A 140,023-nucleotide genomic window follows, 5' to 3' on the forward strand; every position below is an offset into this window, starting at 1 on the left:
GACGAGAACCCCCGCGTACCCTGTCCACTCTTCTCCTTCCCTTTATCCATATTCAGGTGAATCTTCAATAAAACGCCTTTGTCATTCATCTCTGAGCAGTGTGTTGTTCCTGGGGAGAAGTCCCCAGAATTCTGGTGAAAGGGAAAGAGGCTGGGGCGCAAGGGATCTGTCTGTCCCTATTAAGGTCATCTACCCAGATTATTAGGAGAGAAGTGTGGTGTGTGAAGCCTGAAGGCTGCCTACAGAATACGAGCACAGTCTCAAAACAGCCCACAGTTGTACAGAGACCGCTCACTGCAGGCGAGCAGGGCAGTACCATTTCAGCGCTGAGACCCAGGCATCTGGAGGGAAGGGGTGCAAGTGTGGAGGTGTGGGGCGTAGGGAAAGTATGGGGTCAGGCAGTCAGGGGTCTCCACTGAGTACAGAACAAGAGGTTATGGTGCTTATGGAGAGTTTATGCTTAGTGTCTAGCAAGGCCTCCTTGTCTTCATGGAACTCCAGGCACCGGCTCTGCCTCCAGGTCAGCAAGGCTTTCAGGAACTTGTTGGCGCAATCAACAAGGTCACGGTTGTTGGATGGAGCAGTGAAAACATGTTGCTCTAATAGAGCTCTCAGGCCGAGCTCACTTGCCCCTGTCCTCAGGTGACTCTGTCAGGGTTATCTGAATGGCTGTCCCTGTGTGGTGGGAGAGTGGAGGCAATAGAGGATGCCTGACTGGGGCCAGCCCTGGAGGTTCCAGTTGGACAATTGGGAGGTGGGGGTCTGGGCATACAGCCTTTGTGGACCCTCTGTTTCTGGACCGACTCCATGATATCTGGAGCATCACCATCTTCCCTTCTTCAGCAAAGTTCCCGTGTGCGGCCTGACCTCTTGCTGTGTTTGCGGATTGCACTCCCCTCCCCCACTCCGCTGTCAGTTGGTGCCTCCCACCCTCCATTGCCGGGGAGTATCGGCAGACTCCAATCGTTCCACATGGTACCTCCCAGGGGCCCTTACTGTGTGCAGATGGAGGGCACACGGTTTGCCCAGGCCGGTCTTTGCTCACAGGCAGGCTTAGGGCAGCAGGGCAGAGCAGTGAAGGGTGCACCTCAGGGGCTTGTGCTCCCTGGCGGGGGCCTCGTACCAGCAGCAGCCACTCCCTGGGCTGGCTGACTGCTCCTTCACAAGTTAATCTCCGCATTGTCCCGGGGCTCACCCTGTGGGCAGAGCAGGAAGTTTTGGACTTCTTCCTCTCACTGCACCCCTCCCCTGGGAGGCTGCTGAATCCGCCTTTTCCCCTGAGCTTCTGGGGTGGAAGAAGGAGTCAAGGATTAAAAGCAGGGGAGGGGCTTCTCAAGTTCACCCCCCAGGAAGCTGCAGGTCACAGTGAGCCACACCAGAAGCTGAAAGCCGGAAGCCTGGCAGGTTAATGCCTTTCTTGTGCTCAGAGTGGGTGGGAGTACAGGAGTGTCACTGCGGGGCCTCTCAGGGCCTCCTCAGTTGAATTTAATGACTTGCAAAGTTAGATCGTAGAGGAGACATATACGTGTGTATCTTAGCATAGACAGGTTTGTATTTGTAGGCAAGCAGCTACACAGGTGTGTTTTTAAAATTTATTTAAGAAGACTCCTGTTTAACATAAAAGAGCCGCTTAGGGAGGAGGCTGAGGGAGCTGTGACCCACTTTGTGGCCCCCTCAGGATTCGGTGCTAGGGCAAAGGGAAGGGTGGGCCGAGAGAAAAAGGTGCCGCTTCAGCACCTGCTCCATCTTTTGCTGTGTTGAAGATCGGGACTCAGCAGTAGACTCTTTCTCCCATGTTGGTGAGGTGGTGGAAGGGCACAGCTAGGTGAACTGACAGAGGGCAGGACCCTAACCTTTTCTGAGAGGCAACCCTTTCTTCTAGGAAGTCTCCTGGGAGCCGTTCCACCCTCTCGGCTTACCCTGCTTGGTCTCCCTTAGGCCTCCTGGGGCCTCCTTCTGATCACACTCCCTTCCCTGCAAGCTGTTCCGAGGCCTGCAGCCTTTCTCTCATCAGACTGGGAGCTTTCTGTCCGAAAATCCACAGTCTGAGGACTTCAGCTGGATAGGCATCGCGGCGGGGCTCTCTCCCTTGGGGAGGACATAGTTTCATGTGACTGTGGGTTCATGAGGATGGGGGTTGTCGGGGAGGCAGACACGCTAAGCTGAGACTTCCCATACTTTCAGGAGAGTGGTAAGAGCAATGGTGTATGTGTGAGCCGCTCAGTCGTGTCCGACTCTCTGCGACCCTGCAGACTGTAGCCATCAGACTCCTCTGTCCATGGGATTCTCCAGGCAGGAATATTGGAGCGGGTTGCCATTCCCTTCTCCAGGGGATCTTCCCGACCCAGGCTTCAAACCTGGGTCTCCTGGATTGCAGGCAGATTCTTTACCATTTGAGCTACAGGGAAGCAAGAGCAGTGGTAAATGTAAACAATGAGGCTCTGAAAGCATAGGGGAGAAGCATTCAGTTTTTAAAAAGAGATATTTTATTATTTGGCTGTTCCAGGTCTTAATTTTGGCACGACAACTCTTAGCTGTGGCATGTGGACTACCAGTTGCAGCATGTGGGATCTAGTTCCCCAGCTAGGGATTGAACCCAGGCCCTTTGCATTGGGAGTGCAGAGTCTCAACCACTGGATCCTGAGGGAAGTCCCAGAAGCATTCACTTTTGCCAAGAGCATCAAGGGAGGCTTCCTGGAGGAGGTGATCCCTGAGATAAATCTTGAAGCCTGAGAAGGAGTCAATCAGGTGAAAGGGTTGTGGACCTGGAGTTGGGGCAAGGGGCTCAGGGAGGTAGGGTGCTCTAGGCGGTAAGAATACAGGAGTAGAGGCAGGGAATTGAGGCGCCATGCAGCGTGTATAAGAACCCACAGTAGCTTGGCATCACGCCGGATTAGGAACAGGGAGCGGCGGGAGGGAGGCTGGAGAGCAAGGCCCAGGCCAGGCGTGGAGGGTGGCTTGGCCCATCATCTGATTTGTGTGGGGCTTTGGCTTTGTGTTCCAAGACTAGGCAAGCTCAGAACGAGGCTTGTCTGAGACAGCAGGTCTGAAAGAGACAGAGGGAACTCTGGGGAACCTGCCTTCAGGGAGTGGCCTTTAGGCCCAGGACATGCTTTGGACTCCTGTCTGGGAACAGCCACTTCTGCATCTCACTGCCTTTCCACGTGGCTGTCAGGCTAAGCCTTGTGATTCTCCACCTCCTTTCCCAGGCTTGTTCACCAGGAGGAAATGTTCTTTGCTGTCATTCCCCTGTCTTCTATCTGCACCACAGTGATAGTCATTTCTTCAATATTTGTTAAGCATCTGCTTTATGCCAGAGACTGTGAATCGCTGTTCCTAAATCTCCTTAGATAACTTACACAGTATCTCATGGTCACCTTATTTCTTATCACGATCACAGCCCCTGCTTTACGTCCAGCTGGGCTCCCTGAAATTCTGCGGTGAAGAGAGCAAGAGCTGTGCTTTTAAAAAATCATCGTACTGAAAAATCAATTTAAATTTCCCCTTGACTTTCTCTACCCCAGGTTAAATGATTGTTTAATGTTTTTCCCTCCTCCTCTTTTTTCCTTTTGTTTCAATCAATTGATTTACTAACTTCCCATTTTTGTTTTGAATTTCCCAGCAAGGACAAGATGTGATTTCTGCTATTTACAACTTCTGGTTTGAGGGGACACACCAGACTAACAAGATTCAGCACAAGTATGGTGGAGAGCTCCTATCACACAGAGGAGTCTTTCATAAATAAAAGGCTCTTCAGGGTGAACCTCGTGTTCAGTTTTTTTTTTTAAATTCATTTTTATTGGCGTATATTTGCTTTGCATCCAGTTTTACTGCCCTGATTGTCTCTGGAATGCTCTGTCGCTGCTGGCCCTTCAGTTTCCTCTTTCAGCAAGAGGTAGAAGTGAGCTGCTTAAAAGCAGAAGGCGGGTTTCTGTTTTGAAAGGTAAGGAAAGTGGAGTAGGTCTCATTAGTTCCCCCTTGACCCCTAGAATCTATCTGCAGAGCAGCCAGACTCATTTGTTTAAAAGTCACCTTGTAGCTGACCTTTGCTGAAACCCTTCAACGGCTTTGCCTCTCAGAGTAAAAGCAAGTCTTAGTGTGTCAAAGTCACATGTGCGATTGGATTCCATCCCCCTCGACCCCCCAGCCCCAGACCTCATCTCTGTTGCCTGTCCTCCTCCCTCACTCTGCTTCAGCTCTGCTGGTCCCCCGCTGCTCCGCAACACGCTCCTCCCCTGCCTGCCTCAGAGCCTTTGCACATGTGCTTTCCTCTGCCCAGCACACCCTTCACTCAGATGTCTGCATGTCCTTGCCACCTCACTGTGCTCAGCTGTCTGCTCAGACCACTGTCAATGAAACAGCACCCTTCTCATGTCTGCTGCTGCTGCTAAGTCGCTTCAGTCATGTCCGACTCTGTGCGACCCCATAGACGGCAGCCCACCAGGCTCCCCTGTCCCTGGGATTCTCCAGGCAAGAACACTGGAGCGGGTTGCCATTTCCTTCTCCAATGCATGAAAGTGAAAAGTGAAAGTGAAAAGTGAACGTGAAGCTGCTCAGTCGTGTCCGACTCTTAGCGACCCCATGGACTGCAGCCTACCAGGCTCCTCTGCCCATGGGATTTTCCAGGCAAGAGTATAGAGTGGGGTGCCATTGCCTTCTCCGCCTCTCATGCCTACCCAATTTTTTTCTCGGCTGCCTTTATTTTATAGCAGCCTGGTATAATGTGTACCTCTTTTAGTAAGTACTTCTTTTAGTTGTACTTCTTCCAACATTAGAAAATACTGTTGAATTTCCAGAAACTGTCCTTAGCTGTGCTGGGTCTTAGTTGTGGCCTGTGAGATCTTTGCTGAATCACGTGGGGTTTTTCTCTAATTGTGGCATGCAGTTTCAGTAGCTGCTGTGCACGGGCTTAGTTGCTCAGTGGCTTGTGGGATTTTAGTTCCCCGACCAGGGATTGAACCCGTGTCCCCTGCACAGCGAGGTGGACTCTTAACCCCTGGGCCACCAGAGAGGTCCCTATATTTACTTCTTTACTGTCTGTTTGTTGCTGGCATGTGAGCTCTAGCAGAGCAGGAACTTTATCACTGCATTCACGGTGCCTGAGAACAGTGACTGGAAAATCGCAAGTGTTCAATAAAGATTCATAGCCCCAGGGCAGGCTGATCGGGGCTGATGCTCTACATCTGAGAAAGAAGAACATGAAGTCGAAAACATGGAGAAAATGAAGTGCTTGGGTCATCACAGGAGCAGTCAATTCGCTGAATCGACCCATCGTCCAGAGCAACAGAAGAGACTGTATTATTGTATTAGGACAGAAGTACACCCCAAAGTGACATAAAATGACAAAGTAACAGCCAGGGTCCCCCGAGGACTAACAATGTCTAGGCCGCATTCTTCGTGTTTGCCATATATTGTTTAATTCAATTCTTAAAACAGCTATGGAAGGTTAATCTGTTATTTCCATTTGACAGATGAGGAAACTTAGATTCTAGAAGGTTTACTGTGTGGTCTTGCCTGAGATCCCACAGTAAGTGAGTAAGAGGCAGAGCCAGGCTTCAAACCCAGGATGGCCTGGCTTACGTGGTAAAGCCCACGTCTAACACCGCCACTGGCTCAGGATTGATAGGAGCTGACTGCTAAAGAAGGGCAGAAACTCTTCACCTGCACTGGAAGAAGCAGTGCCCACATCACAGACAGTAAGTGTCCCCCTAAGAGTCTCAGTGCACATTATACCATCTCTGATTTTTAAAAGTTGAAGTATAGTTAGTGTACAATGTTATGTTACTTTCAACTGTACAGAAAACTGATTCAGATTCTTTTCCATTATAGGTTGTTACCTTCCTCTGATTATTTTATCTTATTTAGACGCCATGATTTTTAAGAGCAAAATGGAGTGAAGAGAAACCATGTGTCCTGAAGATCAGGAGAAGCAACTGGGGATATTTAACTGAGAGGAGAGTTTCTGGAAATTCAACAGTATTTTTTAATGTTGGAAGAAAATACAGAAACCAAGGAAGCTAGTCTGTGTTACTCTGAAAGGCCAGGTGAGAGCAAATCCATTCCACTTCAGGCCACACTGAAGGCCTGCTAGGACCAGATGCTGATGGACACAGAGGCAAGGAAGACTGGCTGTAACAGCAGTGTAGAGGGTCACGGTCCAGCAGGGCGTTTCAGCTGGGGACCATGAGCCTGTCTAAAGGACACAGCTGTCCAACAGAGGAAGAGTCTGGGTGGCAGGAGTTTGAGACCAGAGGCTGACAGGCCTCAGGATGGCTGCTGGTTACCGTCAGGGTTCTGAACATCCACATGTACACAAACATTTGTAGACTGAATAAACAGTATGTGCTAAGTTGCTTCAGTTGTGTGTGACTCTTTGTGACCCCACAGACTGTAGCCTTCCAGGCTTCTCTGTCCATGGGATTCTCCAGGCAAGAATACCGGAGTGGGTTGCCATTTCCTCCTCCAGGGGATCTTCCCGACCCAAGCATTGAACCTCAATCTCTTCTGTCTCCTGCATTGTCAGGAGGGTTCATTACCACCAGTGCCACCTGGGAATAAATGGTATGTCTTCATATATCTGTGTTACCATTTTCAAATGTATGTGATTATAAGATGCAGTTTTATTTAAAAGTATTGCTGAATTCATAATAAAAAAATACATTCTCAAAAGATACTGAAAATATAAGTTTTGAAGGTCAGGATCATTTCTGATATTAAAAGGGGTCCTCAGTTCCAGAGAGGGTTGGGTTCCAAATTCACTGATCCCATGAAGAGGAGTCCAGTTCCCACTGGATCAGAAGGCATTAAAGCTAGGTCTAAGAAGATCTTCCTTGGGTCAGGGTGGTGCCTGGCTGGCCTAGGCAAGCAAGCAGATCTGATGAATTGCCTTCCATGGGCATTCTGAATAGGATAGGCTGCTTGTGTGCTTGTGTACGTGTGTATTTGTGTGTGTGGAACTGTCCTGAGGTAGAGGCACGGACTGGCTAGCCTCTTGGCTACGGAGCCCTGTGAGGCTTTGATTTTATTCATTGCAACACAGTGACTCACTCTTTTCTCTAGGGAGAAGGTACCTAGGCTACTTACTTAAGCTTCATAATCCGGGTGCTGAAATGAGTGTAAGCCAACTCTGATTTCTCAAAATGTTTATTGGGTCCCTCAAGCCTGGAGGGCTGGGCCCAACCATCAAGAATTTCAACTCATGGATTGCTTCCTCCTCTTCTATCATTTGCATCCCTGGTGACTCTCCAATCAGAATCGACACCCTCGTCCTGCTAATGGACTCCCGGTCTCTATTTTGCTCCCTGTCCCCTAGTGGACAATGTCTTCTCTGCAATCTCGGGTGCTGAATAATAGATTAGATGCACTTTGCTGTAAAGCAGAAATTAACACAACCTTGTAAATCAACTATACTTCCATTAAAAAAAGAAAATAGATTAAACTTTTTCCCCCATTTCTTCCACCACCTGTTGGAGAGTTTCCAGATCTGATGACAGTGGTGGTTGTGACTTTCCTTCTCAAAGATCCCTCTCCAAGGCAATTCCCTTGAAGGAGTGACAAATGTGACTTAGGATCAGTGGGCTCTATTTGCCCCAGTGTGGGGCAAAAAGGTACCTTGCTTCGCTTGAGGCCCCACACCTGGTCATGCAGCAGCCTCATTCTCTTTGGCACAAAAGGCAGGCCCTCCATCCTGTCTCAACCACATCCACTTCGCCTTCTACAATCCCTTTCTGCTCTAGCCAGGCCTGTCTCATCCCTGTATTGATCAGCACTCATACTTGCATATATGAGCATCCACTCTGCATGGGACGTAAATAGAAAATAATTTATTAAAGCACATTGTTGCTCACGGCCTCTCTGGGGGTTCTGCAGCCTGGAACCATGTCCAGCTGCCCCTAGAGGCAGCTCTGGAGCAAGCTTTATGACTGTTGCTGCTGTACCTATGATGCTCAGGGGCAGTAACAGAACATCACCTCTGTCCGGGTGTGCATGTGTGGTCAGTCACTTCAGCTATGTCCGACTCTTTGTGACTCCATAGAATGTAGCCTGCCAGGCCCCTCTGTCCATGGGATTCTCCAGGTAAGGATACAGGACTGGGTTGCCATGCCCTCCTCCAGGGGATCTTCCCGACTCAGGGACTGAAACTGTGTCTCTTGCAACTCCTGCACTGCAGGCAGATTCTTTGCCTCAGAGCCACTGGGGAGGCCCCCACCTCTGTCCATCAGGACTCAGATGTCTCCATCAGAATCTAGGCCTCACGAGGGTGTCTCTCATTGAAAGGTTCCAGGCCACAGGCCTGGCTTCTAGCTGCAAAGGAGTCTGGGAATGTGTTTCCTGGATTTTACCCTAAGAAGGTGGGGATTTCACTGTGGGAAATGACCAAAATGAAGGGAAGACATTCAAAGATGTTGTGTAGCCACAGAGGACAAAAGTCTACCCAGGTCACCAGGTCCTGAACCTAACCATGCTTGCTTTCATGCTGAGCCTTGGCTCATGACCAGTTGGGTTGGAATGTCTTTTTCTCTGTCTAGCAAATTCTGCCCTTTTTGAAAGTTTCAGCTCATGTCTCCTCCTGAAGCCTTACCATGCAATTCCCCTTTATCGTTGCATTTCTGTTTCTCCACGCTCTCACAGCACCTCTAACTTGGGACTTAGTTTTGCACAGTCTTATAATGTTTGGCTTTTCTGCACTGCGAGTTCTTTGGAAACCATTCTTTTTTACCGCATAGTGATCTGGAGAGTCCATGTCACGTCTCTTATCTGTTCATGGATTTCTCTTTGTTGGGCCAGAAGCTGAGGCCTGCTTCCTCTCATCTCATCATGGAGTTGATGTGGTTCTAGCTATCTGGCCCCATGCTGTTCTCACATTCCCTGGGGAATCTCAATTGTTAATTAGAAAATGGAATCATTACTTCATTGGGTTGATTCTTTTGACAGGTATGAAAGCTGAAATTCTCCATGTGATTTGTAAACAGAAATAGCTAAAAATAACAGTGGACACTGAGCACTTACCCTGTGCTAGGTACTTTCTGGACGTGACAATGACTCTGAGAGAGGTACTTTCAGCAACTTAATTTTACAGATGAGGAAACCAAGGCACAGAGAGGTTAATGAATTTCCTCACAGACACACAGAGACACAGCTGGGACTCAAAACAGAGAACAGACTTGTGATTGCCAAAGGGGAGGGGGCAGGGGAGAGATGGATTGGGAAGTTGGGGTTAGAGGATGTAAACTATTAAATGTAGAATGGATAAACAGCAAAGTCCTACTGTACATCACAGGGGACTATATTCAATATCTTGTGATAAATCATAATGTAAAAACAGAATTTAAAAAAGAATATATATATATATGTACAGGTGAATCACTTTGCTATACAGCAGAAATTAACACAACATTATAAATCAACTATACTTAAAAAAATGAAATCAAAGCTGGGTCTATTTGGCTTTAAAGTATGTACACTTAAACACTAAGAGAGAAAAAAATATGACCTCATTTTTGCTCTATGTTTCAGAAAACTCATCCATCTATTATCCTATGAGAACCAGAAGGGTAGAGACCACTGACCATCTTTATCAGTTAATAATGCTGACACACAGAGAATTTAAATAGCCTTGGTTATGGTTAGTCATGGGGAGAGGCTACCAGCTCTGAGTTTGGTTCATTCTTTAAACTCTGTTTCCTCTGAGGGAGCAAAGCTGAGGAGGGCAAAGCTGAGGGTGTGTACAGCTACCCTCTGGGCCCTGAGCTAATTTCTCCTGCCAATAATCCTTGGGTAGCAGTAGTGGAAGATCAGGGGTGTAAGTCAGACCTGCTGCAGAGGGAATCCCAGCACTGGGTGGGAGGCAGATTATATGACTCAAAGGTCCAGTTGACTTCAGCATGATTCTGTGATGGATTCTTCAACTGATTCTTGATACTGTGATTCTATAGCCTTTCTTTTTTTGTTTTTTTGTTTTTTTTGTTTTTGCTGGAGAGGAGATGCCACTCATTTGCACGTATATTTTCTTAAATCTGAACACCAAATTCAAGAGGTCTGGATTCTTTATGTTGAGATCATCTCTGTTAGCTTGGACTACCTTATGTAAAGAAAGAAAGTGAAAGTCACACAGTCGTGTCTGACTCTTTGTGATCCCATAGACTGTAGCCTGCCAGGTTCCTCTGTCCTTGGAATTTTCCAGGCAAGAGTACTGGAGTGGGTTGCCAGTTCCTTCTCCAGGACCTTATGTAATGGGATTTCAATGAAACTTTGACTAGTTTTATTTGGCTTTAATCCAGCAAACAGGCTCAATTCATTCATCAGTTGTTCCATTGAGTGACTGATCATTCACTCAACCAACCAACCTTTAGGAGCATCTGTTATTGGCACAGTGCTGTGCTACGAACCAGAGGGTCCAGTATTTTGACAAGACTGTAAGTTCCTGAAGTTTGTGGCTTCATTCCACGGGAGGGATCCCGATGTTGCAGAGCCTGCAGGTAACGAAGTAGGGAGAGGACAGATGGGAGAATCAGGCCACTGAAGAGAGTATCACTTCCTCTGCATGTGGGCCTCCCCCAGCCCAGCCCAGTGAGCACTGAAGAATCCACTGTCCTTCTCTCCTTTCCCCCATTCTGAGGAGGCTCCTGCCCAGGCCACACAGGCCACACCTGTGGCAGGGGCATCTGTGCAGCAGACAGAAGGAAAAAGTCTTGCACTGGAGCGATCCATGGCTGACTTGGCAGGCTCCAAACCTGTGCAGAAAGTCTTTCCTCTTAAACAAGCCAAGCCCAGTCCCTAAGCCTCTGAAAAACTTTAGACTGGCAGATTCTCAGGTTTTCAGAGTCAGACACGAACGACAGTGCTGCCAGCCCTGCTGGGCCTGGACTCCTGAGGCTGGGGGTGGGGGTGGGGGGTAAGTGTCTTGACACTGAGGCCACAGACTCCCCAGGAGCACTTGTCCCCTTCACCAGAGAGCGGTTCCTGTGTCTGTCTCCAGTGGCTCATCCAGAGACAAGTTAGGCCATCTGTCAATAGGTGTCACATTTGTGGTAGAATTGATGTTTGAATTTCCAGCTGCCTGGGACTTGGACTGAAACCAGGGAGATGCCAAAAATGGGGGGAGCAAGAAAGGAAGCTTTAGAGATGTTGTGAAGATAGGGAATAGTGTATGGCTTTCCTGGGAAGTTTTCAAAATGAACTGGCTTATTGAATTTTGCTGATGGCTTATCAAAGCACATAGTGTTAATTCCCTCCTCTTTTTCAAGAAGATTCGTGAGTGCAAATGCGGCAGCCTCCTGAAGCACAGCTTAGGAGACAAGGGGAGCCCAGGAGGCAGCCTTGTGATGGTTCTGGGCTTTGTTTCCAGGAAGGGAAGATGAAAGGTCATCAATTCATCCTCAAATCCAGCACAGAGCTGGGCACACAGTGGGTGCTCCGTGGCCATGAGCAGTCTGTGGAGTAGACTGTATCACCCCTCCCGTTGAGATACTTCCCTGAGCCCTTGGGTGGGCTTCACCGTCTCCACCACCCGGACAACCAGAACCTTTCCAACCCACCTTCCACTCCATCCTTTCCAGAGCTGAGCCCAGCTCTGGCAGGAGCCGGGACAGCTGGCCAGTAGACAGATTAGTGTGCCTTCTGGGTCCTGCCAGACAAAGCTAGGAGGTGGCCATGCCCAAGCACGGGGCCAAGTCAGGCACCTCCCCCTGCCAGGTAAGCCTGCCACCTTAGCACTTTCACCATTTCAGATTATTTTTAAGGTGTGTTTAGTAGCCTAGAACTAAGATTGCCTGGAAGGCAAACCCAACCCATGACTACTTGAGATTAATTATCTCTCCTTCATTTGAGCCCAGCAGCCTCCTAGATGTATATAAAGGGATTTATCCTGCACAGGTCTTCAGTTTGCTTCTCTCTTCCTCTGGCTCTGAGTGGCCCTGCTTAACTCTTGCACTTTCCCTTCAGCGACTTTGCTCACCATGAACAGACAAGTCTGCAAGACATCTGGCGGCGGGAGCCAGGGCTTCTCAGGCCGCTCTGCCATGGTCTCTGGCAGTAGCAGGATGAGCTGTGTGGCCCGCTCTGGGGGAGCCGGCGGAGGGGCCTATGGGTTCCGGAGCGGAGCAGGCGGCTTTGGCAGTCGCAGCCTCTACAACCTGGGTGGCAATAAGAGCATCTCCATTAGCGTGGCTGGCGGCTCTCGGGCTGGTGGCTTTGGAGGAGGGCGCAGCAGCTGTGTCAGTGGCTTTGGGAGTGGCTATGGAGGTGGTTATGGAGGTGGCTTTGGTGGTGGCAGAGGAATGGGAGGTGGTTTTGGAGGAGCTGGTGGCTTTGGTGGGGCTGGTGGCTTTGGAGGAGCTGGTGGCTTTGGTGGACCTGGTGGTTTTGGTGGACCCGGTGGCTTTGGCCCTGGTGGCTTTGGTCCAGGTGGCTTCCCTGGGGGAATCCAGGAAGTGACTGTCAACCAGAGCCTCCTGCAGCCCCTCAATGTGGAGATTGACCCCCAGATTGGACAAGTAAAGACCCAAGAGAGGGAGCAGATCAAGACCCTCAACAACAAGTTTGCCTCTTTCATCGACAAGGTGAGGAAGCCCTGATGTGGCCCCCATTCCTACGTTGGGGACTTTGAGCTTGATTCTTACATACAGTGTTTAGGATCAGTCCGGAGTGGTCCAGGCTGGAGGGGAAGGGTTAGGCAGCATTCTCGGCTCTTATGAGGATGTTCAGGGCTGATGAACCTGCCCACGTGGTCATGTGACTGGGAAAGATGATGGTCCCCTATTTGGATCCCCACATCCCCAAGTCCTGTTTGTTTGCCTCTTTGCTCAAGGCTCCCATCTGTTGCCTTATCCAGCCTGGGCAGGTAGTGCTGGCAGGGCAGGGTGGGGATCATGACCTTTGACAGGAAAGGGTCTGACCTAGAACTGGGGGCTATTCAAACATGAACTGCCCTCTGGGGCTTTCCAGGAGGCCTCTTCTCTCTATGGCGATGTGCCAGGCAAAGGAGGCAGGCACCCTAGAGAAGGAATTTAAGAGGCTCAAGGGGGAACTGGAGTCCCAAGGGGCTTCTGAGACCCTAGAAACTCAGTCTGCACCCCAACCAACGTCATCGGGAAGAGGAGGGTGCTCGGGGACCTCCAGAGCAGGGTAGCTCACGCTGGCTGTCTGTCTCCTGTCACAGTGATGACAGTAGCAGTCCAGCTGTGTCAGTTTCTAGCCATTCACATCCTGTGATGTGAATATTAGTGGGGCATCAACGGTCTTAGATGTAAACAATGCTGTCGAGGTTTAAACACCTTCTTGCAATATGCTCTGTGTTGTTGAAATTGGGCTAGAATCACGAAGTCCCCAGGAATACTGAAGGGTCAAGTCTCTCGCTTCCAGGCGGGGTTATTTCCAGTTTCCCTTCCCATTTCTGCTTTTGTAAGGAAGCTGTCTTGCATCTTCAATGGCCTGACTGCTGTGATAGTCTGACCATACCCTCTCCAGCCACAGCGGGAGCTTTCTAGGCCTTTGTGCGGGGAGATGGGGAGATGCAGACACCCAGTTCTGCCCAAGGCAAGGCCCCTCTGCTCCAAGCGCTGCCTGAGTTTGCTTCTCTCAAATGCACTCCAGGTACGGTTCCTGGAGCAACAGAACAAGGTCCTGGAGACCAAGTGGAGCCTGCTCCAGCAGCAGGGCACACATCCCATCACAGGCACCAACAACCTCGAGCCCCTTTTTGAGAACTACATCAACTCCCTGCGGAGCCACCTGGACAGCATTCTGGGGGAGAGAGGCCGCCTGGACTCAGAGCTGAGGAACATGCAGGACTTAGTGGAAGACTTCAAGAAGAAGTGAGTGACAGGCGCATGTGGGAAGATGCTGTGGGCGACCCTGTCTCAGAATCCCAGCTTTCACTGCTTTCCCCTTGCCCACTGAGAAGGCTGTCACTTAGCCCACTTTCCTGTATCTTCATAGAGGACAGTTTGGTTTATTGGATTCCTCCTCACCTTCTTTCCTAAAGAATAGTCCTTTACTAAGAAAATTAGAAGGCTAGAGCTGAAGAAGCACTTTATCATGAGCCAGGCTGGGGAAGATCCTGGTTGTAGGATCTGAAGGATGCTGGGACAACTCACAGGGTGGTGACCAAGCATCCAGTCTACTGGGGATGGAGGGGTTTGCCAGGACCTGGAACTTTCTGTGTTAAAACCAGACAGTCTGCCTGAATGAATGGGAATGGTTGGTCCTTCTAACTAACAGGGGGACAGTGAGAGGGTGTGCTTATTTAAGAGGAGCGGGAGGGGGACAGAGGACAGAACAGAGGTACTTTCAGAGTTTCAGAGAACAGTGACGTTTATGACTACCTCATACTGCAAACAGTGATTTCTTTTTAACTCTTACAGATATGAGGATGAGATCAACAAGCGCACGGCTGCTGAGAATGAATTTGTGACCCTGAAGAAGGTAAGGGCTGTAGTGTGAGGTTTCTAGGGCTTGTAGGCACTGGTTTCCAGCTGGGCTGGGGGGAATCCTTACTCCACTGCCACAGAGCTGCCAAGTTCAGGCAGTTGGAACCAAAAAAAAAAGCCAAGTGCATCTCAGTCTGGAGAGATGCCTCAAGGAGTCAGTTCACTCATTTTTTAGCCTTTGGGTAGGACTGAACTTCCACCATCCCCTTGATGTGAATCCTTCACTTGGAGACCAGCCTTGGACAAGTATTGGTCTTGCTGTGGCTGCAGCTTGCTGTGCATTCCTTGGAGGAATAAGGCCTTTATGTGTTTATCTGTCTTTCTCAGGACGTGGATGCTGCCTACATGAACAAGGTGGAGCTTCAGGCCAAGGTGGATGCCTTAACAGATGAGATCAATTTCTTGACGACCCTCTATGATATGGTGAGGATGTTTCCTACTAAGAGGGTGCAAGAGAGAGGGTGAGATATTTTCAGATTTGATAGGTAAGGCCCGGGAAGACTGAGCCTTGAGATAAAGCCTCTTGTTGGGGCTCCCCAGGAGGAGCATGGGGTCTCTGAGAGGCTGGCAGGCAGGGCTGAGCTGATCCACCTTCTGAGCTGACTCAGCAGATGGGTCCGTTGATCAGGAGTCTCTTGGGGCTTCTGTGTGCTGGCTGCAGAGGCCCCAACAGTGAACAGGCCCCTCTGCGTTGGCAGGAGCTGTCCCAGATGCAGAGCCATGTCAGTGACACATCCGTGGTCCTGTCCATGGACAACAACCGCAGCCTGGACCTGGACAGTATCATCGCCGAGGTCAAGGCCCAGTACGAGGAGATCGCCCAGAGGAGCAAGGCCGAGGCCGAGGCCCTGTATCAGACCAAGGTGAGATCCAGGCACCTCTCAGAAGATTCACTGAAGGTCCCAGGGAGGCTGTGGTCCATGGGATGGCTGGGTGGTGGCCATTGGGTGGCCCCTCTCAATTCTCCTCTTTGGAGACATCCTGTCAAGGTTGTTCCATTGCAGAAAGTACTGCTCCCTAGGGGGAAGCGGTTTCACTGTCCCCTGCCAGACCACATGGGACCCACTCCAGCTTGCTCAGGGATTGCGGGGTGGGAGAACAACAAACCAGGTGTTCTCTTCCCTGCTGCCCCAGAGATGTCCCCGTAGAAACATGATTCAATGTCATTTAAACACAGTGCTTACTAAGTACCTCGAGTTTGGCTGGATGACATTAGGGATGGAGAAACATGCCAGGCAAAGCTGTAGCAACACCTGACTGTCCCTTCTATTCTCCAGTTGGGTGAACTGCAGACCACAGCTGGCAGGCATGGGGATGACCTGAAGAGCACCAAGAGTGAGATCTCAGAGCTCAACCGGATGATCCAGAGGCTGCGGGCTGAGATCGAGAATGTCAAGAAGCAGGTGGGACGGCCACGGATGCTGGTGTCTAAGCTGATGGGTGAGGGGTGGGGGCTAGGATCTCAGAACTCCTATTCTGGGGGAGGGGACTTCTGGGGTCATCTCCGGCAGCACTGGCCTTCAAGGACTTCAAAGACAAAGCCAGTGTAGATGGCTGGTAAGCCACAGCCATCCATCTGTCTTCCGTGCATGAAGACAGACAGAGGTACTAAGGAAGGGGTGAGGTTGACTGACTTGCTCTGGGATAATCTAGTCTAAGACTCAGAGAGCCCTCCTACTGGGCTCATCATTCCTCCTCCCTCCCCCTGCTCCAGATTGCTAAACTGCAATCAGCCGTTGCTGAAGCTGAGCAGCGTGGGGAGCTGGCCCTCAAGGATGCTAACGCCAAGCTCCAAGAGCTACAGGCCGCCCTTCAGCAGGCCAAGGATGACCTGGCTCGGCTGCTGCGCGACTACCAGGAGCTGATGAATGTCAAGCTGGCCCTGGATGTGGAGATCGCCACCTACCGCAAGCTACTGGAGGGCGAGGAGTGCAGGTGGGCCTCTTACTTCCATTTCCCTGCTTCTCCCGCCCCAAGTCACATGCTGAGGGTCAGATAAGTGACCAAGGGAGTGGGGAGGAGGCCTGTTATAGAGAGAGGCTCCCGCATTGCACAGGGCTTATAGGCAACCACTTGCCTTGGCCAGTTCACGCCCTCCATAGATGGCCAAGTGCATAGATAACCAATGCGCATAGGGGTTGTGTGTTGGCTCATGAACAGTGGACGAAGAGTACTGATGTGCCAGCCTGCTGAATTCTCTTCTGGTCGCTGTCACTTTCATTCATGGACTTGTTGGAAATTTGCTTTGCGACTGAGCTAGCCTTGTCTTGCTTTCTCATACAGGATGTCTGGAGAGTGCCCAAGTGCTGTTAGCATCTGTAAGTAGCCAAAGAAACCACTACAGTGAGAATTGGTTCTGAAATATCTGTACTAATTCAAGGCGATAGTCCCTAATTTAAACAATATTTCCATGGCGGTTGGACACGTTTTCTGGGGAGAGGGGGGAGCGGGCAGAAGGGGCAGCAGATATACTTTGGTAATGGTTCTGGGTTCAGAGCACTATTATAGTACTATATGGAGTGTGGGGGGATATCTAATAGGGAGCTTGTTAGTGGGAGGAGAAATTCTGGATAATCTCCATGGGGGGTTCTTCAAGAGTTGACAGTATGTAGAAGGAACCATTGAAAAATTTAAACTGACTTAACACTGAGGGGGTGAACACCTGACCACATCAGAACGCAAAACAGTGATCATCAGGTTCAAAGCTGCCTTGATCGCCTCTCAATCATCCTGGGCCCAGGGGATCGTTATGATATAGAGAGGTGGTGGCTGGGAGCTGATCGCTGTTTCGGTGGTCTCCCCTGCAGCCGTGGTCAGCAGCAGCAGCACCACCTCCGCCTCCGCGGGTGGTTTCGGAGGCGGATACGGCGGTGGCGTCGGCGTGGGAGGCGGCGTCCGCAGCGGCTTCGGCGGCGGCAGCGGCTTCAGTGGCGGCAGCGGCTTCGGCGGAGGCAGCGGCTTCAGTGGCGGCAGCGGCTTCGGCGGAGGCAGCGGCTTCGGCGGCGGCAGCGGCTTCGGCGGCGGCAGCGGCTTCGGCGGCGGCAGCAGCGGATTCGGCTCTGGCTCCGGGGGTCGCTCTGCGGTCAGCGGTGGAGGCGTCAGCTCAAGCAGCAGCAGCCGGGGCGGCAGCGTCAGGTTCTCCCAGTCCTCCCAGCGCACCTCCAGATAAAATACCGCGCAGGGCACCGCAGCCACCCCAGCGCCGCCCGTCGTTCCCATCCGCTCCTCAGTTCTCACCTCTGCAGCCTCCTCAGCGCCCTCCCACCCCTCTGCCTCACCCCTCTCCAGTCCCCGCCAGCAGCCGCTTTTTGCGTCTAAAAGACCGGGGCCTCTTGTCCTTCAAGCATCCAGATCCCCGAGCAAGAGCATCCAGGAGAATTTCAGACTCTCTCTCTGGCTCCCGCCGGAGCCTGTGATTGTCTAGGTGTGGCCTCAGCCCCCATCTTCGCTGTCCTTGGGGCCTCCTCCCGGGGTGCAGTGGTCACCACAGTTCTGATGTATATAACACACAGGTCCCTCTGCCCATCCGTTCTGTCGCCAATAAAGTGCATTGTGTTTAAGTCTGGCCTCTGAGTCTCTCTGGACGCCTTTCTCCCCGCTGAACTGACTTCTTCCACCCTGCCCCGTGTGGGCCGTCCCTTCTACAGGATGGCTGAGTACTACTCCCCTGAAACCCAGACAGTCACTCTCTATTGTCCATCGTATGGCTCTGAATGGGCGAGATCTGGTTGTTCTTTTATTCTCTGAGCACTGGGACAACTGAGCAACTGGGAAGGTGGGAGTGGGGAGGGGTGGGGGAGGATGGAGCCAGCTCCAGGAGCCTGGCGGGGAGCTCTTGGTGGTGTCCTAACTGTGCAGACATTCCTTCTCTATTTCGGGGGAACCATGAACTGAACTGAACTGAACTGAACTGAAGAGGACATTGAGGTGCTTGGGGACAGAAGGTTTCTTTCCTTGGTGCTGGTCCCCATTCAAGCTGACCCCCTGAAAGCGTTCCCCCTATCAAGGTGCGCCTGGGAAGGTGTGAGCTGAAAGAACCCAGGGCTACTTTCCAAGGGCCGCCTGTTTCAAAGTCTGACCCACAACCCGCTGCCCACTCCCTCTCCAACACACACACAAAGGGTTCCATGTTCATTGAATCTTTCGTCTTTGGAGCACATATTAGAGATTCTGAGAAGTGTTGTAGGAAAGAATCACCTGTTAGTTATCTGTAACCTAGAATATTCCACACTCCCTTCCTGGTAAACAATTATTAACATCCCTCAGAAAAGGTCCTGTTCCTGAGCATGCAGGCATGCACTCTAGGTCCCCGGGGTGTGTGTGGCAGCCGTGGAAGTTCCTGGCAGCTGCCCTACACCAGGAGGCCCTGATAATGTGGTCATTGGCCTTGGGAGGACTGTTCAGGTCATGATTGGAAGGGATTTAGGCAGGAGGAGTGGCCTGCTTACAGTCCGAGAGCATCCGAGGGGCTGAGCTGGGAGCGAGTGCACCGGAGGATCCTGAATCTGGAACTCCTCTGCTTCCCTGCACTTATCTCTGAGGCTGTGGCTTCAGCTTTCCAGGCAAGGCTGGCTGCCTGGGTACCCAGGGAAGACACAAATGATGGAGTGGGATGTTTAGCCAGGCCAGGCCAAGAAAGCAGTATTTCCATCTTACGCCAAAGCTGAATTTATTTCAGAGGATGGAAATGACAATTCAAGAAACAAATAAAACTGGCTACTGGGGTGCAAAGAGATTTATATAGAAATTCCACATCCAGGCTTGGCGGAGCATTGCAGTCAGTGGCAATTCTCTGATCTCCCAGGAGGCTCTCTGAAAGAGGTGGTATTCGGTCGTTGTTGCTCCATTCTGGGGCAGGATGAAACTTTTACTTGTTGGTATCCTTCTGTGGAAAAGGAACGGGAAAGGTAGGTGGGGAGACTCAACGCCTGCCCTGCCCAGACTTGACGCCAGGCCAGCTATGGGACAAGTGCTTCACGCCTGATGAAGTCATCATTAATGGATGCTTTCCTTCCTTCCTTCAGCTCGTATTCTTTAAGTGTTTACTTTCTGGCCCTAGGCTAAATGTTGGACTTACACTGGTGAGCGAAATATCATTTCTCATTTTTGTAAGGGCACCCCCAGACAACCACAAAGTAAACAAATAGCTTTAAGCTGTGATAAGAATATGAAGAGAAGAAACTTGGGGCTGCACTGGAGAAAGAGGACTTCTGAATGGAGTGGGTGAGGCGGTAAAGGAGAGGGAAGATTCATCGTGATGCAGTTTCCCAGCTGGAGCAACTGGGTGGCTGGGGTGATGCCATGTATTGAGGTAGAGGGCTGTGTGTGGAGGTGGGATGGGTCTGAGGAGGGACTTCAGGAGCTCTGCTCTAGGTAAGTTTGAGTTGCTTATGGGACAGCTGAGTGGAGGTCTCCTGACTGCACTTGTGGATTTAGAGGGCAGCCTGTCAGGGCTGGGGACTCCCATTTGGACAGCACTGCAACAGGCCGGTTAGAGTGGTTCCTAAGCCATAGGCACTGGGGAGAGAGAGGAGGCAAGAGGGCCCAGGTGAGCTCCAAGAAAGCCTGGCATTCGGAATCAGGAAGAGGAGAGCCTGGTCCAGGTTTTCCAAAATGCCTTCATCTAGAGGTCAAGGGGCTTCTAAACGGGCTCTAAGGGAAGCCCAGATTGGGCCCAGGCTTCCTGCGGACACCGTCCACTCGTTTCAAGTCTCATATTCCGATGAGGGCTTCTTGCCTTTGCTGCTTCTCTCTGGACTCTAACTTACATCCACAGGGCCTTGTTCATCCTGGGCGGGTGGTTTACAGGAGACCATGGGGGAAATCCATGCAGCCTCTTCTTTTCTTAAAAAAATTTTTTTGAAATTTATTTTTGGCTGCATTGGGTCTTAGTTTTGGCACTCAGACTTCTTTCTAGTTGTGGCATGCAGGCTTAGTTGCCCTGAGGCATGTGGGAATCTTAGCTCCCCTACCAGGAATGGAACCCACATCCCCTGCATTGAAAGGTGGATTCTCAACCATTAGACCACCAGGGAAGTCCCCCTTCAGCTTCCTTTTTAAAAGAGAAATCCATTTGTTTCATTCATCTTTCGGCTGTGCTGGGTCTTTGTTGCTGTGTGCAAGCTTTCTCTAGTTGCGGAGAGCAGGGGCTACTCTCTCATTGCGGTGTGTGTGCTTCTCACTGGAGGCTTCTCTTGTTGTGGAGCATGAGCTGTAGGGCGTGTGGGCTTCAGTAGTTGCTGTGCATGGGCTCAGTAGTTGTGGGGCATGGGCCCAGTTGCCCCTTGGCATGTAGAATCTTCCTGGACCAGGGATCGAACCGGGGTCCCCTGCACAGCAAGGTGGATTCTTTACTGGTCCACCAGGGAAGCCCCCTCCCTCTGCCACCCTGTGCAGCTTCTTAAAGGAGAGAATAACCAAGCGTTGCCTAGCTCAGAGGCGATGGCACCATAGAAAGGGCTATCTCCCGGTTGTGTCATTCACTGTCCCAGAGGAATGGCCAGACAGGTGAGCTTGGTGCCGGGACCTGAGACAGAAGGAGTTAATCCCATACTTGCCTGGATCTCAGCCCAGCCCTGACCATTTCTAATCCAGACTGACAGCACCTCTAGGGAACTTTGCCTGGTTATTACCCCCTTTCTTTCGCCTCAGCATGCACGTCATTTGTTTGTGAGGATCGATGTTGACTTTTCAAGTGCTCTTCAATCCCTGGCCTTGGGCCTGCTTGTACTTGACTCTCTGTTCTTCGAGCATCCAGCCAGTTGGTGCTGTGTCGTTCGTTCCATTTCCTGTCTTCTAAGGCATGGTTTCTTGCCCGCAGAGGAACCCACAGAGATTGTTGAATGATGCTCACTTGTGTGCTGGACCCTAAACTGGGATTTGGGGTCATGGGTCAATGATCAAGTATTTATGGTTTTTTTTTTTTTCATTATTTAAAGAGACTGCTCTGTAGCTGAGATGGTAAAGAATCTGCCTGCAATGTGGGAGATCTGGGTTTGATCCCTGGGTCTGGAAGATCCCCTGGAGAAGGAAATGGCAACCCACTCCAATATTCTTGCCTGGAAGAGCCTAGCAGGCTAGAGTCCATGGGGTTGCAAAGAGCTGGACATGACTAAGTGACTAACATACACACACACACTCATGGATCGATCATCAAGTATTTATTTTTTCATTATTTAAATTTTTTTTAAAATTGAAGGATAATTGCTTTAAAGAATTGTGTTGGTTTCTGCCAAACATTAACATGAACCAGCCATAGGTATACATATGTTCCCTCTCTCTTGAATCTCCCTCCCACCTCCCTTGCTCCTCTGTTTTGCTCCATCTCCCTCTTCCTTGGGCGTGGAGAGGTACCACTTCCTGGGAGGACACAGAGGACCCCGGCTGTATCCTCCACCACATTCCCATCACCATCCATTCCTCTCTGCCTAGTTCCCTCATGCCTCAGTTGGGAAGAATGCTCAAGATAGTACCTTCTTGTTCTCAGAGCTTATTGACTCACCCCTTGATGTTAAGGAGACCAAGACATGTTTTTAGATTTCACGTTATTTCCTTCTATCTCCTCGTGGCCTGTGGGCTACGTGCCAGAGAAAGTATCAGCAGCGATGGTGACATAGCTATAGAAGGCTCTGTGAAGGAAATCAGGGGATTGCTTCCCATAAGAACCTTAATGTGGACTATCCAGACTTGACTGCTGATGATCAAGTCTGAATATAAAATTTTGGGTACTTGGTCAATCTCTACATGACTGTCCCCTGTTTTGCCTTAGAGTTGGGTGGGGTTTGTTAGCCAATCATCAGAGATCTCATCTTTTGGGATGTGGGTTGCCCCTTCCCTCTGCCTTCTCAATACCTTAATCCAGGTAACTTCTGCCACCAAGACCATAAATATGGACCCTTTGTAAGCCTCAGGATGACTGAAAAAGACTCACTTGAGTTCTGAAAACACTTTACATATTTCATCTATATTTTATCTACACCCCTCTTGTTAGGCAGGAATTTAGTCAAGAGCAATGAGAGGCGACCCCTCTGGCTGAACATCCAATGGGCCACCAAATCCCACCAAGCTACTTACCAACCCCACCCCCAAATGCCCCCATCACCACTCCAAAATAGTCAGGACAGGAAAAATCCCCCACTGGCTGACTGGAAGGACTTTCTCTACTCTGGCACATAAATGCACACCTCACACTGTCATGTACTTAGATAACCTTTGGCAGCCATTTGGCTCATTAAATAATCATAAATATTCTATGAATACATACATCTAATTATAACAGACTGAAATATGAGAAGTGCATACACAGTAGAGCCTCTTGTTATGTAACCTGCAGCTGTCATTCAAGACTGTCAATCAGCAACTTCTTGGATTATGCACATAACCTTGCCTTAAACACCCTGCACCCCAGCCCTCCAGGACCGTTATCTCCCTTGGCCCAGCCTGTCTCTCTCTTGAGGTATTCTCTCTTTCCTTGTCTTCAATAAACTCTCTTCTAACGGGTAAGAACTCAGATTCTTCTTTGCGTCCTTACCAAAAACTGAGGCCTATGGGAGGCGGGGACTCCAGACTCTCCTTTACTAACACTCCCAAGCCCTTTTGACCTGCCAGCCCCACAGATGCATATCTCTGCTATGGTTAAGATCAAGTTCATCACCCCAGCCTTTCCAGCCCAGACCAAGTTGGAAGGCTAGCTGGTTCTCCTAGGAAACCACTGACAAAGGTATAGTGGGAGCAATTCATACCTTGGAATCCATGGTGACATCACCAAATGGTGACAGCTTTATCAACTCTGAGAGAAGATCGGGGCTTGAAAGAATGGTTCTGGATGCAATAAAACAGCGATTCTCAGTGGTGGCAATTCCACCCTCCCTCACCCCCCAGGACATATGACAATGTCTAGTAACATTTTTGGCTGTCATAACTGGAGAAGTGTGTGTGTGCTAAGTCAGTTCAGTTGTGTCCAACTCTGTGTGACTCCTTCGACTGCAGCCTGCCGGGCTCCTTTGTCCATGGGATTCTCCAGGCAAGAATATTGGAGTGGGTTGCCATTTCCTCCTCCAGGGAATCTTCGTGACCCAGGGATTGAATCTGCATCTCTTATGTCTAACCTGCGTTGGCAGGTGGGGTTCTTAATCACTAGTGCCCCCTGGGAAGCTAGTGGTAAAGAACCTGGAGGAGAGAAGCTTTCTGGTATCTAGAGGGTGAAGCCAGGATGTTACTAAATATCCTACAATACACAGGACAGGCCCCATGGCAAATAATCATCCAACCTGAGATGTCAACAGAGCTGCTATTGAGAAAACTGCAGCCATGCAGAAGGCTACTTCACTGTCCGCTCTCCTTGGGAAAGGAGCCTTGGCTGGAGTCAGTGCAGGCAGCTGAGCTGAACACAGTCCATTCTGAATTTGAAGGAAGTATTTTTTTGTTTTTCTTGAAATAAAATTTATTTGTATGGAGGGGACTTAACTGTGGTTCATTTCTGGCATTTTCCATTTAATATTTTTGGACCAAATGGACTAAAACCACGGAAAGAAAAACTGGATAAATGGGAATTACTCTGGTTTATGTATACAACTTCAAAAAAAACCTATCTGCCTTCCATCTATCATACACAGAAACTTTGATGAGTCATCTTTGATTCATTCTTCAACTTCCAAACCAGTCAGATCCTATTGATTGTACCTCTTAATCTTTTATTTATTTATTTATTTTTTCTGCCAGTGTCTACTTTTGTTTTTTATATATATATATATATATATTTAAATATATATATATTTTTAGTTTTTACTTTATATATTTAGTTTTTTTACTTTATATATTTAGTTTTTACTTTACAATACTGTATTGGTTTTGCCATACATTGACATGAATCCACCACAGGTGTACATGAGTTCCCAACTCTGAACCCCCCTCCCATCTCCCTCCCCATATCATCTCTCTGGGTCATCCCAGTGCACCAGCCCCAAGCATCCTGTATCCTGTATCAAACCTAGACTAGCGATTCATTTCTTACATGATAGTGAAGTGCCAGGGTCCAGCCCCGGTGGATCCAGGGAATTCGAAGCGGGGATGGAGTTGGCGAGGAAAAACTTATTTATTTAATTAGAAATATAAAGAGATTAAGAGGAAATAGTATAGTAGGAAATTTTAGTGGAGAAAAGAGGCTGAATAACTTGGTTTACGTGGAGAGCCAATAAAGTTCCAGACAAGAAACTTGCACCATCTACGTTAGGCCTCTGGTGTCTTCTTGAATAGCGGGGGGTGCCCCACCTTGGGCTCCCTCTCTCGTGGATCTTAGAAGCCAGGACAAGTAAGTATACATGGTGAGCCTCCACACCCCAGATGGGAATTCAGCCAGAAAATAGAGTGAAGAGGAGACACGGGGGAAGCCAGTCCTTCCAATGACTGGCCCGGCCTCTATTGTCTAGAAAGGCCTTTTATACCTTTTTGATTGTACATAGAGATCAATGGGTAATACAAAATTATGCAGCATTAGCAGCCCAGACTCTTATCAAAACCAGGCTTTTCTCTCTGCATACCTATTTGTATACACAAGTCTTAGGTGATTTACATCATCTTCCAGCCAAAAGGGCCAATTAACATTTTACAGCCTTTTTTCTGATAAGGGTTTGTCAACCAGAAGACTTATTTGTGCTGATCTTCCCAAAGTCTGGTGCCACTCTCAGAAAACATTAAATAAAGTTACATTCTTACATAGCAGAGATACAGCAATGTATAACAAGTAGAAGGACTACAGTGATTTATAACAAAAGAAAAGTAACTCAAAAGTCTAGTGTTGCTAACATCAAAACTATTATACATCTTTTTCCATATCCCATTTACATTGATTAACATCCTCCTAGGTGCCTAAAAGATAAAGAATATGGAGGCCTGGCAGCAGTCATTGAGTCAACAGTGAAATCCTGTCACAAATATGATTTTTAGCTCTTTAGAAAAGGCTCTGTATCTTTAAGATGCTTTGAGCTTTGTGCCTCTCGCAGTTGGGGGGCTGTAAGCAATTCACAAGCTGTAAAAAGTCTGGGGGAACCTATCAGAGGGAGTTTTAAGCCGAGACATTCTTTTGCAGGAGACTGAAGCCCTGAATTAACTTTTTCCAGAGAGTGTCAGAAGAGTAGAAAAGCACAATACAATAAGGCAGGCATATTCTGGTTTATTTTGGGGGTAGATGCTCAGGGAAACTCAGGGGGAACTCCTGAGGCCTGACTCACCTTGCCCATCAGGCCTCTCCGCATGACCTTGTCATGGTGGGATTCCTCACGCTGGCTCCCGGCAGTGAAGGAAGTATTTTTATTTTAAAATTTTTATTGGGGTATAGTTGATTTACAATGTTGTATTAGTTTCAGGTGCACAGCAAAGTCAATCTGTTATATATGAATGTACACATTTTTAGAAGTTTGTTGGTTTTATACGGGAAATGCATTTTTACTCTGGGCAAGGACATGGGAAACCAGCCAGGCAGACAGCATAGCCTTATGTAGGTACTTTCAAGACCTAAGCTGATGGCCTGTGAGATGCTTGCTGTTCTGCAACAAGCCTGGCTGTGTTAGGCCTCTGTGCCTCTGGTAATCTGTTCCCCTTGCCAGGAACGCTCACCCCACCTTCAGTTACTGGACCAACCCTTATTTCTCGCCACAGATCATACCAGCACTGCCTCCTGAAAGCTTTCCTGGATTGCACACATGGCATTAAATGTTTGGGTTCCTGTCGAACTCTGTTAATCTCTGTTTATCGCTTGTCCTGTTCTATTAAACTGACTCATTTCAGTGTCTGTTCTCCGCTAGAATGGAATTTCCTTGGAGGGCCGGATGTGCCGCCTTCATCTCTGGGCTGCTCTTTGCCCAGCACATCCTAGGCGCTGAGAATTTCAGTGAGCTAATGGGGCACTTACTCAGCCATTAAAAAGAATACATTTGAATCAGTTCTAATGAGGTGGATGAAACTGGAGTCGATTATACAGAGTGAAGTAAGCCAGAAAGAAAAACACCAATACAGTATATTAACACACATATATGGAATTTATAAAGATGGTAATGATAACCCTATATGCGAGACAGCAAAAGAGACACAGATGTATAGAACGGACTTTTGGACTCTGAGGGAGAGGGAGAGGGTGGGATGATTTGGGAGAATGGCATTGAAACATGTATACTATCATGTAAGAAATGAATCGCCAGTCTATGTTTGATACAGGATACAGGAAGCTTGGTGCACGGGGATGATCCAGAGAGATGATATGGGGTGGGAGGTGGGAGGGGGGTTCAGGATTGGGAACTCATGTATACCCGTGGCGGATTCATGTCAATGTATGGCAAAACCAACACAGTATTGTAAAGTAAAATAAAGTAAAAATAAAAATTAAAAAAAAATAAATAAAAGGAGAGGGCTGGACTGTAAAATGCAACGGCTGTCCTGACATCCTTAACAAAAACAATGCAATTTAAACTACTCACTTTCATTTAGTGCTTACTGGTGTGAGTCATACACCGGACACCTTGTGCAGTCATCTCATGTAATCCTCATCACTGCCGGAGGGGGCAGGCAGTAAATATCCTCACTTTCCAGATGAGGGAAGCAGGGCTCAGAGCGGCAGGGTAACATGCCCATGTTAGTGATGGAAATGGCAGATCTGGGCCCCGAATCCAAAGTCTACACCCATAACCCCTGTGCTATGCTGCTGGATGGGGCTGGCTGACTTCTTTTCAGTCTCCTGGAGGCACTCTCTTCCACCCAGCTCTGACATGTGCTGCTAACAGCTTACTGGAGTCTTGAGGAGCCAGAAACCAAACCTGAAGTTCTGATGTTAGCAGAAGAGGTTCTCTCAGGTGTCTGCTGTGGGCAGGCCCACCTTCAGCTCTGGAGAGTTCCAGTCTCCAGTAGAGGAGTCAGAGAGACTGACTGGGGGAAATACCTGGATAATGATGGGTGCCACTCCTTGATGCCAAAGAGGAATTTGTAAGATTTAAAGCTATTTTCATTAACACAAGTGGCTGCTTTGAGGCATATCTATCCATCATCTTCTATGATGGGTTCTTTAAATGTCAGAGTGGACTTTCCACTCTGGGATGGTGTCATTTGATTTGTTGAAGCCCACACAGATAAACGATCCATTGATTTATGACAGGCTTTGTAGTTGCATAGTCTGAGTAAAATCCCATCTCACTCAGCTGATTGCCTTGGGACAAGTTAATTAGTTTCATTAAGCTTATGCCCTTATTTGTAAAATATGAATGAAAACTTCAATCTTGCAGAGTTTTTAGGACAGCTAGAAATGATAATTATAAATAATCTAACTCTGTGGCTGGTATATGGCTCACACTCAATGTTAGCCATTTTTATATACCTTCACAGACAAGTGAAAGAAGTAAGGATTTGAAAGAGGAAATTATTTTTCCTAAATCATAGTCCTTCCAACTCTGAGAAGTATGCAGTACCTCAATTAACATTTACTGATTGATGAACTGCTTTACTGATGAGCCAGAGAAGGCAATGGCACCCCACTCCAGTACTCTTGCCTGGAAAATCCCGTGGACGGAGGAGCCTGGTAGGCTGCAGTCCATGGGGTCGCTGAGGGTCGGACATGACTGAGTGACTTCACTTTCACTTTTCACTTTCATGCATTGGAGAAGGAAATGGCAACCCACTCCAGTGTTCTTGCCTGGAGAATCCCAGGGACGGAGGAGCCTGGTGGGCTGCCGTCTATGGGGTCGCACAGATTCAGACACGACTGACGCGACTTAGCAGCAGTAGCAGTTACTGATGAGCCCCTGTAGTGGGAAACTGGCTTGGCCAGGCATGGAAGAATGACTTTTAGGTGACTCACAAAGATTCTTTGCAATTTTATGCCCAAATGATCAGCCTTCAGTGCCACAAGGACCCTAAGCTAGGCTACCCCTTAGAACTCCTTTCTTCTCTTCAGTCTCCAAACTGACAACTCCCAGGAGGGATCCATATATGGACATTATCATTGTCATCATCACAAAGGCTGCTGTATGGAGAAATGCCATGTGTAAGGGTTTTCCATCACACTTTCTATGGTCCTCACTGCAACCTCACAAAGAGGCTGTGCTCACCGCAATTTACAGAAGAGAAAACTGAGGCCAGACTCCCTGGAGTCCATGTAAGTGGAAAGTGGCGAGGCTTGGATTTGAACACAGGTCTAACTTCAAGGCCTCCATGTTTTTCACTCCTCCAAACTGCAAGGAAAGAGAGGGAGCAGTTGCCATTGTTTGGAGTTTCAGAAAATCCAGCACAGGGAAAATCCAAGGGGATGAGGCCCCTTGCCCAGGGTGCTTCCCTAGGGAGGGTCCCATGGCTTTCAGAAAGACCCAGCAAAATCTGTGGCTGGTGAGAAATAGCGGTTGACAGGAGCATTGGTTCTCACAGACCTTCTCTATTTCCCAGCGTCCCAAAGTGCTTCTCCCTGCTTCTTCATCCCGCAGGCCTTAGTCTGCCAACAGTCTTCTCTCTGTCACTGGGAGCAAGTGCTTTCTCTCCAGGGATGAGCCGAGTCTCCTTGACTTTAAGTCATCATCCCTTGACTGTCCTCTGCATGCATTCTTTCTTTTCTAAAATTTTTAAAAATTAATTTATTTAATTGGAGGCTAATTATTTTACAATATTGTGGTTTTTGCCATACACTGACATGAATCAGCCATGGGTGTACATGTGTTCCCCATCCTGAACCCCCCTCCCATCTCCCTCCCCATCCCATCCCTCAGGGTCATCCCAGTGGACTGGCCCTGAGCACTCTGTTTCATGCATTGAACCTGGACTGGCGATCTATTTCACATATGGTAAGATACATGTTCCGATGCTATTCTCTCAAATCTTCCCACCCTCACTTTCTCCCACAGAGCCCAAAAGTCTGTTCTCTACATCTGTGTCTCTTTTGCTGTCTCGCATATAGGGTCATAGTTACCATCTTTCTAAATTCCATATATATGCATTAGTATACTGTATTGGTGGAGAAGGCAATGGCAACCCACTCCAGTGTTCTTGCCTGGAGAATCCCAGGGGCGGGGGAGCCTGGTGGGCTGACATCTATGGGGTCGCACAGAGTCGGACACGACTGAAGTGACTTAGCAGCAGCAACAGCAGCAGCAGCATACTGTATTGGTGTTTTTCTTTCTGGCTTACTTCACTCTGTATAACAGGTTCCAGTTTCATCCACCTCATTAGAACTGATTCAAATGTATTCTTTTTAATGGCTGAGTAATACTCCATTGTGTATATGTACCACAGCTTTCTCATCCATTCATCTGACGATGGACATCTAGGTTGCTTCCATGTCCTGGGTATTGTAAACAGTGCTGTGATGAACACTAGGGTACACGTGTCTCTTTCAATTCTGGTTTCCTCTGTGTGTATGTTCAGCAGTAAGATTGCTGGGTCATAAGGCAGTTCTATTTCCAGTTTTTTAAGGAATCTCCACATTGTTCTCCATAGTGGCTGTACTAGTTTGCATTCCCACCAACAGTGTAAGAGGGTTTCCTTTTCTCTGCACCCTCTCCAGCATTTATTGTTTGTAGACTTTTTGATAGCAGCCATTCTGACTGGCGTGAGATGGAACCTCATTGTGGTTTTGATTTGCATGTCTCTGATAATGAGTGATGTTGAGCATCTTTTCATGTGTTTGTTAGCCATCTGTATGTCTTCTTTGGAGAAATGTCTGTTTAGTTCTTTGCATTCTTACTCATTTTGGATGCCTGGTTGTTTCAGTGCTTCTTTTGAGCATACTCTGGGAGATAGTGGAGGACAGAGGAGCCTGGGATGCTGCAGTCCATGGGGTTGCAAAGAGCTGGACATGACTTAGTGACAGAACAACAAAAGTATATTCAACAGCAAGTTAATAGGGGTTAACATGAAAGATTTTGTTGCTAGGTTTGTTTGGGGAGCTCCAATTTAGTAAAAGCAAATGATTCTTTGTACAAGAAAGAGGCTTTTAATAGGCAAATAAGCTTTAATAAAAACCCAAGAGAAAGCCAAACAATTTTCATTTCCCAAATTTATTTAACCATAAAATGTTTTAATCAAGGCTAACTTGGGGATAGATTTCTGCCCTAGATAAGCCCTGGGAGAGAATCTAGGACTAGATAAGGATTTAGGGGTGAGTTGAAGAGTATTCTAATCCAGTCTGGAGAGGGAACCAGAATTAGAAAAAAATTGTGATTGCTAATAAGGTTTAGTAACAAAAGGATTTAGCTGTACTTAGACTTTCACTTCTTTATCAAGCTTAAGCGGTTAATGCGAGCTAGTTCTATAGAGTAATATATTTTACTGTTAAGTAAAAATTTACATTTTTACATTTACATTTGTTAATGTAAAAAAATTTATGTTTGTTAAGTAAAGTTATTTCAGTAGTGCCAAGTTTTTCTTTTAACATGGTAAAAGGGAGAAAATAATAATTCTTAGTCCGGGGCAGCAGATCTAGAATGACTGCTTTTTTTTGAAGAACAAATTAATGATTATCTTGAAAATTGGATCTGAGAATCCATATGTAGAAAAGGGCATGTAAGAATCACCCCTTCATCCTTATCTCCTAGATGGAGAAGGATGTCTGCTCACTTTGACCTAGAGGTAATGACTACTGTCTCATGATTCATTCTTCCTCTTACAACTACATTTTAGGAAACTCAAGCATTGTCACTGCAGTTGAGTACCGGAGAACAATTTGTTTAGAGGGAACAACTCTGCTTCATGAAGACGGATTTATTTTCTAAGTGAGGAAATAAGGATTCAGTGTTCTGCCATTTGGCAACCTTACACAGAAGGTTCCAGCAAGTGAGGGATTAGAACTCACACTGTTGGCCGCAGGTAGTTCATTGGAACTGCCCTAGAAGATCAGTGGGAAATAGAGCCCAGGATGCTAACTCTGGATCTTTACAGCAGCTTTAGTCAACTTCTGAGAAAATAATCCCAACCCGCTAAATAAGGCGGTGGTTGGCAGGCTCAGGGTACGTGGATTGGGGGAATCCAACCCAAAACTGTGCTTCGGTGACCTGCCCGTCACCTCGCTCCATTCCTCTTCTGCAGTATCTACCAGGATGGCAGCGATCAGCCATACCTAGGAGGTTGCCACCCGCTGCCTCAGCACTGGAGCCAAGGGAGGGGAAGGGAGGCAGAGATACTGATGTTTGTCCTTGCTTGCTTTGAGCTCTCACTTGGGGCTTCAGGTGAGCCTGGCTCAGCTTTGTTCCCAGGGAGGGCATTTCATCTTCTGCTTTTAAAGGAGTTTCAAAGATTATGAACATAGACCTCTCCAAGAGGACTGGCATTCAACTGATGGATGGAGTAAATGTCTCAAAGAAGAACCTGACACAGATCTCCTTCATGAATTGGCTATGGATGGGTAATGTTGACTTAAAAACCCAGTTTGTTGCTGGACACGATTTAAATCTCAAAACAATCCTGTGAGTGGGGCTCATTTTACACATAAAAAGAATCCTCATTTTACACATAAGAGAGGCTAAAGATTCTAGACTTGGCGACTAAACAACAACGGCAAAGTCAAGTAGCTTGACCAAGGTCATCACGTGGTAAGAGGTAGGCAAGAGGTTATTTGAACCCAGGTCTTCGAAGTCCACGACGACAGGCTTTCTGTTAGACCCCAGTTACCTTATTCTGTGTGGCATTTTGTAACTATCAAGGACTTTCAACTTACATTGTTTCCTGTGAGGCTCATCACAAACCAATTAGGTTGGAAGGGGTTTGACAGATTAGAACACAAATTTGTGTGTTGAGTCACTGCTCAAGGTCACCCAATCCAAACCGATTCTAGCAGAGGTCTTACTCTCTACTGTCCCAATTTGTTTATCTTACTCTCCACTCACACTCAGCTTCTTTCTCAGAGGTGAAAGTTGTCTTGAAGTTCCCCATGTTCCCAAGTAGAATATTAGCAATAAGTGAACACAGAGTGCTTACCATGTGTTAAGCACCATAGTAAGCATTTCATATTTATTTAGCTTGTTTAATGCTCGAGTACCTGCTATTATCATCCCATCTTATAGTTGAGGAAACCAAGACACATAAAAATTAAGTAACTTGTTCAAGGTCAAAGAGATACTGAGCTTCTAACCAAGTGGACTAACTTTAGACAAGAAGCAGAGCAGAGAATTGAGAATTAGCTGCAGCACACTTAAAACTGCTAAACTTGAGGTTCTTGAGGGTTTTTCAGACCAGTCCTCTGCACCAGACTGCCTTGTCTGGAGACCATCCCAGAAAGAGAGTGCAAGTTGCCAACTTGACCAGAAATCTGGAGATAGACTCACCACCTATTTCTCGGGCTGTGAGAATCACTTGCTCCTGTTTCTCCCATAGCTTGTGAAGTCCCATATGTAGGTAACAACCTGAGAATTTGTTCTTGCCATGCGTGGTGTGGCTGGGTGTGGAGATGGGTTGGTCCAGGGATGGGAGACGATTGAGCTGTCAAAAGAGCAGTAACGCATCGGTGGACTCACTCTACTGCCAAGGGTCCTCCATTCCCCTCCCTCCCTGAGCCCAGAAGGAACACCCATCTTCTAGACCAGGGCTTCCCTAACTTCCCTGATCATAAGGATTACCTGAAGGGCGTGTTAAGAATACAGACACCCAAACCCTTCCTCTGAAGATTTATATCCCATAATACTGGGTCTAGATTATTTATACACTTAGATACTAGTCATCAGTTAGCACACATTCTCGGTGTGCTTACCCTACGCACAGGCTGAAGATTTAGAATGAGTAGGACTCAACTCCTTCCCTTGACAAGCTCAGGACCCAGAGGGGTCCTGACAAGTAAACAGATAAGGATACTCTGAATCAGGGCCATGGTGGGAAAAGCACAGAGTGTGGTGGGAAAACAGGGAGGGGCATCTAGCTCAGACCAGGAAGGGGGAGGGCGTCAAAGGCCACCAGATCTGATACAGCATGCACTCTCATTCTAAGATGATGAATGGGGTCTTTGAGCTGACTCCATCAGCCAACTGGTCCCACATTCTGCCCTCCCTTGCTTCTATATCCAGAAATCACCTGCTGCTGGTCTAGGATGGTGGTAGCAGGGCTTGGTCTGAGACTCCTCTCCGTATGCATCCCCTTCTTCCTTGCAAGCTTCACACTTGCTGCATATCTGACTTCATTGCTCCCACAGGTCAGATATTTTATCTTCACATGTGTTTCCCATGACAGCAGCACCTCTCAGCTCAAGTGACAAGCTGGCTTAAGGGATGATTTGGCAGAGGAGGTGCCAGAGTGGATCCTTGTGGGGTTAGTGCACCTCTCATCCCTCCATCCTCCCCACCCTAAGCCCTCCTCTGGATATTTCTTTGAAGTATCACGGACATGCCATGGAGTGGTGGCACTCTGCATGCAGGGAGGGACTCAGGCCACCTGGAACAAGTTGTCTCGTCCTCAGCCTGGTGTCACAGAGCTCAGTAGCCCCCGACCCCCTGGTATCAAACCCCCATTCATCCTGCTGGATCAGGTGCTGTTTGAGTTTCCTGAGACCCTTGAGGAAACCCATGGAGGGAGGAGAGCTCCAGTCCTTTGTCAACTGAGGCAAGTTTGGATGATTAAGCCAAGAGAGCAAAGTCACTTTGGTCCGGGGGATTATTTTGAGGTGTGTTTGCAAAGTGGAAGTAACTTATTGCCTGGGAGGCAAACCAAACCCAAGATGACTCTCAGCTAATTGCTTGCCTCTCCGTCTTCGAAGCCAAACTCCTTGGTATATAAAGACCAGTCTCCTCTGTTGTCCCCATCCTCTGTCTTCATCCCTCTCGCAGCTCCTGCTAAGTGATTGCTAGCTTGCCTTTGAGCTCTCTCACCATGAACAGACAAGTCTGCAAGAAATCCATCAGTGGAGGGAGCCAGGGCTTCTCCGTCTGCTCTGCCGTGGTCCCCAGCAGCAGCAGCAGCAGGATGAGCTGTGTGGCCCGCTCTGGAGGAGCTGGCGCAGGGGTCTGTGGGTCCCGGGGCAGAGCAGGTGGCTTTGGCAGTCGCAGCCTCTACAACCTGGGTGACAATAAGAGCATCTCCATCAGCGTGGCTGGCTCCCGGGCTGGTGGCTTTGGGGGAGGGCGCAGCAGCTGCATCAGTGGCTGTGGAGGTGGTTATGGAGGTGGTTATGGAGGTGGCATTTGTGGAGTCAGAGGAATGGGCAGTGGTTATGGGGGGGTTGGTGGCTTTGGAGGGACTAGTAGCTTTGGTGGGCCTGTTAGCTATGGCTCTAGTGTCTGCCCTGGGGGAATCCAGGAAGTGACCATCAACCAGAGCCTCCTGCAGCCCCTCAATGTGGAGATCAACCCCCAGATTGGGCAAGTAAAGGCCCAGGAGAGGGAGCAGATCAAGACCCTCAACAACAAGTTCGCCTCCTTCATTGACAAGGTGAGGGCAAAGCCCAGAGGTGTCCTGGAGGGGTTGGGCTGCCCAGGGGGATGGTATAGGAAGATGCCCATGGGACCTGCCAGGCTTAGAGGCAGGGGGTCCAGCTTCTTGTGCTGGTTCTACCTTGGCCCGTACAGGACAGTCAGTATGCCTCTCTTGCTCTGCAAGCCCTGTATTCCCAGCTGTGAAATGGGAGAAGGATTTCATCTCCTGATTTTCTTCTTGGGACAGGGCCCAGGAAAGTGAAGTGAGAGTCTAGGAATGCTCTTAACTCTTTTTAAGAAAGGGACATTAACCATGAAATTGTTATAGCTAACTTTCAGTGACTCTTGAGGAGCAATTGCTTGGTGATCCAAACGAGCTGACAACCAAACCTGTATTAGGAGGAATCTCAGGACGGCCTCTCAGTGATGAGTAGCGGCAGCTGACTTACCTTCCAGATGATGCTACGCTTTAGCCACATTACGCCAAGCTGTCCACACTCGGGCAGGGAAAGGTGTGCTGGGTGCGAAGTTAAACTGAAGTTAGCTGTGAGCTGAGTAACTGAAAGGGGAAACAGTTAAGGAGAATAAGAAAAATTTATCACAAGTTAAACCTTGTTGACTATTTTCCCTGCTTGAAGGGAGGTAAAAAAGCTTTCCTTTAAAAGATGATGAGAAACACCTTTGTGGAGGCCTCCTTTAGGTGTATGCTGAAGGATTCCAACAGACTTGATGAGAGCTGGGTTTGTCTCTTAGTTTTGACACTTAGTAGCCACCTCACTTTGGGCAACTTATTTAAGCACTTGGAGCCTCAGTTTCTTTATCTATAAAAGGGGGATAACACTTATAGGTAGTTGTATAGGAGGATTAAGTGAGTTAGACTATGTGAAAACAGCATTCAGGAAGCACTCAATGCATCTCTTCCTCCTTTTCTAAACCCTCATCCTTCTCAAATTCCTGAAAAAACAGAGGCTCTTAAAGATTGGACAACCGGGTTGAGTTTCCACATATGGAACCCTTTGGGTTGGATGGCCCCACCTGCCCAACTCAAGAAGCTGACTCTTTCTATACCTCCCCTGCCGCAGGTGCGGTTCCTGGAACAGCAGAGCAAGGTCCTGGAAACCAAGTGGGACCTGCTCCAGCAGCGGACTGCGGGCTTGGGCTCCAGCTTGGGCTCCAGAGGACTGGAGCCTTTATTTGAAAGCTACATCAACTGCCTGCGCAGGCAGCTGGATTCGGCTCTGGCAGAAAAGGGGAATCTGGAAGGAGAGCTAAGGAACATGCAGGACCTGGTGGAAGACTTCAGAAAGAAGTGAGGGCCCCAGCTGGGGAGTTTCCCCTCCTGGGGGATTAGCAGGGAGGTGCGGTCCCAACTGAGGATTTTTAACTGTTCCTGACTGTACCTTCAGTCAGGACTTGTGGATGGATTTATCGAGTATGTGAGAGGGTGAGGACTGAGACTTCTAAGTGGCTGATGATGCCAGATTTGTCAGTCTCCAGGCAGGGCCCTTCTACACCAGCCCAGATGGACGACAGAGTCCTCCCAGAGTTCAAAGTCCTTTAGACTGGAGGGCCCTCCACACTTGACTGCACCAAGGCAGCACCCTGGAAGCCCATCAAAAATGCAAATTCCCCTGCTCTGGTCCTATATTGTGAAGTGGTGGGTGGGGCAGGTCCCGGGTTCCAGGCAGACTGCTGTAAAGCGCTCTTCCAATGTGCCCAGCCCAGTCCCATTTCTGCAGCTTCAGTCAGCCCCCTCTCGCGTGTCTGCAATTATGGCTGACATCCTCTGAGGCCAGCAAGAGGTAAACGGGACCTCTCAAGATGGGAAGGGGGCTCCAGACATCCCCGGGGGTCAGGACCTGCAAGAAGGGGAAAGCCTGTTCTGGGGAGGCCCCATTCCACTCCATGCGCACAAGCTTGTGGGCACCTGCTCAGATTAATGCAAAGAGAAACAGAGAGAACAGAGGTTGAAACAGCCAGCCTGAGCAAATACTTCTCTGGGCTTATCTGCCCACGTGTTTCGTGATGTCTCTAGAGCTGGGCTCCTCGAAGTCTTCCCCTCCTCTGCCTGACACTCCTTGGTGTGTCACTCAGACCTAGAGGGAGGTGATCGAGGCAGTGGCCTGAGCTCTGAAAGGCCTCTAGGCAGGACTGGCTACATCAGTTTGGGGGTTCAGTGTGAAATGAAAACTCAGGGCCCTTGTCAAAAATTATTAAGAATTTCAAGATTGGGTCAACAGAGCTTTAAACCAAGCATAACGACCTTCTGAACCCAGGACTCTGAGTAACTGCACGGGTCGCACACCCTTGAAGCTGGTCCGATCCCCTGGTGAGGAGATTGTGCCTGAGTTCTTAGGAGCCTCTTTTTTTTGTTTTTGTTTTTGTTTTTTCCCAACTTCTGAAATGTCAGTGTCCAAATGTGTGGCTCTTTCTGTCCCAGGTATGAAGATGAGATCAACAAGCGTACTGTTGCAGAGAATGAGTTTATAGGGCTCAAGAAGGTGAGGAATCTGGGACAATGGGGACCTTGGCTCCCTTTCTGGGTGTGGACGCCCCTGGAGGGAGAGCAGAGCCAACTTCTCTGGGGCCCTGTGACGCTATGCTCTGTGGGCTGTTTACACCTTTTCTTGCATTTTTGTGGAATGAGGAGTTTGATGAAGGCAGCTGCTCTGAGTATGTTGCTGGTGGGGATGACATCTTATAATGTGACCAATGAGCTGATTGGTGATGTGAAATAATAATGCAGGCTTTATCTATAACATCGAATCAAGGTTTTCAGCCTCCCCGGATATTATTAATAAAAACAATCAGATACCACAAATACTGGTAGCTTGTGTCAGCCAGTCATCATAAAGATGAAGTTGTGAGAAGAATGCCTTCTTTTCTCTTCAAGAGGCTGGGTTTTTGGTCCTACCTAACCAAAGTCACATATTGGATAAATGTGATTTTGCTACCCTTACTGTGTACCTGGCTGATGGGGTTTATGTTTTGTCAAAGCCTTGGGATTTGATTGGCCAAGGCAATTAAAAGGAAGAAAACCACTTTTTCTTTTTTTCCAAAAAGAGAAGTCATAATTAGAGAGAGGAATGGGGGAGGGGCAAAGAAGAACGATGAAGACTCAGAACAGTGCTGTGGGTGGAGGGGGAGCAGACGGTCACATTCTTTTGGGTTTCTGACTGCCCTCCTCCCTTCCTTTTGTTCAGGATGTGGATGCAGCGTTCATGAACAAGGTGGAGCTTCAGGCCAAGGTGGATGGTCTGACAGATGAAATCAACTTCCTGAGGACCCTCTGTGAGACGGTGATTCCTTGGTCGAGCCCCAGAGCCTTCTTAGCCGCATCTTTCCAAGCATGCTTCCCAAGTGTGACATCAGGGGACAGTCACGTGGCAGGATGGGGCTTCCTTGGTGGCTCAGTGGTAAAGAATCTGCCTGCCATGCAGGAGATGCGGGTTTGATACCTGGGTAGGGTAGATCCCCTGGAGGAGGGCATGGCAACCCACTCCGGTATTCTTGCCTGGAAAATCCCATGGACAGAGGAGCCTGGCGGGCTGCAGTCCATGCAGCCACAAAGAGTCGGATGCAACTGAGCGACGGAGCACAGGCACGCACACGGCAGGACACTCACAAACCCAGCAGTGGCGCTCAGCTCTCAGCTCTGCTCCTCCCAGGAAATGCCAGCTTAACTCCTCACAGTCGCCTAGACCTGGCTCACAGGGCCAGGGTCCCTCTCTGTCCCCTACTTGTCCTCTGCAGTTGGCTCTAACCCTCTGGCTCCTAACCCAGCACCTAACCCAGCTCTTCCAGAGGACCCCTCCTCACTGCAGTCCCCTGGAAACCCACCTGGTAGGGTTCACTGACTGATACTTGCAGGCTGACAGTCTTATACAGGTGGTGTTCCTTTTTCCTTTTGTTTTGTTGTCTGGTATCCTTTAGGCTGTAGCCGGGCCTGAAATGCAAGCTGATATTTCTAACTCTCCCACTCTTGGCCCCTGTTGTGGGGGTAGAAGACTCTTCTTTATTCTCAGCATCTCTTGAGGCCAGGAGATGGTGAAAGTGAGCTCCATGTTTCCCACAGGAACTGACCCAGATGCAGAATCACCTTCATGACATGTCCGTGGTCCTGTCCATGGACAACAATCACTGCCTGGACCTGGACTGCATCATCAATGAGGTCAAGGCCCAGTACGAGGACATCGCGCAGAAGAGCAAGGCCGAGGCTGAGGCCCTGTACAAGACCAAGGTGGGAGCTCTCCTCTGTTCCCATACTCTAGCTGTAGGTCCGCTGACCTCCATCAAAAGCACTCCAACAGTCTGCAAAGTCGTGATGATGGGTTTCTCTTCTGTCAGCTTGGAGAGCTGGAGAACAAGTCCAGCAGGCATGGGGAAGACCTGAAGAGCACCAAGAATGAGATCATGGAGCTCAACTGGATGATCCCGAGGCTGCAGGCTGAGATTGAGAATGTCAAGAAGCAGGTGGGTCTGGGCTGAGTGGAAAGTCCTAGAGGTCTTCCAGGCCCTGGGGAGGAGAAGCAACAGCTGGGCTTCTGCCACAGGCCTTCTCAGTCCTTTTGTGGTTGCCTATGGGACAGCCTGAGCTCTGGGACACTCTGTTCTCCTCGATTCTCCTCCCCAAGGTTGAGGCTCCCTAAGGAGAGACGGTTGTGAGACGGTTGTCCATTCTGGTTTGCCCAGCAGCAAATCTTCCAACTGTAAGGGTGGCCTTAAACACTCAGCTCTCAGTAGGATCTTACCTTAATGAGCTATTTATCACACACTTCACATAACCTTGAAGACTAATTTGTATCACTAGAATGAAGTGATTAGGAAAGACAGTCTTTTAACAATCTTAAAAAGAAAGAACCACTCACCAGACTACTGCCACCTTAACCAGCAAATTGGTGTTCCTTTTCTTGATGAGACATGAGTTAATTTAAAAGGGCCAAAAAAGAATGAACCAACTGTGAAACTGACTTCTGTTTTCTGAGTATGCGCTACTGAATTTCCAAGAAGGGGAGGAAGGGAAAGAGAGGAATTTCTTGGGTGGGTAAGAGACATTGGAAAGATCAGTTGTTTGCTTTTTGGTCACTAGGCTAAACAGTCTCTTAACTCCCTCTTTGCTAGAATGCCAACCTGCAGAATGCTATTGCTGATGCTGAGCAGCGTGGGGAGCTGGCCCTCAAGGATGCCAATGCCAAGCTCCAAGAACTGCAGGCTGCCCTTCAGCAGGCCAAGGATGACCTGGCCCGGCTGGTGTGTGACTACCAGGAGTTGATGAATGTCAGACTGGCTCTGGATGTGGAGATTGCCACCTACCGCAAGCTGCTGGAGAGTGAGGAGTGCAGGTGAGGGGCTGGGGGGGTCATTATCCTCCAGAAGTGAGTCAGAGTGACCTTTGATAGTGAAGAAAGGGAACAAGGTTACAGGGAGAGGACAATAGGTAGGGAATCTCCTGAATGACAGAGTTGAGGATTCAGGCCCCGCTCTCTCTCTCGCTATATATATATGTGCATGTATATAGACAATCAAATTTATCTCACACTTTGATTTACCTTAGACATCAATATTGCATTACATATCTCTGTTGGGCGACAGAGGATAAGATAGTTGGATAACATCACTGACTCAATGGGCATGAGTTTGAGTAAACTCCAGAAGATAGCAAAGGACAGGGAAGCCTGGTGTGCTGCAGTCCATGGGGTTGCAAAGAGTCAGACACGACTGAGTGGCTAAACACCTCTGCTGAGCCTCACTATATGCAGGTGGAAGGGAAAGTCCTCTGGGCTTATAATAAAAGTTATAGTGCTGTCCACTGGACCTTTCTTGGATGATGACAATGTCCTATACCTGTGCTATCTAATATAGTAGCCTTTGGCCACTTGGGCACTTGAAACCTGGTGAGTGCAGCTGAGTTTTACATTTAATTTAATTTAAATAAAATAGCTTCATGTGGGGAGTTGTTACCATGCCGGGTAGCTCAGTATAGACAGTCCTAGAACACCCGCATCCCTGAGGCTGAGTCTATATGGGAAGGTGGCTGATACATACATACTCTGGAAAAATAACACAATACCAAGTAGCAGATAAGGGCTCAGCGAGTGGCTGTCAAATGCCAAAGGGGTGTCAAGAATTGAAAGATCCTTGTCATGACTAGCTGCTCCATGAGTCCTGTGTTCAGAGCCTCTGTCTTCAGGCAGCTCCCAATCTGATGGAGGAAGCAGAACTCACATGTGAGAAGAAAACTTAAGGATTTCTTGCATCTCTAAGAAAAGGAGTGAGAATGCAGATGGCGCTGCATGCATTGGGAACTGTGGGGTGAGGAAGGAGAGAGCGACACCCGTGGGGGCCACACTGGCAAGGCATGTGGACACGTTCCGTGTCTGCTCAAACATGCGGTCATGCCTGCTCCGTGAACGAGAATGAGGCACGGGAAGATGGGGAGAGTGGGCAGGACATTTCCATCATGTGTTGAGTGTCAGCCCCTCTCACATATTATCCATCTTGAATAACCATTACTGCCACCACCACCCCAGGAGGGCTTACTGGGGAAGGCTTCCGGGAAGAAGAACGGTAGGAATAAGAAAGCCAGGCCTGGGTGAAGGAGGGGAAGGGCATAGCTAAGGTGGGAAGATGGTCTCAGCAGCAGAGGAGAGGTGAGGATGGGCTAATCAAGAGGGTGTTGAGTGATGAGTAGTGTGTCTGGAAGATAATCTGGGAAATTAATGAAAGATGATGGGAAGATGGAGAGACGGTGATTGGTGGAGCTGCTGGAAGCCTTACTTCCCTGCAGCAGCCCCTTTTCCTGGGGAGATCTGTGTCTGGAAACAGACTCAGAATAGCCTTTCTTCTTTTGGGAGCTTGACCCCTATGAGGGCAAAAGGGAGGACACGGCTCCCAGGGTTATGAACTCTGAGCTGTTCGGCTAAGGACTCATTGCAGAAATAATCCTCATCTCCTCTTGCTTTTTAGGATGTCTGGAGAGTGTCAGAGCGCTGTGTGCATTTGTAAGTAGCCTTTCAAAAACTTTCTCCCTGGAATGCAAAAAGGGCAACTAGAAACATGCTGACTGACATTTGGGTGGGAGAGCCTGACCCATTCAAGGCGGCCAGGCCACCAAAGTGTCCAGGGTCTCAGGCCACACTACTCTGCTCCTAGTGGAACTTGGCCAACTGGTAGGCCAGAGCTGAAGCCCCTGCGGTCCCAGGGCATTCCTTAGGTTGGAGAACCAGAAATTCATGTGGATACTTCTGGCTCTTACTCCTGGGGAAGGGGACCAGAGCGCCAGGGCTCACTCCGGCTGTTTACCCACTGAGGCCTCAGAGAAGTTGAGTAACTTTCTCTGAGTCACACAGCCAAGCAGGGTTAGGGTACAGGCCCAGGGCTAGCACCTGAGTCGAGCGCTTGTTCTTCTTAGTGGTGGTCAGCAACGTCACCAGCACAGGCACCAGCCCTGGTGGAGGCTGTGGGGGATTTGGAGGGGTCACTGGTGGCAGTGGCTACAGAGGCGGCGGCGGCAGCAGCGGCAGAGGAGGGAACAGTGGCAGCTGTGGAGGAGTCAGCAGCGGCAGCGGTGGGGCTCCCAGGCCTGCAGTGACGGGAGCAGCGGCTCTGTGAACCCGAGCAGTGTCCAGAGCTCAGGAAGCGCTGGCTACAAGTCTGGCGGTGGGTGCCGCACAACCATCTGCTTCACTTAGACCACCAGCTCAAACCAGCTTTGCAAGTGATCCTTTGGGGGGCCTAGTCTCCATGCCCACTGGTTTCCCCTCAGCTTGGGACAGCACTTCTCCCCTCTCTGCTTGACATCAACAAATGCCAACCCCAACCTTGCTTTTCCTCAAGCTCTCGGGGGAAGCGGCTGAACTTCCTGGCTCCTCCATCCCCAAGGCCTCTCCTAGGCCTGGGAGGTCCAGCTGCTAGCCTGGGATGATGATGCCCCTGATGCAGCCTTGTAAAGGCCCCTGACTTTGGACAGCAGCACCTCAGCCCAGACAAGTGTGGGTCTTCCCAGCCTGGCCTGTTCCCACCCTGGCACATCTCTCTTGGGAGTTGATGGTCTGAGGCTGGAATGTTTCAGCCCCTGCCTGAGGAGGGCAGTGCAGTGGGGCTGCTGCTAGAGGGTAAATGGTTAAGATCTCCAGACTGTTGGTTCTCAGGGTTCCCGCTCCACATCTGGACATCACATCCTGACTCACCTCTGGCACCTTAATTCCCTGAGCTGTGGATTCTCTGCTGATGGTTGTTGTACTTTCTTTTCCCAATAAATTGCACTGTATTTCATATTCTGGTATTTGGCTTTCAAAGAGTCACAGAATAAACCAAGGTCCAAGAATAGACAGAAATCAGGTATGGATGGATCTCCTAGGTTAGCAGTAGCTGTAAAGGACACTGCATAGTCTTGGCTTCTCCTCTATCCATTTGATTGTGTTCTCGTGATAGGACTGATCAAGAGTATTTATGTTGCTTCAGTGGGGACTGCCCACTCCCAAGGAGGCCTTCCCACTCACCCCTTGCCCCCACTGGGCCTCTTAGACCCAGTCTTGGTAGAGGAGTGTTTTGCAGTTCATCAACGTAATAGATTCCAGTGGGATCTGGTTCCCTCCAGGTAAGAGGCAAGGGTTTCCCTGGTGATTCAAATGCTAAAGAATCAGCCTGCAACGTGGGAGAGCCAGGTTTGATCTTTGGGTCAGGAAGATCCCCTGGTGAAGGGAATGGCAATCCACTCCAGTATTCTTGCCTGGAGAGTTCTATGGACAAAGGAATCTCATCCATGGGGTTGCAAAGAGTCAGACACAACTGAGACACTAACACTTTCACTTTCTTTCAGGTAAGAGGCAGAAGTGCTACACTAGTGAGGCTCACACCAGATAGATGTAAAATTACAAGCGGGGAAGATGCGTGTCTACCCTTACACCAACATTTCCCAGTCATTTTCAGAAAGCTGAATCCCAAACCCAGGAAGGATCAGGGTAATAAGAGCCACTGATGGAAACCAGACACTTGAGAGAGTCTGTGGAGATGGCAATTAGAGTCTCATTCCTTTCCCCACCTGCCAAACCAATCCCTTCTGCAGGCCTTTAAGAGTGATAAAACTCTGGTTTGTAAGTCACTGTAAGTCATGCATTACCACCCAGAAGTGAGATCAGAGCTGGACTAATAAGGCAACGGTACATTTGTCTGATGGTTCAAGGAGATTACCAGGAGATTGCTAAGATTCATGTTCTACAGCCTGATCTGATCTCCTATGTTCACCCCAAGTATAGCAGCTCTGGAGAAGGAGATATTTCAAAGTTCCTACACTTGAGAGTTCAGTAAATCTATGCCCATCTTTTTAAGGTCTACAGGCAGGAGGTAGCCCTCTTTCTCATTTATCCCTGGCACAGCTCTGGGGATTTGGGGAGCAGGGCAGGCCATTCTGGATTACTGCTCTTACCGGCCCTTCAGAGACATTCCAAGGAACTTCACTAATCTTAGGAAAACACCCCGGATGCTCTGCTCCGTGTGTTGCTTAGTTTACTGGGAAGAGTCCTGGATTAAACCAGCTTTTCACTACACTGGAGCAGCAGGGTTGAGGGTGGCCACTGCAGTCTCTCTCTCTCTCTCTTTAAACTTTTGTATTGGGCTTTGTATATTGTATTTTGTATTGGGCTTCCCTGGTGGTGCAGAGGTTAAAGCGTCTGCCTGCAATGTGAGAGACCTGGGTTCGATCCCTGGGTCAGGAAGATCCCCTGGAGAAGGAAATGGCAACCCACTCCAGTATTCTTGCCTGGAGAATCCCAAGGACAGAGGAGCTTGGTGGGCTACAGTCCATGGGTCGCAAAGAGTCGGACACAACTGAGCGACTTCACTTTCACTTTCACTATAGCCAATTAACAAAACACTGTGGGAGTTTCAAGTGAACAGCAAAGGGACTCAGCCATACATATATGTGTATCCATTCTCCCCCAAACTCCCATCCCATCCAGGCTGCTGCATAACACTGAACAGAATCCATGAGTCTCTGTAGTCTCTTTATCCATCTGCTCCACGTGTGAACATCTTGGTGTGGTGTGCTGTCTCAGGACCCCGCACAGGGTGTGGGGCACTGAGTAAAAGTTTGGTGGTCAATTGAAAGGATGAATTGAAATGAATAAGGAGAACAGAACCTCCCTCCTCCCAGGAAGATGGGATAGATCACACTGCAAGGCAGGATGGAGCTGAAAGTTACAGTGAGGACCTGCTGCTGCTGCTGCTGCTGCTAAGTCGCTTCAGTCGTGTCCGACTCTGTGCGACCCCATAGACGGAAGCCCACCAGGCTCCGCCTAGGACCCTCTTATGAACTCTTTCGAAAAGAGTTGGCAGAGGGGGCTCTTGAGGGAGGTAGTGAAAGACTGGGAGAGGAAGCCTGGAGCTGGCCTGGGAAGGAGAGAGAGTTTGGGCCACATAAAGGAAGGACAAAGATACAGGGCAGATATCCACACCAACTCCCAGAGAATTCCAGGACTGGCCTCATGTCCCATGTTCTTGACATAGACTTGGACTAAACCATGTGATAGTGGTGCATGGAAGCTTTCAGGGTGAGGGCATGATGTTTCAGGCCAGAGTAGGGGTGGAAGAGGGTGGAGTATTTCTAAGTCTATTGGAGGCTGGCAATCCTGGGCTTTCTGAAACTTCAGGAGTCCCTCAAATTCACCTCCTAGTTGAAGCTAAAGCTGTTTGTCTTTGAATGAAGCCAGGGTGGGTAGAGTAGGTATTTACCCATGTGGAATGGTCAGAGGGTGACAGGATACTTGAAATCCTATCAGTTATACCTTTAGCAGTAAGTTTACCTCCTAGTGTCGATGCTTTTTTCTCCATTCTTTATTGTTGATTCTTTTTATCCTTCACTCTTCACCCTCTCCTTCTAAAGATCTTCTCCCAGATTAAAAAAGGAACATATAGCAAAAATGCAAAACATTTAACAAAGTAAGAAAAAGAAAAGAAAGATCATCTGTAATTCTACCACCCTGTAATATTTACCCTTGTGTAATCACGTGTGTGCATACACACATATACAAAAAGCACAGGTCACTACACTTTAATATGGAGAGTCTTACAATACATACTGTTTTATAACCTGGTTTTCATTTAATCTACTGTGAAATTTACTGAATAACATCTTTCCATACAATAAATATAGAAGACTGAGTGCCAAAGAATTGATGCTTTTGAACCGTGGTGTTAGAGAAGACTCTTGAGAGTCCCTCGGACAGCAAGGAGATCAAAACAGTCAATCTTAAAGCAAATCAACCCTAAATACTCATTGCAAGGACTGATTTGAAGCTGAAGCTCCAATACTTTTGACACCTGATGTGAAAAGCCAAGTCACTGGAAAAAACCCTGATGCTGAGAAAGAGTGAAGGCAGGAGGAGAAGGGGATGACAGAGGATGAGATGGTTGAATGGCATCACTGACTCGATGGACATGAGTTTGAGCAAGCTCTGGGAGACGGTGAAGGACAGGGAAGCCTGGTGTGCTGCAGTCCATGGGGTCACAAAGAGTCAGACGTGACTGAGTGACTGAACAACAACAATACAATAAATATGGATAGAAGTCATTATTTTTAATGCAGATTTCAATTTTTACATTAAAAAAATAAAAGGCACACATTGGGAATTAAACTACTATTTTATTTTTCTATCTAGAGGTGTGATATACATGTTTTCTGGTCTGTAATATTCTACCAAACATTTTCTTAAACCAAACCTAGATGGAAGATCAAAAATCAAAGCTCCCTTCTTTCTCTGGCTGGGTTAGACCAGTGGAACATGATTTTGATAGGAAGAAGAACAGACTTGGAAGTGCAGAGCTTGAAGAATCACATTTTAATCAAACCTATCCTCAACCCAGGACTTCCCAGGTGGTGACAGTGGTAAAGAATTTGCCTGCCAATGCAGGAGACATAAGAGATGCAGGTTCGATCCCTGGGTAGGGAAGATCCCCTGGAGGAGGGCAGGGCAACCCATTCCGGTACTCCTGCCTGAAGAACCCCATGGACAGAGGAGCCCGGCAGGCTACAGTCCACAGGGTTGCAAAGAGTTGGACATGACTGAAGTGACTTACTACCACAACCGCCACCATTCCCAACCAAACCTGAAACGAACCAACTGATTTATACAGAAGGATTTTAAGTAAACTTGCACAAATACACTTAATATACTATAGAAAAGGATGTCTTTTAGTCTATTTACAGAGTATACCATATATTCATTGGCATCAGGGGAAGTAGTAACACCAGGGAGCAACATCATACTGGTGACACCAGTAACACCATCATAGCACTAACACCTAAAAATGACAAGCACTTAATACTGAGATTTAAACCGGTTAATCACAGAAATTATAAGATCAAATCTAATAGATGAATTAGAATATTCATCTACAATTTTTCTCCAAAAATTATTCAAGAAAAAAAGAAGTTTCTCTCAAAACACGGTCTATATCAGAACTAGAAGACAGTGATAGAAGAACTGCAAACAAGACTAGGAAGTTGATTCTCACATGCAGCTTTTGGATAAAGGAAATCTTCTCCAGTCTGTTTCCACAGCCAAAACTAGTTCTAATTTCCCCATGACGGCAGGCAGAAAACAGAGTTTCAGATCTCTGAAGACAAGGGCAGCTATTTTAACACCCTATGTAAGTACTGCCCAAATCATAAAAAATCCCACACAGAGGGGCCACTGCATGAAAGGTTTACCCAAGTGAAGGAGCTATTAGTACCTGAAAGGTTCAGGCAAAGCCCGCCTGTGGTGTTTGGTGTTTGGGACATGGTATTATTCCACTTTATTGACACAGGAACATATATGCTGGGCTAGGGGCCTTCCAGGTGGAATGCTTGACACAGCCTTGCTTGGGAGCAGCCAGCCTCTCAAAAGCACAATGAGAAGTTATTCACTTTAGCCGGGATTATTGAATGGAAAGTGTTTCAGAAAAAGCAGAAGTCCTGGGAGAGTCAGGTAATTATCTTTTTGACCCATTAATATCTAAAATTAATAAAATGCTGCAGAACAGAGCTAGTCTCTCCAAGAGGTACTCTCCTGTCATCGCGAGCAGAAGCCTCTTCCAGGCGATTTGGCTCATGATATCAAGCTTCCACTGCCTGGACGGAGGAGGTACTGCTGCGTGTTGTTCTGGGAAGCTAACTTGCACAAGGAAGTCACCGCCAAACCACTGCATAAATACAGTCGTCGGCCTTCTTTTTCTGCTCTATACTGTGGAAACATCTCTTTAAATGCCAGAAAGTCTGTGAATGTGAGCATGTTGACTATGTCATGAACCGCTTCATCATTATGGTGCTTTAACGTTGCGGTGAAAATTGCCATGTTGTATCCGGGTATCCGCTCCAGGAGCTGATTTTCAATATACTTTTCTATGAAAGAAAGGTTTTTATTAAAAATTGCCATGTAGGTGAGTTTATTCTCTTCCGTGTTTTTAAATTGCTGGTAGTATTTGTCCATGAAATTTCCCTGCTGTACTTGGAATTCTGCATCCATGATAATGTCCTCCATAGAGCCAACCATAGCATCAAACTCAGCTTCAGCGGCGGAGGGAGTGGACGCTGGGAAACTCTCTTCCTCCAAGACTTCCGTCACTTCCGCTATATCCACTCCATGCCGTTTCACCAGTCTGGGGCCCAGCCGAGTCCGGGTCGGCGCAGCGCACCCAGGAACTCTATGCCCCACCCACCACTCTGGACTTGGCTCCCATTACTGACCTCTGGAAGCAACAACCACGGCTGACATCGTTCTTAATGACTGAGCAATATTCCGTTATATGCTTGTAGCATAGCACTTTGATGCATATGTTATTTCTATTATTTTCCAGTATAATAAACATTGCTGCAATGAACACATATCTCTGAGCACTCATCCTGTTCATTCTTTAAGATACCTTCCTAGATGTGGAATTGCTAGGCCACTTTAAAATTTTGATTTATATTGTCAAACTTCTGTCTAGAAACATTGTACCAATTGATACTTTTATAAGTAATATACTTTTATAAGTAATATATGATTTCTTGTTTCTCCAGTCTTATGAACACTTTTTGATATTCTTTTTGAATTTTTCACTGTTTTTTTCAGGTTTTATTTTCATTTCTTCAATTAGTAATGAGGTTGAACATTATAAATCTGCTTATAATTCTTTAACTTTCACTTTCTGTGAATTTTTTCTTCTTTTGTTTAATCCATTTTCTCTTTGGGTGGATATTTTGTTTTTCTTATTAATCTGCTTGTCTGAGGCAAGGACTCTAACAGCACTTTGGGCCACTCAGGAGTCCAGAATCTCAGAAACATTCATCATTGAGCCCTAATTAGTTATCTGTGGGGATGCTGAGAATAGCTGGGGTGAGGTCAGGAAGATAGAACCTAGTTCTGGGAGAGGGAGGTCAGAGGAGGCTAACAGGATTGCAGGAAAGTGGGACCAAGTTGGTGGAAGGGCCACCTCCAAAATCATGCTTGCAGTAGTAGATGAGATGAACACAGAGTGGGGTGAAGTTAAGAGAAAGATAAGCAAGAATCAGTTTGGAAGGGATTAGGGGTCTGTAGTAGATAGCTCCCTACGCCAATCCTGCTTCATTCCCTCCTTCACAACATTAATCCTAAGAACACTCCCCGTATGTTTTCTGCCCACAAATCCATCTCAGAGTTTGCTTCCCAGGAATCTGATGTGGGATGGGGCATTGGGTTTGCCTGGGATATGAATGGGGAGGATGCTTCTCTTCTAGTAAGAACTGGTCCTCCAGGAAGGGTGGAGAAGACTCTGAGATCCTTGAAGGAGTGAAGGACCAGGGGCACACACCAAAGAATTCATTAGAAAGTTCTGTAGGGATTCAGAGGGGAGTGGGTTTCCTTGGCTTGCTGCTACACAGTTGACAGCAGAGACTGATGTGCTAACTGAATCAGTCTCTCTATCCTTCCTCCTACCTTGTGCGTTCTGGACATTCTTTCTCCCACTGGCTGAGTTTCTGAGAACCTCACTCTGATGCCCAAGGTCACTGAAATAATGTCTAGCTAGCTGACAGAGATAAATACCTAGCTGTTTTCTCTGTTCCTAGGCTGCTAGGGAGAGCAATTAGCAAATGTGTGCACTAGAGCTCCATAACCACTCCCACCATTAACACTAGTCATTTGGTTGTTTCAAGTCAAGCATTCTGCCTTATTAAAGATGTGGTTTCTCACAGTCAAGGCCAACACAGTTCATATTTAAATGTCCCTTAATATATTTCATTCACTTTTTGCTTGAGAAACTGATAATTAAGATGCAGGGTCTTAGCTAGCCAACAATAATCCTTTGTGATGGAAATACAAAGAAAATCTAGGACTTAAGGTATTTCTAATAGTTGGTTTCAGCTTTCCATAATTATTGCCCATCTCCAGGGATAAACACCTTTCCCTGGGCACATGCACACATACTTTGACTCAGCTGTCCTTTGGGCATGACCTTTCTCCTTCCTAGTAGATATGCAGATGAATTTAACAAGTGCTGAGGCTAAGAATGACTTCACGGTTGTGAGGAAGGTGAGCAGGGTGGTGGGGTTATATGCTGGCGACGGAATGAAACACCAACACTGCAGAGTGGTTTAAATCTTTATATTTTAACCCTTGCTTCTTACAGCTACTTTATTTTATATCCCTTGCACAACAACCTACAGGGCAAGCTGCCAAGCACTATGATTCAGAGACTATACAGTGCGCAGGCGCGGGGCGAGATAACCTTTACCTTGACTTATTTACTGCAGCTAAGACTTTGTTTTGGGGAACTTCCTTATCAACTTAAAATCCATTTTGTTCCAGGGTCTGTTCCTTTTGAGGAATCAGAGAAACATCCTTGTGTGCAAGAAATGTTCTTTTCCCACGGGAACAAACAGGATTTTTAGCTGAACATCTCGTTTGCAAAAATGTTCAGCTCAGGTTGAGAGTCTCGTTTGCAAGCACTTCTCAACCTTCCTTAAACCTAGTTCCCTACACTGGGCAGAACATCTCGTTTGCAAGAATGTTCAGCCCTGGTTGAGAGTCTCGTTTGCAAGCTCTTTTCAACCTTCTTTATACCTTGTTCCCTACAGTTATATAAGGCGGAGGTGGGACAAGCAAAGGGAAAATGGCGGTCCTTTCTCAAGGACGTGACACTTTCTCAGGAGGATTTCCAGGATTGCCCTGTAGCTGATGACCAGAACCCAGGACTATGGAGACCATCACCAGCAGTGACCAGCACTCATGCATCAAATATTGAGAGTGGGACCTGATAGATGATGCAGAAACTCTCCCTACCCTTAGCCACACCTCTCTGCAATAGTTTTTTTTTCTCCCAGGATTGATGACCCTATAAGCACATCTGCCTTGAAGCTAAAGCCCAGATAGACATTGTCAAGCTAAGAGTTTGTCCCTGAGTGAACCCCATCCTATTAGTTCCTTTAGTTCCCTTGCACATGAACTCTGCCCTGCCTCCCATCACTTCTCTGGTTTCTCATCTCCGTTAAAATGCAATACATAATGATGCATTTAGCTCTATGAGGTTGATAGAATAAAAGGGACCCACGATGCTTGCTAGATTAGGGGGCAGCACACAGGAAATGTGGCCTGCAGGAAGTCATATTAGCAGCTGTGTGTGGAGTGAGTGAGAGATGAGGAGAGAATGGGGTGCTGAGGGAGTCCTTGGGGTTAAGTCAACTGTGTCAGACTTTGTAATATGTCCAACTGCCATGATGTGCTTCACTCTTTCTGGATCCATCTCATGGCAGGCCACACCCCCGGGCTGGCACATTTTACATACTGGCTTCAGTGTTCAGTCGTGGCCAAGAATTCCAAATGGCTCAGTAATAGCCAAATGGCTAACTTTAGTGCCCAGCCCGGCTCACCTCCGGGGCAGCCTTTCCTTACCTCCCTCTTGGGTCTTTGGGCCAAAGTGGTGGGAGAATGTGGTCAAAAGCAGCTGCTATATCCTCATTCCTTGTGATTCAATGGCAGCCATCCCTCCTCCTAGCAAGACTTTGGCTACAACACTTGGACCTCCTTTTCCCCTCATATCCTGAGATTTCAAGTTTCTGGAAAAACAGTAAATGAAGTAAAAGTTTATTTAGTAATTTTTACCTGCCTAGACATTGTTTTGAGAATTCCATGTGTAACTCATTGTCCTTTTATTTTAACTTTTAAATTTTGTATCAGGATATAGGCAATTAATAAACAATGCTGTGATAGTTTCAGGTGAACAGTGAAGGGACTCAGATATGCATATATATACATATGTATATGTGTGTGTATATATACATGTATCCAGTCAGGAGTTTGGAATGGACACGTGCACACGGCTATATCTAAAATTGATAGCCAACAAGGACCTACTGTATAGCACATGGAACTCTGCTCAATGTTATGTGGCAGCCTGGATAGGAGGGGAATTTAGGGGGTAACTCATTTAGTCTTCATAATGATCCCATGAAGTAGGTGTGTTTATCCTCATTTTACACAGAGGAAAAGGGGACACAGAGAGGTAAAGTTCACACTGTGGTAAAGGTCACAGTTAGCAAGTGGTAGAGCCAGGGTTTGAACAAGTGTTGTTGGACCCCAGAATCCCTACTTGTAACCTCCACACTTTATTAATAACATAGATGGAATTTTATCTCTTCACAATAAGTTTAGGCAGTGGGGTGTCTCTGATTTTTGATGGCAGCATGCATGCATGCATGTTGAGTCGTGTCCAACTCTTTGCGATCCCATGGACTATACCTGCCAGGCAAACACACATCTCTAGCGTCCCCTGTGCTGGCAGGCAGATTCTTTACTACTGCACCACTTGGGAATCCTTTTGATGGCAGTTGTTATTTAGTCTCTAAGTCATGTCCGACTGTTTTGTGACCCCATGGACTGTAGCCTGCCAGGCTCTGCAGAGGCCTACTTTTATTCAGAGCCCTGCTCTGTCCTTGGTGCTGAAATCTGGTTCAGCCGCCTAGGGGACTCTTCTGTTTCGGGAGGCTGATGCTCACCATTGCTTCCTCTAAACTTGACTTCTCCCAGCCCCTCCTTTAGCTCGGATCTGGTCACAGATTTTCTGCTTAAAATCAAATAAAGTCTGTTCCAAAGCTCAGCTTTAAAATAGTCCCAGACTTCGTCCATTTTGTTATGTTTACTTTAAAACTAAGACAAAAACAAAAACAAAAATACCCCAAACACTCTCTCTCACAGTTCTTATGGATAATAAAATTTAGATAATTTAGCACATTTTATTTTTTGTTTCATCTGCTAGGGAATATTTATCATTGGGTGATTAAAATCCTTTTTTAAAACTTCAGTTCAGTTCAGTCGCTCAGTCGTGTCCAACTCTTTGCAACCTCATGAATCGCAGCACACCAGGCCTCCCTGTCCATCACCAACTCCCAGAGTTCACTCAGAGTTGCGTCCATCGAGTCAGTGATGCCATCCAGCCATCTCATCCTCGGTCGTCCCTTCTCCTCCTGCCCCCAATCCCTCCCAGCATCAAAGTCTTCTCCAATGAGTCAACTCTTCGCATGAGGTGGCCAAAATACTGGAGTTTCAGCTTTAGCATCATTCCTTCCAAAGAAATCCCAGGGCCGATCTCCTTTAGAATGGACTGGTTGGATCTCCTTGCAGTCCAAGGGACTCTCAAGAGTCTTCTCCAACACCACAGTTCAAAAGCATCAATTCTTCAGTGCTCAGCCTTCTTCACAGTCCAACTCTCACATTCATACATGACTACTGGAAAAACCATAGCCTGGACTAGATGGACCTTAGTCAGCAAAGTAATGTCTCTGCTTTTGAAAATGCTATCTAGGTTGGTCATAACTTTTCTTCCAAGGAGTAAATGTCTTTTAATTTCATGGCTGCAGTCACCATCTGCAGTGATTTTGGAGCCCCCCAAAATAAAGTCTGACACTGTTTCCACTGTTTCCCCATCTATTTCCCTATTTTTAAAACTTAGATTATAATTTTTAAGTTAACTCCTTTATTATAGGGATGAAAAGCTTTTAAAAATAAAAAGCTAATCTTTTGTTTGAAGCTAGGATCATATTGAGCAACACCAGAAACAGGCATTCACAGAAGAAGAGATTAATTAAAAATATTAGCTATTAGTTTTTATGTCGAGTGCATATTAAAAAGCAGAGACACCAAGTTGTTGACAAAGGTCTGTATAGTCAATGTTATGGTTTTTCCAGTAGTCATGTATGGATATGAGAGTTGGACCATAAAGAAGGCTGAGCGCTGAAGAATTGATGCTTTTGAACTGTGGTGCTGGAGAAGACTCTCGAGAGTCCCTTGGAGTGCAAGGAGATCCAACCAGTCATCAATCCTAAAGGAAATCAGTCCCGAATATTCATTAGAAGGACTGGTGCTGAAGCTGAAGCTCCAATACTTTGGCTACCTGATGTGAAGAGATAACTCATTAGAAAAGATTCTGATGCTGGGAAAGATAGAAGGCAGGAGGAGGAGGGGATGACAGAGGATGAGACAGTTGGATGGCATCACTAACTCCATGGACATGAACAGGCTCTGTGAGATGGTGGTGGACAGGGAAGCCTGGTGTGCTGCAGTCCATGGGGTTGCAAAGAATTGGATAGGGCTGAACGACTGAACCAGAGAAGGTGATGGCACCCCACTCCAGTACTCTTGCCTGGAAAATCCCATGGACGGAGGAGCCTGGTGGGCTGCAGTCCATGGGGTTGCGAAGAGTTGGACACGACTGAGCGACTTCACTTTGACTTTTCACTTTCATGCATTGGAGAAGGAAATGGCAACCCACTCCAGTATTCTTTCCTGGAGAATCCCAGGGATGGGGGAGCCTGGTGGGCTGCCATCTCTGGGGTCGCACAGAGTTGGACATGACTGAAGAGACTTAGCAGCAGCAGCAGAGCGACTGAAGAACAACAGCAGCAGCAACAATGTGGTAATAAAAATAAAATCTGTCTCTCAGGGATGTTTCAAGGAATACATGAAAAGCACTTTATAGAATGAGCGATATTTGTGCAGCTATTGTACTACAGATATGAAAATTTTGATTAGCAACTAGATGACAAACTTTTAAAAGAGAGGGACTATGTTATATACTGTTCATATGTTGCTTAATACTGGATAGAAAATGTGTACTTCATAGCACTTGTTGATTGGTGAACTGACTAAATAATGGAATGCATGCTGGAGTTGGCACAGCTCCCAGAACAACGTAAGTACTCAATAAATCTAGGATATTACCATCATTATTTTTAGAGTTACTGCTGTTTATTGATTTCTGAAGAATCAGACTCTTAAGTCTAGAAATGACTTCAGAGGCCATTAAGAGGAGCCCCATTTAGATACTGGAGTCCTCTCCAAAACCAGTTCTCTAAATGGCAATCCACCCTCCTGGGTGGGGTCCTCCTCTCTCTCACAGAAGATGCTAAGCTTTGTCCTACTTTGTAAATTCTACCCATCGGTCCAAGGTTTCCCCTCTGTGACCAGAGGGAGCAAGTCTCCCCCTGCTTGAGAATCTCCACGTGTTTGAGGATGGTTGTCTCTTTACCAGATCCCTTCTCCAAGCTGAACACTTCCATTTCCTCCTATGCTTTGGCATGCTCCCTCCCAGGCTGCCTGCCACACTCTGGATATAGGCAATACAGCCCTACCCGCTAGATGAGGATTAACTAGCTCATGAAAGGCGTGCACATCGGGACTACTTTTCGTGCATCCTCCAACCTTGCAGGTGAGTCTGGCAGTCCTTTCCTGCTGCTGAGTCATCCTGAGCTGGCGCCACTTTATAAAAGCTATTGTGAATCTCCCCAGTCTGAACCATACAGCTTGTTTTGTTTTCATACATCTAAGGTTTTGATTTACATTAATCTCTGTTAAATCTTTCTTGTTAGATTTGGCTCAAGCCCCAAACTGTCAAATTATTTTTGGATTTTGATGTTACCACCCAACTTCTTATTATAGTGGCCATGTTCGGGCAAATTACAAATTTGAGTTATATGCAGTAATGTCCTCATTTGGGTGTACTTGGAAGGGAAACTGCTATTTAAAGCAAAAATTGCTCGTGTATTATAGAGAAGAAAAGTGTTATATTTAGTTTTATGTGAAGTAGCTATTTAAAAATCTTTTTCTTATGGAAAATTTCAAACAAATTTCAAAATTCCTCTTATGAAAATGAGAGTAGTATAATCAGTGCTTCTGGACCCTTCACCCAGGTCAACAGTCAACTCATTATCTTGTTTTATCTTTGTTCTACCCACTCCTCTTACCCCTCCTGATTATGGTGAAGCAAATCCTGATGTCATATCATTTTATTCATAAATTTTTTCGTAAGCTTCTCTCAAATATAAAGACCCTTTACATAATGTGACCATAGTAACATTATGAGATGGTTGGATGGCATCACTGACTCAATGGACATGAGTCTGAGCAAGCTCTGGGAGTTGGTGATGGACAGGGAAGCCTGGCATGCTGCAGTCCTTGGAGCTGCAAAGAGTCGGACATGGCTGGGGGACTGAACTGACTGAATAACACTATGACCCTCTGTGGGATGAACATTAACTCTTTAGTAATATGATCACCTATTCAGTCTCAGTTCACATTTCCCATAATGCTTCATCAATGTTTTCATTCAAAGCGCTTGTTTGAATCAGCCCTAAATAATGTTTATGCATAGTCACTGGCTCACAGGTACAGATTTTCTTCCCTCCTTTTCATCCCTTGTAATTTATTTATCTAAAAACATTTATCTATTTATACTCTTGGCTGTGTTGAGTCTTAGTTGCAGCATGTAGGGTTCATTGCAGCATGTGGGCTCTTTGTTGGGACATGGGGGCGTCTTTCTAATTGTGATGAGTGGGCTCCAGAGTGCATGGACCCAGTAGTTATAAACTTTCTCTAAGGAGGACCATACTTTGAACACAATTTCTAGAGACAAAGCTCTCCTACAAACCTCTTCCTTAAAAGCTGGGATCTGAGTGACAAGAGCCAATGACCCAGGTCACTGAAGATGAGAGGAGCATGGAAAATCATTAAGCAGATGCCTTGAAGTTTAGGGTTGGGCCCCCTTAGGGAGCAGCCCATCCATAGGACAGCCTAAGTGCTTTTCTGCTTTGGATCTGATAAAGGCAAAATAAGACTAATGTCAGAGTGAAAGTGTGAAAGTGTTTGTTGCTCAGTCGTGTCCAACTCTTTGTGACCTCATGGACGGTAGCTCTCCAGGCTCCTCTGTTCTTGGAATTCTCCAGGTAAGAATACTGGAATGGGTAGCCATTCCCTTGTCCAGGGGATCTTCTTGACCCAGGGATCAAATCTGGGTCTCCTTCACTGCAGGCAGATTCTTTAATGTCTGAGCCACCAGGGAAGCATTAATGTCAGAAAAATCAAAGCATCTTGTGACTCCAGGATTTCAGCTAAGGTATGTTCAAGATCTGAGGCACTGACCCATTTTGGCTAGAAAAATCAAGCACAGGAAATTATCCAATTAATGAACCAATTCACTGGAACGTATAAAAATGCCCACCCCCCTCCCTGTGCCAGAAGGCCCTTTCCTCCAAGACTTTCTGAAAACAACAAGCCAGCAGTCCAGCAGGCCGTCCCAGGCCACCAAGGGCTCCAGTTGTCTCTCTGCCATTGCAGCATCTGGCCAGAGCTGACTCTCTACCTTCCCAGTCAGTCTTTACAGCCTGTGTCATGAGAAGGGTGCCTCTGGCAGCAGAAGCCAGTATAGCCTTGGAGGGGGAGGGTGCTAGAAGTCCTTACTCAGTGTGGCTGGATGTGCTGTCCAGGCTGGGGGCCTGGCTCAGAGGTGTTCGGGTGCCTTTGGAGGGAGCTGGAGTGGGGGACATGAGAGGTGGCTTTGGAGGACCTTCTTTCAGAGTTGGAGGGAGACCCCAGCAAGATAAGAATCTGCCCAGCACATCCCATTCACCTTGCCCTCTACCATCAGGATCTCCCTCTGCCCACCACACTGACTGTGCACCCACTAAAGTCTCCAGGGACAACATCATAGTCCCCACAGTGGCCTATTTTTTGTCATTTCCCTAAACCCTCTGAAGCTCTGACTCTGTTCACCCTTTTTACCCTTAATTTTATGTGACCTCTTATGCCCTGCCTTCTCAATCTCTTCTGTGGCTTTCTCTTCCTCAGTCTACTCATTAAATGCTGGAGTTCTGCAACATTTTAAAAAAACTTATTGGACTGTAATATACATACAGAAAAGAGGACAGACCTCAAGTGTTCATCCTGATGACTTTTCACAAATTGAACTCACTCATGTGACATCCATTCCCACGACCCTAGAAGCCCGCATGCCCAGTTCCCTTCCAACCACTTCCCATCCCACCCAACCCCAGGAAAATACTGATTTCTAGCAGCAAAGTTTAGCTTTTTAAAAATGTATCATTTATTTTTGGCCGTGCTGGATCTTTGTTGCTGCGTGTGGGCTTTCTCTAGTTGCGGTGAGCAGGGGCTGCTCTCTAGCTCTGGTGTACAGGCTTCTCTCCGCAGTGGCTTCCTTTGTTGCAGAGCACACGTTCAAGGGTCATGGGCTTCAGCAGTTGGGGCTCATGGGCTTAGCTGCCCTGTGTAATGTGGAATCTTCCCAGACCAGGGATTGAACCCATCTCCGCTGTACTGGCAGGCAGATTCTTAACCACTGGATCACCAGGGAATTCCCATAGGTTAGGTTTTAATGTGTTTGTACTTTATATAAGCAGAAGCATATGGTTTGTGGCTGGACTCTTCTACTTAACACAATATATGAAGAATCATCCCAAACCAGTCGTGCAGGTGAAAGTCGTTCATTCTCATCAGTGTGCTATCCCCAGTTTATTTGTATTCTCTGTTGTGATGGGGCATTGGATTCATATTTTCAGCTGTCATGAACAACGTGTCAATGAATATTCCAGTCCATGTCTTTTGGTGAATACACGTGTCCTCTCGATGGCTTTGTGAATACCTGCTAGTGAGACTGCCAAGTTCGTAGGGCACTGATGTGCTAAGTTATGTCAGATACTCCAAATAATTTCCCTAGGTAGCCATCCTAGTAGTATGGGAGAGTACCAGCTGCTCCATAGTTTTGCTAACATTTGGTAGTTTCTTTTGTATTTTGGGCTTCCCTTGTGGCTCAGCTGATAAAGAATCTGCCTGCAATGTGGGAAACCTGGGTTCTATCCCTGGGTTGGGAAGATCCCCTGGAGAAGGGAAAGGCTACCCACTCCAGTGTTCTGGCCCGGAGAATTCCATGGACTGTATAGTCCACGGGGTGGCCAAGAGTCAGACACAGCTGAGCGACTTTCCCTTTCACTTTTCTTTTGTATTTTAGCTGTTTGGAAGGATGCATTATTGTATGTCTTGGTGGTTTTAATTTGTATGTCCCATAGTGGTTAATGATGCTGGGCTCCTTTTATATATTTATTGCCATTTGGATACCATCTTCCGTAACTGTCTTCTGCCCATCTTTCTACTGAGTAGGCTGTCCGTCTCTTTTGTTGATTTACAGGGGTTCTTTATATGTTCTGGATATTAGCCCTTTGCTCATGTATGCATACTGTTTCCTACTCGGTAGGGTACCTTTTCACTCTTCAGCGGCGCTTTTCGATAAAATAGTTACTGTGTTTCATAAGTTCATCGTATTTTCTTTTGTGTGGTGCTTCTCGTGTCCTGTACTCTGCTCTTTACTCAAAGGTCATGATGATATTCTCTGGTGTTTTCTCAAAGGTTTACTGTTGTAATCTCATTCACATTCAGATCTGCAGTTGGCTTTTGTGTACGCTTTTTTCCTCCACGTGATCATCAAACTGAGGATTCTACACACTTTAAAAGAGAGATGTCCGTCTGGTTAACCTTGATGGTGAACACATAGTTGTTTGCTATATTGTTTTCTATATGACTGAAATATTTTATAGTTAAAAATAAAAGGAGAAGTATTTAAGTACTGATGTTTTCTTGGGTGCCTTCTTTGATCTACTGTTCTTTTCATGTTACATATTCTTCCTGGGCGAGTTATTTATCCATTTAGTTAAATTTCATTGAGACCAATGTACCACGAGGTTGCCCTGCTGTGGAGAAGCATAACATGGCTGTTGCCTTAAGGAACCATGGCCTGGTATCAATGGGGACAAATCAATACAGTGAAGTTCCTTGGAATACCTATTCCAAAGAATAGCCCAGAGCTCATGTTATCTTTAACAGGAGTGTTCTGTTCCTCCTGTTGTCTCTTCCTATTTCCCTTTTAAAATCAACTTCTTTGAGGTCCAATTTACATACAGTAACAATTCATTTCAATCAATTTTAATAAATGTATATACCAGGGTAACTACTGTCACAGTCAAAATCTAGGTCATCTTCCAAAATGCTCTCCTGCCCCTTTGCAGTCCTTCACCCGCCAGCCCTCAGGCCCAGGCTGGGCTTGCTTTCTGTCACAATAGGTTAGTTTTGTCTCTTTTAAAATTTCGTACAAACGGAGTCATATAGCACATATTCTTTTCGTGTCTGACTTCTTCATTGCAGCAGGATGTTTTTGAGATCCATCAGATGTATGTATCGTGCGTATTTTGCCCGGGGCTCTGGTTTGCATTTTCTTGTTCTCGGCAATGTGTTTTCAAGCTCCCTGCCCCCTTTTAACGGCTCTGGGTACCTTGTAGTCATCAGCATTTGCAGCTGTATCTAAAGGCTGAGTGACTGGTCCAGGCCTCTTGGACTAGATGAAACTCTGTGTCTGGTTTGAGGACAGAACAGGTGATTCTCTTATTGTTACCCAGACCTTCATAAAAACATGGAAGTTTCCTCCTTTGATAAAGTTTCTTTTGTTATAAAAATTAGTCCATCAAAATCAAAGCAAGCTGGAGCTTTACAAAAATACAAGTTTCTGGGCCACATTCCCTAAAATTCTGACTCCGGAAGTCAGGACTAGAGTTTGAGGATCTGGATTTTAAAACGCTATCCATTGCTTTCAGGTTGCCCAGTTGCACGGCAACAATGGAGACACAGACATAGAGAGCAGACTTATGGACACGGTGGTGGGGGGAGGAAGGAGAGGGTGGGATGTTTGGACAGAGTAACATGGAAACATACATTACTATACCTAAAATAGATAGCCAATAGGAATTTGCTGTATAACTCAGGGAACTCAAACTGGGGCTCTGTAACAATCTAGAAGGGTGGGGTGGGGAGGGAGGCTCAAGAAGGAGGGTACATAGGTATACCTATGGCTGATTCATGGTGAGGTTTGGCAGAAACCAACATAATACTGTAAAGCGATTATCCTTCAATTAAAAATAAATTAAAAAAAAGAAAAAAAAGCTATCTAGTGGTCTGATGTGCACTCAGTACTGAGGGCCACTGTCCACAGATTGAAGTCCCAAATTTGCAGCACAGAACAGAGATCATTGCCATCAGTTTCGACCTACACATTCAGCTCTTTGTTATAACCTGTCCCCCTCCTCCATGTCTCCTGTTCTACAAGTATGTGGGATCTCTCACCAACTCTCTCCCCTCACCAACATTTGAAATGCTTTCCTCTCTATGTGGGGTATATTTCTCCTATTGTCCACCCACTGGGCCCACTCCTACTCATCCCTCAACACCCCACTGAAAATGACCTTCTCCCTGATACCTTCCATAGCCTTTATTCATTGTCTACTCATAGCACTTTTTTGATCTTCTGTCAAAAATGCTGACCCCCAAAGTACTATAAGGAGTTGTTTACACGATTGATCCCTTCCTTCAATACAACTGGACGCTTTTCCGGATCTTGGACCCTGTCTTGCGTATGATTGTGTTCCTATTGGGTAGCCTGGGATCAGCCATATGTAGGCATTTAACAGTGATTGCTGAGAGAATGAACGAATGTTTGGAGAGATGACTGAATGGATTGTGGTCCATGTTGGATTCCTTGGAGAGAATGAAGTCTTAAGGAAACCGAGTTTGGACACTCTTTCTGGGTCCTCTGAACACTGTGCCTGACCTTCACTTCCTGTTCTAATCTTCATGCTTTTTAGCAGAGAGCAGAATCAGTGGGTAGGTTGTGATGGAATCTACCTCCTGACTGCATCAGTCTTCAAACTCAGTTCATGCTTAATGCTTTTGTCATTTCCATTTGGGGTCACAAGTTGTATGAAAGTGCTTTGTCTGTGAGTCACAGGAGGGTGTGTATCTCTAGGTGGTGTTTTTTGCCCATTTGTCTGTCGAGTCAGATAAGTGAAAGGGTTTTAAAAAGTTGAAGACACTCCACAAATGTCAGAAACTGTTAAGTGCTGGCACGTATGCCTATGAGGCTGTGGCTTGGCTTTTTACAGGGAACCAAGAACTTCCTGAGTTGTACAAAGCTGGCTGGGTGCTGGGGGACAGAGGACTCCCCCAGGTATGAGGCCTGCCCTCCAAGGGCTTTCACACTGGTTTAAAGGAGGGAAGATGCCCTCATGTGACTTATGGATGTGGTAGGGGCAACAGGCGTCCCAGGTGCTTTAGGACAGAAGAGGCCGAGGGGCCAGGCTGGTCATATGAGGCTTTGTGATGGGGCTGGGCTGCTCCTAAATGATGCATCAGTTTGGGGTGTAAAGGGAAGGGGGAAGGGGCTTTAAGTCTGAGAACTCTTCATGATCCCTAGGACAGAGGAAGAGTGGGTGGGAGGAGGTCAGGGTAGTGCCTGGCCAGAGAGGTGCCCAGGAAGTGGTGGCTGGGTGTGGGTGAGGGTGGCGGGCTCACACTAGGGCCTCACGCAGAGGCTGAGGGAGGCAACGGTCGGCAGATGTGAACTGCTTTGTGTCTCAGTGGCCCATGGCTCCAGACTGGGGTCCACCAGTTTGCAAAATCCGGGCCATGGGCCTGACCAGGAAGGAGGGGGTTAGCTTAGCACAAACTGTCACCTCTGCGGGGGAAATGACACAAAGCACCCTCCTGGGTCCATCCCTGGACAAGTGTGTGGTGGTCTTTGTGACTCTTCTCCCCACTCCATGCTCTGGTTTTACCTGCCATTTCCAGAATGTGATCAAATCCCATCAACTGTTCAGAGTCAGGGCTTGCTCCATGCACTGAGCTCTGGGCAGGAACAGACGCAGAACGCCCTGTGGGGCCACAGGCATGGCCTCCAGATTGAGACAGAACTGAGTCGGAGGCCTGGCTTTGCACTTGTGGTCTTGGACAAGCCACTTAATTTCCAGGCCCCAGTTTTCCTCATCTGTAAAATGGAGCTACAAATCTTCCCTATAGGATTACAATGAGGGTCAAGTGGGGAGAAGTCTGTGGAGTGTTAATTATGGAGCCTGCCACCCAGCCAGCACCCTCATGACTTGCTTTTCTGCTATTAGAACCCCCCGAGTCAACACAGGACTCCTGCTCTTCAGTTTATAAAGCCCTTTACTGTACTTAACTCACCTCCCATCCTCTCTGCTCAAATGGGAGAGCAGAGGTGTATCAGCTCTATTTCATGACTGCTAACTGGAGGCCCAGAGGGGTCTGGAGCCTGGGGCTCGGGCCTCCAGCTTCTGGCTAGAGGGCCCTCCTGTGGCATCGCTCTGAAAGACTTCTGGCTGGGAGAGTCTGGGCACTGTGAGGAAGCCATCCTTTCTCTCCTGGCCCTCTCCTCCAGGACTGAGCTAAGTTCAAGACTGCACTGCTGGGCCTTAGACTTTTTTCCTGAGCTCCAGATGCCGCAGGGCTGGCCCCTCCCTGGGGAGACTCGGCTCAGAGCTCAGTGTCGAGGAGCGGTTCCTTGTGGAGCAGCATGCCCTCTGACTGCAGACCTTAGGGCCGACTCTGCCCAGGACACCATCCACCCCGCCCTTCCTGCCAGGCCTCCCGGCCCAGGGTCCCCCATCTTGGTGCAGCCCCATCTCCTTCTCCCTCTTTGGCTCTTTCCCACCTGCTGTCCTTGGCCCAGCGGCTGTGCCCTGTGTTGCCAAGCCTGTCCTTAGCCCTGAGCACCCGCATCTGAGTGCACTGGTCCCCGGAGAAGCCGGGGCTGCCTGTGGGCAGGAGCAATCCCTCTTCCTCCTCCCTAGTTCTCCCAGTGAGGGCCCAGCTTCCCCAGAGCAGAGGCAGCCTTGGTCAGGGCGCCGTCCTGGGAGGCGCAGCTGTGACCACGGAGAGGAGGTGGTGCAGGGCCCCTTGTCTCCCCTGGGACCCCTGTGCCCTCACCTCCTAGAAAGCCCCACCTACTGCTTTCAGCGGTGGCACCTCCCGGCCAGAAGCACACCATTTCTCTCCCTAAGAGGTGTCAGAGGAGAGCGGCTGGGCTTTTATAGTCTGTGGGTGTGGGGGATTAGAGTGGGATTTGTCAGGAATAAGAGATTTGGGCTGGGCCCTCATTAGAGTCCCAGACTTCCACCTCAAGCTCTTTGGACTTTGTTCTCGATGTTTGAAATGCAAACTGACTTCTCAGCATATTCAGACTGGGCCCTGGCATTGGCAGCTGCCAAAGGGTGGAAATCAGCTAATTGTTCTGAAGAATTTCTCTGTGATAGCACTGAAAACCACCGCAGGTGGGACAGGAAGACAGTGCGGGACATTTCCTCATTCATTCTCAGGGTCTCTTTGGATGAGGGCATCAGCCACACTTGAACCCAAAACACTATTTGGATTTTGGAGTCAGGATCAACCTCACGGGTCAGCAATGAGAGTGGCTTTACGTGCTGTGTTGTAAAGTACCCGTCTCCCAACCCAGTCACCAGGCCACCGTCCCCACTCTCACCAGGTGGACTATCCTTCATGGATGTCAGCGGGCTGAGATGGCGGTGGCCAAGACACTGGGGCACTGCCCGCTGCTGCCGCTTCCTCCTGCCCGCTGGGCTTCAGTAGGTCTGCATGAATCCCGTGCTCAGGTGTGCCACCCTCCTTGTTTGGAAGAGGCTGAGCAGCAGAGAGAAGATGTGGGTGGTAGCTGAGTCAGGGTAGGACCTGGGCTGCCTAACTCTCAGCCTGTGCCTTTGTTTGGACCTAGTTGCTGTATCTTGGTTTCTCAGATTAGTGAGATGCTTTGGGCAAGAATCAGGGCCATGAGGGAATGAGGCAGGCAACAAGGTTTAGAAGACAAAGCGGGGAATGCCCGTTTGTGACATCGAGGGCTTCATGGGAAAGAGCGCTGGGCAGGGAACTGTGTTGAGAGCGTGTCTGCGTGTGTGTGAGAGGTTTTGTGAGTATGTACAGATGTATGTGTGGTTACTGTGAATGCACAGTACATGTTGTGTTTTGCTCCCGTGTGTGTGTGTGTGTGTGTGTGTGTGTGTTTGTGCGTGCATGTACAAAGTCCAGCAGTCTGAGGACATTGAATTCTGCGATCCAAGCAGACCTCGATCATACAGAACCTCCACTTGCCACCCTGTCCGAGGCCACTTGACTTGAGGGTCTTTGTGAGCTTGAAGGAAACAGGAGCAGAGTTCCTGGAACTAAGGTTTCACGGGCCACTGGTTTAAACTGGCTCGATTCCCAGTGAGCTTGTAGGGGAGCAATTACCCTGCACTCTTTGTTGAGAGCACATATACTGAGCAGCCAGAAGGTGAGGGGTAAACAAAGGGGCTGGGTGAGATAAATGAGGGGGCATTCCTGGAGGAGCAGGTATCTGGGGACAAAGGAGGCCAAATTAGAAGAGGAAAGAGAAGTCTCCTTTCTCTTTCTCTTTAAGTAAAGACATTTTCCGGAGCACCTGGAGGTCCGCTTTCAGCCTTGGAGTAATTAAGACTGGTCTTTGCTTCTGAAGGGCAGTGGGAGGTAAATGTAACAGTGATTAAACATTCATACCACACATGATAAGTGATATGACAGTTTGCTTTTCTCATAACCATCCTCTCAACAACCTTACAAATAGCAATCATTCTTCTTTTTTTAGAAGCTTGATGGTGACAAGAAAAGGGAAATTAGCAGTTTAAATGATTTTTCTATAGAATTCATGGATTTTAGTCAACAATGTGCCCTGGAAAAAGAGTCAGAGGTAAGAGGCAAGAACCCAACAGGAGAGTGGGAAGTACTGATGATAAGTCCCAAGAACTCGGGACACTGAGTCAAAAGATATCTGAAACTTTTGTTTCTAATATGGAATAAAGAGTAATGCAAAGAATATTGGGGAAAAAAATCTACGAGATCATGATGTGATTGGAAGTAATCAGCTCTATCGTATACATTGTGATGATAAATAAAAATATATTTTAGACAACTGATGATGGAAACAGCCTTCACTTGCCTGTGGTCTGAATCAAGTTAAATGTACCCTGCCCAGCTGCAGGTGGATGTAGTTTATAGCCATCCCAGGGAGCCACTCAAGCTTCCTAGGTGGTGTAGATGGTGTATCTTAGGGGAGCTGAGAGGAGAAATGAGAAATCCTGGATTCATTTCTCTAGTGTGAGCTTGGAATAGGAAAGGTTGGTGGTCTCTCTGACCTGGACCAGGTGGTCTGCACACTCTTCCTTCCTGGGTTAGTCTTCCTCCAGCTTTCTCTTCCCCACAGGCCCCCTCCCTGTCTGTCGCCTTCCTCAAAGTCCTCGGCTATGGTCTGTGTGTGCGTGTGTTCTTAGGTGCTTCAGTCGTGTCCGACTCTTAGCGACCCTACGGACCATAGCCTAGCAGGCTCCTTTGTCCATGGGATTCTCCAGGTACGAATACCGGAGTGCACTGTTATGCCTCCTCTAGGGGATCTTCCAGACCCAGGGATCAACCCCTGTCTCCCGCGCTTCCTGCACTGCAGGCAGATTCTTTACCACTAAGCCACTGGGGAAGCTCTGGCTGTGGTCTGTGCATCCTTTCAGTCCACTGTACACCCCTCTGTTTCTTGGCCTGAGCCCCCTGCACCCTATTTTCCCAGCTCCCCAACCAGCTCTCCATCCAAGGCCCACACGGTCAAGAACACATCCTGCTGTGAGATTCAGATGTGTACCTTTTCCTGCCTGGGTGACAAGAGCCCCAGAGGGATGCTAACCCTTCTCTCACTCTTGCATTTTCCATCTCCTCATCCTCCTTCTCCTTCCCAGCCCTCCCCCTTCTCCTCCCTTCTTCCCTTAGGTCCTCACTGAGGCTCTGCACCCATCCTGCAAACTCCTGAGGCTTGATGGGCTGGCAGAGTGGCTGTGGGGACACAGGGGGGGTATGGAAACGCTGACTTGTCATTCCCGGGATGGGAGGGTAAGTCTCTCGGAGATTAGGGCTGTGTCCAGCCTTGCAGGATGGCCCCTCTCCCAACTTAAGCTTACTTCAGATGAGTAACCCTGGGGAGACAAAGCAATTTGGAAATTTGGGGTGATTACCAAGGTGTGTTTCGAGTTTTGGACTTGACCTCTTTCTGCCAGGCAAACCAAAGCTGATAATACCTCAATTAGTTGGTTGGCACCGTCAGCCAGCCAAGCTCCCAGCACTATATAAGCGCCACCTCTGGCCCAGAGCTTCAGAAGGTCTCCGAGTTTCCGCCAACCTTCTGGCCCGCTCTCCTTTGGGAATACCTTGCCGTCCACCATGAGTCGTCAGGCCAGCTACAGCCAGCAGTCCTGCAGGTCTTCCAGTGGGAGCCGCCGGCAGGGCTTCAGCGGGCGCTCAGCCGTGGTGTCGGGCCAGAGCCGGGTCACCTCCTCCAAGTCCTCCTTGGCCGCCCGCTCAGGCGGGGGTGGTGGTGGGTCTGCCGCCTGTGCCATGATGGGAGGAGGCTTCGGCAGCAGGAGTCTCTACAACCTGGGGGGGAGCAAGAAGATCTCCATCAGCGTGGCTGGAGGCAGCATCCGGGCTGGAGGGTTTGGGAGCACCAGTGGGGGATATTTAGGAGGCAGTGGTTTTGGAGGTGGTGGAAGAGGGATGGGCGGGGGCTTTGGTGGAAGAGCTGGGGGCTTTGGAGGGGGAGTTGGTGGCTTTGGAGGAGGGGCTGGTGGCTTTGGTGGCCCTGGTGGCTTTGGTGGCCCTGGTGGCTTTGGTGGTCCTGGTGGTTTTGGAGGACCCCATGGCTTTGGTGGCTCTGGTGGCCTTGGCCCAGGTGGCTTCCCTGGGGGAATCCAGGAAGTGACTGTCAACCAGAGCCTCCTGCAGCCCCTCAATGTGGAGATCGACCCCCAGATTGGGCAAGTAAAGGCTCAGGAGCGGGAGCAGATCAAGACCCTCAACAACAAGTTCGCCTCCTTCATTGACAAGGTGAGCCCACCTCGGGACAGCTGGACAGTGAGAAAGTTGGTCCTAACGAGCTTGGCCTCTTCTTCCTCTTTTCCTTTTGCACCCAAGGAAGGACTTGCAGGTTCATCCTCTACCTCCATCCCTCAGCGGCGGGCCTGCTAAGGGAGTGGTAGATGATGAAACGATCTCGGTCCCTTACTGGATCGAGCCACTACCCTTTGTGTAAGTCCTGTCACCGCAGCTCTGTGAGGTGCCTCTGGCGCTGCCGAGACTGTTGCTCCCATGGATGTCCCCTCACTGGTGGCTTCTGTACCCCTTCTCCATCTCAGGAAAACTGTCAACTGCTCCTCTTTGAAAAAGAGACCAACTCTGCCAAAGCTGGATATTCACCTGAGTGATGAATTAATCTACTGTCAGCCTAAGGAGAGGGATGCAGAGTGTTTTGGGGGGAGGGAGGGGGCGAGGGTAAGGGGTACCTCCTCCTGGGTGATTCTCATAGGAAGATTTCGGCATGAGAAGCTGTAAATGTTAGGCCACTGACCTTGGTATACGCGTGTCTGTGTGTAGGTGAGGCTGAAGCGACGTTTTATCGGGCTTTCTGTGCTCTGACTACTCCACGTCATAGTGGGGACACTATGGCAGTAGTTGTGGTGACTAGAGAGTATCCAGCCTTGATCAGCTGCTAACTGAGGGTTTCAGCAGGACTGCCGAGTATGAGGTGTTGCGATCTCTTTGTGACCATGGGATAGTATCAGGTCTTAAAGAAAGGGTTTGTAGGGACTCACTGGGGGTCCTCTCACCATGCGTAAGGGGCTTGGGCAAAGCTGAAGATGAAGTTGATCTTAACATTGGGATATCAGACTTTGCAGACGGGAAGCTCTTCAAAGCCTAGTGACCTACTAGTTCCTGGCAGATACCTGGGTGTTCAGATAAATTATTCACGGAGAGGTAGACAGTGATGTGAAAATACTATTTTCCACAGAAGGTGGAGAACTGTCCAAGACCTTCTCAGCAAGATCTCTCATCATCTTTGAAGGGGGATTCCCAGGTCCTGGGGTCCTGAGTGGCCAGCAAAGGCGTGGCACATGCCTGGTGCTCTGCAAATGTTTGTTGAATGGTCAATTGATTGATATTTATTCCACTGTTTATACAGTTGGCTTTGAGCTTGTGTACAGAAACATTTTGTAGCAAATGAAAAGTTTGAGACATCTTTAGCTAGTGGTTCAGTTTAAACGCAACTGAGTCCTACATTTAACCAGGCTGGGCAGCAAGGGCCCATCCTCAGTGCATCTGGGCCCTTGTTCCTAGGACTAAGGCAGCCCAAGAGGCATTTGTCTATGGTTTTCTCTATTTCTCACCTTAGCACAGGGCACCCAGATGTGCTGTAAACCTCTTCCTGGAAACTACATCTGCTGTAGGCTCTCAAATCTCCTGCTATTTATTGAGTACTGAACGACTGAGGAATGAATGGATGGATGAATGAATGGAAGTGGGAAGGTGGGAAGGTCATCCAGTCTGGGCATCAAGAAACCTCAGTTTTGGTTTGTTACTAGCTGGTAATGTCACCTTGGTTACTCTGGGCCTCAGTTTCCTTATCCGCACAGCAGGGCTCCGCCTCTGTTGTAGGACACTGATGTTGCTGTCCACATGGGGTTAGTACTGAACTATTGTAGCAGGCAAAATGCAACCCAACAGGAGGGACTGGGAGACCCCTGGGAACTCCGTTTCTAGGAAAGTCATCCAAGACTGGAGTTGGCTGCAGACTGCTCCATGATGTCCTTTTCCTATTGGATGGCAGGTACGGTTCCTGGAGCAGCAGAACAAGGTTCTGGAGACCAAGTGGAGCCTCCTGCAGGAGCAGGGATCTGGCACTAACACTAACAACCGCAACTTGGAGCCTTTTTTTGAGAACTACATCAGCAGCCTCAGGGCCTTTCTGGATGGTCTGCATGTTGAGAAGGACAAGCTGCACGAGGAGCTGAGGAGCATGGAGGGGATGGTGGAGGACTTCAAGAAGAGGTGGGTGCTGCTCAGTTCCTGGGGAAGGGGGTGGGGCAGGATGGGTTGGAGGGTGGGAGGGGCCAGCTCTGTTCCAGCCGGCTACACGTTGGGCAGGATTTACCCCCTCCATCTCCGACTTTCAAGATCCCAGTCTTTAAAATAATGGCTCATGGTTTGTTTTGGGCAGTAACTCTTAAGAATTTAATGAAAGGGTGTATCCATGTAAGTTTGGTGGGGGTGTTCCGAGACACTCTGAAGTTCACTCACAAACCACGTAGACTCAGACAACACCCTCCATCCTCCTTGGACTAGATCATCTCCAAATTCCCCTCCAAATGTGGGCTGTATTTCCCTTGTCAATAGGCTTCTGAATGAGAGGCAGCTTACTTTAAAGGTAAGAGTACGGTCTCTGGGATCCGAGTGCCTTGGGCAAGGTCTATTCCACCACTTTCAGCTCTGTGATCTTGGACTAACTCCTTAGCTTCTCTGCGCCTCAGTCTTCTCAGTCTTCTCATCTGTAAAATGGAGAGAGTGATAGTATTTGTTCACTGTAGTGAGGCCTGAATGAGTTAATACATGTCATTCACAGAATAAGACCTGGTACATTTGTAGTGCCATTCTTGGTTTTCATGAATTCAAGAAGTACTTACCAAGAGCCCATGGGGCTACCATACTTGCTGCACATAGAGTGGCTCCAGGCCCTACCCTCTGACAGCACACAGTGCTCAGTGAAGCCTGTAGAAAAACCCGGTCTCACCTGAACCTGGGAGGTGGTGCATGCAAGGGCCCAGGCCTTGAGCTGAGGGCAGGACGAATAAGCCCTGAGTCTGCGCTGCTTACGGGAAGCGCTCTGAGGCCATGGTGACCTCCTGGGGAGGCCCATCTTGGGCCAGAAAGTGCCTCTCTTCTCACAGATATGAAGAGGAGATCAGCAAGCGCACTGCGGCAGAGAATGACTTCGTCGTCTTGAAGAAGGTGAAGGGTCTCTCCCCCACCTCCCACCCCAGAGCCCTGCTGAATAGGGTGCTATGAGGTTGAGGGGAGAAAAAGTCCAGTCCTCTTATTCTGAGGGTCTCCTTCAGGCCATCAGGTGAGGGAGGGCCACGGAGGGAGCCAGGGAGCCCCTCCACCCTAGCAAGCTGGGAGGGGCTGGGCCTGGCGTCTCAGGGCCTGGCTGCTCCCCTCCTGGGAGGAGGGTCCAAAGGCCCCACCAGCCATGCGGCTCCCTCCTGATGGGCCCGTGGGTCTATGAGTCCCGTTAGGCCTTGAGCTGTGATCAGAAAGTGGACGAAGAGAAGGATATGTATTAGTGTATATACTCCTCCCCCTACCCCAGGAGTGTATTCCCAGGAGGAGCAATTTAAAGAGAGCCTTTGGGAAAAAAAAGAGAGAACCTTTGAGTGTTGCTGATTTAGATCCTCCCCCGACCCTGCTCACGAATTCTCCTCACCCAGTCTCAGTGTAACGGCCCCGGCCCAGCCCTTGCTCTTCTTTTCACGCTCACAGCCTCTTTGGCTGTTTTCTGTTGAAGGGTCCTCCGGCCCAGCCTGAAAGGCAGTCTGTTTGGTAATGTTAGGCCCGGTCTGCCTGTGCCCGGATGGGTGTCTCATTTCCCCTGAGTGGGAGCTCCGGGGGGTGGGGGCAGGCCCCTGTGGCCCCTTTGCCCGGCTCCCTCCCTCAGTGCCCAGGACTGGGTGAAGCCCACAGGTCAGAGGGGACCATGACTGAGTTCTCTCCCAGGACATTGATGCTGCCTACATGACCAACGTGGAGCTGGAGGCCAAGGTGCACAGTGTGACGGATGAGGTCAACTTCTTGAAGGCCCTCTATGATGCCGTAAGTCTGCCCCTCACCCACCTGGCTCCTGTCTCCCAGAGAAAAAGTTTCATCTCTCTGTCCTTCTGACAAAAGTGACACCTTCTCACCTGTCCCTCAGTTGGTTCAGAGCCCTTCCTTCTGAGCTGGTGGCTTGCATCCCCTGGCGAGCTCAGGAGGGGTCATGTCTGCCTGGCCCTGCAGGAGCTGTCCCAGATGCAGTCAGACATGGGTGACACGTCTGTGGTCCTGTCCATGGACAACAACCGCTGCCTGGACCTGGACAGCATCATCGCCGAGGTCCGCGCCCAGTACGAGGCCATCGCCCAGAGGAGCAAGGCTGAGGCTGAGGCTCTGTACCAGTCCAAGGTGGGTGATACCATCACGTCTCCCCAGGAGGGCCGAGTCTGCTCCAGAATCATTCTTCTCTGTGTTTCCAGCGTGGTGGCTCCTCTCCCTCCTACTAGGCTGGTTTGCTATCAGACATCTCCCTTCCTAATCAGAGAGCTCTGACATTGCTCTAACCTGGTGCTTCTCAACTGGGGTGGGGGGAAGGTATGCTTTCCCCCCAGGAGGCATGTGGCAATGTTTGAAGACAGGTTTGAATGTCACACCTAGGGGTGGGGGTGGGGTGCTACTGGAGTCTGGAGGGTAGAGGCCAGAGATGCTGCTAAACATTCTACAATGCATGAGATGCCATTCTCCCACCAAACAAAAAATTACTCTGTCTGAAATGTCGCTAGTGCCAAGCTTGAGAAATCCTTAACCTAAAGCCCTCTGGCTGCGTATCTTTTATTGTTGGAGACACTTCCGTTTTGCTCGCACCCAATTGGGCCCTGTCATGCTTGCTTCTGATCTGATCACACTGAGGGGTTGAAGCCAGTGTCTGAAAGGAAGTGGGGGGAGAACAAGGGAGACTGAGCAAAGTTAGAGGACGGGGGAATTCTGTACACCTTTCTCCCATCCCCAAATCTGAATGGGGCCTAAGCTAGCCCCTTAAGCATCAGACTCTTCTGAGTTTTCTGCCCCAGAAGTATAGCCTGCTGGGTAAGAGATGGCTCCAGCATCTGAAATGTTTGCATTCACGCTCCAGCCCTCTTACTTGATACCTTGGAGAGTTAGTCATGGTACTCAAGCAATCTGTGTCTCAGTTTTTCCATTCATAAGATAGGGATAATAATGTCTTCCTCACCAGGGAGCTGCGAGGTTCTATGAAGTAAAGCACAGGGCTTGGGGCAAAGTAAAAGCTCAAAAAAATCCCAGCAGCTACTGTGAGGGAAGACGTGTCCCTGACACAGAGGACAGAGCACCTGATTCCTCCAGTGGGTGACCTTGCACAGGCCCTAACTCTTGTTTTTGTTTTGCTGTTTGTGATGCAGAAGGGTTGGAGTAGGGGACCGTAGTAGGCCCTGCTGGCCTTTTGAATGTGTGACTCTTTTCGGGTACAGTTGGGTGAATTGCAGACCACAGCCGGCATGCATGGGGACGACCTGAAGAGTATCAAGAGTGAGATCATGGAGCTCAGCCGGATGATCCAGAGGCTGCGGGCCGAGATTGAGAGCGTCAAGAAGCAGGTGGAAAGAAGGAAGGAACACTCACCTGAGACTGCGGGCTGATGCCTGCACCATAAACTCAGGGCTCAGCATTCACGTCCCAGCCACTTGCATGCTAAAATTGATGGGGCGTGCTTCTGGGCTGTGTCTTATGGACCCAGATCCTGCCTGCCTGGAGACTGGAGGCTAATGTGGACCAGAAATGTTGAGTTCAGACATAATTAGGGAGGTTGGGGAAAGAAGCTGTGTGAAGACCAAATTAGGAGAATAGCCAAGGTAGCTCACATCGACATGGATTAGGGCAGAGAGACAATTCTTTGGATAATTCAAGAAAACTTCCTGGAGGAGGAGGGCTTTCAAGAGATGCTTAGACTCTTACCATGAGGAGAAGAGAGGTATAGGAGGAGTCTAACTCCTGAGCTGGCCTAGGTCCTTGAGGCCAGATGGTGTTAATCCCATTCCTGGAGGCACTAAGATTTCAACTGAAGCCCAGGCTTAATCTTCTTGGGTTTTAGTTTCCTCATTTGTCCAACTTGAGGTGATCCATGTGTAAGCCCCAAGCATACAGGCAGGCTCTCAGTGAATCCACTTGACCTAAATTGGACTTCTGGTCCTCCCAACCCAGAATGCCAACCTGCAGACAGCTATTGCTGATGCAGAGCAGCGTGGGGAAGTGGCCCTCAAGGATGCCAATGCCAAGCTTCAGGACCTCAAGGCTGCCCTGCAGCAGGCCAAGGAGGACCTGGCCCGGCTGCTGAAGGAGTACCAGGAGCTGATGAATGTCAAGCTGGCCCTTGACATTGAGATCGCCACCTACCGGACCCTCCTGGAGGGCGAGGAGTGCAGGTTAGTTGGAATCCCTTTGCTTTCCCTGAGGCTGAGAGGTCTGGCGGCTTTGCTGCCTGAGCACGCGCATGTGCACTGCTGGAGATGGTGGTAGCCCTCAGCGGGCCCATTCCACCCACCCCCTCCTGCCCCTTTAAGGGTTTTGAGATGCTGCCAATCCTTCAGGAGAACTGTGCTTTCTAGGCAAGAGTGACACTACCAGAAACTTATCTTGGGCAGATTTTCCCATCTTTCATGTCTCATATTTTAGCTGTAAAATACATGTCTGAAAAAGAAGAGGACTCATAGGTATAAGGGCTTCCCTGGTAGCTCAGCTGGTAAAGAATCTGCCTGCAATGCAGGAGGCCCCAGTTCGATTCCTGGGTTGGAAAGATCCCCTGGAGAATGGATGGATTACCCACTCCAGTATTCTTGGGCTTCCCTGGTGGCTCAGCTAGTAAAGAATCCGCCTGTAATGCAGGAGACCTGGGTTTGCATCCCTGGGTTGGGAAGATCCCCTGGAGAAGGGAGAGGCTACCCACTCCAGTATTCTGGCCTGGAGAATTCCAGGGACTGTATAGTCCATGGGGTCACAAAGAGTCAGACATGACTGAGCAACTTTCACTTTCACAGGCATAAATACCATTTCTACGTTATTTCTTTATTATTTAAGGCCTTAATAGTAGGTTTCTGAAGAGTGGGTTCTTGTAGGCTGGCACTTGGCTATAGGGCTCTGGCCTTTAAAGGGACAGATATAAACATTATTTACTATATAGGCCCCTGAGGAACAGGAAGAGTACGGGTCGACACATGAATGACCCTCTGCTCTGATCCTCTTGAAGGTGATGTTACTGGGAAAGGGTAACAATTTAAGCCCAACTTTACCCAACAGGAGGAGGAATGCATGTCATGGCATTTTGAGCACCTATTTCTTACAGTCAGCATCAGTCTGGAAGGAGCGAGGGGGACCAAGGCTTTCACTGCTGTTGACCTAGGCAAGGTGTATTTAAGGAAAGGAGGCTCTGGCGCAGATGCTAATACCGAGGTCTGATCTTCCCCAACAGGATGTCTGGGGAGTGCCAGAGTTCTGTGTGCATCGGTGAGTACCGGGTTCCTTCTCAGGAAAGGGGCTGGATGCTTTGGGATAATGTTTCTCAAACCGAGGAGGGGGCGGGGGGTACTGTGGGCCAGCGCTGGTGGGCTGCACCATTTGCAGGCTAGGAAGAGCCTGTAGGGTGGCGGCGGGGGAGGCCAACCTCCCCTGCCCGGCTGTCTTGAGGCCTGCCCTCACCCGACTCCGCAAAACCTTATGGGCGGTACCCAGGGGCGGGCTGGACCGGCCTCCCTGAAGCTGGCTGACCCCAGATGTTCTTTGCAGAGATGCTTCACAACACCACCAGCAGCAGCAGCAGTGGCGGCAGCGGCGCCCTGGGAGGAGGAGCTGGGGGTCGAGGAGGCCTGGGGAGCGGGGGTCTGGGGAGCGGCGGTCTGGGCAGCGGGAGTCTGGGCAGCGGAGGCCTGGGCAGCAGGGCCAGCCGCGGGGGCCTGGGCTTGGACGGCAGTTCCGGCGGGGGCTCCGCGGTGCGCGGGGGCGTCTCCAATTCCGGGGGCTCGTGCGCCGTCAGCGGGGGCGGCGGTCGCAGCTCGGTCCGGGTCACACAACGCTCCTCCCAGAGCCAGCGGTCCCACCACAATCTCTGAACGTTGTCTCGGACCCACCGGCCCCCTTCACCTGCCGGCACACTCTAGCTCTGTACGCCCTTTCACATACCCGTGGGACCCTTTCCCTACGCAGCTTCTGCGGCTGGCATAGCAGCCCAAAATTTCCTGGGAAGGGTGATCTGGCGGAAAAACCATCTACTCCCATAAGGCCGAGCCGCGGGGCAGTGCCCAGGGGCTGGGCTGTGTACCGCCCCCGCCCCGCAGGGCTCCCCACCCCAGCCCATGTTCCACTGTCCTATGGGAAAGCCCCAGCCAGCCCTGTGCACAACCGGCTACCCCCTCTCTCTCGGCGCCCCCTCTCCCCCCAATCTCCTGTTGATGTTTTGGTTTCCCTCCAGCAGTACTTTTCCTTTCTTGGCACCAAGATATGTATGAATTTTCTATTCAGTATCTGCAATAAACCGCATTTATTCAGACACAGTGGTAGACTTTTCCTTGGATTCCAAGGTCATTGGGTTTGATATCCTCCACCAGTGGCTCACCGCAGTCTCTTTCCCACACAGAGCTTGGCCTGAGCTTGAAGCCAGAGGTCACCAGGGAGTTTTGAGAGTTCCCAGACAGGAGGGACTGTGTCTTTTATCCACTGAAGACTATGCATGACATATACCAACTTCCTTCATTGATCAGATTTTCAATTCATAAAAGTTTCATTACCCTTGAAAAAAAGTTGTAGGTTTGATTTCCTTGCTTTTGAATTGTTCCAGAAATGTCTGAAATTGTCCAGTCATTACAGCTCCTCATAATTCAATTAGTTGCTGATAGTTGTATATTTTCAAAAGCAACTGTAAAAATTTGAGTGTTTTATAACACAAAATCGCATATGTATTTTAACATGTTTGCTATGATGAGGTGAAAATGAAAGCGTCAGTCTCTCAGTCGTGTTCAACTCTTTGCAACCCCACGGACTGTAGCCCGACAGGCTCCTCTGTCCATGGAATTCTCAAGGCAAGAATACTGGAGTGGTTTTCCATTCCCTTCTCCAGGTAATCTTCCTGAACCAGGAGTCGAACCCAGGTCTCCTGCATTGAAGGCAAATTCTTTACCATCTGAGCATGGAGCCTTCAAATATAAAGTTAGGAGAACTGTCAAAGACTCTGAATGGCCCTGTGACAGGTCACCCCTGACCCTTACTCCAGCTACAGTGCAGAATCAAGGCAGACCCAGGAGGACTTGCGTAGAACACAGGGTCAGTGCAGGGTCTGGGAGGTTCAACTCAAACCAGGGACATGCAGGTAGACAAATGTGAGTGTATGCCTGAGTACCTTCTCTTTAAAGTGTGGTCCTCATCAGCATAGAAGACTGACGATGTTGGATAAACAGAGAGGACACACCTCCTGGTGATCCCAGAAACTCTTTGCTAATAAACACACAGCTGCCAAATGCTCACTGCCTAAAAAGACACAACATATCACTGCAGCTTTGACAGTGAATGTTCTAGCTCTGAAGTGAAAAGCTTACCTGCAATAGTCTGAGGCCGACAGAGAGAAGCCTGGCAACTGCCCATGGCAGCCTGTGCTCCAAGGGGATGTAGCCTCACCTTTCAAAAGCAAACCCACTGTTGGGTACACCGCCCCCACCCCTCCTCCAGGCAGTGATGCAGTGTAACACACCTTTAGCCCAAGGACAGGAGAGATACTTTTGACTTGTTTCAAACAGATTAAAAACTTCCCATGTTCCTTTAAGTACATGATTAAAGAAAAGCTTTCCTGTATCTTTTGTAGGCTTAGCAATATATCACAGGGACTTCCCCCGTGATCCAGGGGTTAAGGCTCAGAGCTTCCAATGCAGGGCGTGCAGGTTTGATTTCTGGTTGGGGAACTAATGTCCCACATGCCATGCACTGTAGCCTAAAAAAAAAAAAAAAAAAAGCTGAACTTCTTTTAAAAACAAGACCAAACAAAACCCCACAATATATCACAAATACATGTTTTCCTGCTCACAATGACTTTCCCATTTGTTAAGGGAAGATGGATGGAAAATACAATTTGGTTAACGGGTACGTGTGTATGTTGTGCAGCATCATAATAGTTGTAAAAACGGATGCTTTCTTATTTGCTAGCGCTCTGGTAACAGATCTTAAAGCATTAACTCATTTAATTTTCACAGAGGCAGGCAGTGTTCTTCCTTCCACTTTACAAATGAGGAAATGGAGGCAAGAAAAAGAAGTGAACTCAGTTCAGTTCAGTCGCTTAGTCGTGTCCAACTCTTTGCGACCCCATGAACCGCAGCGTGCCAGGCCTCCCTGTCCATCACCAACTCCCGGAGTCCACCCAAACCCATGTCCATCGAGTCGGTGATGCCATCTAGCCATCTCATCCTCTGTCATCCCCTTCTCCTCCTGCCCCCAATCTTTCCCAGCATCAGGGTCTTTTCAAATGAGTCAGCTGTTCGCATCAGGTCGCCAAAGTATTGGAGTTTCAGCTTCAACATCCGTCCTTCCAATGTACACCCAGGACTGATCTCCTTAAGGGTGGACTGGTTGGATCTCCTTGCAGTCCAAGGGACTCTCAAGAGTCTTCTCCAACACCACAGTTCAAAAGCATCAATTCTTCAGCGCTCAGCTTTCTTTATAGTCCAACTCTCACATCCATACATGACCACTGGAAAAACCATAGCCTTGACTAGATGGACCTTTGTTGGCAAAGTAATGTCTCTGCTTTTTAATAGGCTGTCTAGGTTGGTCATAACTTTCCTTCCAAGGAGTAAGCGTCTTTTAATTTCATGGCTGCAATCACCATCTGCAGTGATTTTGGAGCCCAGAAAAATGAAGTCAGCCACTGTTTCCACTGTTTCTCCATCTATTTGCCATGAAGTGATGGGACTGGATGCCATGATCTTAGTTTTCTGAAAGTTGAGGTTTAAGCCAACTTTTTCACTCTCCTCTTTATCAAGAGGCTCTTTAGTTTCTTCTTCACTTTCTTGAGGGAAATAATTCAAACACCAGCAGCCAAATGCCAAAGCTGCCCTAAACTGCCTCATGAAGCTGCAAGTACAGTGGTAAGACCCAGGAATCAGGCTGCCTGGGTGTGATCCATCCTAACTACTTGCAGTTTCCCATAAGTACCACATTTCCCTCAAGAACTTGGGATTCTGGTCCTCACCCCACCACTACCTAGCACTGAGACTTTGAGTCTTTCTTGTCTCTCAATCTGATCCAACATATAATGGCATCCTCTACCTAGACAACCCCTGTTTATGGCAGGAGCCTTTCTGTTTCTCTTGGAATTTAATCCACGTGTAACCAGCAGCCTTATTTCCCTTCAGGCCCATGTCTGCACAGATGCTTCTTCTCCCTCAGAGACAAGAGAGAGTTGCCAGCTTTACAAATGGGTGTATACATAGTCAAGACTTCCAGCATGTTGGATGGAGGAGTTAATTTGCCTGGAACAATATTATCTCTGGACCTTGGCCAAGAGAATGTACAGGGCTGCTCTGAGACCTTGTGGGGGCTTCTGGCCCAAGAACACTTCTTAGATTTTATGAGAAAGAAAGACTGGTCCTTAGTTTCCAGGGAAGGGTGGCATTCTAGTCAAAAGGATGTCAGAAGTGGGGTCCTGGCTGATTTGGGGCTTCAGGAGGAGATTGAGGCCTTATTTGCTGCCCCAAACACTCACTCTAACCCAGAATCGGGAGAACACATGGGTATTCCCGCATGCCTAGCTCCATCTTCCCATCCCTGCAGGAGGGCCTGTTGGAGACTAAAGGTCAAGTTCCCCATGGATCCCATCTCTCCCAGGTTTCAGGAGCCAAGAGGCTGCCAGGAATTTCTCTAGGCCTCTGGTTCTTTTCTGGATTGGGAGGGAGGCTATTCAAGCTCTGGTTCTGGCTGCCCCACCAACTTTCCCCTGTAGCCTTGGCCAAGTCCTTTTCTTTATTGTATTTCCTTCTCATAAAATTAAGGTGCTGGGCTGATGGTCTTGTCAACTGTCTAGGTCTGATTCTCCACAGGCAGAATATTGGTCTGAGGGTGTGGGAAGCCCAGGCTAGGAATTTCAAATCCATCCTGGGGGCTGCTCTTCCTGATCCCTGTCACGTTATTGCCTCCCTCTGGTGTGCAGGGTCCCCAAGGCTCTGATTTCAAGATTAAAGGCCCAGTACCTACACTAGGGCTGTATCTCTCCCCTCCTCCGCAACCGGGGGCGGGTATTGAAATTCTCCCTCTGCTCCTTTCTCTGCCCAAGGGGTCCTGCCTCTGCCCTCATGTCCTGCCCCACTTCCTTGCTGTCCTGTAATATCCCTCTCTGGACCTAGGAGATGCAGGGTGAGATGGGGATGGTTTTGCAGGGGCTGCCTCAGCCAGTCACACCAGCAACTCCTCTTAAACTCTGCCTCCCACTGCTGCCAGAAGCTGTGATCTGCTAGTTGATTACTGCCCTGGGCCTCACCCTCTTGGCAGCTCTGGGTTTCAGTACCTGGGAGACAGGCAGGGCCAGCTGGAGCCCTCAACTGACTTTCTACTTTCCATTTAAGGACAGCACTGATGGCAGGTGAGAAGAGATGTGGAGAGGAGGCGGGGACCCTGTCTCTCCAAAGACCCCACCTCTTCTGCAGTACCTGTGGGTTCTGGAGTAGGAGTGCCTGGGTTCAAATCCCCATTCCACCACTTTCATCTGTAAGTTCTCAGATAAGCTACTTGATCTCTCCAATCTCCTCTTCCCCATCTGTAAAGTGAGGGTAAGAATAAGAATACCTCCCTTATAATGTTGACTTACAGATTTCATGAGATTATCCACATTACAGAACCAGTGCAGTGCTTGGTCCATTGAAAGCCCTTGGTAAGAGGTTGACTATTAGTGCTATGATCATTATTTTTTTGTCCTCGGACTGAATGGAATCTCAATATTCTCAATCATCCTTCTGCTTCCTCCAGGTCAATGGTTCCCAAACTTGTCTGCCCATTTAAACCACCTGGAATTTAAAAATTCCAAAGCCTACAACTCCCCAAATGAATGAACCGGTTATTATGGGTGGACACAGGCATCAGTGATTTCTGAAGTTCCTCAGGTGATTCCAATGTGTAGCAAGTTTAGAATCCGTTACTCTGTGCTGTCCAACCAATTGAAGGGTTTTTCTTTGGGGACAGCAATTTGTCCTAGAAACCTCATCCACTATCTAACATTTTCCCCAGATCAGTCTTCTGGACAAGCAAAATCGCTCTTGTTTCACGTAAGCCAGTTTTCTTTTGTGCTGAGGGAGTAGAATAGTTTTCAGCCTACACCAAAGACTCAGATAGTAATATTTGCTGAGCTTCCCTTGCCTCAGCCCTTCAAGGGAGTGACAGTAGCTTACCAGGGGTCAGCCAGCTCTCAGACAGGGGTGTTGGCACTGGATGCTGGCAGCTAGTCACAGCTAGAGACCAAAGGGGTTTTCTAAATTCTGCTTTCTGGGGGTTCCTCTTCTATTTCATCGCAATTGACCAAGTACCCATGTTCAGTATGGGAGTAAATATAAGCCTGAACTTTCTGTTTAGTTGGTGGTAGAGACACACATGAAAGGTTTAATTATGGGCATTCTTTATAATAAGAGTTGAAAGTGAGTGATGCAAAAAGCATTGCAGCAGGTGACAAGTTGGCTCACGTGGTCTAGAACCTTCAGGAAAGGCTATGTAGAGGTGAGGGGGCAGGGGTACCTGAACCCATTGTATGACTCTCTGGAGTTTTCACATTTGATCTCAGTTATTCACTAGAGTCACCCTGTGAGGTGAGGGTGATTATCCTTATTTTGCAGATTAGGAAACTGAGGCTCAAGGAGCTAAGTGTCCAAGTCATGGGACCAGGAATGGGCAGAGGCAGGCCGGATTTTGAGATGCCCAACCCAAGGATCTTCCCCACACCACTGCTGCTTTCTACCTGGGTCCCATCATCTTTTCTCCACTTTTCCTGCTTTCTCTGCCTTCAGGCCACTCTCTCACTCTGACCCATCTCAATCCCTGGCTCCCCTTTTCTTCCTCTGAGTCTATTGGTTTTCTCCTGTGTCTCTTGGGCCCAGAGGCTGAGGCTTGGCTTATCTTTATTACCAAGAGCTCCCTGAGGGGGTTAAGATCAGGACTAGGGCTGTGCAGACTTGAGGTGCCCAGACTAATGTGGCAAGCATCCTGACTTGACCAGGACTTGTCCTTGTTTAAGCAGTGAAAGTCCAGGCAAAGAGGGGCCATTGGTCAACCTGCCAGCATCGGAGAAAAGCTCTATCTGTGTTTGTTTAGTATATTATAGTGCTTTGTGCTTTTTCACTTGCCTTATGGGATTGACTCTGTGAGGAATAGATACTCTGATTTCTTTAAGTTTCTGAGGTTCTACTGGAGGTGACTTGCCTAAGATCAGTGAAAGCAGAGCTGGGTGCTGCAACCAGCTCTGTGACTGTAAATTTTAAGCTCACTTTCTTTTACATAGAGTCTACTGGAGACTGTCCACTAAACAATTGCCGAGCAGTTAGGAAGGCATGGAGGCTGCCCACAGAGCCCCTGCCAGCCCTGGGATGCCGCTCGCTGGTGCTCCTCCGCACTTGTCTTGCTCTAGCTGTTGGCAGCTGGGACTTCAGTCTCAGCTTTCGCAAAAGTGTTTACTTATTGCACAAAAACAAAGAAGGACATAGGAGAAAAAATCCACCTACAATCTTTAATAAACCAGTTCACTTCTTATGTTGCTTTTTAAACCTGCCTTCTCGGCATTCTTAATTTTTATGGGTTCATAGCATGGGTACCATTGTGTATTTCCTCATTTAACGTTGTATCATTCTGTAATGATAATTTTAGATAATTGTATCAAAGTGGCAAGCCGTCAATTAGTCATTTTTCTGAGTCTGGACATTTAGGGCTTTTCCCCCTCAATAATATTTGTCATTGTTATAAGTTTTGGATGAAAGTCACCGTCCATTTAGTTCCAGAGGGCAAACACACATTTTTTTTTTTATAGGCTGACACTGATGCATGTTGAATGAGCTTTGCCCACACTTGCTGTCGGGGTAGTGCTTTCCAAAATATGGTCCACAGGTGCTTTGTTACTGGTTTGAGAGGAGATACATACAAAATATGAGAATGATCATTTAGAAACAAATTGGCAAATATTTTTCCTTTTAGCAATGTAACAGTTTTGGGTCTGTTTAATCTAAAAATTAAAAAAAAAATAAGGCTTGTATTTCATATACCTTAAAGAAAATCTCCTTTTGGTTTTCCCAGGTAGTTCAGTGGTAAAGGATCCACCTGTCAAAGCAGAAGATGCAGGTCAATGTGGGTTTGATCCATGGGTCTGGAAGATCCCCTGGCTAAGGAAATGACAACCCATCCCAGTATTCTTGTCTGGAAAGCTCCATGGACAGAGGACCCTGGTAGACTACTGTCCATGGGGTCGCAAACAGTCAGACATGACTGAGCACGCGTGCGTGCAAAAGAAATCTCCCATTAAGGGTAATTCATTTTTATCCTATTTTACAAAAGCATTGGTCTATAAGAGATTGGGATGGGGAAAGAAAAATAAAAAAGAGAGATCTGAGGGTAGTTCGTTTCTTGGACTAGAAGACCATGTTAAGTCTTGCGAGATGCTCAGTGAATCTACAACCACAGACCTTCGGTGCCACAGGACCTCATCTGTCCTGCACTCGAGGAGCCTGAGTGTATGGAGTGACACATGATGCACCCAGAGAGTGTGGGCAGCCTTGGGCAGAGTCCTCTGCTTTCACTCGCACTCAATGACCACAATACCGTGTTTTTCTGTGATCAAGATTTGGGTGATGGTAACAGTGGGGAGCAGAACCAGGGTGTAGGAAGATCATTACTGTTGCCCCACCACGATAACGCTGGTGAAGTCTCCACCCTGGTCCCAGCTGTGGTTGCAAGGCAACTGGACACCCCCTAGATTTGCCCCAGATCTCCTGGACACACCCCCAAACCAACAACTCAGTGGTGGAGTTTCTTAAGGAGATATCAAGATTTTGGGGGAAAACTGTATAGGAGTTTCCAGCTACTTGACCTGCAGAGACTATTGCATTCTAATCTCTAAATGGCAAGAGATGAATGATAAATAATCGAGTTGGGGAAGTTTGTCTGCAGTGTGATTTCTGCAACTCATAGGTGTGAGATTTTAAACAGATGTTGCTGGCAAGGCAAACTAAACACAAATACTCCGCTCCCAGGCTTCAGAAGGTGCCCAGCCCAGCAAATGCATGCATATATAGGGACTGAGCCAGATCTCCCGCCAAAGGAGTCTTAGCTCCTTCCCTCCCCGTTCTCTGCCTCCTTTTATTCCCTTTCTCTTGTCTGCGTCTCTGGATGCTCCAGGAGCCATGAGCCACCAGTTTAGCTCCCAGTCAGCATTCAGCTCCAGGAGCAGGCGGGTTTACAGTGGTGGTTCCTCTGCGAGCTCTGGTGGTGGGAGCCGGGCTGTGAGGTCCGTGTGTCAGGCCCGAGGGAGGTGCGGCAGTGGTGGTGGTGGGTATGGGAGCCATGCAAGGGGGTTTACCTCCAGGAGCCTGTACAATCTGGGTGGCAGTAAAAGCATCTCCATCAGCCTAGTGGGGAGAAGTGCCAGTGGTTTCTGCCAGGGTGGGGGAGCAGGAGGGGGGTTTGGAGGAAGGAGCTTTGGAGGTGGTGGTTTTGGGGGTCGTGGCTTTGGAGGTGGTGGCTATGGAGGAGGTGGTCTTGGGGGTGCTGGGTTTAGGGGTGGCAATTTGGGGCTTGGGGGCTTTGGTCCTTCTTGTCCCCCAGGGGGTATCCAAGAAGTGACCATTAACCAGAGCCTCTTACAACCACTTCACCTGGAGGTGGACCCTGAAATTCAGAGGGTTAAGATGCAGGAGCGGGAGCAGATCATGGTTCTGAACAACAAATTTGCCTCCTTCATTGACAAGGTGAGTGCCCCAGGGGCAGGCAGTCTCTGGGCTCTGACCAAATGACCTTGTACCCTGCCGCCTCTCATCACATTGTCTCTGGTGGTGACAGTCACTTCCAGTGTGGGTGTCCTGGGACCTTAAGAAAGCATTGACTTCATTTAGGCCTCAGTTTGACTTCTTGAGGGGTTCATCTATGTCTTTTCATTTTGGCAGGAAAGCAGATCCAAGGAATGAAAATACCCATCAGACAAAATACATGATGTGATCTCACTCACCACTTTCACTTTCCATCCATCCATCCATCCATTCATCCACCCACCCGTCTATCCATTTACTCATTCATCCATATACCTTTCACCCATCTACCCATTCACCCACCCATCCATCCATCCACCCATCCACCTACCCACTTACATAGTCATCCAGCCCACAAACATTTACTAAGCATCTACTGTATGCCAGACACTCCAGGTGTTGCAGAGCGACAAGGACATAGGTCCTGCCTTCAAGGAGCCCCAGATCTAAAGGGAGGAGGATTGTGACAGTGTGTGGGAGGTGTGCTGATAGCGACATCGCTCTCTGCGCCATAGCACAAAGGAGGCTGTGATGAGCTCTGGGCTGATAAAGGTCTTGAAGGTGGAGAAAGAGTCAAACAGGTTCTCAGGGCCGAGGGAGTTTCCAGGCAGAAGAACCAGGAGGCCTGAGAGTTTGACGCTTTTAGGAAATTTCAAATGGTTACAGTTTCTGGAGAACATGGCACAAGAGAGGAAGGAGGAGGAAAGTGGAGACACAGAGCAGGGAGAGAGAAGCCGAGTGGGCACACTGCAGCAGAACCAAGCTGACGACTCTGGTGGGGATTGCTGGGGGTCAAAGCCAATGCCCTGCTATATAGGATTCTGTCTGAGCTCCTCATTTTAGCTCATCCAGGGCCAAGAATAGGCCAGATGGAGCAAAAAAAACCCCTTCTCCCTAGTTTAAACCTCAAGTTAGATTGGGTCGAGTCCAAACCACCAAGCAGGGGCTAGCAGAAGAGATATGGAAGAGACCTTCCACCAGCATTTCCTTTTGTCTTAAGGTGGTGGAGGCATGGAAGCCACTGGAGGCGCCCCAGAAATTTCTTTACCTTTGGGGATGTAGTGGGAAGCACCCTGGGATCCAGAGACCCCTGCAGGCTCGGTGACATTCCCTCAGACCTCAGAGGAGTTCAATGTTGAGGCCAAAGCTTGACCTATCTCTGACTGCAGGGTAGCCATTGCCAAAGTCCACCACTGGTCTGTGTACCTGGCCTCTGATATCTGGGTGAAAGCTGGGGCCAGGACACAGTGGGTGAGTTGGGGGTGGAGGGATAAGAATGTTGAAGTCCAGAGGCAGCCAAAGGGGAATTCAACAGAGCAAATTGCTTCTGACTGCTTCTGATCACCTTGGATGAGACATTTGGCTGAATATCATCACACCTCAGGTATATGCAGGGACTAAGTGGGCTTGATGGGAGCAAGGAGATGACAGATGAAGGAGACACCACTGAAAGGTCAAGCTAAATCAAAGGCAGGAAGAAGACAGGGCTGGGGATTGTTGAAATGGCCATGGGCAGCTGATCTCCTGAGACTCTGATTTGATTGTGGTTCCTGAGAAGGAGATGGCAACCCACTCCAGTGTTCTTGCCTGGAGAATCCTGGGGACGGGGGAGCCTGGTGGGCTGCTGTCTATGGGGTCGCACAGAATCGGACACGACTAAAGCGACTTAGCAGCAGCAGCAGCCATTAACGGGACATCTGTTCAGGTTTATGGCATGGGGCGGAGGGCACAGGCCAAAGTTCAAGTGCCTATGGTTTCCTGCCCTTCCCTGAGGGCCTGGACTGTGGTGACCACGAGGAGAGTACTTATCCAGGAGGGCTCTGGCCTGGCTGGAAGAGAGAAGGCTTCTATCACAGTGGCTTCCGACCCTACCTTCTGACCTGATGTTCCTGCGTTTACCTTTAATCTTGTACATCTTATTCTCAGCACCACACCAGTAAAACATACCACATCACTCCATTTGTACCCTCTGTTGGCTTCCTGTCTCATCAGAAATAATAGCCATGATCTTAGGCTCTATATGATCCGGCCCTCTAACCCATAGCTGCTGCTAGTCCCTGGCTTGCATTTGTGAGACTGAGGCCACATTGCTGCTACTGGGTAGAACCACTCTCAAACTGCAAGGTTTAGTGAGCAGAGTGAAGGCAGGAACTTAGCTCACCAAGGTACAACTCAACAACGAGACCCTGCACACCTTCTCTGACTCTACTCCTGTTTTCCTTTTGCTCACTGGCATGCTATTACATCCCTCATCCTCCTGTACCCCACCGTGGACCTGCCTCAGGGACTTTGCACTTGCTATTCCCCCTACTTGGAACTCCTCCCTCCAAGGAGTGGTCCAGCAGAACCCCTCATCTCCTTCAGGTCTTTGCTCACACACTGCTGTCTCAGTGAGGCCTCCCTGATCTCCCTATTTAAAGGAGTACCCCCTATCAGCATCCCTACCCCCCATAGGTGTGTTACTTTTCTCCATGGCCCCTACAGCCATTCAACAAACTGTGTAGTTCACATTTGCTTCCTTATAGTCATCTCTTCAAATAGATTGTGAACTCCTAGAATGCAGGTATTTTGTCTGTTTTATTTATAGCTGTATCTCCAGCCCCAGAATATTGTCGGGGATCTGACAGCTGCTCAATAAATATGTGTTGAATGAAAAATTGAGTCAACCCTTCAGGTGTCAAACTTGGGCTCTCAGAGAGTGGCAATGGAGACAAAGGCTGCTTTTTCTTTTTTTTTTTGGAATTAATGGCAAAGGAAAGGGATCCCAGGAAAAAAGGATGAGGGACCCAGTTCTTCCCACAGAGACAGTGCCCTGGCTTTGTTCAGCTGAGCCTGAACCCTCTCTTCAGGCCAATAAGCAGGGTGGATGGCCGACACTAGCAGCAGTGCCAAAGTCTTAGCATCTCATTAGTCCACGGTGTTTATGAAGTGTCCTCTCTGTGCTGGGTGCTGTGTGTCTATGGGTCTCAGCACCTGATGTCCACTGGAGAACAAAGCCTGCCTTCCTGGGGCTCACATCCCATTGTGGGGAGGAATGTGCTAAAAAAGAAAAGACTGAAATCATGATAGATGCCACAGGGGAAAAGAACAGGGGGTTATGAGGGGGAGACCTCGGGGGTGCCATCCTAGTTGAGATCTAAAGAGAGACTAGGACTTCGCAAGGCAAAGAGTTGGGGAGACCTAGGCTGCTGGAGGCACTAGGGGGTGATTGGAGTGTCATTTGCAGGGGGAGAGGGCCACAGGAGGTCGAGTAGAGTGTGCTTTATCCAGGAAGAAGCTTAACTCTGCACGAAGTTAAGTCTGATCTGGGTTACCCGGGCTTCTCCTGAGTACTGCTGCTGGGACACAGCCCAGCAGTGTTTAGGGGCCCCTGGGGAAAGATCATGATGGCTTTCAGTGATTTTTACAGTGGTTACATCTCATGAAAATTGCCTGGCACTCCCTGAAGTCAGCCTCTGACTCTGCAGTTCGGGTGACCAATGAAAGCCATAGTGTCTTCACCTGGGGTGGGGGCTTGGCTAACCCCTTAGCACTCAGAATTGTCCCACTGCCCCTTCATTGTTTGACATAGAGCTTCCCTGTGGGATCATAAGATCCTTTCCTCTGGTCCCCACAACACAGAGCACCCAGTCTCTCCCCTCCCTGGGATTGCCACCAGAGTGACAACAGGCCGGGTGGCAGGGATTTCTCATGGGAATGTCACAAACCAGGTGGACAAGCTGTGAGGCTGCTGCTTTATCTCTTGCTTTGATAAAGCTAACAAAAACAAGCCACGGGAAAGAGTATTCTCTGGGCACATTCCAGCCTAGAGTCAGAGCCAAAGGAAGTTAATAAGGGCTGGCTGCTCAGATGGACAGTCTCAAGGCTGGGAATTCTGTCCGCCCTCAACTCCTTAAGCATTGTGGAGAACTATCATCATGGTTCTCTGACAACGCAAAAGAGTATGTTAGCCTCCTCCCCCACCACTTCCCACATCTTCTGGGCGGCTCCTGGAGGGCATGTGTGTGTGTGTGTTTATGTGTATGTGGGTGGGTATGTGTGGGTGGGTATGTGTTTGTGTGTGTGTGTGTGTGTACACACACCTGAGCAAAGCATGGAGAAATCCACTGTCCTCACTTAAGGCACCGGAGGGGAGGCTCCCCCTGCAGGTGGCCGGTGGAGGTAGGACAAAAATTGATAATCATCATGGGAAGGACAGTCCAGGACTGGATCTGCACAGCCAGCCAGCTTTCTGGAGCCTGTACTTGACCTTCATGTGCGCAGCTTTGGGGGAAGAAGCAGTGAGAACACAGTGTGAGGTCAGCTCTCCATCCTCTGTGCTAATGAAGGAAACTGCCACATGGGGGTTTCCCAAATACTAGTTCGATCCCTGAGTTTGGAAATACCTATAAAAGCATTTGTTGGACAGTAATGAGATTAGTTATGGCTCAGATGGTAAAGAATTTGCCTGCAATGCAGGACACCCGGGTTCGATCCCTGGGTTGGGAAGATCCCTTGGAGGAGAAAATGGCAACCTGCTCCAGGACTCTTGCCTGGAAAATTCCACGGACAGAGGAGCCTGGTGAGCTATAGTCCATGGGGTTGCAAAGAGTTGGACACAGCTAGTGTGCACACACAACTCTCACACAGGCAACGTCAAAGTCCTTACTTTGGGGCATAGAAAGAATTACATAACTTAAAAAAATGTACCTACTTTAAAACTTCTGTCCAAAATTCTTTTCCCTCTTCGGTTATTACAGAGTATTGAGCAGAGTGCCCTGTACTATACAGTAAGTCCTTGTTGGTACCTATTTTAAATATAGTAGTGTGTAGATGTCAATCCCAAACTCCTAATTCAAGAAGTTGAAAAAGAACAGATACATGTAGATGTGGGACTGAATCACTTTGCGGCACACCTGAAACGGACACAACACTGTCAATCAACTACACCTCAATATAAAAACATGGCTAAAATTTCATGTTTTTAAGAAAAAAATTCTGTCTGGGTTATGGGAACATTTAAATGAGGTGACCCTCCTGAAAAACACACTGGGCAGCAATAGAGGTGGTGGGTCGCGGGATGGGGGCACCTGGGCTAGTGTGTTCAGGAATCAGTTTGATATTCGAAGTCAAAATTATTCCTCCCCTCCTCTTACTTTCTCTTCTCCTCAATCACATGAAGTGTTTCAGCCACAGAGAGACATGAGCCGTGGGTGTGCCGGTGTTTCAGATGCTCTGGGTCACCATTTCCTGAGGTTGGCATGGGGAGCTGAGGGCAGGGATGGGCAACTCTACCATGTGAGCTGATAGAACCAAAGGGAACAGGGTACCACTCGGATGGGGAGGACTTGCCCTCAACAGCAGAGTTCGATTAGTGTAATTTTTCGGCAGGTTGACCTTACAATCATTGGTCAACCATCAGAAACCATACTGAGCTCATGTATTCTGGTCCTAGAAAAAGAGAGCCTTCTGGCCCCTGGAGGGGCATCCTGATTCTCTGAGGTCTGGATATGCTCTGGGGCTGCACCTGCTTCTACCCGTGGGACTGCTTCTTGGACCCACGGCTTGGGGGTGAACTTGGAGGTTTTCTGTTCTTAGGTGCGATTTCTGGAGCAGCAGAATCAGGTGCTCCAGACAAAATGGGAGCTACTGCAGCAGGTAAACACGTCAACTCAGACCAACAACCTGGAGCCCGTCTTTGAAAGCTACATCATCAAGCTGCAGAGGCAGGTGGATTTTCTCAGAGCGGAGCAGATGCGCCAGAGTTCGGAGATCAGGAGCATGCAGGATGTTGTGGATGACTACAAGAGCAAGTGAGGCTCCAGGAGGAGCAAAGGGATGGGGAGGAACAAGGCAGGGGCCTGGCTTACGGGGCAAGGCTTACTGTGAGTGGGTGAGGGGTGGAGGGGCCCTGGACGTCAGGCGCAGCTGGGCAGGCTCTGCACCACTGCATAACTGCACAGGCAACATTTTGCACACGGTAGCCCGGGAGTGCTGGTATTGCCAGTCAGCTCTCAATTGTATTGGGTGGGGAGGGGAAGCAGGATCTTCATGGATGTTGGAGTCACATAAGCCTGGGTTCCAGGGTGGGCTTAGCCACTTTCTGACTGCCTGCAAGGTCAGCTTTCTAAGCCTTTGGTTTTCACATTAGTAAAGTAGGGATAGTGAGTACCCTCCTTGTTGAACTGTTGTGAGGGGGAGATCTATGGCCTTCAAATTTGAGCGTGCATCAGCTTGTTGAAATCAGATTGGTCTGGGATGGGCCAAGAGGGCTTTTATTTCTAATATGCTTCCGAGTGATGCTGATGCTGGTGGACTGGGAGCCACATATGGGGAACCACTGGTTTAGATAAAATATTCTTAATAGTTCTTAGACTGTTTTTGCACATATGAAGCACTCAATAAGCACTAGCTATTATTAGTAATAATGGTAGGAGTGACACGACTTACTTAATTCTAGGTCAGCTGCTTCTGTCCCATACAGGCAACTGAGCAGCCTCCCCCCCTGTCCCGCTTCCCCCTTGCTGGGGGTGTAGGGTGCTTCTCTTGACTCATCTTGATGTGCTTACTGCGTTGAGCAGTCACATGTGTGTGAGTCAACAAGGGGGAAATGAAATGCACACTGAAGATGACGGGGGCAGAACGGCAGGTGAAATTTTTTTCTCTTTTAAAAAAATTTAGTAAAAGTGGTTGCTATTTAGGTTATCGTTCAAAAAAATGATCGAACTGGACAAATGTACAAAGGTAAGATATAAAATAAAAAGGACATTTGGGGGACGTTCTATGTGGCTCTGGATTTTCCACATTGTGGGGTTGTGCCCTCTATTGACCTGGAGAGCCAGGAGGTGGCTCCAGCTGCTTGTCAGTGAGAGTGGCAGGCCCTGGCCGGGGACAGCCAGAGTGCAGAACCATAAAAGTTTGGGCAATTCCAAGCCTCTTGCTGCAAGGAAAAATCTCAAGGAGCCAAGGTCAGCCCTTGCAGCCTCTCTGTGTTTCTGACCTCACCCCAACAGGTATGAGGAAGAAATCAACCGGAGGACTAGCAGCGAGAATGACTTTGTTGTCCTGAAGAAGGTGAGGGATGGGGTGTCCAGAGGGGGACTGTGGGTTCAGGAGGCTGAGAAGAGGCAGGGACTCTTTTGGGATGCGGTAGAACTGAGGGGTGGACAAGTGGGCTTGGGGCCAGCTTGTCAAGGGTGTTTCCTAAATGCTGGGGCCCTGACCCTGAAGCAGTAAGTCTCAAAAGTGTGTTGCTATATGAATCTTGAAAAGTTTTTGAGTGTTTAATCTCTCCAGAGTCCTGAAAGTGGAATTAAATTAATGGGCAGCATGTGAGTGTATTGTGTGGGAGCCTTAGGACCTGGGGTGTTTTGCATGACTGGCCAGGATGAGGAGCTGATGGACACTTCCTTCTGGCCTGGAAAGCCCAGGTTTGCTGGCTCCTTATTTGAGTGAGGAGAGGAAATTTGCAGGCAAGGAAATAAACCCAGAGAGGCTTTGCCATTTGCCCAAGGCTGCCCAGACAGCTGGTGGCAGGGCAACCGAGTCAGACTATCTTCGCTTGCTGTTTAGGATGTGGATTCTGCTTATCTGAGCAAAGTGGACCTGCAGTCCAAGGCAGACACTCTGCTTGAGGAGGTCGATTTCCTGAAATATTTATTTCAATCGGTGAGTGAATATCTCAAATATTTCTATGAGATGATGAGCTCAGTCCTCATAAGAAATCTTTCGCTTTTCTACATCTGTCAGGGGGTGTGGGATGTAAGAGGGGGGAGGTCTGACACCCAACCTTACCCCCTGGGGGTGCCTCTCCCCAGTCACCTCAAGTCTGCGGGCCTGGAGTCAGAATCATTTCAACCCCCAAAGCTCAGGATTCCAGGTGGGGCCCTGGAGATGGGAGCTGGGAGATGGTGAGACAATCTCTGCTTCTGTCTGGAAAGGAAGGTTAATGCCCAGGACATATGGGGTAAAACCAGCCAGACAGCTTTATCAGCACTGGGGAGTAGATGGGGCCATCAGGGAACTCTGTGGAAGAGGGCAGTGTGGGTCTTAAAGGGAACACAGATGAAGACTGGAGAGGTGGGGATAACACACGCCTCCCAACCCTGGTCTACCTTGGAGGCACCTTCTCTGGACTGGATGCTGTGCTGGGAGCTGTACTGGGTCTTGGGTATCTCCAGTCTACAGATGAGAGAACAGGGGCACTGAGAGACTGAGTTCCTTGCTCAGTCACCCAGCTGGTTAACGGTGGAGCCCAGATGCTAAAGCGAGTCTGAGCGTCTACACACATGGAGTCCTTTCTGCTGCCTCTGGGAGCTCATGTGCTCTCAAGGAACAAGCCTGCCTGGCTGGGGGTCCAGCTCAAGATGGCAGCCAAGCCAGAGTAAGGCGGGATGGAGGGTCCAGGAAAGGCATGATGGGCAGCCCTGAGTTCAGGCTCCCTTCTTCTCCTCTGACCCAAGATCCGGATGCCTGTACCTTTAAGAAGGTCCCTCTAGGCACACAACAGTGATTCTAAGAGCTTTTCCCAGAGAGCTTTTCTTTCTTAAGGCTTCCCCAGAGAGCCTTGGGAGGGGGCATAGAGGGAAACTGAGGTCCCGGGAAGTGAGTGGAAGAAGTCAGCCTGTGTTCCATGCCTTGCAGGAGCTGTCTCAGATGCAGACCAACATCACTGACACCAACGTCATCCTGTCCATGGACAATAACCGCTCCCTGGATCTGGACAGCATCATCGATGCCGTGAGGATCCAGTACGAGGAGATTGCACAAAGGAGCAAGGACGAGGCTGAGGCCCTGTACCAGACCAAGGTGAGCATCACCATCCCCAGCCCAGGCCTGGTACCCTGAACCAAGCACACCTCCCAGAACTTGAATTGTCTTTTTCTTACTTCTAAAGTAAAACATGTTTGCTATAGAAAATTTCAAGATTACGGCTAAAGATTACTCATATCCCACTACCACTATGAATATGTCAGCATATTTTCCACTTGTTCTTTGTAGCTAACCTTTATTGAAAACTCACACATATCAGGCACTGCACTAGTGCTTTTATACACAGAATTTCATTAACTCCTTACAACAACGCTATGAGGTAAAGATTCATTTATTGTTTTACCAATAATAGAGTATGAGGTTACCAATAATAGTAGAGCTGTTATGGTTGGGAAGTAGCAGAGGCAGAATTTAATTAAATTCAGGTGCACCATCTACACATCCATGCTCTCAGCCACCATGATGTTTTCTTATTTTTTCATAATGATATCTTTAAAAATATCTTTTTATATTTTTCTCTTTCATTTATTACTTGAGAATACCTTTCTCTGACATTAGATATTTGACATCATTTTTAAGAGCAGTGTGGTATTGCATGGTAAGAATATGTCTCCAGTTTTCAGATGAACATCTTTGTAGCTAAGTTTTGGGGCACATCCTTGGTGACTTGTTTAACATAAATGGACTCAGAACTTTCTGGAGGGCGAACAGGGCAGTTAAAGGGTCAAAGGCTGGTCACTCAATTCTGAACACCTGGAGCTTGAGATCTGTTTCGTGGATTACCTGTGGCCATCTCCAGTCGTGGCTGGCCTCTAGCCCACTGTCCTGCAGGCAGGTGTTCTGAGTGCCATGGGGTCTGGCAACAGACTGGGGAGGTAGATGGTCGACAGGGAAGACTCCAGAATGCAGAGATGCACTGGAGTCCACGCTGTCCCTTGCTTTCTTCGGAGGCACCCCGCTCTGCTTCCTCTGTAACAGTCATCGAGAGCCTGGTTTTGTCGATGGCATGCAGGTGGAGGTCCTCTTGATGGAGCCCATAGATACAGGAATGGAGATAGAGGGGAAGATGGGAATCAAGAAGGAACATGCTGAGGGCCTCTGAAGAAGTAAGGTCCTGAGTGTTAGAGAAATCATTCTGGAAAAGGGGAGGAAGGAATGTGGTGGGATGGGAAAAGTGAGAGGGGCCCAGTATGGGCAAAGTTTAGATGTGGGAAAAAGGAGGTAAAAGGGGGCATCAAGAAGCAGGTTTGTCTTGTTTGGTCCTGAGTTTGAATCTCTGTCTCGAGATATAGGCATCTGTGTGTGTGTGTGTATGTGTGTGTGTGTGTGCACGCGTGCACGCACACATATCTGTGTGTGTGGTGTCACAGTTCAGATGAGGGAGGTTTGGTACAAGTGTGAGCGTGTGTATGGGGGATCACAGCTCTAGGGAAGCTTACTCTGGGACCTTCCCTAGGGGAGAGCAGCCTTGGGCAGGGTCTGGGAAGGCAGACTCACTCCTTCCTGGAGGAGTGTGTGATGAGCAGCAGGCTGACCCTGACGCTGCCCTTGACCCTCAGTACCAGGAGCTCCAGATCACAGCGGGAAGACATGGAGACGAGCTGCAGACCAGCAGGATGGAGATCTCCGAACTCAACCTCACCATCCAGAGGCTGCAGGCAGAGATTGGCAACGTCAAGAAGCAGGTGAGATGTATGCTCAGGGTGGCTGATCAGAGCTTCTACCTCCCATGACGCCCTGCCTCAAGAAACCCTGGAAACTCATGCCCCCCCGTGGCTCTTCTCCTTGACTCTCCCGAGTAGATAGAGCAGATGCACACCATCATCTCTGATGCAGAGCAGAGGGGACAACAGGCCCTCCAGGATGCACAGCAGAAGCTGCAGGACCTGGAGGCTGCCCTGCAGCAGTCCAAGGAGGAGCTGGCCCGCCTGCTGCGTGACTACCAGGCACTGCTGGGAGCTAAGCTGTCCCTGGACGTGGAGATTGCCACCTACCGCAAGCTGCTGGAGGGAGAGGAGAGCAGGTGGGCTGTGTCTCCGGGCCAGAGCGCAGGCTGGGTGCAGCCTTGGAGCAGGGGGATTATTTAGAGAGTGTCTATGTATACAATCCCAGCTTTCCTGGGAAGACTGGTAGCTCAGGGTGAGTAGAAACGTTCAAGTCAGAAGCAGAGGACATGTGAGTAGGGAGCATCATTGTCATCGCTGTCCTGTTCCCCAGTGCAACGTCCCTAATACCACAACTTAAGCCACTGCAGCCAAGTGGTGACCCCCAACGCTAAAAGGCTGCATGAAAATGCTTCAAATTCCCTCTGCCTGCACTGGCTCCCTGACCTCTCTGCTCCCAACACACCTCCCCTGCTCCTGATGTCTCCTGGCTGATGATTGCTTTCCTTCAGGCTTTGCGGATAATGCTGACTGTGTGCACCTTGGTTTTTACAGGATGTCAGGGGAGCTGCAGAGCCAAGTGAGCATCTGTAAGTAGCAGAGCCCAGGAGTGGGGCTGGCTGGGGCTGGGGGAGGGAGGGCCCATGAGAAGACTGGCCAGCAGAAATCTGGCAGCGGGCATTTTTGTGTCCAGTCCTACACAACGAAAAGCAGAGTAAGCAAGGACAACTGCACAGCCCAGAGAAATAGGTTGAAATAATATACGACTTTAGTTTTCCTTTATTTTGATTTTTATGATGCCTAATAATTAGTAGTGGCTTAGAATTCTTCAGGGTGTAGCATAATGAAAATGCGCCCTACATTCCTTTGTATTAGGAAGAATACTTCTGAAAGAGGGAGACTTTGATCCATGCTTTTGGCAAGTCAGATGCGGCCAGTGATGAAGGATGTAGGGGGCTGCTTTGAGGGTAGGTGCAGGTGGGTCCGCCCTGCCCAGCCCTCTAACCCCCTTGTGGGCTGTCCTTGCCCCCACAGCTGTGCAGAGCAGCCAGCTGACCATCGGCGGAGGTGCCCGGGGCTCTGGAGGTTACAGCGGTGGCGGAGGTTACGGAGGCGGCGGAGGTTACGCAGGCGGCAGCAGCAGTGGAGGCTACGGCGGCGGCGGCTCGCGCGGGGGCTCGGGCGGCTACGGAGGAGGCTCTCGAGGGGGCAGTGGAGGCGGTTATGGGAGCGGCACTGGGAGCTACGGAGGGAGTAACAAAAGTAGCAGCAAGTACCGGGGCGGAAGCGGCGGCGCCTCCCGAATGCAGATAATCCAAACGTCTACCAGCACCTCCCACAGGCGAATCCTGGAGTAGAGTGCCAGGCTTCTGCAACGCCTCGCGGCTCACAAGCACCACCTCCTGACCCCACCCGCCACGCCCTTCCTGACCCCCATCCCCTTACCTTTTCCCGATGGGTCTCAGCAGTTTTGCTAATAAATTCCACTCTAGACAGGGAATCAGGTGGATGATCCCAAATGGCAAATCTCTATTTGGAGGGCACTGACCGGTAGTCCAAACACAGCCAGGCACATTCTCAAGCCAGATGCCTCAGCTGGCCCAGCTTGGGGACACTTGCGGATAATGGAGAGTTGATGTCAGGTATACTAGGTTTCTCACTCCAGGTTCTTTTTCTCACTCCAGGCTCCCCTTCTCGCACCTGGGCTTCTCTGTGAATAATAATCCATTCCTTAGGGCTGGGGTTCACAACCTCCAGGATCTAATATTAGCCTGATGACCTGAAGCAGAGCTGATATAATAATAATAGAAATAAGATACACAATAAATGTAATGCAATTGAATCATCCAGAAACCATTTCGCCCCACCCTCTGGTCCAGGGACAAATTGTCTTCCACAAAACCAATCCCCGGTGTTAAAAAGGTTGGGGAATGCTGCCTTAGGGGACTTGAAAATGAGGTCTTTGGGTGAGTAGCTGAGGAAAAGGCAGGCCAGCTTGGTAAGGAGAACTTCTGTGCCAGGGGTCGGTTCCTGCCTCTTGGTCTGTAGACCCATCCATCTATTGCTGGAGAGTGTGGATTTACACATCAGACACCTGTAAGTCCTGTCTGGTCCTGATTCTGAATCTCTGTGTCAGGAAACATTATCCCTTGGGTGAACAGCCCAAGACGGGGTGTCCAGAAAGCAGCAATGCTCGTCTTCAGGGAGGACTGTAACTAGCGGTTAGTGAAGGAGTCGATGGACAGCAGTCTGGTTCTATTCTGTCCTGACTTCCTTTGGAAGCTCCATTCTTTGGAAGTGTGGCTCCTCCTGAACTCTGCTTCATAATGACTCTCTGGAGAATTGCCCAGCAGTCTGGGCACGTGCAGCCCAGCACTGCTCTGTCCAGGTGCCCAAGCCCTGAGGAGTTTGAGAATCACACTTGGGTCTTGGGAAGGTTCAACCCGGAACTAGTCTGCAAGCTGCCCGTTGTTTGCAAGGTACAGCTTCATGCTCTTCCCAGACCGCAGAGTTCCTCCTGACTCTTGTTCTCTGTGATTCTCTCTTTGTGAGACTCTGACTGTTCATTTTGGGTGTCACGTAAGATACTTGAGAAATGCTGGAGGGGACAGGATGGGGAAAGTATGACCAACTAATGGGGCTTTGTGGGCCTTGAGAGACGGCCGGCTTTGCTGCTTAGATCTGGATTTACCTCCGCTTGTTCGCTGAGTCCTAATACGATGTCCATGTCAGTGACACTCCTGAGGCATCTGCTGGACTCAGTGTGGGTTCCCTAGGAAGTACTGTGACCTCAACATCTCCTGGTTGAAGGTTGTACCTTGAAGGGTTTGACATTTCTGGTGTCTCTACAATAAACTTTCTGTGTTCTCCAAACTGCTGTTTGATCACATGAGTTTACTCTTTTTTTACTTTCTGCAGGCTTCTGAAATTATTCATAATTGAAAAGTAAAGTTTACAGTTTTTATTAGTTTTTTATTGCATGACTAATAGTTAATCCTCAAAAACCTTGCACACATAATCATACTAACATAAAGCTTAAAGTGGCTGATCTTTGAAAAGTCAGTTACACATTTGTTCAGGAGGAATTTGTTTTGCTCCCATGGTGTGGCAGGCAGTGGCCTGTGCACTGGGAGTGTGATGTTGAATGAACACATTTCGGAATCTGAAGGCACTCACAACACAAACAGGGAGGGTTCAGTGGGAGAGGAAATTGGAGTGTGGGCCCCTGTGGACCCCCTGGCCTGAAGGTGGAAGCAAGGCCATATTGAGGACAGAGGCAGACCCGCTGCACAGGGGCAGTGGGGACCGCAGGAGGTGCACATGCTGGGGAAGGGAAGTTTGGTTGCAACAGGCTCTTGAAGGGCTGGAAAGTAGAACAAATAGGGGAACAGAGTCAGAGCAGCTGTGAGGGGCCCTCCAGACAGGGGAATGGTCTGCTCAGAGTCTTGAAGATCAGAAAGTGGGAAAGTGTGTGTGAGTGACAAGGGACAGCCAGGTAGGAGAAACTGAACTGGAGAGAGAAGCTGAGGCCATTAACTCAGCAGAGCTTATGGTCAGGGGTGTCTTTAACTGATGTCCCCGAGGGAGGCAGAGATGCAGAAATTCAAGGGTGGAGCAGGTTAAGCCATCACCTTATCCTCTGTGATATTTCTGAGTCTGTGTAAAGGAGTCATGTAAAAGATGGGACCTGCTTTCTCATTCTCTGAAGGAATACAGATGGAATTTGGATATGGGATTCATTCAAATAGAACTACAACTCCTTGTGATGAGACATCGTGTTCCCATGTGTACCCCTACATTCTCTTGGAGAAGTTTCTCCCCATCTCACTTGTCTTGAAAGCAGGCCTGTGGGGCAAGAACTGGGAAAGGGAAATCCCAAGGGGAGGGATAAAGGGAGCAGACAAATACAATTTCTACACTTAAAAGTCGAAAGAGCACAAAGCCCAGGATGGGAAGACATGGATAGACAGCAGGGGGTAGAAACAGGGTTGAAAGTATTCAGCTGAGAGTGATAGCACATGAGAGAGTAGGGTGCACCGGCTTCGAGGACAGGCATGGGGACCAGGAAGAGCATAATGTGCAGAGCCTCCTTTTTCTCATCCGTAGAAACAGCCTAGAAGAGATGACCAAGATGGACAGGTGGGAACGCAGCAGATTTGGCTCAATATTAGAAGCAATCTTTTAATTAATCCTGATGTGAGAGAGGCCACATGGATTTAGCACATTGTAAGCAGAGGTTGGCTAACCATCTGGCAGGAGGTTGAGTGAGGGAGTGAAGGATGGGTGGGGTTGTGTGTATGGCAGCATTTCATGTCTTTGTTGCCCTAAGAGTTTGTGCAATGAAGCCTGAGAAAAAAGGAATTCTACTCCCTATTTTGTATTTGGCAAAATTGAGGTCAGATGCCAAGGAAGGATCAAGTCACGGAGAGGCCAGGAGCTCTCTAACCAGGACTGTTTTCTGGCATCACCAGACCTATTTCAGGGTGTGGATTTGATTATCCCTGGGATCATGCACGTGTGTAGGATGTCTATGATGTTCTTAGGGAATCCAAATTGGCTCTGGAAAAAAACACAAGGGCAAGGCCAACCAGAGGCCATCTTTCCCATACTTCTCCTTCTGGGCAGGAGTTGGGATTGACTCAGAAAGCACGGCCCTGCCTTTTCTTTTCAGAAGCCCTGACCATCCCCATCATGGAAGACTAGGGTGGGGGGCGGATGGAGGGAACTGTGTGCCTGAATCCAAGGATCCTTGGAACAGAGATTCCACAAAGCAGTGAGATGTGAAGGCCAAGGAGAAGGAAGGATCTTGGACTCTAAGGAGAAGTTTCACGTGATATTCTGGGGCTGAGCAATGAGGCTGGGCACTAAAAGAGACCAGAGGAGGTTTCCTGGTACAAACATTATTCCTGTTAGAGATAAGGAGAGATCCCATCAGGAGCAAATGCCTCTCATCTGTAGCTCATCCTGGTGAAAAACATGAATGGGTCCACAGCCCTTTACTATGCACAAAATGCTTTCACATGCATTCTCTCAGATGACCCTCACTGGCATTGGGAAAGTGCTGTGGCGATCACATGCAGGCCCTTCCATGGGCCATAAGGTGAGCCATCCCTGCTTCTGGTCCATGCTATTCCTGCAAGGCAGATACTCAGAGGGAGTGCTGAGCAGACCCATCCATCCACCAGCAGAGGGGCGGACAGGTGGGAGCGTGGCACCCAGGGCAGCAAGGCTCCCAGGGAAAGTGTGCCAGCTGACCCTCCCTCTGAGAGGCTGGGGCAGGGCGGGGAGCTCTGGGAACTAAATGTAATTCCGCCAGCTTCTCATCTACATAGATTTCGATCTTGAGACATGGTGAAGAGGAGGAGCAACCACGGCTCAATAAAGTTCTCACTCCGTCTGACAAGGCGTACGTTTCTGGGCTGGGAAAGTCTTTAGTCTAAGGAAGTCTCTCAACAATGTCGCCTCACCCTCAGTGACCGGCCCTTTGGCCCAGGAGGTGTCTTCAAATTATAAGCCAGGGGTTCTGATGGTTCCTCTTCAAGCTCAGTGTAACTCCCATTCTTTTGTTAGAACCATTGCCCTGGTTTTTATCAGCTTTCTGATCAGTCCTGGAAATTGTATGTCTTCAGATTGATCAATGCTACGTTGCAAAGCTGAGTTGTTAACTTGGGAGGCTGGGAGCTTCTCCAGCTTGGAGGATCTGTTCTGAACATCTCAGTGCTATGCCTGAAGGGCTTTTAGGGGTGTTCTGGTGGTGTGGCCCAGCTTCCACACCTGTCTCAGTGTGCCTGGCCCCAGGGATCCGTCCCCGCCCAACAAAGCAGGCATCCCACAGGGAGGGTTATTACCATCCTGGGTACTCCCTTCAGCTCAGGTGTACCCAGTGTTCCTTTCTGTAGTGATGGGCCCCTAGCTTCCTATTATTACAGATTTATGGACCCCATGATTCCCTTAGGTTTCCTCCCACAAGATGCCCTCATTTCAAGAACTTGAACTTCCTTTCCAGGTCTTTTCACTGTTTTCAGCAAAACATGGGGCTTGTTCCAAAGCTTTTCCTGATTGTTATGTCTTCTTCTAGGTCCTTCCAAATGCGAAGGCAAGAGAGATAATCCCTGCTCCTTCTCTCTATCATCTACTACACTTCAGTTTCCCTGTAAGTTAGACACAGTCTCTATTTTATAGATGAGGAAAGCAAGATCAGAGAGGGTAAGTGACCTGCTTAGGGTCACACAGCTAGAAATTTGCAGTCAGGAGGTAGACTCTGCCTCAAAGTAAGACAGTCTCTACCTCTCTTCTTCCATATGCTCATCTTGAACTTCCTCTTTTCTGACCTCTGCTCTGCTCCAGCATTGCCAGTGGGTGACTGCTGGGGGCCTCCTTTGCTGACAGTCTTGGAACAGGCTGTCCCTAGCTCTTCACCTGTCTCCCCTGTGTAAGGAGCCTCAGCCCTTGCTCTGCTCACTACTGGCTTTCAACATCTCACCCCGCCTCCCCATTGTCTGTTTTTCCTTTAGGCCTCCTAGGCTTTAGCTTTCCCCACTGCCCTGAAATCTTCTTCTCCCACGTCCCTGGTGGAGTCCCACAGGGCTGGGTGGCTTGTCACTGCATGTCTCTCTTTGGTGCTTTTCTCAGTCTCATCCCTCGAAAAGCTCTCAAAATAACACCACACTGCCCCTCCCTCTCCCCTCAGCCTGCCTGTGACAGCCTCATGTCATTGATCAGTTCTGGGGAGTGTGTGTGAAGATCCTGGGGACTGGAGGTGCTCTGGCACTCTGTCTGGCACTGCTGAGGGTACCCCTCAGGGACAGGAAATCCTGTGGGAAGCTGGGGAAAGAACGGGGCTGAGAAGGCACCCAAACGCACAGAGGACAGTCTTGCTTTCAGAAGGCTTACAAAGCAACTGGGAGACAGCAAACACGTATGCACGCAAGTGAAAATGAGCCAACTGATACATCACTATGCATTTGAATCTGGCAGCAACTGAGCTTAGGAAAAGAAACCAATGGAGCAGCTGAGTGATGTCAATCAAGGAACACTCCCTGGAGGAGTGGGCCTGTCCACTGCTCAGTGGAATAGACGAGATATAGGCATCTGTCTTCAAGGCCTGCTAGACCAAAACCAGATATCCAGGCCCAGATGCTGAAGAATTGAGATCTTGACTATGGGCAGGAGTTTGAAGACAGTTGCCAAGGCAACTTGAAGCTCTTTCAGAGGAGAGCAGAAGTAGGCTTGGAAGATGGAGTGGTGCAGAGAGAAAGGGAAGAAGAGAATTTGGCCTGGGCAAAACAAGCGAATGGCAAGGTCAACATGTGAGCCCTGGTAAGAGGATGATGAAGCTTTCAGCTTTGTCAGGGTGATGCAGGTGGTGGAGGCAGGCCAATGGCAAGATGAGACCCATGGGATGGATGAAGGCACCCATGTACTTGAGTCTAATGAGCTGGCCTTGTCAGTTACCACATGGGCACATATGTATGAACATAAAATGCCTTTTTTAAAAAAATTGGAAGATAATAACTTTACAACATTATGTTAATTTCTATTGTACAACAAAGTGAGTCTGCTGTGTGTACACACGTACCTCCTCCCTCTTGAACCTCTGTCTTCCCACCCCCTCCCACCCCTCTAGATCATCACAGAGCACCAAGCTGAGCTCCCTGTACTATGCAGCAGATTTCTATGAGGTCCTTTTTTTAAAATGGGGCTAATAACTCCTGTCACATGGACTTTTTGTGATTTTTAAATGAATTGCGTCTCCTACTACATGACTGGTGCCTGTCAGGGTTAGGGTTTCTTTCTGGTTGCATTTTGTCTTTACTTTCATAAATGTAGGGAACACAGATAAGCCAGAAATGAAGGCTTGTGGTTATCATCTTTCTCCCATCTTTGCTTTTTATTATCACCACACACTCATCACCATCCTGGGGATTCGGCAGGACACAAACTTGGTTAGCAGGCAGCATTTCAGTTTCCAGTCTTTTGAGGCAACCTCAAAAGTAAGCAGTGAAAAGAGAATGGAAGTTTGATTCATGAATTGGAGGATTCCCAGGAACTGACTGTATGACTTGGGAAAATTTTTTGACATCTCTGGGTCTGCCTGCTCACTTTTTTGATAGGCAGGTTAGATGGTGGCATCTTGGAGTGATTCTCTTCCCACTCATTTATAGGAACCAATTCCCCCAGCCCATCCTTGAGCTCTTCTCCAGTTTCAGAGGAAGAACACTTGAATCAGAACCAGAAAACTCAGCTTCTAGTCCCAGATATGTCTTTTCCGAGCTGGAGTATTTAAGATGCTGAATCTCTCCGAGTCTCAGTTTTGTGTTTCATGAAATGGCTTGAACACAGCACGACTGCCTAGTTCTCAGGGGTGTGCACATGTGTGTGTGTGTGTGAGTATGTGTGTGAGTGTGTGTGTGTTCATTCTTACCTCTGCCAGCTCATTTCCTCTGGGAATCGTGTCTGCGTCTGTTCTTGGTGAGGTGTAGGGTGCAGATATAAACTGATGGTTATCTTATACCTTCTTGTTGCTTCTAGTAGCAGCTAGTGTAAGTTTTGCAGTTCTGTAAATTGTCTATGGACTGTTCGACTATCCAGCTCTTTGATTCTTCTCTATGTCAGTCTCTTAGTTTGAGGTTGGAAGCATGGATCACTGCAAAGATCAGCTGTGGGCTGGCAGAGGTAAGAATGAGCACACACACACTCTCACACACATACACATGTGCACACCCCTCCAAACTGCTAGAAGGAATCGATTGTGCAGTGATATGTCTCATGAGGGAGTGTGCTGAACTAAAAGGATTTTGATGGCCTGTTAAAAGATGATTAGGCAACAGGCATCACCCTGCCAAGACCATCCCAAGTCCCATTGTTCCCAGTGAGGGACAAGATCTGGATTACTCATTCCCTTAAGAGATGGCTGGTGTAGCAGCTCAAGAATGGTAGCTTTGGGACAGAGTCTGAGACAACAGTGCCATGGAGATGAGGGGAAGGGGAGCACTGGGGAGGTGAGGGGCACTTTCTGGAGGAGAGTGTAGGGCAGGAACTGTGGAAAAAGAGGATGGAAAAGGCACAGTGGTGAGGAGCAGGCTGGAGAGGGTGTCCTGGTTAATCTATAGGGTGATGGGACCAGATGGTCTTCACTGACAACCTCCCTCCTGGGTAGGTTGTATTCCCCAGTGGAGCCCTCACATTTGATTCTATGACTGATCAATACCACTCAGGGTAGCTTAAAGCCAGCTGAAGTCAGAATCCACTGCTCACAGAGTCTTCAATTCTGTATTTACATGCCAGGGTGAGGAGCATGCCTGGCTTCTAAGAAGTGTCAGGATGAAAGTCTGAGTAGGGTCCAGGTCTTCCCAGATTCCAGTGCCACTACTGCCCATTAAGACTAACCAAGTGCTGCTCTCCAGGAAGGCCCCTGGGGATTGTTTCCTGACCCACTGCAATGCATGCTGGGTCCCTTTGCATTTGAATGGCAGCAAAATCGAGATCACCGACTATCGAGTCGGACATGAGTTTGAGCAAGCCCCGAGAGTTGGGGATGGACAGGGAAGTCTGGCATGCTGCAGTCCATGGATTTGCAAAGAGTCAGACACGACTGAGTGACAGAACTGAACTGGCAGAAAAATCCCTACTGAATTCTGAATCTCCTCTTTTCAGAGTAAACTGGAGAAACATTTTCCAAGCACGTGCACATGTCTGGAGCCATGGACTCAAAGGGATAAAATAGGCCTTCTGCCCTTGGAGCTCTCTGCAAGGGAATGGCTTCCTAGACTATCTGATTTTACACACAGTGGGCAGCACACCCCGAATTCAGCATCTGTGCTGTCATATAACATGTCGGTTAGGATCTTGTGCACTGCAGCTTGGCATCCCCTGTTCAAATCCCAGCCATGCTGTCTGCCATCTATGTAAACTTGGCAGGCTGTTCAATCTCTGTGTCTCAGCTCATTTTAAAAACGGGTAGCATAGTAGCATCTATCTCAAAGCATTTCTTGAAAGTTGATATATATAAAGCTCTTCCCTGGTGACTCAGTGGTAAAGAATCCACCTGCCAATGCAGGAGATGTGGGTTTGATCCCTGGGTCAGGAAAAGCCTCTGGAGAAGGAAATGGCAACCTACTCCAGTCTTCCTGCCTGAGAAATCTCATGGACAGAGGAGCCTGGTGGGCTACACAGGGGTGCAAAAGAGTTGGACACAACTTCGCAACTAAACAACATGTAGACCAGTCCTGGTGCCCGGTCAGTTATTGATACATTATTATTAATTAGCTATTCTTACTCTGCTGCTGCTAAGTCACTTCAGTCGTGTCCGACTCTGTGTGACCGCATAGACGGCAGCCCACCAGGCTCCCCTGTCCCTGGGATTCTCCAGGCAAGAACACCGGAGTGGGTTGCCTTTTCCTTTTCCAATGTATGAAAGTGAAAAGTGAAAGTGAGGTTGCTCAGTCGTGTAGGACTCTTCGCGACCCCATGGACTGCAGCCAGCCTTCCAGGCTCCTCCGTCCATGGGATTTTCCAGGCAAGAGTATTGGAGTGGGGTGCCATTGCCTTCTCCGATTCTTACTCTAGCTTGCCATTATAATTACTCTCATTATTATTATTGATGTTATTACTATTGACATTATTATTTAAACCTCTCAGGCCAGCTTTCCTGACTCCCATCATGGTTCTCTCTTCCAAATCTACATCCATCTTTTCATACAGTCTTGTGTGAGTCCTGAACCACTCATCAAGTCTCACGGCCACTCCTTTGTTTTACAGAATGTATGAAATAGCATCTGTTTGTTTATCTCATTCTCCATATGCTTGTGTGTGTTTTTGGCCATACCTTGTGGCTTGTAGGATATTAGTTTCCGATCAGGGATTAAACCTGCACTTTCAGCACTGGACCACCAGGGAATTCCCGCCATACAGTTTTTTGACTGGTATTTACATGCCATCCATTTGCACCTGTTTTCTCTTGCTGATTCTGCCCTTGATCTGTTCCTGCTCTGGTCAACCTCTGAGGAAAAGCCAGAAAGCTGGAAAAGAACAAGCCTCTCCTTTCTGGTCCTTTCAGAGCACAAACCCACCCAACCCATCCTGTTCCATGATAGTTCCTACTTCTCTGGCATTAATGCACCCCACATATAAAGTTTACATTTAATAAAAAGAGCTTCTTTTAAGTTTTCACTTATTAAAGACAGCACTTGTTGAGCTCTGAAGTTTGGAGGGCAGATCTCAGAAATGGGCTGAAGAGCTCCTTCTGAGACTCAAGTGTGGGGAGCTGCACCTGCCAGGCTCCAGGAGAATGTGCTGAGCAGCTTCCACGGGCAAGGCAGGAATGGGAATTTCCCTATCTCTGTGACAGGAGGTTGTGAAATCCTACCAAGCAGCAGCAGGTGGCAGATGTAGGGTCCCATTTTCCTAAGTCACAAACTCTCAAAGAGAGATTTTGCCTGATAACAAGATTACCACACGAGTGATCTTGCGTGTGCAGCAACTTTGAGAGCCATCCTGGGAGTTAGGTGTGTAGTGTTTATCATACTGTTGAGGCTCGTAAATATCTTGTATGGCTGCAGGCGAGCCAAACCTTGGAAAGGCGCTGCATCTCGCTGACTCTAGGGCCAAGCCCAGCTGGCTGCCTGTATATAAGGGGAAGTCTCTGTGCTCCAGGTAGAGGAGTGTTAGCTTCTTTCCTTTCTCTGGACGTGGCTCCTTCTCTCTCCACGTCAACATGAGTCGACACTTTAGCTCCAGGTCCGGGTACCGTTGTGGCGGTGGAGGAGGGGGCTTCAGCTCTGGCTCTGCAGGGGTGGTCAGCTACCAGCGCAGGTCCACCAGCAGCTCTGTGCGCCGCAGCGGGGGAGGCGGTGGGAGATTTTCTGGTGGAGTGTGTGGCGGTGGTGCTGGTGGTGGTTTTGGAAGCCGAAGTCTCATTAACCTTGGTGGCAGCAAAAGCATCTCTATTAGTGTGGCTGGAGGAGGTGGACGTGGCGGTTTCGGTGGTGGTTATGGCGGCGGTTATGGCGGTGGTGGCTTTGGGGGTGGCGGTTTCGGTGGTGGTGGCTTTGGGGGAGGCGGTTTTGGAAGTGGTGGCATTGGGGGTGGCTTTGGGGGTGGTGGTTTTGGTGGAGGTGGTTTTGGTGGGGGCGGTTTTCCTGTCTGCCCTGGTGGCATACAGGAAGTCACCATCAACCAGAGCCTTCTGCAACCCCTCAATGTGGAAATTGATCCTGAGATCCAAAAAATAAAGAGTCAAGAAAGGGAGCAGATCAAATCCCTCAACAACCGGTTTGCCTCCTTCATTGACAAGGTGAGTCTATCCGTTCAGTGCACCCAGAGAGCTGCTCCTGTTCCATGGGGGATTGGCCCCCCCCCAGGGGTGTTTTGAGTTTGAGCCTCAGGTTTCTGTGGTTGGATGGTTAAAAGGATAGTTTGTGGAGTTGTCCTCAGGAGATATATTACAAGTATGTTTGCAATGATGCTGATAACTAACTTCTCTCTTGGGGAAAAAGGTCTGTAGTCCACATAAAGGAAGGTCAATTTGACCTCACTATGAAGTGCTTTTTTTTCTTTTTTTTAAAATTCAACTCCTGAGCTGAATTTGGCTTCATAGATGTTGAATAAAAATAATAGAAATGAGGTTAATTCAACCTTCTAGGATGCAAACCAGAACTCTGGAAAGGCCTTCCTAACCATAAAAAGGGACTTACTTGAGTATAAACAGAGCACATGGTGATATTGTAGCCAAAAGTGTGCAGTAAGTCAAGGTCAAGCATCTCTTGCTGTCGGAAGAGGAGAATGGCACCTTGAGAGTTTTCCATTGATACTGGACCAGGGTGGAGAATTTTTTGTGCTTGTATTTCCGAGTATCTGCTCTAGAAAAGAATGTAAATTATTTTTTACTTGATCATCATTAATGTCAACACAATAGATTTGGAATTCACTTTTTGGATTTTCCCAACATACTTTTGAACTATGTTTACTCAAGGAAAGCAAAACAATTTTTATGGTACGCTACCTAAAATAAAAAAGAAAAAAGGAAGGTAAATCTCTTAAATATCAAGTATCTGTTTCAAAATATAATTGCAGTAATTTTATATGCGCTTTGCTATTTGGATAGCTACTCCCTTCCAAAGTTCCAATGGAAACTTTTAATTGCCGTTTCCAATCTCATAGAAACTGAGGCTTCTCTGAGTTCACAGTGAGTTGGGTTTTGTTATGAAAATGATGCTAACTTGATCATCTTCTTCCTACTTTTTTCCTCTTCCATGGCCAGGAAAATAGGCATTGAAGTTCTTTCCCAAGTGGCTGGGCCTGGCTATGTGGTAGGCCTTGGTAACTCAGTGGTCATAGGACTCTTTTCTGTACCAGTGGGTAATGGGGTCTTGTGTTCTTAGGTGAGGTTCCTGGAGCAGCAGAACCAGGTGCTGCAAACAAAATGGGAACTGCTGCAGCAGATAAACACCTCCACCAGGACCTACAGCTTAGAGCCCTTCTTTGAGGCATACATCAGCAATCTCAGAAGGAACGTGGACCAACTGAAGAGCGACCGATCTCGGCTGGATTCAGAGTTGAAGAACATGCAAGATCTGGTGGAAGATTACAGGAGCAAGTAAGGATTACTGGCTGGGCTACTCTTGGCTTTTGTTCTAAAATATTTCCAGAAGGTAGCAAGCTAAGACTATGAACAGCATGTAACAATACCTTTTCATAGATTAGAGGAAAGTCAGTTTGGCATTTTCAGAAATCTTGGTTTTCTCAGACGCTGGTAATAGTTCAGTGGTTTTATTGCTTAGAAGGTAAGATGTCTTAGGCTGGTTATGACAGGCAAGGACAATGACAGGCAATGTTACTTTTAGTCTAGAAAGCTAAATGTTGGGCCTCGCCTCCCCGAATCTCCTCCTCACTTCTGATTTCCTTGCAGGTACGAGGATGAGATCAACAAGAGGACAAATGCAGAGAATGAGTTTGTGGGCATCAAGAAGGTGAGGCAATTCTGTAGGATGCCTATTACATTTGAAATAGGTAAGAGTGGAGGATGTTCAATACCTAAGCAGAAAGAGGTCGTAATGTGGAGAATCACGTAGTGGGCCTGAGGAACAGCCGAGGCAGAGATTCCCCCGGCCCAATATTATCACAGACCTGGACTTGCCCAGACAGTCTGCTGCTCTAGATTCCTCAGGACTTCCTGGAGTGAGGAGGCAGTTCCCAGCAAGTCAGACAAGATCACTCGTGATGCCAAGGGGGTGGGGCAGTCTAGGGATAAAGAAGTGAAGACCTCTTGGAAACTCCCCTCCTAGCAGGTGAGAGGGACTTGCCCTGAAAAGATTCTGACTTCATGATGTTCATGGTTCTTCCAGGATGTGGACGCTGCTTACATCACCAAGGTGGACCTTCAAGCCAAATTTGACAACTTGCTTCAGGAAATTGATTTCTTCAAAACACTCTTCCAAGCAGTAAGTTCTCTAGTTTCAACCAGGTTTACCGAAATGGAGAGCCTTTAAGCCCAAACCCACTTCTATTCAGAAGAACAGAGATATACCGTTCTTCTCCTGAAACCCTCTCCCTGTCCCAAGTTGTTCTTTAGTTTTAACACGGTAAGTCACTGAACTGTTATGCCTCGCAGGAGCTCTCTCAGATGCAGACTCATATCAGCGATACCAATGTTATCCTTTCCATGGACAACAACCGCAATCTGGACCTGAATAGCATCATTGATGAAGTCAAAAACCAATATGAAGAGATTGCCCAGAGGAGCAAGGCTGAGGCTGAGGCCCTGTACCAGACCAAGGTGAATGGGCCGATGCCTGTTCAGTTTTCCTAAAGTGTCTTTTCTTGCTATTGTGACTTTTCTCTTACATTTGTGTACATGAGCCATGGTGCACTCTGCCACCTCTGAACGACTTCATCTACCACATTTAGTATGAAGAGCTCCAGATCACTGCTGGGCAACATGGAGACAGCTTGAAAAATACAAAGATGGAGATTTCTGAGTTGAATCGGGTGATCCAAAGACTTAGATCTGAGATCGACAGTGTCAAGAAGCAGGTACTTGCTTCCTCCTTCAACTACTCGGTTATATGGAATGGGCTGGGATGTCCAGGTTATTGGAAGATGTGTTCTTAATTTTGAGGCTTACAATCCATATGAAGGTTGTCTTGTTATCCCTAGTTCTTTGGTAACTATGGTTTCTAGAGTTCGGCCATGATGTTAGGTTCTCCTTGGGGAAACTTATGAAAATGACCTAGTAAAGAAATAGATATAGTGGTCATGAGAGGTCTAGCCCATGGCCCAAAGTGAGACTTCAAAGATGGTGAGGAAAGGCAACCAGGAGAGTGGGCATCTGGAAGAATGTCAGGTCCGTAGGCGGTGAAAGAGTCTTAACTTAGGGCCCAGAAAGGCTGCTGTATCACCTTTATTTAAGGAAGTTGACACAGTGATGTATTATCTCAAGACAGGTGAATGCAGGTCCTGTAACTCTCTGGGAGCCAGAGTACTGGCCTCACAAGGGTGGAGAGATCAATCAGAGACAGAAAGGCCAAGATGGAATTAGGGATTCAGAGAGTGTACAATATGCTGGGTTCTCCTTTTCCAGATCTCTTCACTGCAACAGGCCATTAGTGATGCTGAGCAACGTGGTGAGAACGCCATTAAGGATGCCCAGAACAAGCTGAATGAGCTGGAGGATGCCCTGCAGAAGGCCAAGGAGGACATGGCCCGCCTGCTGCGTGACTACCAGGAACTGATGAACACCAAGCTGGCCCTGGATGTGGAGATTGCCACCTATAGGACCCTCCTGGAAGGAGAGGAAAGCAGGTGAAGAAGGGACCCTGGGCAGTTGGCCACTTCCTATGTGCTTCCTCCCTTGGACACTGGTTGCTGTTGAAGATGCAGTCACGTGACTGCAACTTGTCCTGGGTATGGGGAAAGGAAAAGCACACAGCACAGGAGGAAATGCTTGGTTTCACTTTGGGAGCCAGAGTCCTAAGCTCTTTTTTTTTTTTGAAGGCTGTTGCCTCTCTCGGAACCCTTTGAGAGAGAGCAATTTATTCTTCACCTGAGTGCGTGTGTGTTGGTCGCTCAGTCATGTCCAACTCTTTGCAACCCCATGGATTGGGGCCCACCAGGCTCCTCTGTCCATGGGATGTTCTAGGCAAGAGTATTGAAGTGGGTTGCCATTTCCTTCTCCAAGGGATCTTCCTGACCCAGGGATCGAACCTGGGTCTCCCACATTTCAGGCAGACTCTTTACTGTCTGAGCCACACCTGGGCTGGCTCAGATGTCATCTGACCTAAAGCCAATGCCTTTGTGATGTGGTGGGCATATTTACCTTGTCTAAGTTACATGGAGGTTTTGCCCTGTTAGTACCGATGCTGAGAAAAATGACCGAGTTCGGGAGGCCAGAGGGAATGGGATTAGGTTTCAGATGAAGCAGCCTGGGGGACTCCCAGGTGGGAAGACTCTTTAAAGATGGCTGAGAGGGCCTGGGGAGGCAGTCTGTGAAGCTGGCATCATGAGTATTACGCTTTTCTTTCTCCTTCAGGATGTCTGGAGAGTGTGTCCCGAACGTGAGTGTGTGTAAGTACAAACTGATTTCTCAGGGCTTCTTCTCGGGTGCAGGTTTTGCTGGTCTTGCTGGGTTGGAAAGGGAGTTGGGGTTGATGATAGCCGAATGTTCTCTTGCAGCTGTGAGCACCAGTCACACCAGCATCAGTGGCGGCGGTGGCCGAGGAGGCGGTGGTTTTAGCTCCGGTGGCGGCGGCTACAGTTCTGGAGGCGGCGGCGGCTATGGCTCTGGAGGCGGCGGCGGCTACGGCTCTGGCGGTGGCAGCAGCTACGGCTCCAGAGGCGGCGGCAGCTACGGCTCTGGAGGCGGCAGCAGTGGGAGCCGGAGAGGCGGCTCTGGAGGCGGCGGTGGCGGCTCTGGAGGCAGCTTCAGCTCCTCGGGAGGTCGGGCATCCAGCACCAAGACCTCCGGTGGCAGTTCCAGCGTGAAGTTTGTTTCCACCAGCTATTCCAGAGGGACCAGATAAAGAGGTCCTCTCTCCTCCATTAGCTTTCTCTCTCCATCACTACCAAATATGCTTCCGAGTGTCCCAGCCTTAGTGGAGGAAGAAAAGCTATGGTTACACTGGTTCATCCTATTCCCTAGCTCTGTCCTTTCTGCTCTGATTTCCAAAGAAAATTTTTAAATCAGTGACAATCTCAGTCCCTCAGCTAGGACCCTGCTCTGTACTCTGCCCAAGAAACACTTCAACAATTACTGCTACACACATTACATTTCAAAGCAACTCCAAAAGTCAGCCAGAGGAGAGCTCCCTGGTGTCCTGACTCGCACAGCAAGCTCTATGCTGCTTTGGTTTTGTACATAAGGTGTAAGCCAGTTGTCTTTTGTGGAGAGGTCTTCAACTCCCCGTTTCCTGTGTTGCTGCAATAAACTGCATTTGAAATTCTCTCTGTGTCTCCATCTCCTTTGTTCACAGCACTGTCCATCCTGGATGGGTGTTCTGTGGGGAGAAGACGACCCTGGAGCCCTATGGTGTGTGTGTGTGTGGGGGGGGGGGGGGTTGGGGCACATGAACATGAGCAAGGTGGGGACACTGGTCAGACAACATTTAACTTTAAACATTCAACATTTAACTAGAATGAACTCTTGTGCAGAGGGTGAAGGTGTCATGAGAAATAGAGAGACTAGGGTAGCAGGTTTTACTCATCTGAGAGGGCTAATTTGAACAGGGCAGTGAACCAAGCAGGGTGGGAAAGAGGAATCCGGCATTGAAAAGAGGGGGAGAGTATTACTGGAAAAGCAATTGTTTATGTGGAATAGCCAGTGATGATGTTATCAAAGAAAACTTGGGGCCACTTGCCCTTGTGCAGTAAAGCCCAGGTACTGATACCAGATTATGATGAAGGAAAGTACAGTGTTTACGGTGGGTGCCAAACAAGGAGTCTGGGCAACTAATGCTCACAAGGCCCAGACTCTCTGATGGCTTTCTGGGAAAGGTGTTTTGTTTTTTTTTTCCAGGAAAAGAAGGATTTATCACTTGCAGCAAGTAAGGAGAATATCAGAGATGTTTCCCAAAGCAGTGTCTCCCCCAACAGAAAAACTGGGAAAGTTTCAGAGTTTCTTAAATTAATTTATTTTTAATTGAAGGATAATTGCTTTACAGTGTTGTTTTGGTTTCTGCCATACATCAACATGTATCAACCATAGGTATACACGTGTCCCCTCCCTCTTAAATCTCCCTCCTACCTCTTCCCACCCCTTAGGTTGTCACAGAGCCCTGGTTTGAGTTCTCAGGGAAAGGTTCTTAAAGACAGTTTGAGGGAGAGGGTTGCAGGGCATGTGATCAGCTTGCGGACGTTCTTCTGGTTGGTTGGTGGTGAGGTGATCGGGAGACAACATCATTAACATTCTGGTTCCAACTGATGTGGGATCGCCATGCTTGTGGTCAGCACATAGTCAAACTTCCACTTGGTGGGGATTTCAGTATTTGTAGAACAGTTCAAAGTCTACGACTCAGAGTATTATCTACAGTCTTTGAGGAGGAACTAAAGGTCCTTGACTTTGTTTAATGGATGAACTAGTCTTATTTTCTCTTGCTGGACTGTTTTCTTTGTTTCTGCATTTTCTCACTTCTCTAATTAAACTGATTTTTAGAACCTGGGGAAGGGCTAGCAGGCTAGCCTAGGGAGAGGCTAAAGGTTTTCTGCAAACAAGAGGCAGGCTGAGGACCTAGGGGAGGGTTCTGTCATGGGAAGGCCCCCCCCCCCCCCCCCCCCCCCGGCCAGAGTCCCGCTTGGCTACAGTGAGAGGAGTGTGAGTAACATGGGGTCCACGGCTGCTATAGTCAGAGTACAGACTTAGGTATAGGGAGTTCAAGAACCAAGAGTGAGAATGGAGAGCTAGACATTCATTTCCTCTCTCTTTTAGGCCACCATTCAAAGTTCTGCTTCATGTAAGAAGTTCACTTGTGGATATATAGCCCACACTGCTAAAGTAATACAATGGGATAGCATAGTGGCCAGAAGCACGAATGTTTGGAGTCAGGTATTCTTGGGTGTGAACCACCACCATTAACGAACTCTGTGATAATGTGTAACTTATAGACCTTGCTACACCTCAGTTTTATTATCTCTAAAATGGAGGTAATAATGCCTTCCTCATGGAAATTACTGTGAGAACTGAATGAGATGATGAATGAACATGGCTTAGCATGTAATAAGCCCTCAGTGAGTTTTAATGATAATGGTGGTGATGGTGATGATGGTGATTATCTGGTTGTTGTAACCTTGCTTATTGGCCTCCACATAACTCAGTAGATGTTTGTTCTAAAGAATATCAGCTTCCTAGCAAAAGCTGAAAAAAAAAAGAAACCATGAAAAATTCTGTCAGTTTTCTGAGGATCAACTTTCTTAGGTTCCTATTAGGAAAAATGTTTCTAGCTCCAGTGTTAGCGAGGGCTGAAGGGACTAAACAGGGCATAGATCAACATGAGTATCATTTAAGTATCTGTCAGTGAATCTATCCCTTCTTCCTGATCACCTCTTCATCAGAGCTGCTTCCTGTCTGACTGATGTGAGAATCAGGAAGGCTTTATGATGGATAGAAAGAACAAAGAACTTTGATTCAGAGAACCTGGGTTTAATCCACTGTGGTATTTATGGGGCAGACAAAGGAAGATAATCCACAGCTTACTGGACAGGTGGATCCTTGGACAAGGTGGATCACTTGATCATTCTGAGCCTCAGGAGTCTTGTAGATGAAGTGAGGGTGAGGACATTTGCCTCTAGACATCAGGAGGATAAGGTACGCAATGTAGAAATGCTTTGTGTACTGTGAGCTTGTCAAACAGTATTTAAATGAAATTAAAAGGGAGTGACGAATGAGTAGGAGAACATGGTTGGTTGTCAGGGCCACCAAGGGGAGAAGTATCTTGACAAGGTCACTGTGACACGGTGATAACTTGTAGGGACAAAACATTGGTTTTGTTAGTGAACCCAAGCTGAATCTACTTCTGAGGCCTAGTATTATAGGCCAAACATATAAGAGATGGAGACATGAACCAAGATATCTGTGTATTAGCTTGTGGGAAACCTGTATTTTCAGTGGCTGAAATACCAGAGCCACCCCACCCTGTTATCAAGATGCCTGGGAAACTAAATTAGTCACAAGGGGTGGCTTGGTACTTGTGGATTTAGAACAACGGAAGTTGGAAGGCCTTGAAGGAGCTGGCTTCCTCTCCTCCATGGGAGAACAGACCACTGAAATTACCAGATCTCTGGGGACACTGTTGAATGAATAGTGATGTATTCTGGCACTCTGGCACACACTTCCTAATCTCTTTCCAAGTTACAAGTTTTTTAGTCATACGTCAGTATTGGGAATACCCTTGCTTGTTTCTTTTGAACCTAGGTTTTCTTGGTAAGGTCAGACATGAAACAGAAACCACTGCAATTTATAGTGAACCTTACCAAAACTTGTAAGGTCACAGGACTATATGAAATCTCTGTGTCAGTATATAATAAAGAACTAGATGCGATGGTTTGATGGCATCACGGACTTGATGGACCTGAGTTTGAGCAAGCTCAAGGAGCTGGTAATGGACAGGGAAGAAAGGCATGCTGCAGTCCATAGGGTTGCAAAGAGTCGAACGTGACTGAGCAAATGAACTGAACTGAACTGAAAGAACTAAAATGAGTATGATCAAGCCCTCAAATGCATTAGTACTAGAAGGACAGCAAGGAAAAATCTAGATTCTGATCAGTTCAACAAATAGTTCCTGCACACATACTGTATGTCAGGGACAAGTCAAACATTGGAAATACTCTGATGAGTGAGACATGGTTCTTGCCCTCAAAGGTTTGGGTGATAAGATGTATGCCAACGTGTCATTATGATGCACGCAACCCATGCAATGATAGAAACACACACCAGGTATGGAAATGGTATATACAGAAGTGAGAGTGATAACAAGTGATGCCTGGCAGGGTTTCAGAGGGTAAATAGGAGTTTTTCAGGCAGACAAGGAAGGTCAAGACAGACAATGACATTTAAGGTAGAGGACACTCCAGGCAGAAGGAGTACAAGCAAAGGCAAAGACAAGAAAGAGTGAAATTGCACGAAATAATTGAACAGATGAATTATTCAATTATTCAATTGAACAAATTAAATAATTGAACATCTGAAGGATCATAAGATTACTGACAGTAAATGAAGGTGAAGAGTTAGATTCAATCAAGAAAGGCCTTGTACTCATTCAATAGAGTCTAGGATCTAGATGGTGGGGTCAGAAGTTCTCAGATGGGGTTTTGGGATCTACTGGCTTATTACAATCTACTAAGGGAGGAAAACGGGTTACATTATGCTACTTGTAAGAATTGAGCATGAACCACAATTTGTCATGTACTTGAGTATTTTTGTTGTTCAGTTGCTAAATTGTGTCAGACTCTTTGTGACCCCATGAGCTGCAGCACGCCAGGTTTCCTGAGACCTTCACTATCTCCTGGAGTTTGCTCAAACATGTCCATTGGGTCAGTGATGTCAGCCACCCAAATCGTCCTCTGTCGTCCCCTTCTCCTTCTGTCCTCAATCTTTCCGAGCATCAGGGTCTTTTCCAATGATTGGTCTCTTCACATCAGGTGGCCAAAATATTGGAGCTTCAGGTTCAGCATCAGTCCTTCCAATGAATATTCAAGGTTGATTTCATGAGTTTACCCTAAGAAATTTGATTTGCCAATGGGTGATCTACTTGTGGAAGTGTCATTTTTTAAAGATATTTTTTTGGGGAGAAGCTGTGACAGATAAGGAAGAGACAATAAAGGGATTTAATGATTGAGTGACATGGTTCGATTGTTTTAGAGGGATTGCTCAGACCAGATTGAATGAGTGTGAGTGATAGTTGCTCAGTTGTGTCCAATTCTTTGCAAACCCATCGATTATAGCCTTCAGACTCCTCTATCCATGGAATTCTCCAGGCAAGAATACTGGAGTGGGTTGCCATTTCCTTCTCCACAGACCCAATTGGAGGGGCCCATATTGAAAGTAGGAAGACTTGTTAGAGGATTATTCCAAAGGCGCAGGCAAAAGACAATGAAGGCTTGCATCTCAGCTCAAATCCTTAGAGGTGGCAGAGTGGCCAGAAATGAAGATGAGGATCTGCATTCCAGAGGTGGTTAGGAATTGAATCATCAGGGCTTGGTGATGGATTGGATATGGGTTGGGGAGGTGGGTGAGGCAAAGGGAGGAGTAGAGGGTGGTTCCATGTTCCTGGTTTGGATAATAACAGAGAATACAGCAAGACAGCAGGTGGGGAGAAATGCTGAGTTACTTCTTTTGAGGTGTCTCCACTCTATCCATGTAATTATTGGGACTAGGGGTATAAACTGAAGTCATCAAAATTTGAAAGAGTACACCATCAGATAACTCAGAAGAAGGAATAGAACGAGAACTACAGAGAACTTCCAGGAGGAAAGCCAAAAACACATGGGAGAAATGGGCTAAAATGGAGAAAACTTAAAGACCACAAAACCAGTCACAATTCCTCAGGAGTTATTCAGCCAAGATACTGAGGTCCCCTGGTCTTAGTGATAACGTCTCAAAATCTTAGACTCCTTATTTCATCCCTGGGTAGGTCCAGTGTGGATTTGATGCTCGCAGCTAATTCAAGTAATAATATTCAGGAGGGAAACCCCCTAATACAACCGTGTGATAAAAAGTCTTCTATCTTCCATCACCAAGATCCTTTTCTATGTGGCAACCATAGTTCCTTGCGTACCATGCACACACAAGCAAACATGTACATATGTATTTATCCTCCTTTCTCATATGTCCTGTGGAATCTGTTCATATGCCACATCTTATGACCCAGTGTCAGCATTTTGCCCTTACCTAGAGATATCTGCACACACCTCCTCTCCCTGGGTCTGGATACACGTATCATGGCTCCTGGTGTTTCAGCTGGAAGAACAGAGTCCTTCCCTCTGCCCATTGGCTGATGGAGCCTTGGGGTTTCCCTTGGGCTATTATTCTTCCTTGAATGGTGACAATGTTGCAGGATTTAGGTCAGTGGATGGAGACTTCCTTCCACCAAGTTTCTTTGCATAACTGTGTGGCTGTTATATAGCCACCTCTCCAATAGAGTTCTGAGAGTCATCTAACTCTAGAGAAGAAAGGACTTTTCTCCTTTTTTCCTCCTCACACAACACTCCTAGGCCTAAGACAACTGTCTAACACCCTTGGGAAAACAATAGAATCCAGCAACAATTCCTACAGCCTTTGCCTCTCAGATCCTAGTTCAGCTTAGCTCAATTCTGCCACCCTTACTCCTTCCATGGGGGAGGGTCTCCACTAGACTTCACAAGGGACTGTTCATTAGGGTTTGGAACAGAGAATTCCAAAAGGTGGCCTTGAACCAGAACCCATGGTTTTGCATTAAATTTTAGAAACCATAACTTTCCAGAACACTCTTAACTGAAATGGGGATCTTCTGTTGGTCCCTTGGAGGAACTAAGGGGAAGTCTCATAGTACTATGCCCTGTTCTATCAAAAACATGCATGGAAATCTTAACAGGAACTTTGTGACATTGCTGAAAGTTTATTTTGAAAAAAAAAATTCTTTGTTTAGACTAGCTATTCTAACGGTATCAGTCTCATTGCCCTCTGTTTTTATAACAAAAATAAAATAGCACCCTTTTACTGTGCTAAGAAAAACTTAGAAGGTACATCTTACAATTGTACACAATTAAAACAAATCAACAAATTTTTAACTGCAATATAAAGGAGACACAACTTGGAAAAAAAAAAAACCTGGTAGTAATACCCTATATACTTCACTTTGTATATTCTCAGGCAGGGCTCTGTTAGGAAATGTAAGGAAGCATAAGATGTTTGTACTGACAGGTAGAATCACCATGTGTTCAACCAGCTACAATGCAGGTGTGCTGCATGTACAATCTAAATACCATTGATGACACAGTATTCCAAAAAAGTTATTATGAAAACTCCCATAAGTTTCCTAATGAGGGGAAAATACAGACTTCTCTTGATTTACACAGTAGCAGCATTCCTCACCAACTCAGTGGATCTGCAAACTGAGCATAGCCACTGCGTATATGTGACATGGGTTGGGTTCTGAACTGAACCATATAAAAGGTGGAGCATTCAGAAGCTAGTCAGGAGGTCCAGCATAGGATCATGCTGGGCCATACTCATCAAATCACTAAATGCCTGACCCCCCCGCCCCAATATCACAGTGACAAGTAAAAAACTGTCTCCACAGATTTCCAAAAGATCCCTATGCTAATACTTCTACTTTAGTGCATTTTGGGAATGGGAATGTTTTTATTTTTTTAGTTTTATTTATTTTTTTATTCATTTTTGAATTATTTTATTATTATTGTTATTTTTTTACTTTACAATACTGTATTGGTTTTGCCATACATCAACATGAATCTGCCACCGGGTATATGTAAGTTCCCACTCCTGAACCCCCCTCCCACCTCCCTGCCCATACCATCCCTCTGGGTTATCCCAGTGCACCAGCCCCAAGCATCCTGTATCCTGCATCGAACCTAGACTGGCGATTCGTTTCTTATATGACATTATACATGTTTCAATGCCATTCTCCCAAATCATCCCGCCCTCGCCCTCTCCCACAGAGTCCAAAAGTCTGTTCTATACATCTGCGTCTCTTTTGCTGTCTCACATACGGGGTTATCATTACCATCTTTCTAAATTCCATATATTTGTGTTAGTATACTGTATTGGTGTTTTTCTTTCTGGCTGACTTCACTCTATATAATCGGCTCCAGTTTCATCCACCACATTAGAACTGATTCAAATGTATTCTTTTTGATGGCTGAGTAATACTCCATTGTGTATATGTACCACAAATTTCTTATCCATTCATCTGCTGGTGGACATCTAGGTTGCTTCCATGTCCTGGCTACTATAAACAGTGCTACGATGAACATTTGGGGTACATGTGTCTCTTTCAATTCTAGTTTCCTTGGTGTGTATGCCCAGCAGTGGGATTGCTGGGTCATAAGGCAGTTCTATTTCCAGTTTTTTAAGGAATCTCCACACTGTTCTCCATAGTGGCTATACTAGTTTTTATTCCCACCAACAGTGTAAGAGGGTTCCCTTTTCTCCACACCCTCTCCAGCATTTATTGCTTGTATGTTTTTAGAGCATCCAGGGGAGAATATGAGGCACATATTTTCAACTGCACTCTCTCTCCCTCTCTTCCTCTCTCTGTGTGTCGAGGAGGAGGGATTGTGGAAAGGCCTTATCTCCATCTCAGAATATCTTCTATGGACACTTGAGTTATGTAACTGGTTTTTTTTTTTTATTAATTTCTATTTCATTTGATATTAAAGACATTTATTCTCTTGAGAGTGAGAGAGAAGATTCAAGAACAGAATCCCAGGACCACTCTGCTTAAGGACCAGAGTAAGGAGAAATCAGAGAAGAGTGTAAAGGAGCGGTCACTGCATATGGGAGAAGCCAGAGAGCATGGTGTCGTGGAAACCAGGACAAGCACATTCTAGGAAGAAGAGTCAAGCATGAGTGGAAGGTCCCCGAGGAAGCTACAAGTTGAGAGGACCGTAGAAATATGGATGGGATTTGGGCAGGGCTTCCCTTGTAGCTCAGTTGGTAAAGAATCTGCCTGCAGTGCAGGAGGCCTGGGTTCAACTCCTGGGTCAAGAAGATGCCCTGGAGAAGGAAATGGCAACCTACTCCAGTACTCTTGCCTGGAGAATCCCATGGACAGAGGAGCCTGGAGGGCTACAGTCTATGGGGTCGCAAGAGTTGGACATGACTTAGTGATTACACCACTACCACCAAGGGATGAAGGGGACACTCCAAGGCCCTGTCCTTGTGAAGAGGGCATGGCTGACAGGTTGACTACAGTTGGAGGTTAGAGAAGAGGTCCATAAAGTTGCTTCCTTGAAAGGAGAGTAAAGATGCCCGAGAGACATTTGGGTGGTGCTAGCAATTTTTGGTTGTTGCTTGGAAGGATGCATGCAGAAGCTGCCCTGGGACGCTGTGTGTCACTGTGCTTGCCCCTCCCATATCTGCTGCGGGGAACGCGGCACTCCCTGCCAGCCCATTATCAGAGAAATGGCGCCATCTCAGTTAACTTGTGACCTTCCCAGGTTCACCTAGAGTTATCCCATCCCTCCCTGGTGCTCACGCCCTGTTTCCAATTTGTCAATAGGCTCTGTTCGTTCTGTCCTGACAGTCTGGAGTGTCCTCTGCTGGTACGAAGGCTCCTTTACACACAGTGCTGGAGCCTGTGCTGCTTACCCCAAAGCAGCAGCTCCCAGGGGCAGCGGGAGTGAAGAGTATGTAATTTGAGTGTTTCAGAAAGCTTCTTGGGAATAATAACAGAATAAAAATAATAGAAAGATCTTTTTCTTGTTTTTATTCTGTTGGTTGTAAAGACATAAAGAAGTAGCTAAACCCGTTTTGGTACAGAGGTCTCTGGTGGGAGGAAGTTCTCTCCCTTTAGAAAAGACCCTGATGCTGGGAAAGATTGAAGGCAGGAGGAGAAGGGGATGACAGATGGTGAGGTGGTTGGATGGCATCACCAACTAGATGGGCATGAGTTTGAGCAAGCTCTGGGTGTTGATGATGGACAGGGAAGCCTGGCGTGCCGCAGTTCATGGGGTCACAAAGAGTTGGACACTTCTGAGTGACTGAACTTGGGTACTGAGTTCAGTCATGAGCATTTGGAAGGTCCAAATGACCCACTGAAGAGCTAGTGTGAGCTCAGGGGCAAGAACGGGGCAGAGAAGAGACTTAATCAAAGGTGACTGAAGGTGTGTGTGTGAAGGTCACTCTCACTGAAGATGGACTACACCACTGTTGCAGAGTAGAAGGTCAGGGCTGTTCTTGCTTAGAAGTGATAAAAGTCACTCTGAAGGACATTCACTGAGGTCCAGTTGTCTGATGGTGGTAGGGGCTGACCTGTGATGAGTTAGCCTCCACTGGACATACTTGAGTTGGCTGGCCTTTCTCCAGGCAGGTGTGCTTCAGAAGAGTCAAACCCTGGTTGGAACCACTTCCAACCTTGAGACCCATTCCTCGTTTCCCCATCACCTTCCCAAAGACTCCATATTCATTTTCCTTTCTTTTTCTTCCCTAAGTTTTGGAGTCAACTTTCAAAATATTTTGACCAATTGTTTAAAAAGTATAAAAGTTTGGTCTTGGTCTGAGCTGATCTGACAGGTGATCTGGAGAACACCTTTGTTCAGTTAAGAAGACACTGAAGTTCAGTCCTTGACCCTGGATTGATCATGGCAGGGTGTGCATGAGACAAGGATTGAGGTGAGGCGGTTCTTGCCCCATCCTCTAAGTTATAGGTCCCTAATTAACCTCAACTATTTGGAAGGTGAGAGGGGTGTGTCAAGGGCGGGGGCAGTTCCCTGGTTTAGCTTTCAGGATCCAACAACCTATACCTTCCTCCTCACCTCCTCTCTGCTCTGTATGCAGTGAGGCTGTTGATTAGTCCCTTTTGGTGTCAGCTTTAATTTCTCCTGTTGTCAGCACAGTTGGTTTCCTTTTGTTCTGCACCTCGTGGAGCTGGAAGAACGTCCTGGGCAAGTGGAAAGGACACATAGTGCACCAACTCTCTGTCCCTGAAGGAAGCAGGAGATGGTCCTGCAGTTGAAATCACTCCAATCAACAGGTTAACATGTGCGTGTCTCCACTCACACTCTGCTAGCTGCAAAGGTGTGTTTGGGATTAAAGAAACCCCTCTGGGCTGCAGGGGAGTGCCCTGTTTTTGGCTGCCTTCTCTTCAGTGATCTCTCTTGGCCTTATGGTGCATAAACACGTTGCCATGGTGAGACAAGCAGGAGCCTCTGCTACCTCATTGTCACTTGTGACTTGCCACTTGCCACCGTGGAGAGGTGTGCACCTGGCAGGACCAAGGGGAGAAGCCCGCCCACACCACGGTGGGACGATTACCAGCCTGTGGTTATTGAGGGTCTGATGGAGCAAGGGTTGGATTATCTTGACTCTGGACACAAGCCATTAGCCCCTTTCCTGACCGCCCACAGACAAATGAGTAGAAGGAGCAGTCAGTTTGAGGCCTTGCAGCCTGGGGGAATCTTGGCAGTGGAAGATTTAGCAGCTTGGGAAGGACACTGCTCCTATTTATTTCTTATTTTTCGTCATTGTGGGTAACAGCTTTTGGGATGGGGCTATTTATTAAGCCCCTGCTGTTGTTCTTTCTGGGGACATTTCTGGCTCTGAACTCCCATGCTGTCAGGGGTAGGGTGGCTGGGTGGCAGAGATGGCCCTGGCATTCCTTAGTCATGTGGCCTTGACGAGTCACTGAACTCAGTTTCTTCATCTTAAAAAGGAAGGAAGTTACCATCAGGTGGTCTCTGACACGCTTCTAAGCTGTTAGTAATATAGACACTAGAATGGGCTAGAGGGCTTTTCAGAGGGGCAGAGCAGCATCCCGAAAGCTCCGTGTGGGGAGTGGAGATCAGGCAGAAGTGGGTGGGGTGGGCAGAAGTGGGGCTCACAGGAGGCTGTGGAACCTGAAGGCGCTGGTGCAAGTTCTGGGTCTGCCATGTGACTCGTCTTGTGACCACAGGCAGATCTCAGCAATATCTCAGAGGCTCAGGGTGCCCATGTGTGAAATGGGTGGCTGGAAATGGTCGAGATGAAGTGACATCTGCGAGGGGGCTCTGATATCCCTTCCACTGGTGTTCTTTCTGGAGAAGGGGCTGGAGTGGGGGTGGGGCATAAGCAGAGGTGCAGCTGGGGGACCTGGGAGGGGCAGCTCCCTTGGGGACAAGTGGAGTCCTGCCTCTCATTCTTCTCTATAGCTTCATTCTTTAGGTCTTGATGCATTCAAGGGTCCTCCTTTTAAAAGAAATACGCATTCGGACTTCCCTAGTGGTCTAATGGTTAAGACTCTGCATTTCCACTGCAGGAGGCAGGGGTTTGATCCCTGGTCAGGGAAGTTCCACATATCACATGGTAAAGCCCCCCCCCCCCCACCAAAAAAAACCCCCAAAATACCAAAAATCCCCCACCAGGATTATATAAAAGAAACACTCATCTATTGGAGGGAAGGATTATGTCTTAGCACCATTACCACTAGCTCTGCAGTGAGTGGCATGGCAGGTTAACACCCAGGCAGGACTGAGCTGACTACCAACTGGGACCTCCAGGGAGTAGGGCTTGGGAGGTGGGCTTGTGAGACTCAGGCAGGCCTGCATGGTCAGGTGGCAAGATGCAGCCTACAAAGTAGCATTTCTATTTTATTTTTTTTAATTTTAATTTTTATTTTACTTTACAATACTGGCATTTCTATTTTATTACCACAGTGTTGGAATTCCTAGCCATTTTTAGCCACTCCTATGATGAAAGTGAAAGTGGAGAGTGAAAAAGTTGGCTTAAAGCTCAACATTCAGAAAATGAAGATCATGGCATCCAGTCCCATCACTTCATGGCAAATAGATGGGGAAACTGGAAACAGTGTCAGACTTTATTTTTTTGGGCTCCAAAATCACTGCAGATGGTGATTGCAGCCATGAAATTCAAAGACACTTACTCCTTGGAAGAAAAGTTATGACCAACCTAGATAGCATATTCAAAAGCAGAGACATTACTTTGCCAACCAAGGTCCGTCTAGTCAAGGCTATGGTTTTCCCAGTGGTCATGTATGGATGTGAGATTTGGACTGTGAAGAAAGCTGAGAACTGAAGAATTGATGCTTTTGAACTGTGGTGTTGGAGAAGACTCTTGAGAGTCCCTTGGACTGCAAGGAGATCCAACCAGTCCATTCTGAAGGAGATCGGCCCTGGGATTTCTTTGGAAGGAATGATGCTAAAGCTGAAACTTCAGTACTTTGGCCACCTCATGTGAAGAGTTGACTCATTGGAAAAGACTCTGATGCTGGGAGGGATTGGGGGCAGGAGGAGAAGGGGACGACAGAGGATGAGATGGCTGGATGGTATCACTGACCCGATGGACATGAGTCTGAGTGAACTCTGGGAGTTGGTGATGGACAGGGAGGCCTGGCGTGCTGTGATTCATGGGGTTGCAAAGAGTTGGACACGACTGAGTGACTGAACTGAACTGAACTGATAGACAGTAAGAAAGTAGAAACATTTGCTTTCTGCTGGAAACTGTGCTAAGTGCTACATGTGTTATTTAATTCATTTTAATATTTCATCCCAATTATTTTATTTACTTTTATATCAACCATCTGAAGTGAATAGTACCATTATGCCCACTGTACAGATGAGGAACTAGAGGCCATGAACAGATAGGCAATCCTTCTAAGGTCAAGAAGCTAATAGGCGTTGGGGTTGGGATTCAACCCAGGTGTGGGACACAAATCCGTTTCCTCACCCAGCACACAGAGTCACCTTCAAGGGTGCTTTAGCATTCGAGCTTTCCTCCCCCTCAATGGAGAGGGATTCTTTTCTCTTGGGATAATGTGGTCACTTTCATGCTGAGACAGAAGTCAAGGAGAAGATCTGAGAGACAGGAAGGGACCCTACAGACCCAGTGTCTGGAAGCCTGTGTTTCGACCACCTGGTGAGAACAAGGTGGCTCAGGCTTGGCCCAGCCTTGGCCCAGCCTCAGGAGCTCCATTTTCACACTTTCCCACCAGGCTCTGCACAGAAGATAATGAGGAGCCCTCCTCTCTCCTTGAGGGCCCTGGTCTGCCAAGCACTGGAGAAGTGCTCCTCTCAAGGCCAGATAGAGAGCTGAGTGCTGCTGCTTTAACACCAGTGAGGAAACCTCACCTGGCGTCTCCCAACAGCCTCATCATCAGGGTAACCTAGACCTCCCCCGTTCCGCTGCCCTGTGTTAGTCCTTCCTCTGGCTCTCAGGGGAAACTGGTGGAGACTTGCTCAGTCCCTGGGCAGATGGTTGTTTGAGCTTTAGGGCAAAGGCAGAGTTTGCTTTTCTAGGATCATCTCAGGAACCAGCCCATTGGAATACGATGGTCTTCAACTTGTTGCTGGGGAAGCCATTGTCCCACAAAGGTTAGGACACCAGAGATGCACCAGGGTCTTGTGGAGGGGAGGGACTGAAGGAACCTCCTGCAGGAACAAGGATCAGGAAGGTACAGAATAACCCTGGGATCCAGCTAAGCTCCATCTCCCAGCTGCTGATCTGGGCAGAGGGGAAGTGGAGGTGGGAAATACAGGAGGAGGATGACTGGTGAGGAAGAGATCAACCCCCAACGGTGTGGAAACTGTTAAAATACTGTGTGGATAGCCTGGTGCTGCTTCAGCAACACTGAGATCAAAAGCAGGACAGGCTCCTTCCCCCTCCCCCCCCCCCCCCGACCCCCACTTCTCTACTGCTCTGTGCTGCTCCTCCCAGGGGCTTCAAGCCCACCCCAGTGTCTGCTCCTGGATGACCCTCCAGCCTCTAGGACACTCTCTCGCTCCCAGCTTTCCCACCACTGCTAAGACCAACACTGGGGAGTTTGGTGACTCCAGTACCGTGCTGGCGACAACCTCCCAAACAGCATCTTTGATTCACTTCTCACTTCCCACGGCCCCCGGAGCAGGGCTCCCAGGGACCAGGCAGGAGTGAACGCCCCTCTCACTAGCCCTTTTTTGTCAAGGCACATCTGGACTCAATGCTGAGCCCCCCTGAGCCTCTGCACTCAAAGAGAGACACAGGAGGACCCCTGAAACTTGTTCTTACAGAGACCTTGGCAGCTCCCTGCTGTCTCCTGCAATGATGTGTGAAGGGGGCTGTGAGCTGAATCCACACTTTGTATAGAGGGGAAGGATGCCAAGCCATTCTGTCCTTTCTAGCTGGTAACAAATAGACTTCCTGGAACATGAGAGGGGGCAGGGGACCATCCCTCTTTCTCACACTCTGATAATCTATCATACTCCCTCTCCCCCTGACTGCCTACACCCATAGCAGCCCTCCCCTCCTCTGTGCTCCCTGCCCAGCATCTCCACCCTCTTGGGTATGAGCAGAAACCCTGAGTATCCCGACACAGCAAAGTCCCCTTCCCGTTGCCTCCATGCACAGTTGGGAAGCAGTGGCCTGAGAGAGATGAGTCAGCTGGCACATTTGAGGCAACAGTGTGCCGAAGCCGGTTCTGGGAGTCAGGCCTGGGGCTGGTTCATGATACATGGAGGCGAGATCAGTTCAGGATAGCGATGTGTGAGATATTTGGGTCATGGGCCCTGATGAGAATCTGGGAGAGCTCTCTATGTCTGTGCTCTGTCTTCTCAGTGAAACTTCACAGTCCCAGGCAAGCAGCCAGTTTTGCCAGAACTGCCCGGAGCCCAGCCATGGACAGCTCCATGGGCTCCGGTTTAATATCCCAGCTTGGAGTTTGTGGGCTGAAGACCCACAAACATGGCTTGAGCATTTGAGACGGTGATCTAAGAAACCAGATGGATATGGGGAAACAAGGGCACAGGGGTGACAGAGTGAAGGGGCACAGCGTTAGGGGAAGTAGCACCCCTGGGATGGATCAGCAGCAGCTTTCCTGCGAAGGGGAATCTGACATGAGCAGGAGGAGGGGCACTGACACGGAGCCTCTGGTATCTGGAGAAATGCTGGGATCCCAGTGATGAACAAAACGAAACGTGTCATGGGCACAAGCCGTGTGTCATTACAGCAGACCCTCCCATGCCCCTGTTTCCCCATCTGTAGTAATTCTCATCACATAGAACTGTTAGCAGATTGGAGACCAGGAACGTAAACAACATCCCATGAGGGACAAAGTGCTGCGGGATGGGAGGTATTTAAGCTCCTGCCAAGGAGGCCAGATGAAGTGACCAACTACTCCTGGCCCCTCCAAGGGCCAGTAACTCTGCATGCTGCCCAAGAGGGAGCGGCCTCCAGGGAGACTCGCGTGGCCGTCCTTGACACTCCTCTCTGCTGCCCACGGACGAGAGGACTTGTGATTGCTCAGTATCTGCACAGAACAGGGCAAGGGAAAATGTTGGCAATGATGTTCCTCCAGGGACTTGCCTAGACAACACTTCCTCAATATCCCAGCACAAAAGTCTGACACTGTCATCTCTCTTTCTTACCAGAGAAACGTTATTTCTGTTTCAGAGTGAATGGCGGTGGATTCTGTCTCTGAGTTGGGAAAATCCCTTGGAGGAGGGCATGGCAACTCACTCCAGTACTCTTTCCGGGAGAATCCCATGGACAGAGGAGCCTGGTGGGCTACAGTCTGTGGGGTCGCACCGAGTCGGACATGACTAAAGCAACTTAGTATCCGCACATCATCACTCTTTCTTACCAGAAAAATGTATTTCTGTTTCAGAGTGAATGGCATCGAGTTAAATCTACAGAGCGAAGTACAGACCCTGTCCTGGCCCTCTGGGGGCACCCAATGTATGGACAGTGAACCCAGGTCATGGCTGTAGTAACAGGCCTCAGAGGATGGGCCCTGGACTGAGCGTGTGGCTGTGTGGGGCCCACCCTGGAAAATGGAGCCCAGGAAACCCTCAGCATCTTACACTTTAGTGTTTAAGAGTCAGTTAAGGTGCTGATGTGGAGGGCTGGTGGGGAAGGTGGGCTCCATACAGACTCTCCCCCAATCCACCCTCACTCCAAAAATGCAAACCTAAACAATCAGGGTGTCAGGGAAGTGCCAGAAAGAGCAAAGATATTCTTCAGTTCAGTTCAGTTCAGTTCAGTTGCTCAGTTGTGTCTGACTCTTTGCGACCCCATGAATCGTAGCATGCCAGGCCTCCCCATCCATCTCCAACTCCCCAAGTTCACTCAAACTCAAGTCCATCGAGTTGGTGATGCCATCCAGCCATCTCATCCTCTGTCGTCCCCTTCTCCTCCTGCCCCCAATCCCTCCCAGCATCAGAGTCTTTTCCAATGAGTCAACTCTTCGCATGAGGTGGCCAAAGTACTGGAGTTTCAGCTTTAGCATCATTCCTTCCAAAGAACACCCAGGGCTGATCTCCTTTAGAATGGACTGGTTGGATCTCCTTGCAGTCCAAGGGCCTCTCAAGAGTCTTCTCCAACACTACAGTTCAAAAGCATCAATTCTTTGGCACTCAGCCTTCTTCACAGTCCAACTCTCACATCCATACATGACCACTGGGAAAACCATAGCCTTGACTAGATGGACCTTAGTCAGCAAAGTAATGTCTCTGCTTTTGAAAATGCTATCTAGGTTGGTCATAACTTTCCTTCCAAGGAGTAAGTGTCTTTGAATTTCATGGCTGCAATCACCACCTGCAGTGATTTTGGAGCCCCCCCAAAATAAAGTCTGACACTGTTTCCACTGTTTCCCCATCTATTTGCCATGAAGTGATGGGACTGGATGCCATGATCTTCGTTTTCTGAATGTTGAGCTTTAAGCCAACTTTTTCACTCTCCACTTTCACTTTCATCAAGAGGCTTTTTAGTTCCTCTTCACTTTCTGCCATAAGGGTGGTGTCATCTGCATATCTGAGGTTATTGATATTTCTCCTGGCAATCTTGATTCCAGCTTGTGCTTCTTCCAGCCCAGCGTTTCTCATGATGTACTTACCTCCCCCAAAAGAGAAAGATTCTGGAGATTTTACATCTCGGGGACTCCAAATTTCAGACAGACTCTTCTCAGAATCTAAAACATTTTTAAATTAATTAATTAACTATATATTTTTTCAAAATCTTTAAGAAGAAGCTTTATGGCTAATGTGGAGTTCTAGAAGAAGAGGTCAAGTTCTCCACCTGCTCCCGGGTCTGCTAGTGACCTCTGACACCAAGGAGAGAGAAAGAATAAAAGGAGAAGCAGTAGACTGGAATTTTAGCTGCTCGAGTCAGAATTTGGAGGTGGTGAAATGCTATTTGTTTCCTTCTTTAAACTGAACTATCAGTAGTGTTTTTATTTCTTATTGAAGCATAGTTGCTGTGCAATATTATATGTTATAGGTGTATAATACAGTGGTTCACAACTTTTAAAGGTTATATTGAATTTATAGTTATGATAAAATATTGGCTATATTCCCCACACCCCTGTAGCTTATTTTAAACCTAATAGATTATGCCTTAGTGAAATGTTATTTCAAAGAGATATGCTTGTTCTGTTGCTTTAGTTGTGGCCGACTCTTGGTGACCTCATGGACTATAGCCCCCCAGGCTCCTCCGTCCATGGGATTTTTCCCGACAAGAATATTGGAGTGGGTTGCCACGCCCTCCTCCAGGGGATCTTCCCAACCCAGGAATCAAACTCGGGTCTCCTGTGGCTCCTGCATTGCGGCGGATTCTTTATCACCGAGCTGCCGGGGAAGCCCAAAGAGATAATTACTTTATCAATCAATTTTGTTTCTAGGTACCTTCGAAAAACAGAATATAAACTCGGAAGGAAGTCACAGTGGAGAATCAAGGCATAAGAAAATCGTGCCATTTGCTCAACCTGGCAGGTGTTCCTGATGCTAAAACTCCCCTTTGTCAGCCGAAGTCATAGATATTTGCCCTTCTTCCTCCTCTCTGGCTGTCGTTTATCTGCTTTGCTGCTGCTATTGCCTCCCTGTTCCTCTGTGAGAAAAACTGTTAAAAGCAGAGTGTGGATTTTGATTTCCAAGTTCCCCCAGAGTTGGCTTCAGCAGTCAGGGCTTTACCTCTTGTTAATGTTGGTTTGAAGCACAGACTGACTTCTGAATGGGAGGGACACTTAGGGGTCTATAATCCAGTGACTCCATTTTACATAGGGATCCCTGACCTTTGGGATCTAATGCCTGATGATTTGAGGTGGAGCTGATGTAATAGTAATATAAATAAATATAAATAAATAACAATAGAAATAAATGCACAATGAATGTAATGTGCTTGAATCAAATCCATGGAACAACTGTCTTCCACAAAACCACTCCCTGGTGCCAAAAATGTTGGGAACCGCTGATTTTACAGACAAGAAAACCAAGACTCAGAAAGGTGAAGGGCTGCTCCGAAGTTCTGGAGTCAGTTGGCTGCAGCTTCTCTGACCCCATTCATGATGTTCTTCCCATTCCTGTTGGTTTCTAGACCCCTAAGTCCACAGGTGAGAAGAGAGAAGTCTGGTAAGAGAGGTGATATGTCAAAGTCGCATGGATAGTTTCTGGCAGAGAGACCTGACCTTTACAACGCAACACGGTCTTCCCAGTTCATTAAACAGCTTCCCTTATAAAAGTGCTGCTGCTGCTGCTGCTGCTAAGTCGCTTCAGGCGTGTCCAACTCTGTGCGACCCCATAGATGGCAGCCTACCAAGCTCCTCCGTCCCTGGGATTCTCCAGGCAAAAACACTGGAGTGGGTTGCCATTTCCTTCTCCAATAAGTGAAAGTGAAAAGTGAAAGTGAAGTCGCTTAGTCGTGTCCTACTCTTCGCGACCCCATGGACTGCAGCCTACCAGGCTCCTCCATCCATGAGATTCTCCAGGCAAGAGTACTGGAAAGGGGTGCCATTGCCTTCTCCAAAAGTACTGCTAAATAGGGACAAATAGGCTGCTTTGAATGCCTGATGGGTTCAGTATGTGAGCTATGGCTCATAAAAATACAATTAGCTTCATGAATGCAAGTGTGTCTAAGGCTCATAAAAATATAATCCGTGTCATTAATTTAATACATCTCACATGAGTGACTGTACTAGCTCCAGTAAACAGTCACTGCTTCTTTAGCAAAGACTTGCATTTTCAGAATTTAAAATGCTTTTAAAGAAGAGTTTGTCTCTAGACAAATTGATAGAATGTGAGATCTTGGACTGGATCCTGATTTAAAAAGGAAAAAAGCTATAAAAGACTGAATTGGAATAAAGGGAGAATTTTTGAATATGGACCATATATCAGAAAATTACATACCACTGTTAAATTTCCTGAATTCAATCATTGTGTCATGCTTATATAGCAAAACTGTGTTATTCTTCAGGTTGAATGAGGAAATATTTGAAGGTAAAATTTCATAATCTGAGAGTAAGTTACTCTCAAAAGTTTCAAGAATTAAAAAAAATTAATACATAAATAGAGAGCTATGGCAAATGTTACAATGGAATATGGATGTTAATTTGCTCCTCTAGTGGATGTTAGGTAGGCTTGATAGGTTTTCCAAATAAAGTGTTGGAAAAAGAAAAAAGAAGAGTTTGGAAGACTCATGGTTCTTGATGGGGAAAGTAAAAAGCTGTCCAGAGAGCTTTGAACAGTTATCCTCTTTTTTCTCCCCACTTGATAAAAATCCCTGTAGCAAAGGTACCAAATAGAATCAAGACCTTTGGCCATTTCTTCCAAAACAAGGCATCCCAGTGCTTACAGTTCTGAAGGCATCTCGAAGAACTTTGTTGTTAGACTGAAGAGCAAGAGTCTCTTGAATTTGGGCTTCTACAATTCCACTTTTTCCCCACCATTATTTTCTCTTTCTCTCTCTCACTTTTTAAAAGGGGGACAGTATTTCTTCACTTGCTTCCTCCCAGTATTATTCTGCGCCAACCCAACACAGAAGCCTTGAAAGAGATAAAAGATGGCGGCAGCTTAAAATGATAGGGAAAATTGAGATGGAAGCTAGGGGTAGGAGGAAAAGTGTGGGCTGAAAGCATCCGAATGGAAGCATCTTCCAGTGGGCACGTGGCACAGAGACCTGCTGAAGAAATGGCGGTTCCCAGGTAGAGGCACAGCAGGTGAGCTGTAGCTGTGAGTGGCAGCAGCGCAATCTGGGATTAGTAGGAAGGCTTCCCAAAAGTGAGGGGCTGATTAAGAAGGGGGGCAGATTGAATCTGGGGAAACCTGGGGAAATCTCTGAACTGTGGGGAAGCAGTGAGTAGTATAATGATGATGACTCTAATTTTCTGAAATCTTAACCAGGATAGGAGGGGGAGTTTGATGGCTGTCTTATCCTTCCATTTCAGGGTGATTATATGGATAATGGGTAAGCAAGAATATTGATGCCAGAGAAGGGGGAGAACTTAGTTTAGAAAATAGCTTAGCTGGAACAAGCGGTGGGGACAACATGAATTTTTCATGAAGACCCTTTTTTGGCTCTTTCTGTGTGAGTGAAGACATATTACGGGTGAGAACACACAGGCACACACTTTGGAGTGATAGTATTAACTAGATAGCATTTTAGCCCACAAGGCACACGTCCAGTGACTTGTAGGTAGCATGAATAAACAGGAGCTGAGTTCATTCAGCTATTGGTTGAGTCTATGGAAAACAAAGCTGGGATGTGTAACCTTGCATTGTCTGGTCAGATCTGCTGGAAATGAGAAAATTCCCAGTTAGAATACTAGAACTGCATGGGACACCTGAGGCCACAACAGCAGGAAAGGAAGTGATATTCTTCCCTGTGGAAGCCCAAGGATGCAGCTCAATGTAACCCAAGGAAGATGGCGATGGGACTGTGAGAGAGATACACAGGCAGGTATGGAGTTTAGGGAGGGGGAAATTAAGTTCCAGTGGGGGAATCTGAGGCTAGCATCCATTCCAATTTCCTACTGGCTAAACAGTTCACCCCTTTTTTGCTTAACACTGAGTTTGCTTTCCTGCTCCACTGGCCAAAGGATGTGCTTTTGAAAAACTAAACACTTAGAGGCTTGGGCTTGCCGGCAACTCGTTGAAAGAATTGAGGAGCCAGAAGAAGGACTTTATCCGACAGGATCTCTGTTCTGTTCTCAGAGGTAGCAAAGCTTAAAACCCTTTATACCAAGAGGTTAGTGTTGTTCTGGCCCATTAGGCATGTAGGATAAATGTTCTCATCTTATAGATGAAGAAATTGAGGGCTGTATGGAAGTCACTCACAAAATCATAACCAGAACCAAGAGTCTTAACTTGGATTTCACTGCCTTAAAGAATGGAAAACAGGTTATCTAGAAGAGCATATTCAGATCATATAAAAGGTAAAATTTTAATTGGAAATAAAGTATGTTCTAAAACATACAATCTGCATTAATTCTACCCTTCATGTTTCAAGAAAAGAGGAGGGTGCTTCCTTCTTAAACCTGATTTTCAAAACCTCGCAAATAGATCTAGAAAGGGAAGGTACCCTGAAGTGAGCATGGGAGAGAGAGTCAGTCGGGGTGGCTTACAGAGCAGTATAGCATGGAGGCTAGGCTGTGTGCTTGGCACAAGCCTGGAACATGGTAGAAGCGCCACAGATTTTTGTTCCTTTCCTTCTCGGAGGATTAAGAACTCCCCTCCCCCAAGCCCACCAAGTCTGGCATGGCCTTGGCACAGTCACAGTGGTGTAACGGACCGTTAGGGCATTGTTCGGATACCTGCAGATAACATTTGACATTGGATTGGGGTTCACGCTAAAGCTTTTAGCCTATGGTTTATATGCATGATTAAGGCAGACTGGGGGAAAAAAGTCAAGCAGACACATTCATTTACTCATTTCAGTGTTGTCTTACTGCAAACCAAATATCCTGAATAGCTCAGTGTTTCATCCATCTCCTCCCTACTTCGGCCACTTAGTTGAGACATAGGATTGGAGACTTGGGGGAGGGGGTGTGAGAAGGTAAATAACACTTACTGAGTTTCTGCTATTAACTAGGAACTATGCATAGCACAGGAGCTTATCTTGTTCTGCTCTTACGATAGCCATGTTCTTCTTCTTACTTTTATAGATGAGGAAACCAAGACTTCAAGAGGATTATGAATTATCCAAGGTCATTTAACTCAAATACAATGAAACTGGGACTTAGTCTCAAAGTGTATGTTTTTTACATTCTTTTATGCTAACTCTGCCCTAGGATCTGAGAAATCCTAGGGAAATCTGTAACTTGTGGCATGGTTGTGGAGGTGCACAGTCATAGCCATCAGAAGGGAGAATACGACGCTAAGGGTGAAAGGAAAAGAAGGTATCTATGCGTCACCCGAAATAGTAATGAGACCTAACACTTGTATCGTGTATCATGGTTTTCAAAACAGTTCGAATGAACTTCTACTTTATAGGTAAGAATAGAGAAACATAGCATTTAATTCAAAGTCACAGAGCCAGTAAATGGGAACACTGGGGACTCAAATCCAGAATGTTTGACATTGAGTTCCATTCTAGTACTGCATACTGCGTCTCCCGTGTACATGGCCACGTAGACCAAGGAAGCACCTCGGCTGAGTTTAAGCCTGGAGACTGTGTGTACTTGGTGACTTGATGGGTCTTCTGATATTCATTCACCTCTGGGTATCATTGAAGAGTCCAGCCTCCAAACTGCTTAGCATGATCACCAAGTAGTACATGATTACTAAATGGCTGAATCAATGTACCCTTGGATCTTGGAGTTGGATAAAGCCTATGATTGCAATCTTTTGTTGTGTACCTAGAGTTAGACAGACCCAGGGACAGAGGAACTTCCCTGAAGCCCCTCATTCTCTGGGTTTTCATGTAGAGAAATCATGGAGTTGATAGTTATAAAGACCTGGTTGCAGGAAGGAATATTCTCCTCTTCTCAGTGACTGGCTACTGTGGAGTCCTGGTGTGGCATGGGAAGGGAACAGTTAAGATATTTTGCAAACTGACAACTTTTTTTCTTTATTCTCTTCTTTTTTTAAAAAAAATTTCAAAAAGTCTTTATTGAATTTGTTAAGGTATTGCTTCTGTTGTTTATGTTCTGGCTTTTTGGCCATGAGGCATGTGGTATCTCAGCTCCTCAAGAGGGGACTGAGCCCTCACCCCCTGCATTAGAAGGTGAAATCTCAACCACTGGACCACCAGGGAAGCCTGAAAACTGACAACTCTTTTGAAGCACCCTTGGTCAACTTCTTTCTGGGACAGGTTGTGTGTTTCCCCACATCGCATTCATGCTCTGAAAAATGCCTTGTTGAGACTCTTCCTGGCACAGAAGAAAAAGCAAGGGGGAACACTGAGGCTAGTATTGAGGAGCCTCTGAAGTCTCTAAGCCTGTCATCTCTTCCATCAGTGGAACTGGGTGGCGAGCCTCCAGAGGCCCTAGGGGCAGCTGGCCTCCCTTGGATTGGTCCAGAGCAGGGAGCAGCATTCAGCAGAATGCCTTTTTTTTTTTTTTCCAGATTGAGAAACTCATCCTGACCTCCTCTTTTGATGATTTTACAAAAATCGAATGGTGTGACAGATGTTCAGATAAACAGAAGTTTGCAATCAAAGCAAGTTCTAGGAGGGAGCTGATGAATAGATTTTTAAATGGCTATTAGCTTGATAATCACTCACCAGGAATAGCTTCCAGGCAGACCAAACCCTTGCATACGTGGGCCCACACCCATGCGCAACAACACCTAGTTGGCGGGTATAAAAGGGGACCATGACAGTCTTCCAACAGCAGCACTGAGTCTCCCACCGGAATTCCTCTCGGGAACCTGCACCTTCCCTCTCCGGGCAAAGGCATCATGAGCTGTCAGATCTCCTACCAGTCTCGAGGAAGAGGAGGAGGTGGAGGAGGATTCCGGGGCTTCAGTAGCGGCTCGGCCGTGGTCTCCGGTCGAAGCCGGCTATTAGGAACCAGCTCCTCCTGCTTGAGCCGTCATGGTGGTGGCAGCGGGGGCTTTGGCGGAGGCGGATTCGGCGGAGGTGGCTTCAGCAGTCGGAGTCTCATTAACCTTGGAGGGTCCAGGAGCACCTCCATTAGCGTGTCTGGAGGAGGTGGAAGCTTTGGCTCCTATGGAGGATTTGGTGGCAGAGGAAGTGGCTTTGGAGGCGGCCTCGGCGTTGGAGGAGGCAGTTTTGGTGGAGGCCGCTTTGGAGGTGGTGGTGGCTTTGGAGGTTTTGGGGGTCCTGGTGGCTTCGGGGGTCCTGGTGGCTTCGGCCCTGGAGGATTCCCTGGTGGAGGTATCCACGAAGTGTCTATCAACCAGAGCCTCCTGCAGCCTCTCAATGTGAAAGTTGACCCGGAGATACAGAACGTGAAGTCTCAGGAGCGGGAGCAGATCAAAGCTCTCAACAACAAATTTGCCACCTTCATCGACAAGGTGAGTCATTAGAAGCTGGCTTCATCTAAGGCTCAGGATGCCCTGCTTCTAGTGCTAACTGAAAAGCAAATGATAAAGATTCATTTTTTAATGAGCCATAGGTGCAGTCCGCAGAAGGCAATGGCACTCCACTCCAGTACTCTTGCTTGGAAAATCCCATGGACTGAGGAGCCTGGTGGGCTGTAGTCCATGGGGTCGCTAAGAGTCGGACATGACTGAGTGACTTCACTTTCACTTTTCACTTTCATGCATTGGAGAAGGAAATGGCAACCCACTCCAGTGTTCTTACCTGGAGAATCCCAGGGACGGGGGAGCCTGGTGGGCTGCCGTCTGTGGGGTCGCACAGAGTCGGACACGACTGAAGCGACTTAGCAGCAGCAGCAGCAAGTGCACTCACACTGTCCTGGGTAATTGGCAGTATCCACAGGGGAAAGATGCAGGCTTCATGGTGCCATGTTCCATAATAGTCTGTGATTGGGAATTAATTGTGACTTTGGCTTTATTGTCTTAGCCTAAACAAACAATACTAATGGAAAATTCTGAAAATTATTAAAAAACTGACAGACAAGAAATGGACTATTTCAAACCAAGTGTTTTAGAGGGGGTTGGTAAAACGTCTTCTGAGACTGTTCTTCCTTCCCTAGAAGTTATTGCTCTATTAAATTCTGGGAAGCTAAGCTTGAAATATCTGTTTAGGAATGAATAAATTTCTGCCTTCAAGAGAAGCTTTTTTAGTTTTATAAACCACAACATTTTTAACTGATGTCACTTTGGAGTGTGATAGGTTCTCTCCCATTTCAAGGCAGAGGAACCTGTCTAAGAAATTTACAAGGCTCTTAAAAATCAGATGGAGGAACCTTGCCCTTATACTCATAGCCCTTAGGAGCAGTGCCAGTGAAAGCTTGCTTTTGGTTTTCCCCAGAATTTATGGGACCTTTGCTGGAAATTCAAGTAGGATCAGGGAGGGAGATGGCCTGGAGTTTTGAAAGCACCTGCAAATGAAATAGTGGGTGAGAAAGTAGGAAAAAGAGTTCTCTGTGTGGAGAATGCCAGATGTAACATTTAGGAGCCTACAGAACTTTCCAAGTGTGGAGACAGAGCTCAGAATCTCTGCCCAGCATGATCCGGCACGCAGCTGGTGAGGATGAAGCCACGTGGTTTTCCCTATCTCCCAAAGGAGAATCAGAGCTGACCCTGGCCTATCGGTGGGAAGGACAACCCAGAGCTCATGTGCTTTCCTTCTGGTCCCCACAGGTGCGATTCCTGGAGCAGCAGAACCAGGTGCTGCGGACCAAATGGGAACTGCTACAACAAATCGATGTGGGCACCCGTACCACCAACCTGGAACCCCTCTTCCAGGGGTACATCAGCCAACTTCAGAGTCATTTGGACAAGCTTTCTTCAGAAAGAATGTCACAAGAGTCAGAGCTGAACAACATGCAGGATCTTCTTGAGGATTTTAAGAAGAAGTAAGTGGCAGAGTAAAAACTAAGTGGAGATAAACGTTGATTTGAGCCCATCCAATCATTGCCCCAGAAAACCACTCATCTCTCTGTTGCATTTGTGGGGATAAAGGGGAGAGCCTTCTGTATCTTTGCTGATTGTTTGGGAGGAAGACATTTAGGGCTTTAAAGATCATGTTTTTGACAAGTTTGATGGTTAATTTATAGAAAAGCATCCTCCTCTGGGTTATCATCATTTCAATTTAGACAAAAGTGTTTTTTAATAGTCCCAGGAAATGGAGTATTTTGGGTCAATCCAGTAAGAAAAGGAGAAGAAAAAGGGAAACAAACTAGTACTAATCTAACTGCAGTGTCCTTGGGTACTAACAGGTATGAGGATGAAGTCAACAAGCGCACAGCTGCTGAGAACGAGTTTGTGACACTTAAAAAGGTGAGTGAGAGGATGTCATGGTTGGGGTGGGAATGAGGATGCATCAGAGCCCATTGTGCCCAGATGGACAAGCTGGAGCACACCTCTGAGTGAAAAAGCATGAGCCAGAGGAAGGGTGAAGCATATCTATGGCTGGTTCTCATGGAAATAAAGGTGTCTCTGTAGTTCAAGCTTCAGGCAATTTCTGTGCTTTTGCTAGGACATTTCCCATCAATTACCTACTCACTGTATTGGATCTTGAAAGCTATGACCATAGAAAGCACTTGATCTGTTTTCTAAAGGGCCGAGGAAGGCTCGGGACTTTCTTAGATTGCCTGCTTAAAGATGTAGTCAGTTGGGCTGACAAAGGTTTGAACCTGAAGGCAGAAGCGTGGGTTCTCAGCCTGGTTTCTGCAGAGGCTTTGGTGTGAAATCCAGAAGAGGTGGGATGGATAGATGGGATGGGAGAGTTGGGGACTGTTAAAAGACACGGAGGCTGTTATGCTCTTTGGTGGAAACACAGAGCATATCAAGCGGGAAGGAGAGAATGGTTGACAAAGCTCGGTCCCATCAGAGCTCTGATGGGGACTGGGTGGAGGAGTAGCAGAGAGAGGGCAGGGCCCGGCCCATACACAAAGCACTGCAAGGTGGGGGTGGGGGCTGTGAGCTTCACCAGAGACCCTGACCTTCCCTGCAGGATGTGGACCATGCCTACACGAACAAGGTGGAGCTGCAGGCCAAGGTGGACTTGCTGAGACAGGAAGTGGAGTTCACAAAAATGCTCTTTGACGCAGTAAGTAGGCTGCTCTTAAATGGACCCTTGCTACCTCCCCTTCCCCTCAAAGGAAGTCCTCTCCCACTGGGGAAAGGGGGCTGTGGGTGGGGTTTATGGGTGGCTGACTTCAACTGACCAATGTCTAGGCCACCGGGAGCTTCTTTGGTGTAGGTCTTGGAGGAGAAGGACTTTCTCCTCTGATGTCACAGGAAGTAATGCTCCATTAGGACAAATTC

General features: G+C 48.0%; 7 protein-coding genes across 7 annotated transcripts in view; 6 read left to right on the forward strand and 1 right to left on the reverse strand.

The window, feature by feature from the left end:
* The first annotated feature begins 11,957 nt into the window (after positions 1-11,957).
* KRT3 (keratin 3) lies at positions 11,958-17,598 on the forward strand. Its single transcript, XM_052640905.1, has 9 exons — positions 11,958-12,560; positions 13,594-13,814; positions 14,364-14,424; positions 14,757-14,852; positions 15,128-15,292; positions 15,707-15,832; positions 16,144-16,364; positions 16,713-16,747; positions 17,237-17,598. The coding sequence occupies exons 1-9, from the start codon at positions 11,958-11,960 to the stop codon at positions 17,596-17,598; spliced, it is 1,890 nt and encodes a 629-aa protein (XP_052496865.1).
* A 16,742-nt stretch (positions 17,599-34,340) lies between these two features.
* On the forward strand, positions 34,341-40,135 carry LOC128048990 (keratin, type II cytoskeletal 2 oral-like). The gene is made up of 7 exons (XM_052641495.1): positions 34,341-34,805; positions 35,872-36,098; positions 37,230-37,290; positions 37,993-38,088; positions 38,865-39,029; positions 39,137-39,262; positions 39,911-40,135. Exons 1-7 carry the CDS (start codon positions 34,341-34,343, stop codon positions 40,133-40,135), a joined length of 1,365 nt encoding a protein of 454 aa, XP_052497455.1.
* A 7,742-nt stretch (positions 40,136-47,877) lies between these two features.
* LOC128048089 (ADP-ribosylation factor-like protein 2-binding protein) lies at positions 47,878-48,309 on the reverse strand. Its single transcript, XM_052640539.1, has one exon. It carries the CDS (start codon positions 48,307-48,309, stop codon positions 47,878-47,880), a length of 432 nt encoding a protein of 143 aa, XP_052496499.1.
* Positions 48,310-67,194: 18,885 nt separating this feature from the next.
* Positions 67,195-75,731, forward strand: LOC128048623 (keratin, type II cytoskeletal 3-like). The gene is made up of 10 exons (XM_052641045.1): positions 67,195-67,543; positions 67,703-67,857; positions 69,635-69,855; positions 70,752-70,812; positions 71,578-71,673; positions 71,857-72,021; positions 73,101-73,226; positions 73,831-74,051; positions 75,095-75,129; positions 75,409-75,731. The coding sequence occupies exons 1-10, from the start codon at positions 67,195-67,197 to the stop codon at positions 75,729-75,731; spliced, it is 1,752 nt and encodes a 583-aa protein (XP_052497005.1).
* Positions 75,732-84,029: 8,298 nt separating this feature from the next.
* KRT77 (keratin 77) lies at positions 84,030-96,642 on the forward strand. Its single transcript, XM_052641510.1, has 9 exons — positions 84,030-84,593; positions 90,228-90,442; positions 91,643-91,703; positions 92,202-92,297; positions 93,273-93,437; positions 94,961-95,086; positions 95,204-95,424; positions 95,840-95,874; positions 96,320-96,642. Exons 1-9 carry the CDS (start codon positions 84,030-84,032, stop codon positions 96,640-96,642), a joined length of 1,806 nt encoding a protein of 601 aa, XP_052497470.1.
* Positions 96,643-107,000: 10,358 nt separating this feature from the next.
* On the forward strand, positions 107,001-112,302 carry KRT1 (keratin 1). Its single transcript, XM_052640859.1, has 9 exons — positions 107,001-107,579; positions 108,667-108,881; positions 109,194-109,254; positions 109,630-109,725; positions 109,896-110,060; positions 110,192-110,317; positions 110,865-111,085; positions 111,813-111,847; positions 111,956-112,302. The coding sequence occupies exons 1-9, from the start codon at positions 107,001-107,003 to the stop codon at positions 112,300-112,302; spliced, it is 1,845 nt and encodes a 614-aa protein (XP_052496819.1).
* A 24,259-nt stretch (positions 112,303-136,561) lies between these two features.
* Positions 136,562-140,023, forward strand: part of KRT2 (keratin 2) — a 7,345-nt gene continuing 3,883 nt past the window's right edge. The window contains exons 1-4 of the mRNA XM_052641185.1: positions 136,562-137,140; positions 138,395-138,609; positions 138,973-139,033; positions 139,710-139,805. Of these exons, the coding sequence (XP_052497145.1) occupies positions 136,562-137,140; positions 138,395-138,609; positions 138,973-139,033; positions 139,710-139,805 (951 nt within the window). The remainder of the gene's footprint in view (positions 137,141-138,394; positions 138,610-138,972; positions 139,034-139,709; positions 139,806-140,023) is intronic.

The sequence above is a fragment of the Budorcas taxicolor genome, chromosome 5 (genome assembly GCF_023091745.1).
Source record: "Budorcas taxicolor isolate Tak-1 chromosome 5, Takin1.1, whole genome shotgun sequence".
In the NCBI taxonomy this organism is placed as follows: Eukaryota; Metazoa; Chordata; class Mammalia; order Artiodactyla; family Bovidae; genus Budorcas; species Budorcas taxicolor.

What these genes read in the sequence shown, in the direction of transcription:
- KRT3 (XM_052640905.1), top strand. Translation starts at nt 11,958, where the DNA reads ATGAACAGACAAGTCTGCAAGACATCTGGCGGCGGGAGCCAGGGCTTC. An exon ending in TCGAGAATGTCAAGAAGCAG is followed by an intron (nt 15,833 to 16,143) that starts GTGGGACGGCCA and finishes CCCCTGCTCCAG; the next exon opens with ATTGCTAAACTGCAATCAGC. An exon ending in CCCAAGTGCTGTTAGCATCT is followed by an intron (nt 16,748 to 17,236) that starts GTAAGTAGCCAA and finishes TCTCCCCTGCAG; the next exon opens with CCGTGGTCAGCAGCAGCAGC.
- LOC128048990 (XM_052641495.1), top strand. Translation starts at nt 34,341, where the DNA reads ATGAGCTGTGTGGCCCGCTCTGGAGGAGCTGGCGCAGGGGTCTGTGGG. An exon ending in TCGCCTCCTTCATTGACAAG is followed by an intron (nt 34,806 to 35,871) that starts GTGAGGGCAAAG and finishes CCCCTGCCGCAG; the next exon opens with GTGCGGTTCCTGGAACAGCA. An exon ending in TGAGGACCCTCTGTGAGACG is followed by an intron (nt 38,089 to 38,864) that starts GTGATTCCTTGG and finishes TGTTTCCCACAG; the next exon opens with GAACTGACCCAGATGCAGAA.
- LOC128048089 (XM_052640539.1), bottom strand. Translation starts at nt 48,309, where the DNA reads ATGGAGGACATTATCATGGATGCAGAATTCCAAGTACAGCAGGGAAAT.
- LOC128048623 (XM_052641045.1), top strand. Translation starts at nt 67,195, where the DNA reads ATGAGTCGTCAGGCCAGCTACAGCCAGCAGTCCTGCAGGTCTTCCAGT. An exon ending in AGGGATGGGCGGGGGCTTTG is followed by an intron (nt 67,544 to 67,702) that starts GTGGAAGAGCTG and finishes GCCTTGGCCCAG; the next exon opens with GTGGCTTCCCTGGGGGAATC. An exon ending in CCAGAGTTCTGTGTGCATCG is followed by an intron (nt 75,130 to 75,408) that starts GTGAGTACCGGG and finishes TGTTCTTTGCAG; the next exon opens with AGATGCTTCACAACACCACC.
- KRT77 (XM_052641510.1), top strand. Translation starts at nt 84,030, where the DNA reads ATGAGCCACCAGTTTAGCTCCCAGTCAGCATTCAGCTCCAGGAGCAGG. An exon ending in TTGCCTCCTTCATTGACAAG is followed by an intron (nt 84,594 to 90,227) that starts GTGAGTGCCCCA and finishes TTCTGTTCTTAG; the next exon opens with GTGCGATTTCTGGAGCAGCA. An exon ending in ACTTTGTTGTCCTGAAGAAG is followed by an intron (nt 91,704 to 92,201) that starts GTGAGGGATGGG and finishes CTTGCTGTTTAG; the next exon opens with GATGTGGATTCTGCTTATCT.
- KRT1 (XM_052640859.1), top strand. Translation starts at nt 107,001, where the DNA reads ATGAGTCGACACTTTAGCTCCAGGTCCGGGTACCGTTGTGGCGGTGGA. An exon ending in TCAAAACACTCTTCCAAGCA is followed by an intron (nt 109,726 to 109,895) that starts GTAAGTTCTCTA and finishes TATGCCTCGCAG; the next exon opens with GAGCTCTCTCAGATGCAGAC. An exon ending in TCGACAGTGTCAAGAAGCAG is followed by an intron (nt 110,318 to 110,864) that starts GTACTTGCTTCC and finishes CTCCTTTTCCAG; the next exon opens with ATCTCTTCACTGCAACAGGC.